Source organism: Mauremys mutica, chromosome 2 (assembly GCF_020497125.1).
Source record: "Mauremys mutica isolate MM-2020 ecotype Southern chromosome 2, ASM2049712v1, whole genome shotgun sequence".
Lineage (NCBI taxonomy): Eukaryota > Metazoa > Chordata > Testudines > Geoemydidae > Mauremys > Mauremys mutica.
In genome coordinates, this window is record NC_059073.1 from 22,227,644 (window position 1) to 22,371,822 (window position 144,179).

The 144,179-nt window shown below is 45.6% G+C and overlaps 1 protein-coding gene and 1 long non-coding RNA gene across 5 annotated transcripts; both read right to left on the reverse strand.

Moving 5' to 3' along the window:
- Nucleotides 1–15,033: 15,033 nt before the first annotated feature.
- LOC123364405 lies at nucleotides 15,034–81,451 on the reverse strand. The gene is made up of 3 exons (XR_006577095.1): nucleotides 81,303–81,451; nucleotides 63,787–63,911; nucleotides 15,034–16,681 (listed from the first exon to the last, which is right to left on the reverse strand). It is a non-coding gene; the product is annotated as an uncharacterized LOC123364405 (long non-coding RNA).
- A 24,877-nt stretch (nucleotides 81,452–106,328) lies between these two features.
- MYC (MYC proto-oncogene, bHLH transcription factor) lies at nucleotides 106,329–116,131 on the reverse strand. 4 transcript variants are annotated; one of them, XM_045007635.1, is made up of 4 exons: nucleotides 116,046–116,131; nucleotides 115,677–115,916; nucleotides 108,777–109,473; nucleotides 106,329–107,416 (listed from the first exon to the last, which is right to left on the reverse strand). In XM_045007635.1, exons 3-4 carry the CDS (start codon nucleotides 109,456–109,458, stop codon nucleotides 106,872–106,874), a joined length of 1,227 nt encoding a protein of 408 aa, XP_044863570.1. In that variant the 5' UTR covers nucleotides 109,459–109,473; nucleotides 115,677–115,916; nucleotides 116,046–116,131; the 3' UTR covers nucleotides 106,329–106,871. The 4 variants fall into 4 exon arrangements, with proteins under 4 accessions (XP_044863570.1, XP_044863571.1, XP_044863572.1 ...); XM_045007636.1 differs by lacking the exons at nucleotides 115,677–115,916; nucleotides 116,046–116,131 and adding an exon at nucleotides 111,167–111,750; XM_045007637.1 differs by lacking the exons at nucleotides 115,677–115,916; nucleotides 116,046–116,131 and adding an exon at nucleotides 110,589–110,917 and having other exon boundaries at nucleotides 106,329–107,413.
- Nucleotides 116,132–144,179: the final 28,048 nt, after the last annotated feature.

A 144,179-nucleotide genomic window follows, 5' to 3' on the forward strand; every position in this document is an offset into this window, starting at 1 on the left:
TGGCCAGCTTGCCAGGAGCCCAAGAGAGACATTTCATTTGCATGTATAGATTTGCTAGCACTTATAGCTTCCTGGTGGATGAACAGAAATTGCTTGCTGTTTTGAGCACTTCAACAGTTTGGTATCACCAGAAGAGGATGGTTTAATAAATCAAGTCACAGGTTTGAAATATCTAGACTCCAGCAGGGTTGTCTCAACGCTTCATCCATTTCAACCAGGTAAGTTGAGTTCCATTCAGTTTCCCATGCGGTGGATTTTTACATAAGATCATATAAACTAAGAGAACTGCCTGTTATGACTTTAATGACCATGCAAGGTCTACATCTGCTGTGTCGTCTTTGGCAAAAGTATCCCCACCCCCGCTGGTTGTACAGTATGCTGGAAAGCTGCTGCCAAGCATGTTCAGGATGAAAAACTATGCAAGACCCGAACAGTTAATAGAAAACCTGCTGTTGTTCCGTTAAATTCTATCCGCGCACACGAGTTACAAGGCAGGGTCAACAGTGTGTACCCTCTGGGCTCCCAGTGTAGATTATTATACCACAGCCGCAAACCACCTCATCATCAGACTGCTTCTCATCTAATTTCAAATAAGCATATCTCCTGAATTCAGTAGAAATAGCACAGCTTAAAAGTGGAGTAGAATCTTCAACTCACCAGTAAAACCATGAAGGCGGGCAAGCGGTGCAAAGAACTGCAAGAATATTCCAATAATCTTGCACTGCAAAACCAGAGTGTTTGTTACTGTTATGTTGGGGAAATTACAGGCTTTAGAATCCTTCTGGAAGGCAATCGCTATATACATGTGTGTCATCATTATAGTAATTTTACGTCATGGATGGTATGGAGATTTGAAGGTTAATGCTTGTAAACCACTCTGAAGATGAAAATCATTTAAATGTGAGAGTATTACATTTTGAATAATTATTATACATCATTCTTTCACTAGTTCTTTCACTGTGTGAAAACTATTAATTGTATCGCAAAGAGGTCTAGCGGTTAGAGCAGAGGACCAGAAGCAGACTGTTTCCATCCTCAGACATTCAATGACTACTGTGCTGGGAAGTCACTTACACTGAGACAGAGTGTACCATTTATTAAATGGGAATGATGTCAGGAAAGTATGTTGCAAGAGTGTTGAGAGGTCTGATTAATGTTCATTAAGTGTTTTGATATGATGCTATAACAGTACTAAATAGTGACATTGCTTCATATCTTCCAACTCATTTAAAAAAAAGGAAAAAAAATAAATCCACATTTATTACATAAACTGGGAAGAGTTCATCTTCTGTGTTCTAGTAAAACTTAAATTTCTTTCCTGGAGCGTGTTAGTGAGAGACAGAGCCCTAGAGAGTTAACTGTGTCGATAATGTTAAAGATCAGCTGTGGTTTTGAGGGCTTATTGGTCATAGGATTGTGCAGTTGTACTTCTGGTTAAAGCAGTCTTTTGGGAGCGCTGCGTTCCAGACAGTGGCCAACATGAAAAGCAACAGTCAGATTGGTAGGCCAGGGCAGAATTTTCATTATATCCTATTACTCAGCATTCTCCGGCAGATGGTCATTGTGCTCAATTATGTTTTGGGTTTTTTTTCCTTCTGTACAGCAAGGCATATTTCTGACAACTGATCTATCTCTGAGAGCTAGAAAAATAAAACATTTGAAAGCAGTGCTGGCTTCTCGTTTCTGTGAAAGTCAGATTACGGTAAAAGCATCTCTGGAATAAATAGTTTTGCTTATTCTGTAGGAGATGAGAGGCTCTGCGTGCAGTGGGTAATTTGGTTTTACTGATGAAAGCTGTTGTCATTATTTCCAGCCTCCTACATGTTTTAGTGCTCTCTTTAATCTTTTATATTTGTATTGCTTGCATTCATATGTAGTGCCTTGACTGAAGAAAGCTACCTTGAATCTTGGGTATGTATGTATGTATGCACGCACATGTACAGATAAAAATATCTAAGAGAAGAAAGGTGTGTAGTCACATGCACACACTGTAATGACATGGTTTTATTTGAATGATTGGTTTATTCATCCATGTTAGGGCTTTCATTTCAGATACTGAGAAACCTGATGATGGTAGCATGCGAACTTGAGTTTTATACACACTTGGTGCTTGGTCATAAGAGACAAACTCTCCATAAACTGGCTTTTAATCTGGATTGGCCAGACCTGCTGTTTTGGCCTGGAGAAAACTAGCATTCTTTATATGCCTCATCTCTGTTGAAAACAGGCAATGTGCTTCCCTCTCCAAGGAAACCCAAATGGAAAGATACATGCATCACTATGTCCCACCATATGACGGGCACAACGCTGAGAGTTTAATCTGACCTGAGAAATCAAACAATGCTGGGTAGCACCTGGATGTCCTTTGCTGTATCTTCCACTTTTAAGGCTCCTTCACTTCCTAGGCACATGCAGCAGGCAACTGCAATAGTGCAACGGCTTCCATGGCAGATTTGCGAGGAGCACTCCTCAAACCAGCTCAACTTCTCCAGTGGGAAAGTCAGGCCCCAGGGATAAAACAAGAGGTTGTGTGGTCTAGTGGGCTGAGCACAGGGCTGGTAATCAGCAACTAATTAATCTAAGCCTGGCTTTGATTCCAACCACCCCTCTGAGGCCGTGAACAAAACTTCTGCCCTACGTGTACCAAAAAGATAACACCATTGACCTACGCTGCAGGGCTGTTATGATGATCAACTAGTTTAAAGCATGAAACACTCTGAAGATGGTAAGTACTAGAATGGATATTCACAAATGAACTAGGTACAGAACTAGCTCTATAAAGTAACACATGGCAGATTTGAAAGCCACAGCCATTTAGGCAATTCAAGATTCAACAGCTTTTCTTAAGGGGAAAATTCTATAAGTGGGAGTCACCAGAGCCGTCCCGTCCTTAGGACAGACTAGGGCAACTGCCCTGGGCCCCGCGCTTCAGGACGTGGGGTCCAGGGCGGCCTGGAGGGTTAGCAGGGGGCCTGGCACCGGTCCCAGCCTGCCCCACTCCGCTCCGCCGGCTCCTGGCATCACTCAAGGGAGGGGGTGGAAGCTGGAAAGAGGCAGAGCAAGGGCTTGGGGGAAGAGGTGGAATGGGGGACAGGAGGGGGCAGAGAAGGGGCAGGGCCTGGGCCGGAGGGCTCTCCCGGGCCCAGATAGTCACTTATTTTTTTCTGCTAGTACTATTCAAACTACAAATTCCAAAAAAAAAAAAGCTGAGAGTGACAAACCTACAAGGATTTAATAAAAAAACTAATGAATTTACAGTACCATTCTAACCAGAAAGGAATTTCCTTCTTAGTCATTCAAGGGCAGAATAATCCAACTTCTACATAAAGTTACAGCAGAGTAGAGAAAAAAAAATTGCTTATCTGTGGGATTTCTTTCCCAAGCACCTTGTCTTTTTTCCACAGTGCGGGAGTGAGCCAAAAAGGTTTGATACCGACAAGCAGAATACACTCTCCAGCATCTGAAAAAGGTAACTAGGAGCTGGATCAGAAAGAGTAAGAATGCAGAACTCCAGGATTTGGGAAACCTCCCAATCCTTTGCTGGGCTGGCAAAGAGAAGAGGAAGAGGAAATGGAACCTCTGCTGGGGGAGCCAGATGAAATGGACAGAGGACATTAGGAAGCCAATACCCTTACTGGTACTGAAAAATTATTTCTGTACTGACAGAGCATAAAATGGTGGCATACCTACAAATACATTGAAGGATGTTCTTATGATTAACAGTCTGGACTAGGACTCAACAGATCTGGGTTCAAGTCTGACGGAAGCCCTCAGTGTGTAACCACAGGCAAATTATTAGACCCCTATCCTGCAGAGAGCCCCACTGAAGTCTGAAGTCAGTGCGGCTCCAGGGTCTGTCCTCTTGGATACACTTGCAAAGTTGGGGCTGTGATCTCTCTGTGCCTCAGTTCCCAATTTGTAAGATGAGGATAACACTACTCCCTTTCTCTATCTTGTCTATTTAGATTGTAAGGTTGAAACTCAGAAGTCAACACAGCGTGGAGGCCACTTCCTAAAGCAGGGGTCGGCAACCTTTCAGAAGTGGTGTGCCGAGTCTTCATTTATTCACTCTAATTTAAGGTTTCGCGTGCCAGTAATACATTTTAACGTTTTTAGAAGGTCTCTTTCTACAAGTCGATAATATATAACTAAACTATTGTTGTATGTAAAGTAAATAAGGTTTTTTAAATGTTTAAGAAGCTTCATTTAAAATTAAATTAAAATACAGATCCCCCTGGACAGGTGGCCAGGACCCAGGCAGTGTGAGTGCCACTGAAAATCAGTTCGCGTGCTGCCTTCGGTACGCGTGCCATAGGTTGCCTACCCCTGTCCTAAAGCATTAGGAAAGAATATCCACTTGTAAATTACACCAAAATAGTATTACCAATTGTTACCATGGGACAGGTGTTCCTCTGTGACTGTTTTTATTTGCCACCTGAAATCAGCTACTAAGCTGTATGGAGGACTGATCGCAAACTCTTCATATAGTGTCCAGTTCGCACAGAGGAGGTTTTAGTATATTTCAAATTCTCACACTTCTGTAAAAAGACCCATCTGAAGGCCTCTTGTGGTCTTGGGATGTCAGCCAGTTTCAGAGTTTTTACATTTTAATGCCATAAGCCAACCTCACTACAAATTCCTATATATTAACCCACCTTAGTCTGCTCAGCAGATGAGCACAAGAATATCAAAACAATTCAAACTCCGTGGAGTCATTTAAATTAATACAGCAGTTCAATAATTCAGTAGATGATTTTAGGTTGCTAGGTTCTGCAATAATATATCTTGTTTGGAGTATTTTATTAATTCTAAATTGGGAGGGGGGTATTTTAAAGACAATCCAAAAGACAGGAGTGCCCATTACAGCAGACACAGCTAAACAGCAGCAGGTGCAGCTGTTCATAACAAAAGCAAATATACATTTTAAAAAAATACATACTTTGAAAGTAGCTACAAAGGTGCACCAGTCAAGAAAGGAACATCTTGAAGCAATAAGTAGTGAAACATCCTGCACATGCTATTATTAAAGGCTTTTTTTTTTCTTTTTTTCTTTTCTTTTTTTTAAGTAAGTCACTCTTGCTAGATCAGAAATACAATCCTGCGTATCCACCAGTACAGGGCAACGTACTCTTCTGCTGCAAAAGAGCAGGCAAAGCGTAGTGATGACTGGTATCATTTGGGAACTGTAATGCTAGCAAGTGTGTGGTGGAGGGGGAAACGTGATGAAGGAAAGAGTTAGGGGGAAAAAATAACTATTTCTAGGGATAGAAAAATTCAATGTCTCCGTCTGAGATGCACCACATCCCTCCCATCCTGGCTGAAATGTCTCTCATGGTCTCAGCAGTTTGTGGAAAGATCCAACAGGGCCAGCTAGTCTTGAGCGTTCTGGGACTTCCTTGGCAGTACTGCAAAGAGAGCGTGAAGCTTGAGAACCATCACCCCTCCGCAAGAGACAGCGGCAAAGGCAGTGGTGGGGAATCTCTGAGCAGCACCTTTTACTGCTGTGCACAGGAGGGGAGGGGGGGAGAAAGGGGGTGCTGCAAAGACCAAAGGCATCTGCCATTTCAGAAGTGAGATTCTGGACTGCAGGGGGCAGATTAGAAAAAGTATGAGCTCTTGTTGTTTTAATACAAAGAACTGCACCAGAGCTATTAAGATAGTGAAGGTTTCCTATCTGAACCAAGCCAACAAAGTTTTCCAGGTTACCCCAGGTCAGTGGTTCTTAACCATGGGTACATGTACCCCTGGGGGTATGCAGAGGTCTTCCATGGGGTACATCAACTCATATAGAGATTTGCCTGGTTTTACAACAGGCTACAAAAAAAGCACTAGCGAAGTCAGTCCAAACTAAAATTTCATACAATGAAATATTTATCCTGTTCTATATAAATACAATATTTATATACCAATTGATTTATTTTATAATTATATGGTAAAAATGAGAAAGTAAGCCATTTTTTCAGTAACAGTGTGCTGTGACACTTTTGTATTTTTATGTCTGAATTTGTAAGCAAGTAGTTTTTAAGTGAGGTGAAACTTGGGAATAGGCAAGACAAATCAGACTCCTGGAAGGGGTACAGTAGTCTGGAAAGATTGAGAACCACTGCCCCATGTTATACTGTTCATGAGGCAACAGTCTCACACCCGCTCTGCTATTGAAAACCTGATTTTGCACTTGCATTAGCTGTTTTGTATCCAGGGCAATGGACTGGATATACTGAAAATAGTAGGCATTGAGAAAGTATCCATCATGCATGAAAAGGAAGTGATAACGAGAGAAAGCAGCACCCAATTCACTTCAGATTGCAAGGACTGACTTGCTGCTGTCTATCAAATTTGAGAGAAGATAGGAACCTCTCTCCCCCAAACTGAAGTAAGTGTACACAAACTAATTCCTCATTTGTCACTGCCATCTCTAAAGACTAGGACACAGGAGAAAACTAACAACTATTAATCCAGAAAAGGACAGTGAAACTCACTCTGACTTCAATAAAATAAAATAACTTCTTAGCCGATGACTAAATGTGTCTGGAACTGCGGTGAGAGGGGAGGAACAAGTGCGAGGAGGGGTTTAAAACATACAATATTCAATACGCAAATCAAAGATTTAGGCCTAACTTTTTCAGAAGCAAGCACTGATTTTAGGTGCCCAACCTGAGACTCCTTACAGGAGCCTTGTTTATCGAGGGCAGGTTCTTGGCGCTGTCTGAAAATTAGGCCCCACTGAGTTGGAAACCCACAAATGGAGTTGCCCAAGATCCATCTGGCTTTTGACAACTTTCAGACCTGATTTCTGAGTATTTTTGGGAAGTTTTCAGTGGGAAACCCAGTCTAGCAAGAGACAGTATCTCTAGATTAAATTCTCTTCGTCTGCCACGCTTCAATAGATCCAATTTACAAAACCATACATAAAAGACTCCATAAAAAATATCATTGTCAATTTTATTTTATGGTTTATTCCCTTTATTTGCTGCCAGCTGAACATAGATTTGAAAACTTCAGCAAACCTGCAGTGTGGGTGTTTGTCTGTGCTGGGTACGAAAGGATTCTTCTCTACTTTAAGCTAAAGTGGTTAGTCATCACAGGAGCATTTCTGCAATGTGCCAATGCTGTTTTTCACTTTAATGTAATGGTGTGTAATATTGACAAAGCACACGCATGGCTTTTTATATTGTTGCCCTAATCCCAAAAATCAATGATGTGCTTTTGAAGCCAAGGGGCCGGAGGGGGACAACACTCACACCCTAAGTGAACCTGTTTTCATTAATAACTTGTAACAGATCAATAGGAGTATGGAGCACTGATACAGCGTGATCTGTAGGAAGAAAGAGATTTAAAACAGGAAAAGCACACACATATAACCCACTGCTCGGTGTTTGTAATGCTTCCCCCTCTGTGCCCAATCTACAGAGGATATGGCTCTGCTACATCTCTCAGCTAAGAGACAGAGGCTGATGTGTTCACTAGAAACCCTGCAGCACCATGGCTGCAGCACTGCTGCAGTGCTTCAGAGCAGACATTGCAATGACGGGAGGGATTCTCCTGACTCTGCAGTTAATCTACTTCCCTTAGCCCCGGTCTACACCGGGGAAGGAGGGGAAGAGATCGATCTAAGTTACATAAATTCAGCTACATTTGACGTACTTAGATCGATTTACCATGGTATCTTCACCGTGATGAGTCGATGGCTGCCGCTCCCTCCCCGGCTCTGCCTGCGCCTCTCATGACGCTGGAGTACAGGAGTCAATTTATCCAATCTAGACAAGACAGGATAAATCAATCCCCGCTGGATCGATCACAGCCCGCCGATCCGGCGGGTAGTGTAGACATACCCTTAGAGGCAATAGCTAGCTCGACAGAAGAATTCTTCCACTGATCTAGTGCTGTTTATCCCGGGGTTAGGTCAGCTTAGCTCTCTGTCACTCAGATGTGGATTTGTCATGCCACTGAGCAGCACAGCTCATTCAACCTAACTTTTTAGTGTATACCTGGGTTTAGGCTTGGTCTACAACTAAACAAGCTTTGCCAGTAAAGTTGATAAAGGGTTGGGGGGGAGGGGCAGGGGGGAGTGTTTTTTGGTGCTTTGTTTTTTGTTTTGTTTTTTACTGACAGTTATGTTGGCAAAAACCCTAGTGTAGACACAGTTGCACTGACAAAGTTTGGTGTAGCACATTTTGTTCAAAGAACAGACAAGCTATACCAGCAAAAGGACTTTTTTCCAGTATACATTGTGTCTACACTATGAAAGTTTGCTATTATAGCTATATACTATTTTAAATATAGACAAGGCTTAGTCTTTTTGCTCAAGCTTACTCATCTTTTCATACTTGGAGGTCCCCGGTTCAATCCCCAGGGCTGACCATGGAGACAGTCATTACTTATATGCTAGGACAGCCATACTCAGATTGAGGCTCATGACCTTCAAGTGGCTCTTTAATGTGTTTCCTGTGGCTCTTTGCAGCACGTGCTATTAACACATAGTATGACTGAATATATAGCACTGTAGTCAACGAAACAATGAATTCACACTACCACAGCTCTTTTGGGCAATGCTGATCACTAATTTGGCTCCTGAATCACTGAAGTCTAAGTATCACTGCACTAGAATATGACTCAATCGCTATTAAAAGCACATACTTATTACAGCTGATCAAAGTTTTCTGAAATTTGGAGGGGGAGGAGTTATACGACAAAACAAGTTTTCATTAAATATTTTTTAAAAATTATATATTTTTTTTGTTAGGCTCTAATGTTGACTAACTCTCTCTCTCTCACACACATGCTTGATTCTCAGATGCACTAAGGTCCCTTTATGCTGCTCTCAGAGCATGAAAGATCCTTAAAGAGACAGCACTGACTCTGCGCTCAGGGCATCCCAGGCCAGTGTACAGCTGGTAAAAGAGGTCTAGGTCACCCCCTGTTCCCAACCCCTGACACTGGGATCAGATCAGAGGTGTGGCCAGAGAACATTGTGCTATAGCCATTCTCTACTTCCCAGAGCCTAGAGGGAGGGGGGCATAGAATCATACGAGAGGTCATCTAGTCCAGTCTCCTGCACTCATGGCAGGACTATATTCTCTAGACCATCCCTGACATTTTCTAATCTGCTCTTAAAAATTGCCAATGATGGGGATTCCACAACCTCCCTGAGCAATTTGTTCCTAATGTCCAACCTAACCTCCCTTGCTGTGATTTAAAGCCCACTGCTTCTTGTCCTATCCTCACAGGTTAACAAAAACCTGTTTTTCCCCTCCTCCTTGTAACAACCTTTTATGTACTTGAAAACTTTTTATGTCCCCTCTCAGTCTTCTCTTCTCCAGACTAAACAAACCCAATGTGTTCAATCTTCCCTCATAAGCCATGTTTTCTAGACCTTTAATCATTTTTTTGCTCTTCTCTGGACTTTCTCCAATTTGTCCACATCTTTCCTGAAATGTGGCGCCCAGAACTGGGCACAATACTCCAGTTGAGGTCTAATCAGAGTGGAGTAGAGACACAATTCTTCCGCTCACGTCTTGCTAATACATCCCAAAATGATGTTCACCTTTTTTGCAGCAATGTTACACTGTTGACTCATACTTAGTTTGTAATCCACTATGACCCTCAGACCCCTTTCTGCGGTATTCCTTCCTAGGCAGTCATTTCCCATTTTGTATGTCTGCAGTTGTCTGTTCTTTCCTAAGTGGAGTACTTCGCATTTGTCCTTATTGAACTTCATCCTATTTTCTTCAGACCATTTCTTCAGTTTGTCCAGATCATTTTGAATTTTAATCCTATCCTCCAAAGCACTTGTAACCCCTCCCAGCTTGGTATCATCTGCAAACTTTATAAGTGTTCTCTCTATGCCAAGGGTGGCCAAAGCATGGCTTGTGAGCCACATGCAGCTTTTTTACCGTTAAAGTGCAGCCCTCCGATACCCCACCACTCTTCGCCTACCGGACTGTTGGGGGAGCTCGGGGCTTCTGCACTGCAGCTGGGAGGGGAAACCTAGGAGCTTCTGCCCAGCAGGGAGGGGGATCTTGCGGCTTCACCCCATGGGAGGTGCCTGCTGGGGCTTGGGGTCTCAGTGGGAGCGGGGCTGAAGACACGGGGAGCAGGCACACCCCAGCTCTTGAACTTCTGAAGATTGTCGTAAGCATCTCAGAGGATCAATAAGTTTGGCCATCCCTGCTCTATGCCATTATCTAAATCACTGAAGATGTTGAACAGAACCAGACCCAATATTGATCCCTGTTGGACCCCACTCAATATGCCCTTCCAGATTGACTGTTAACGACTGATGATTACTTTCTGGGAATGGTTTTCCAAACAGTTATGCATCCACCTTAAAGTAGCCCCATCTAGGTTGTATTTCCCTAGTTTGTTTATAAGAAGGTCATGCAAGACAATATCAAAAGCCTTACTAATGTCAAGATATACCACATCTACCACTTCCCCCAACCCACAAGGCTTGTTACCCTGTCAAAGAAAGCTATCTGGTTTGTTTGACACAATTTGTTCTGGACAAATCCATGCTGACAGTCATTTGTCACATTATCTTCTAGGTGTTTGCAAATTGATTGCTTAACTATTTGCTCTATTATCTTTCCAGGTATTGAAGTTCTACTGACTACTCTGTAATTCTCCGGATTGTCCTTATTTCCCTTTTTATAGATTGGAACTATATCTGCCCTTTTCCAGTCCTCGGGAATCTCATCCATCTTCCATGAGTTTTCTAAGATAATCGCTAATGGCTCAGATATTTCCTGAGTCAGCTCCTTGAGTAATCTAGGATGTATTTCAGCAGGCCCTGGTAACTTGATGACATCTAACTTGTGTAAGTAATTTTTAACTTGTTCTTTCCCTATATTAGCCTCTGATCCTGCCTCATTTTCATGGGTATTTACTGTTAGATGTCCAATCGCTAACAACCTTTTTGGGGGGAGGGGGGAGTAATTTAGTACTTCTGCCATTTCCACATTTTCTGTTATGGTTTCCCCCCCTTCATTGAGTAACGGGCCTACCCTGTCCTTGATCTTCCTCTTGCATCTAATGTATTTGTAAAATGTTTTCTTGTTACCCTTTACGTCTCTAGCTAGTTTAATCTCATTTTGTGCCTTGTCCCCACATACTTGTGTTATTTGTTTATATTCATCCTTTGTAATTGGATCTAGGTTTCCACTTTTTTGTAGGACTCTTCTTTAAGTTTCACATAATTGAAGATCTCCTGCTTAAGCCAGAGTGGTCTCTTGTTATACTTCCCAAGGGGAGAGGGATAGCTCAGTGGTTTGAGCATTGGCCTGCTAAATCCAGGGTTGTGAGTTCAGTCCTTGAGGGGGCCACTTAGGGATCTGGGGCAAAATCAGTAGTTGGTCCTGCCAGTGAAGGCAGGGGGCTGGACTCAATGATCCTTCGGGGGTCCCTTCCAGTTCTAGGAGATAGGTATATCTCCATTTTTTTTTCTTTGCTCTTTTGCCCTTAACATATGTTTGAAAAACTGCCAACTCTCTTGAACGGTTTTCCCCTTGGACTTGCTTCCCATGGAACATTACCTACCAACTCCCTGAGTCTGCTAAAGTCTGCCTTCTTGAAATCCATTATCTTCTACGTGCGAGGTGTTTTCCTCCCCTACCATTTCATGATCACTTTCACCTAAGCTGCGTTCCACTTTCAAATTCTCAACCAGTTCTTCCCTATTTGTCAAAATCAATTCTCCATCTTCTGAAACAAAAAAGTGTCTCCAATACATTCCAAGAACTTGTTGGATAATCTGTTGGGAAATAACACAGTGGGGCACAGATGTCTGGGTAGTTCAAGTCCACCAGGTCCTGTGCTTTGGGTGATTTTGTTAGTTTAATAAAAAAGTCTCATTCATCTCCTCTTCCTGAAGACTGTGTGTGCTCTAACCTAACAGTGGACAGGCAATCCCTGCTCAGCATTGGAATGATGGCAGTACAAAAGTGGCCCCAACTGCAGAAACAGAGTAACTGAGAATCAGGCCCAGTAAATGCAAAACTCAACACAACTTTAACAGTGGAGCCATCACCGACACCACCATAGTACATCAAAGATAGACAGACACATATGTATGCAACCAATAATTAAACCTAGTTTGATTCTCTAAACAAGAGAAGACGCTCAATACATTTCCCAACACATTCAATTACGCAGGTGTGTTTTATGATGTTATACTGTAGGGGGGGAGGATTAACCCAATGAAGTATATTTCCACTTGTAACTTAAGCTTTCCAGAGGCGAGTAACCAGGGTTCTAATTAGGTCCTTCCTTGGTTGCACTGTAGGCAATCTTATTCCTGCATCAGAACAGCTCCTCCTTGCTAATCAGAGAGAAAGCTGTGAAAATCACTTGTCCAATTCCACTGCTATATATTGTTAACACAGGACTTTCTTACCTCTGATGCTGTACAATGAGGAGTACAGAATTGTTTTGGAATCTCTTTATCAAATACCTCACGGCTAAAAAGGAAAGATTTCAGATATCAGTAATAAAGTGTTTAAACCATTTAGGTGGGGAAAAAAGCTCACACCACCGGTGTGCACCTTCATTCATAGCAACTTCTCAGGCTTTTATGAATTCTGTTAATGAAACACTGTTACCTGGGGGAGGGTTGTGTTCTCTTTTCATGAGAGAGAAGAACCAAGCACCAATACTTCTGACAAATTTGCACTCTCAGGGCTTGGCTACACTTACAAATTTGCAGCGCTGCAGCAGGGTGTGAAAACACACCCTCTCCAGCGCTGCAAATTGCGGCGCTGCAAAGCGCCAGTGTGGTCAAAGCCCCAGCGCTGGGAGCGCGGCTCCCAGCGCTGTCCGTTATTCCCCACAGGGAGGTGGAGTACGGACAGCGCTGGGAGAGCTCTCTCCCAGCGCTGGCGCTTTGACTTCACTTAGCGCTTCAAAGCGCTGCCGCGGCAGCGCTTTGAAGTGTAAGTGTAGCCAAAGCCTCAGCCGTTGAAACGGGGCAGAAGCTCATGAGGTGCTGGCACCCAGGCCAGAGCAAAATATTCGCAACAGAACCCACTTGGATTTGGGTACTCATTCAGCATTTGGCACCAGGAACCAGAGAAAATTATGAAAAGGAGGGGTCACTGAGGAGCCATCCTTTAGCTCAGCCTCTGGCTCTGACGTAAGTGACAGATGCTCTAACATGATTCCCAAGCGATTCAGTTCGCCAGCTTAAGGAGCATAACAGGAGCCCAGCACATTCTGGCCACTTCTCCTCCCTGTTCCTGACCCCCCCCCACAATCAGCGAATTCAGGAGGGTACTGCAGGCTCTGGCTATGCCAGCTCTAGGCTCCCTCACGATGAAGAATCCCTTCCGAAAGGTGGAGAAGGCAGACAGTCTCTGCTCCTTTTGCATCACAGCCTAAGTGGCACAAAGTGGACTGGGGCTGAGAACATGCCCCCATTTCCACTGAACAAGTTTACAAACTTTCTGAGCCAAATTACAGTTTCAAGTCAAACCTAAGTGAGAGTCAGAGTTCTCCATGGTGAAACTAGGAGAATCTGGGAAGTTTCTACTTGGTTTCACCCAGATCTGGTGCTGCAGAAGAATAAAAAGGCTGAAGGGAGGCGGGGGGGGGAGGGGCTTACATACATTAATAATAAAACCACCTTCATTCTGCAAATGGAGACAAGTACGGTCAAGGAAGATTAAGTGACCTGACCAGTGTCATACAATGAGTCAGTGGCAGATTCAGCGACAGACCCTAGATTTCCTGAGTCCCAGTCTTCTTTTAAATCAGCAATGCTGCCTTAAAATACACAAAGGTGGCATCGCAACTATGTTAGTTATCTGACCTAGACAGCATACCACCATGTGGGAATACACGGTAACCCACTTCATCAGGCTTGAGCCAAATGCTAAGTGGACAGGTGTATAGCGGTCTAATGAGTCAATCATCCTTTCAGCTGCCACTTCACTGCCCCTTAGAGGAGTGCTAGGGGTAAGCAAGCACTGTGTACAGTTTCTGCTCCAGCACTGACCTTTTCCTGGTGACATCAAATCTTCTGATGACTGCCTATGCATCCTACGCACTCTGCCCGTCCTTGGCATTATCTCCTTTTGGATCTCAATCAGTCTTTGTTGCGCAGCTAACCTCGTCTTCTCTGCTATGTGACAGATGTTCCTTTTCAGAGGAACCTGTGACTATAACATCAACCTTATGCACAATCTCTCTCCTTGAGATGGGCTCCTGACCTTCATTAAATCTACAAAAATGACCTACAAAGTGGCCATTTTTTATATAAGCAGTGAAAAACCCAACTGCTATTTATTGCTGCATTGCATTTATTACACACAAAGCACTCAGTTGGTACCAAGCACTTGGTTTTATTTTCTTTTAATTAATACGATCTTCTATTCCAGATCCTTGTTCACCTTTTTATGATTTGAGCTACAGAACACATTTAAATTCAGGGATTAGTTGATTGATAGGTTCATACACAAACACACACAGTTCCCCGAACTCCCTGCTTTTAATCTGATGTAATTGCGCTTGCCAAGCAAGAAGATGAAACCTTAGACTTCTTTAATGCTTCACAAAATGCCTGTGGGAATGCAGAATAAACTTCTAACTACAGATTTTCAGTGTTATTCTATTAATGCCTCCTGTTATTAAATGAATAGTCCAGAGGCCAGATTAATCAAATGCTAATGTGTTGGTGTGGTGTTTTTTTTCCAGATCCTTACCAAAATATTCCTATTCATTAAAATATGCTGAAGAGATACATTTAAAAATAAATTCCAATGGCAATTAACAAAACACTGATATTCATAGAAAAACATCACTTGCAGGGACCAACAGCATAATCCAGCCTGACAAAAAACTTTCATTTAAAATAAAAGTATCAAAGTTCAATGCAGTTATCTATAAAAATGGAAATTTTTATCACTAGAACTATTGATTCATCTACTTCTGTATTTTAATGGGAATAACTTACTTAAAAATTTAAAATTAGCCCCTTTTTATAGATAAGCAAGGTTCTAGACTATGTTATTCTTCTCTTAAAATGTGTTTAAATTAAGAGGAGACAGATTGGATTAAATACTCAAATCATCCCCTTTGAAATTAAATGAACAAGTTCGACACAGATTCAGACAATGTGCACGTCTATTCCATGTTTTAAATATATTGAATAATAGGATGACTTGGATTCACAAGGAGGAATTAATTGGTGGCGGATGGGAGTTGCATCAGCCGTTTCTCAGACTCAAGGATCAGGATAAGCATCCAAACTTCTCAGTGTTTAATTAAACTTCTGAACTCTAGCTAAGAGTACACGCATGCACAAACACACTTCACAGTACATCACACACCTGCTATAAAATATTTTGTGCATATACACAAATGCATCCATTTTACATACACATTGTATACAATGTATATACACACACTAGATTGAACATCTCCATTACTTTCCTTTAAACCTTTTGAGATTCACCCATTTCCCGACTTACGGCTGTGACTACAGAGGGTTTCTGGAACTCAGCAATTACAGCCTGGGTGGGAAGCAGGGCAAAACACTGGATTTGCTGCAACTTCCTAACAAAAATGGCAGCACGCTTTAGGGTTATCATTCCATGGAGAAGAATGGGGGAAGGTTGCACTCCTCGGAGCTCCTGCTTTGGTTTGTCTATATGCACAGTAACCAGCCTCACAACTGTTATAGTGAAGAGGATATTCTTGCAAGGAGAACAGTGGGAAATGTTTTCTGCAGAATTTATGGGGGGGGGGGGGGGTTTAAACAACAACTTTGGGGATGCTAAAATTCCACGGATTCCCAAAGGCTCTGCCATAAGCATCAGCTGTTAGATGAGCTTGCAGGACTGTTCCCATTAAGCCAAGTGCGGTGGCCTTTGGCAATTTAGGAATGGGCTGACAACTATGAGAAAAAGGAGACTACAGAAGACTTTTGGCAGTAACTTGCTCTTAGTGCAGCCGTGTTCCACCTCGGAGGTGTCTGCACTTCAGTGATGGATAATGGAAATTCCGTGCAAATAACTTGTATCCTGAAGGGTTCCAAAGACACCTTTCATGAATGCCAGATTATTATTGTCAACATGTGTTATCCGAAGCAAAAAAACAAACAAACAGACAGTCTCATACATATCCGTTTCAGGATATTTGCTACCCCCTTTAAAAAGGTAACCCAATCTTCAAACATGGTGCCAGGCAACTAGAAAGGGTCTTACACCTTTAAGGGGTGGGAGAAAAGGCAAATTATTTACTCCTCAAACATCAGGAAACATAACTGGCGTATGAATTAGGAAACCACACACATACCTGCTCAACACACACATGCTGCTCTTGAACTGCTGTGAAAAATAAATACATCTCCACTGAGTGTAACAGGCATTGTTTCTCCTCTTTGTGAAACTAATAACTGAAGCAATTCCAGTAAAGATGGCAAACAACTGACGAAATATCCTCAGAGAACAGAGGCGTTTCCTTCCCAATTCACTTTCAGTAACAAAAGAAAAACCAGGGATGCCAGGGGCCGGCAGAATTGCTACACTTATTTTTCACCATCAGCTTCATCCACTGTTGACATTCTCCAGAGATTTCGGTGGTTCTGTAAATCCTGTGGTCCTGGAAATCCTTGAATGTTTTGGAGGGAAAAAGTTGCTGGACTGCTCCATTGCTTATTCCAAAATGGTCAAGAGATCGGGCTTGGGACCTTGCGAGAAAGAAAGAAACAGACTGTTACATGGGATAGAGAGACAGAGGGAAAAGCAATCATTCCTTCCACACTGGATTTACTACACATTCCAAATAAAAACTTATAGCCACAGCAGTTTGTATCTTTCAGTTGACCTTTGCATGCTACTAAGAGTCTTTTATAAATACTGTATAATCTAAACACTTGTATACCAAGAAAGAATTACTAGATTCACAAAGTTTAACAAGATCACCACAACTTGCTCTGAAGAGCTAACAGTTCAAGATGCTTTACCCGATGCAGGTGATATGAATGATAAAGTAATTAAAGGGCCATGGTCTGAAACAACTTTCCATCTACCTGTCAGATCCTTTAAAGAGCTCAGGGGTTGTTGTTTTTTTTGCCTCCTTCCTTTTAAAAAGAAAAAGAAAAAGTTTGCCTGCCCTGGGAAAGGCATCGGAGTGACAAGGAAGGGGGAGGACATCGATGCTTGGAAGTAGATAGTTAATTGGGCTTACATGCCTTCACACTTCAGGAGAAAATGTCTAAACACAGTTTACACACCAGTACACGGAGGGAAAGTTTTGGCAAAGGAACTGCAGAGAAGTGGAACAGTTACGAAAATAAATTCACTCAAACATAGCTTACCCACATCAACTGTATCTTGGTTATGCCCCTCTTTCTCCTCTCAATCCTTGGCTAAGAGAAGCGTATTTCAGGCCAGAATCCCATACCTTTGCTCCTATGGCGTCACACCCTACTGCACAAGTGGTTCCATTGATGTCCATGGGACTATTCATTGAGTAAGATACTATTCAGTGCGGGCACAGGTCTCAGAATCTGGGCTTCTATTCCTGTCAAACCTCAGCAATTTGACAAAAAAGCTATGTCTACACTAGCATTTTTGTCAGTAAAACTTAGTGGGGGAAAAAAAAACCCCACACCCTTGACCGATAGAAGTTGCACCGACAGAAGCGCTGGTTTAGACCGCCACTTGTTGGAAGTGGTTTAATTATGCCGGCGGGAGAGCTCTCCCCCCTCAGCAGACAGCAGCTACATGGGAGATCTTACAGTGGCACAGCTGCAGTGGTACAGCTATGCTGCAGTAAGGTCTCTAGTGTAGACATAGCCTTAAGGTGGATAAAAGATTTTAAAATGGCTACACAGGTGCATATCCAGATGCTGAAAATGGAGAGCTACTGCAGAGCGAGTTGTGAAAGAAAACCCAAACAACTCCTTGTACTGGGGTGCTTTTTTAATCCCCCTTTATTAAAGGCAGCAAAGGTCATCTGACAGCACTAGGATTTTTTTTCTCCCTTAAACAGCATGGGAAGGTGGCTCCCTTTTACATGTTCAAGCGAGTGAGCAATGAAAGCTCAAACAAACAGCCTCAATAGCACAGGGTCAAATAAAAAGTGGGATAATCATTTGTTTTGTTAATAGTGTCAACTGAAAGTACAAAAAACAAACCCATGACATAATCCTTGCCAGGCCTTCTCTTTAAAGGCTTGGAGTCAGAAAAGTGCATGCTTAAAATTAAGCACGTGCTTAAATCCCATTGACTTTGATGAGGCGTAAGCACTGTCCCGAACAGAGAAGCTCCCTTGATTGTATTGAACCACATGTTTATGCTATGTCCTCAATGAAAGAAAAAAAGATGTATTCTTAATTTGAGCTAATTTACAGAAGATAAAAGGTTAGTAAAGACAAGGTGGGTGAGGTAATATCTCTAATATCTGTCTAATGTCCTGGGACAAACATGGCTACAACAACACTGTATAGTGCAGACAAGGCAATTTGTAGTCTGCACATGAGTTTCAGGTCGAGTTAAACGGCTCCACCATAGTCTAACTGGACCAGCTAACTCAAGTGAACACTATAAACTGCCTTGGTGTCTCTAGGATTTTACCTTGCATTAGCTAACTCAAGCTAAAAAACACACTTTTTTCCTCCCAATGAAGACAAGACCTCAGAGATCCTGATCCAAAGCCCAGGGAAATCAATGAGAATCTTTCATTTACTTCAAGGAGCTTCAGAACGGTCTTGAATCCTATGAAATTCCTTTTCATACACACACAGCAAACTTCATTGACCTTGACAGCTATACAAGGCCTGAAAAGGCCTGTAGAATTAAACTTCTACCAAAAAAGGTAATTATGGTCTAAAAGCCTTTAGCTGAGAGTTTTCGCTATCCATCTAAGTATCTGCAAAACGTGCGGACACAGGAAAAATACTAATCTCTATGTCACCATAGAAATTAGACATGAAAAGACTTACATTTTGCATCCATTCCATGTCTCCACCCAGTACAGTACTGTAACTTGCAGTAGTTTTCCTGTGGTTCTTCAAGTCCAATTTTAGATTTCTCAATAAATCGCTTTCCCCATTTCTTTTGAGAAACTAACTTAACAGTTCTTACTGTCCAGCTTAATTTTCTTTTGCTCATTTTCATCCCTTAACTCCTAGCAAAAAGAAAAACAAACACCGCCACACACACTTGGACCAGCCTGTATTACTTTTCTTCTTCCTCTACAATTATCTATATTACAATAGCACCCAGGGACCCCAAATGAGATCAGAGCTTCATTGTGCTAGGTGCTGTACATGCACATACTGTGATTGTCTGTTTTATCTAGTTTGGTTGTAAACTTTGGGACTAAGGGTGAGACGTAGGAAGCATTATCTGAGGTAGAGAGAGAGGAAGGACTCCATCCTACCCAATCCTGAGCACTCTGACCCTGCTCCAGCAAAGCACTTAAGAGCATGTTTAAGTCAATGAACACTCAGACTGAAGCCATTGGAATTATTCACATTCTTAATTTGAAACTGGAGCAGGGTCATGCTCATCACCTTGCTGCACTGAGCGTGGGTGTGTCTACAGCTGAGAGAGAGAGAGAGCCGCCCAGCTCAGGTAGACAGACCTGTGCTACTCTGGCTCGAGGTAGCCTGTTAGAAATAGGAATCAGGGGACAGCTCAGGCTTTCAAGCCCACCCAATCTGAGTTTCCACCAGAGCCACAATGCATGCGAGCTCAAGGCGAGCTAGCAGAATCTGTCTACCGGGGCGGGGAGCCTCACTCCCAGCTGCAGTGTACAAATGCCCTAAATGACGTGCCCAAGATCACACAGGAAGTCTACAGCAAAGCCAGGAAATTTCTCAAGTGCTATCCAGTGCCTTAACCACAAGACCATTTTCCCTCTTGCTGATTAAGGCCATCAAATAATTGCATATGGCAAGGACCAGTGAAGTGTAAAATTACATGAGGGAATCATAGAATATCAGGGTTGGAAGGGACGTCAGGAGATCATTTAGTCTAACCCCCTGCTCAAAGCAGGACCAATCCCCAAATCCCTAAATGGCCCCCTCAAGGATTGAACTCACAACCCTGGGTTTAGCCGGCCAATGCTCAAACCACTGAGCTATCCCTCCCTCCCTAAATGCAGCCAATGCGGTGGATGGTAAACACAACAGCTCTGTAGGCAAGAAGGTATCAGCCTTTGAACGGCAACAACTAACCTTCAACGGCAACATACAAGTGAGTCACACAACAAACAAGATAATGGAAAGTTAAGAGTGCCACATAATTCTGAGTGGCTAGGGGAGTCCAGGTGATTAACGACTGCATGGACCAAAGTTAAAATAGTCATTACTAATTAGTTAAGGAATTCAATGAGAGGACAGAAGAGAAAGGGAGTTTCACCTGTTAAATATTTACTGTTAGAGTCCCAAGTGCAGCGATTAGTTTTAAAGTACAGGGTTGTTTTTAAAGCAAAGGCTTGTTTTTCTATTTCAGCATGCACACTACAGCTCAACCACGTGCGTCAGGATTATTAAAGGCATCTACAGAACTTCACTACCCACTGTAGCCGTATTCTGCAGTCCATTTTATTACAGACAATGCAAAGAAAGGTTTTATTTCCACTGGCCCCCCCAAAAATAATGAAACTATTGGCTTCTCTACACTTAAAATGCTGCAGCAGCACAGCTGTAGCACTTCCATTAAAACACGACCTACAATTATACAACCCCTCCCAATTATACAACCATGGGAGGGGTTCTCCTGTCACCGTAGGTACTCCACCTCCCCAAGGGGCCGTAGCTATAGGAGAATTCTCCTGTTGCCTAGCACCATCTACAGCAGGGGTTAGGTCGGTTTAACTGTGTCACTCCGGGGTGCAAATTTTTCGCATCCCTGAGCAACACAGTTCTACCGACCTCATTTCCTAATGTAGACCAGGCCTCAGATACGGTATTGTGTATATAAGAAAAATTCCCAAATATTGGGACTGTCCCTCTAAAATCAGGACATCTGGTCACCCTATGACAAACCCACAGTGTAGTATTCTGCACAGTTATCACGCTCAGCTGCTGTTCTCTGAATTGAGGCCAAGAAAGGGCAGAGATCAGCAAGTCTGAAAGGCTCAGCCAGGAAGATTTAGGCCTCAGATTTACATTTTGTAAAAACTGAAGCAGTTTGACAGAACATGAGCACAACAGAAAAACATTTATTTGATTTTTTTTACTCCCGTAAGAGCCCTTCCCCCATTGCCCACCTCACACACCACGCAGAGAATATGCGCCTATTATTAGGCCAATATTGTGTTAGTAGAGGAGAACCAAAGAGCAAAACTGACTAGTCTATTTTTATTGCCCAAGCTGCAACGTAAGAGACGACCATCGGCATTAGCAGAGCAAGACAGATTTCTAAAATTATTTTTGTTTTAATCTGGAAAGATGAAATTAGTAACCCAAGTAAGGGAAATTTATTTAAAAATATGATTTACAACTAGTACTCTCTTAACCTTGAAGAGATTCAAATAAAAAAAAAACCAAAAAGCAGTGCTATGTAAGTGCTAAACAGTATAAAATTCTAAGCATTAACCTAGTCTCGGACAGGTTTTCAAGGAAATTTTAACAAGGCTATGCCCCATCGGCACCGGCTGGCATAGCTGTGTTAGCAGAAACCGTTTCCTAATACGGGATAAAACTGTAGCATTGATGGAGCTAAAGGAAAGTATTCTATAGTAAACATTATCGGTCTTTGGATGCTAGCCAGGACAGGAGTGCTGCTATGCCTTGGAAGTGTGTGTACAACAGAGGGAGGGGGATGATTTTATTTGATCAAAATGTTGTATGACTCACAAAAGAGAATTTTTGCGCGCACACACACACACACACCCCCCCATGCTAGGTAATTAATTAGAGCGCACCATCCTGAAGAGATACTGAGCTGGCTTCCTGATTGGGGAAGACCAAAGGCACCAATACAAACCTTTCAAGAGAGACCACTGCTAGTTTCTTGCACCACTTCCAATTCCGACAGACCTACTAGGCAGTGTGTGTATCTGAACTAGCCTGTACACTCTTTGGGGCAGGGAGCCGTAGAATCACAGAAATGTAGGACAGGATCCTACCTCAAGAAGTCATCTAGTCCAGCCCCCTGTGCTGAGGCAAGATCCAGTATGCCTACACAGGTCTGGGTTAGCAAAACATCTGACTGGTTAGCAAAATGTCAAGAGCAATGATGGGCGCTTGATAAATAATTGGTGTATGCAGGCAAAGGTTAAGCTTAAAAACCGTCAAGTATCCCAGATCACTCATGCAAAGCTCCTGCGAGACCGAACACCATTGCCCCCTGCAGCTTGAACTTGTGCTGGGGATGGATGGCTGGTAAGAAGGGAATTGCAACCTGACAGTCTCCCCTTTCGGCTGCACCTAAGCAGGGCCTATTTCACAGGCACGCTAGAGAATGCAATGCAATCCCAAAATACTCTAGTGCAAATAGGGCTGCTGAGCCTAGACACTGGGACGGGATTAAGGACTTGCATTCCTGATGCACAGAGATGCACTTAGGAGCCTACACAGGGCTGGCTCCACGGTTTTTGCCGCCCCAAGCAGCAAAAAAAACAAAAAACAAAAAACAAAAAAAAAAACACCACAACACCCGACTGCGATCAGCTCTACCGCTGCCGCTTCAGTCTTCAGCGGCAGGTCCTTTGCTCCAAGAGGGAGTGAGGGACCCGCCACCAAATTGCTGCCGAAGACCCCGATGTGCCGCCCCTTCCCCTTCACCGCCCCAAGCACCTGCTTGCTGGGCTGGTGCCTGGAGCTGGCCCTGAACCTACATAAAGCAGTGGCTAGCAATTCATGCCTTCCACTCTGCTTCTGCAAGGCTGTGCATCGTGGCTGAAAAGCTGATTCAGGGAAAAAGACCAGGATCAAGCCTGAAAAGATAAGCAGTGCTCGTTTAAGTGGAGGAAAACAAATGTTTTAAAGCATCTCCCACTTAAATCAGTAATGCACTCGGGAAAAGTAACCTCTGCCTGTTCACTTCAGCTACTAAAAGCAATTTCAGATCTATACATCAGAACGATGGGCTCATCCAGTCTCTATGGTGGGGAAGTTCCTTGACACATTCTTTATGCAAAAAGCACCTGAAGACAGTGATTGCCTTATGGCAGAGGTATTCAAAACCAGATGCTTTTGAACAGACCCTGAAATCTTTTTATTTATCATTACTTTTCTTTTTAATTATTTCCTCCAGAATCAGGATCTTGACTATACCTTGACAAAAAATAATTGACTACCCCTGCCTTATGGACACCTCCTCACCCACGCACAGTGGCACAGCATCCCGGGGAAAACTGCAGCCTTAGCCAGCATAGGAAAGTAACCTTAGGTTTGTAGCTCTCTTTAGCTTGAGACGCATTTTACACTTTTGCTAGTCACTTCTTTGCCCCCCTCCCTTCTGTTTCTCTTCATTGGAAACAAAGGATGCAATCCTGACCCTGAGAGTTTTGCCACTGACTTCACTGGGCCCAGGACTTCATCCAAAGAGCCAGTGCCAGCCAGCTGTTTGGAAACCTCTGTGAATGATCCGGGAGGAATGGGTTCTAACAGACATTCTCAAGAGAAGCTTCCACCTCCTGGCAATATCTTTAAGCACTAAACCAGTGCACAACCCAAGGAAATCAGCTGCCAGGCTGTCCTACAGGTCACAAAGCAGCACTGGAGTCACTCCATGACCACTGCACCCCGAACAGGGAACACTGCATGGGAGTTTCACAGCCATGAAGTCAGTGGCACAGCCACTCCCCCAAATTACCCTCCATGCCAAGACACAATGGGCCCCCAGGGGGTTGTGCTCTGCAGCATATGGAGGAGGATACGGATGCCCGGAACAAGGTTGGCTGACAGGGTTTCCTGCAACTGCGGGGCCTATTTCCGATCCTCCGTCCATTCACGCATCCGGGCAGAGTTTCTCTGGGTGGCGTCCGCTGGCTCCCTTGACACCTTCGAGGAGCAGTGGGTGCTGTCCGGGGTTCTCTGCTCGGTGTCCCTGTCAGGTTCCCTTCATTTAGCCCTGTGACCTCACTCCTGTCCCTGTTATATCTTTAGTTGTCCCCCGTCATTAACTGAGATCCCAGACTTTGTGGATCCTCCCCTAAGGCTTCCGCCCGCCCACTTCCAGGATCCCAACAGGACAAACCATTCTGCCCATTCACACTCCCCCACACAAAGCAAAACCACACAGGTTCCAGCTGCTTCTGGTGCCTTCTATGCCCCTTGCAAGGGCAGCACTATCTGGCCCTGAGACAAGAGCAATGAATGGGCCAAGAGTCTGTACCAGTTTCTACAATGCAATAGGGTGGTGTAAATGAAAAGCCTTAATGCAAGTCTGACTGGTGTCTGTGTCTCTCAGAAGCAAATCAATCATGTTGTTTATTTTAGCACCAGTAAGAGTCAGCAAAAGCTTACCGTGACACCACTGAAAGCAAGCCAACAAGTGCAGTGCTAGCTGCAGGATACGCGGAGACAAGGAGGGCAGCAGTTAATCTGCTCATTTTTATCCTCCATTACAGCTTATGAGAGACCTACACCAGCCTGCATTTCTTTCAGCTCTTCAGATTTATTTTACACAGTGATTTTTATTACTTTAGCACCTCAGAGCCCTAATCATGGAGCAGTACCCCAGTGTGCCAGGTGCTGTAGAAACATGACAATCGGACCTTGAAGGCCCTGTCTACACTACAACTTTCCACCCAGTTTGTAACCAGCTAGTCGCATGGATGGCTCTCAACAGGTTGGGGTTTTTTTGCCTGCACATATGATGGTTAAAACTCACCAGCCCTGGTCCACTAAATGTTTAGCCTCTGCCAGAAGCTGAAGTCAGCTCCTGGCTGTCTCTCTGAAACCAGTTCGGCACACTGCGTGTGCTCTTGGCTGTGTGGACAGGACCCCCTCACCAGGTTTGTGTAATCCATTTGGTCAGCTCAACTCCCTCCCACCTCTCAGTCCAGCAGTTCGCACTGCCCCTCAGACACATCGCTAGCTGAGGCAGGATAGGGTAGCTGCACATTTCCCAGGATGCGCCAATAAAAGACTTAGGCATGAATGCAGAGACAGCCTCCGTGGACACTCAGGGTATGTCTACACTACCCGCCAGAATGGCAGGCAGCGATCGATCCAGCAGGGATCGATTTATCGTGTCTAGTCTAGATGCGATAAATTGACACCCCCGCCCCAAGCGCTCTCCCGTCGACTCCTGTACTCCAGCGCCGAGAGAGGTACAGGCAGAGTCGACAGGGGACCAGCAGCCATTGACTCACCACTGTGAAGACACCTCGGTAAGTCGATCTAAGTACAACGTAGCTGAAGTTGCGTCACTTAGATCGATCCCCCCCCCCCCCCAGTGTAGACCAGAACTAACTGAGCCTTGTGCTGCTTGTGGCCATTTAAAGGGGGCAGTGCTTGTGACCCATTACAACCACCACGGCTGAAACAGGAAGCACAGCTCAGTTTCACTTTCTTGTTACTTAACAATTTACCCTTGTTACTGTCACTTAGCCCCAGTCTACACTTCAAAGTTTTATTGGGGACAACCCAGCGATAAAGCGTGTCTACACTATCCATGTCTGCGGCAGTGCTGCCATGGCCACGCTATAACGTGGGCAGTGCAGACATAGCCTTAGAAAGGGGCGTAAGCTAAAGTGGTGGGGTGGGGGGGGAGCTATTCTTATAGCAGGGGGAAAAAAAAGGATCCACATGAGGGATTTTACCAGTACAACTGGTAAAACTTTCAAATGTAGACAATTCTTGGGTTAATCCAGGGCAACTTCTGTGTTTAAACTAGGCCAACAATTTCAGTTACAAAACCTTTCCTAATATTCATCATTTATTGACTTACTTCAGCAGGTAATGGAGAGAGAAAGCAAGCTTCAGGCCTGTGTGTAGCAGCGGGTTAGCATCCATTTGGGTTTGCCAGAATTTGTACTTAATAAAGCTATGAAATATATGGAAGCAAGCTTTATCTCCGTGTATATATAGGCACATATATCTTTATCACATGGCACTGCATGCAGCCCTGACAAAACATCCCGCCATATGTTAAACCAACCCTCCCCTCCCCAAAAAATAATGTTATTGGAAAGATATCCTATTATTAATTATTATTATTATTATGCGCTGATAACATGCTCTTAATACATAGGAATAAAAAAAGAACAATGATAGCACAAACTGCCAAAACACTGAAATTCCAAGAGGCATTCTGAAATCTTCATCTCAGCTGGCTTTGACGAGTCATGTGCCAGTTAGAACCATGTGGGACGTCTCTTGTATTCCACTGGGGATAGGGGGTGAAGTACGTAGTAAGGTTACTTACTACTTGCACTTCAAGCCAAGTGTGACAGGACACAAAGCAAGTAATTATCACTGAATTTAAATCCAGGTCTTGAGTGAGCCAACCACCAAGAATTAAGCTTCAAAGCCGCCAACTATTAAAGCATGAACTCTATCATCCATGCAAGTGGAAGTCTGAACTGATTAAAAAAAATTACTAAAATCCTCCCTACCGTGTCGGGGGACAGCAGTTATGTGGGTTTTGAGGGGGTTTTGCTTGGGGTTGTTTTAGGGTTTTGATTTCTGGTCACTTAAGCACAGACTCCTGCACCTTATTCAGGCATCCACAAAAAATATTTCCTGTCTCTTATACAACCCACCCTGTATCCCCAACTCAGCAAGGAGCGCATGCCACAATTAAGCACATGCCTAACTTTTGAGTGTGTGGCCTCATTGATATCAATGGCATTAGTCAGACACGTTTACAATGAAGCATGCGTGGAAGTGCACTGCTGGACCAGAGACCGTGTACCTAGAAAGCGCTTCTCATCCCAGCATGCCAGTTACGAACACCAGAGTTACAAACTGGCCCTATAAAAAAGGCTGGGAGCCAGGAACTCAGCAGTCTCTCTCTAGCTGTAGAGGGAGAAGGGCCTGGCTGCAGGGAGCTAGAGACAGGGTACCCGAGTGGCGCAGGGCTGGGGAAAGGCAGAGGAGCCAGGGAGCTCCAGCCTGGAAAGCCCCAGGCTGCGGCCTAGCATAAGGCTAACAGGTACTGGGGGTTGCAGAGGGCAGCCCAGGGGTAGGCAAAGGCAGCAGGTCCAAACCCAACCTTGCCACTGATGAGTAGGCTGATCCTGCAGTCGCCCCAGGGCGCGGGAGCTAGACGATGACTGGCAGTAGCCTTATACTGAGGCGAGGTGGGGATAGGGGTTCCCCGGGGAGAGGAGACCCCAAGATTATGGGGTGTACAGCCAGGGGGCAGCACCCCAGAGAACGGGGCACCGGGTCCGGGAGGGACACAGGGGTCAAGCGGCAGCGGGACACCAGCCTGCAGAGGGTGCTCCAGAGACTGGAGGAGCTAATTCCCAGAAACAACCAGCAGGAGGCACCACAGGAGTGAGTCCCACCTCGCTACAGACAGAGTAATTATCCACTGGAACAATTTACCAAGGGTGAGTGATGGAGAATCCACCACAACCATTTTGAAATCAAGATTGGGGTTTGTTTGTTTTTTTAAGATCTGCTCTACGAATTATTTTGGGGAAGTTCTATGGTCTGTGTTATACAAGAGATCAGACTAGACAATCACAATGGTCCCTTCTAGACCTAGATTCTATGAAAAACCAGAAGGCAAACATAAAGAACCCAAAATGTATAATATTAAAAGACTAGTGATTTTTTGGGCCCGAACTGGGATTTTTGAATGCTTATGGTTGGCAGTAATACAGGTTTGTCGCATTTAACATGCGCGATTTCAGCTTGACGTGGTTGGCAAAAACAAAAAACAAAAAAAAGAGAACAATTTAAATACTGTTTCTGTAGTGCGGGCGATTCCGCCCGCCATTCAACTCAATGTCATTTTGACTATACGCGGTTTTCGCTTTACGCGCTAACCACGGAACGGAACCCCCGCGTAAGATGAGACAGACCTGTACTGCAAACCAGAGCGCAATAAGTATGTGGCAGCAAGAAAGTCACCTCTGGCTGGGACCTCATTCACCTGGAGGATTTAAATGTCTCACTCTAATCCAGCAGAAGGCAATGGAGGTACAGTTCTGATGCAACCGAGTTATACAGCAGTTACAGAAGTGTGCTCAGAATGCAATTCACTTAAGCGCAAGAGCATGCACAAGACATTTTAAGCCCCCCTGATAGGGCTGTGCTGGGGTGGAAGGCTTTACGAGTTGAGGTAGCCACCCAGGAGGCAGGGCCAGATTTACACTGTACGTGCCCCTAGGCACAGCATCTTCAGAACACACACACACAGAGCTGATCTTTGTGTTTTCCATAAAAATTAAATTTTAACCCACTTTTAACTTTAAGGCACCCCTAGAACGCTGGCATCTCTAGGCACATGCCTACTGTGCCTACCTGGAAATCCAGCCCTGCCAGGAGATCTCTGCTTCCCCTGCCTGGGACAGAGGGCAGCTCTGTGGCTGCTCTAAAGGTTTGCCATAATATTGGGGGCCGGGAATGGGCCGAGCAAGGATTAAGGGGTCGGTGATCACACTGTTCCAGCAGCTGCGAATGCACGTAAGCAGGGAAAGGATGAGGCTGTTCTTCCAGCCCACAGGCACTAGTGCAGAGAGGCCTCACTGCAGCCTCATAGCCTGCTCTTCTGCTGTGGGGGATTGTTTCTCCCTCACAAGGGGTTAAATTAAGAGCATGGCTCCCACCTCTCTGCTAAGATCAGAGGGAGAACTGTCCCCCGCTCTCCTTAGCATGGGGAAGCAGAGATCCCCATGAATCTTCCTCCCCTGTGGCTGATACAGTGGAACATCACCCCACTCCTGTAGCCACATCCCCACCCTCCCCGTTCAATGCATCTTTGCAAGGGGATTTTGTCCACTTTGCCATTGCGAAGCAGCTTTTCCCTTTGGCTCACAACCCGGCAAAATCGCTCCCTTTCTGACAGCCACATGTACCAAGCAGATTGCCCTCTCCCAGTTAGCGTTCCACACAAATCAGTCCAAGCAAGTCCCTTCTCCACCCAGCTCCATCCTCTCCCACCTCACATCTGTCCTTTGTCAAGATTATTAGAGTCACGTCTGAAGGGCGGGGGGGGGGGAAATAAACCCTGCAGCCATCTCCTCTCTCAGCCTCCTCAACATCCCTCACCACGCCTGCTGGATAAACATACATTCTAATATTAGCAGGGCAGACCACAGGAATCCGCCGATTGATTTTCATCCTTAGAACCAGCTCCCATCAATTTTACACTACCAGTAAACAATGGAGCGAGCTCCACTCTGCTGCTTGCTCTGAGTGATTTCCCAACAGCAGGGCTCCCCCTTTATCCGTCCTGTTCCTGACAGGCCTAGAGATGAAGATTTCCATCGGTTCCCCGCACAGTCCGCTCATTCAAATAAGCTCAAATGGGCTGCTGTCTGATGTGGGGACTTGTTTAAAAAAAAATGTTAGCGTCCTAGAAAGCCGTATTCATTCTTATTTCCATCTCACTGTATGCAGAACTTCACAGAGTCCTTGCTGGGAAATCTGTTAAGTGTCTGCAGTCTGTTCCTTACACCATTTCCATGTCTGGGTGTTCCCAAATACGGAATAAATAAAAACTGGTAAGAACATATTGTTACATTAGCAATAAGAGGCCACAGCTGAGCTTAGCGCACACTGAGCCCCATGTTGCACATGCATATAGTAAGAGAGTCCCTGCCCCAAAGAGCTTACAACCCAGACAACATGAGTAATGCTGTCCCCACTTCTACCAGCACGGAACTGAAGCATGGAGAGAATAAGGGCTTGTCCACACTACGGGGACCTACAGCGTCATAACCGTGGTACCGTAGCTTTGCTGCACTAACCCTGCGGTATAGATGCAGCCTAGAGTGATGGAAGGGGTCCTCCCATCAATATCAGCAATCTAGCCAGAGGTGCTGGAAAAGGAGGGGCCATACCCACCCCCTCGACACTTTTTATCAGCTGTAAGGACAAGCAATGGAGAGGGGCCTCAGAGGGAAGGGAGGGGAAGGGGCAGGGCCATAGTTCAGGCACCCCCACTGTTCGGAAGCTTCCACAGCCCTTGAATCCACCACTTCACGTGGCTATAGCTAGGCTGATGGAAGCATTCCTCATAGTGGTGTCAACATAAAATTTAAGTGCAGACCAGGGCTACCTGACTTGTCCATGCTCACACAGGGAGTCAGTGACAGAGACAGGACTGAAATCCAGATCTCCCAGCCCAGTGCCTAAACCACACCCTCCAGGGTCTACTTTGGGGCGACTGGGTGGGTATTTCACAGTTTGAGTCCATTTGCTTGTCCTTGGGCACCTCTTCGCTGACCAGAGATGTGCGTGTGGCTTAGCCCTTCGTTTGGGGCAGGGCACAGTGGTTGTTTGAGATTTATTAACTTCATGCCAGAGAGACCAAAACCTGGTCACCCTATTTTGAGTCACCAGCCTCATCTAGAGTTAGGTTTGATTTGGTTCTGGTACATTTTTTAAAAACACACGTTAACAACCCTAGGAGGCTGTAATCTTGGGTTCACCTTGAGCCGTGAATAATTACAACTTGCCCCATGTACACGAGGGTTTTAAAATGTTAGGTAACATACTGGAGGGTACAGAAATGCTCCCTTTTCCCCCACTAGTCTAGCCATGCCCCAAGCGTGAGACCTTTGATATAAATCTTAAAATGCTAATTCCATCCAGACACTTCATTCTTCACCTTTCTGTTTTCCATTCAGTTGACCATAATAAAGCATGGCTTTAAATTGGAGATCTAGATGCACATGAGCACAAACAATAGCTTTCAGTGAATGCCTGAGACCCTAGGACTCGGGGCAGCAGGAGGAGTTCTACAGCCCTTCGGCTGCACTTTAACTTGGGTGCACAGAGAACATCCCCCTCAGAAATTCCCATGCTCCTATCTCAGGTAAGTAAAGGCTAGACAAGGACAAGGGGCGAGTGGGAGCAACAGGCTGTGTCAACCAAAACATATCCGCGTAAGTCACAGGTGTTTCTTACCTGCTAAGCAAATACATTAACATCAAAAGGGGATGCCACTTATCGCTACCCTGTGGAGATACTTAAATAATTAGCTCGCTGGCAATGGCTCTAAAGCACAGGAGTTACCTTCAGACACTATCTAACAGCTCATGGAGCACTGTGAAAAGCAGAAACAATTCAGCTTCACGTCCTGTAGGTTCTGTATTTCTCTCCCCTTCTTTTCCAGATCTGCATGAGAAGGGGAGTCTTTCTTAAGCATTACTCTTATTCCTGCTGCTCATCTTCACTAGGAGTGAAATCCTAACCATTGTAGTCAATGGGGCTTTGCCACTGACTTCAATGGAGCCAGATTTCATTCTGCAGGTCATGATCTTCTCTTGGGATATGGACGTGGTGAATGGAATATCTTGTTTTCATGCAAATACCATTCCTTTGTAACAAAGAACAGAGAGGAACAATTGCAAGTGTCAGCAGAATATTCTAGATAAAATATTGCCTAAAGTTTTCCAGGACAAGGCCTTGGTGGCCCCAAGAGATATTCCATCCAGGGGGTTGCAATTCAGCCCCAGAGATACATGGGAAATGAGGTTAAAATATCAAGGATGACTTCCTACTAAATGTCACTCACTCAAGAATCACTTATGCCACTTACCAATCTCATGTCCCTGATGGTTTGAATGCACGCCCCTGATTGGCTACTAATAGAGCAGAACTCCCAGACAGCTCTCCAATTCTCACACCGGTGCCAAATTCAAAACTGACAAAATTACATACCCCGTAATTAGACTCACTGCCACATGGAGTCATCCAGGCCAAGAGCTTAGCGAGATTCCAAAAGGGATTGGACATTTATATTCATATCAAAACTATCCAGAGTTGTTATAATGAATGACAACAGATTTTGGAAGGGGTATTAATCCTCATGCTCCAGGGTCTAAGCCAATCTCCAGCAATCAGAGGCCAGGAGGACACCAAATACAAGGGGCAGATTATCCCATAGCTATATCTGCCTATTGGCCACTGTCAGAGACAGGATACTGGACTAGACAGACTTCTGATCCAGTGAGGTAATTCCAACATTCCTCTGTAGCAGATTAAGCGTGTTACTAACCAGTTCCTGCTCTAAACTACATTGCCACCTGAGAGGCTCCAAGCCCTAGTCTCGCAATCCTGGAGCAGGCCAAATTCAATTGTGGTTTAACATGCACGGAGAGTAAGTAAAGGAACCCAGCACAGGAAACTATTATTGAAAGCATGGAGTAGAAGCCTAAACTACTAACCACAGAAACGTGCAGTAGTACCAGGACTCTGTGTGTGTGTTGGTTTCTGGGCTCTACTGATATAAAGCAAAGTTAATTAACCTGCTGTGGTATCCGAACGCTTTAGCGAAGAAAGAGAAACATTACGGCAGTGAAATTGGGTAGAAAAACTGCATGTGTGGCTAAGGCTCACACCAGTATGTGTTAATTTAACCACATACATATCTACAACATATATAAAATGATATAGCTGGGCTCATGATGCATATTGAATCACTACAACCTCAGTTCTGACTCAATGGCCCCTTAATTCCACCAGGACAAAATAGGGGACTTCAGGATTAGGTCCATACAGGATTCCCAGGACAGAATGTCCAGTGTTAGCCTTTCCCTGCTCCACTTACACGCTTCCTGTATCACCTTGGGCAAGTCCCTTAGCCCCTGTGTGACCCAGTTCCTTCTCTGTAAAAATGGGGATAAGAGCAGTGCTCGACCTCACAGGAAGATTGTGAGGATAAATACATTAAAGATCGTGAGGCACTCGGTTACTATAGTACCTTAGAGAGAGGGTATTAAACGTCATAGGAAGGACAACATGTGACAATAAAGGGCTGTGTATCATTATTCCAGAGAGCCATGGTGGGTATAAAACAGATTTCTGAATTCATGCCATTCAGAGGGCTAGAACGGCCAGTCCTCCTCACTGGCCCTAGAGAGACTGAGGGCAGCTGCCTGAATGATGAAGCAGCCCTATTAAAAGAACAGAGCATGCAGCACATGTGGGGAATAGGGAGGCAGGAGCTGCTGTGCCAGACTGCGCTCACTAACCTGGGACACAGCACCAACCTTTCACCTACATCTACCAATAAAAAAAAACAACTGGAAAAACAAGCTCCGTCACAGCAGCCCAGGCTTGCTTCTGGAGCCCAGAACGTGCCAGCACAGTGCAGAACAAGCTAAATGAAGACCAAGGCAATGTGGGGCACCACACTGCACGCACCTTGCCTGGGCCAAGCATGATCAGAACAGGTTGCCAGGAGGAAGTGCTTCTCCTCTGGACAAGTTTCTCCTGCTTCCATGGCCTTTCATTGTTTCACGCCAGAAGAAATAATTAGATCATCTAGTCTGATCTCCCGTATATCGCCAGACATTAACCTTCACCCAGACACCCCTATATTAAGCCTAAAGACCTTTAATTAGCTAAAAAGCAATTCAGTTGTCAGCTGACTAAGCTGGGTGCCAAGGGCACCACCAATGCCGAGGCCCCTACAATGGCAGGGAATTATGTGAGATATGCCCAGATGATCCTATCAGGAGACTCATACTAGAGGAAGGCGAAAAAACCCGAAGGTCCCAGCCTATCTGACCTGGGAGAGAAATTCCTTTGTGACTCCAAATCTGATGATCAGTTTGACCCTTGGCACAAGAGCATGACCCACCAGCTAAGCATCCAAGAAAGAGGATGCTCTGAACCACCTCAGAGCACTGGTCTGTGCTTTCTTGTGTCCCATCTCCAGCTGTAGTGAAATCTGATGCTTCAGAGGAAAGTGAAACATCAAAAACAAAACAAAAAAAACTCACAAACCCACAACAGAACTCATCTAGCCAATTGTGCATTGCGAGACAAAAATCCCTTCCTGATCTCTAGAGGTGACCAGCTGAAGCCCGGAAGCATGAGATTTGATAATGTTACAGTCATTACTTCTTATAGTCACCCTGCAACTATGATGAGAATATTGAAGGCAATGCAGGATATCCCATTTCCCCCCGGCCCATGATGACAGGGGAGGAGCAGCAGGAATCAAAGAATCACAGCACTGAGACTCCACCTTCTACTATGGCAACTGCATTTGATGGAGAGGCTAAGGTTTGAACTTGCCTGAGCCAAAGAGTGGGGGTTGCTCACTCAGTCAGTGTGTTCTCGATGATGCGATTCAGTCCTGCTAGAGATCAAGCTTAGACCATTTTGCCACTTGCAGGCTGTGCATACGTTACATGCTTTCCCACCTCAACCCCCATCACTGCTGTAGCCCCCAACAGAATTTCTGTACTAGTGTGTGCAGCCCCAGTGTTTCAACCACAGAGTCAGCTCATTGCTACAGCAGTTAACACAGAGGCAAGCACTGGCAGCTTGTCTACACACCACTGTAGTTGCCGCTAGTGGAGCTGCATCAGTGATAGGAATGGTGGGAAATTCAAAGAAAAAGATATAGCACAGGCAAGGCCATATGATGCAATGCAAAAACCTCATCACTTCAGCATGCCTCCTCTCCAGAAATAAATTTCAAAATAGCCCCTCATTTGGTTCACAGATGACAAGGTCAAGAAGCACCACTGTAATTATCTAGTCTGACCACCTGTATAACACAGGCCACAGCCCTTCCCCAAAATAACCCCTAGTGCAGATTTTTTAGAAAAGCATCCAATCTGGATTTCAAAATTGTCATTGATGGAGAATCCACCACTCCCTTTTGGTATATAGTTCCAGCGGCTAATTTATTTATTTTACTTAGTGCTTGCATATTTGCCAAGCCAAGCAATGGCATTCTTAGTGGCCAAGTGCAGCTCTCACAGCCATCACTGAATGTGGTTAGCAGGCACTACCCTCACTATCAAAAATTTATACCTTATTTCCAGTCTTGTCTACCTTCAACTTCCAGCCAGTGGATCATGTTATACCTTTCTCTGCTAGACCGAAGAAACCATTCTTAAATATCTGTTCCCCGTGTAGCTACTTTTAGATTATAATCAAGACACCCCTTAGCCTTCTCTTTGTTAAACTAAGTAGACAGACTGGAAGAGCTCAATTATTGTAAAGCATGTTTTCTTGTACTTTAAATCGTTTTCCTGGGTCTTCCCTGAACCTCTCCAATTTATCAACCTCCTTTTTGAATTGAGGGCACCAGAATCGGATTCAGTATTCCAGCAGCAGTGTCAAACAGAGGTAAAATAACCTCTCTATGCCAACTAAAGATTCCCGTTTTGCATCCCAGGGTCACATTAGCTATTTTGGCCATTGCATGACACAGGGAGTTCATGTTCAGTTGACTGTCCACTACAACAGTGGTTCTCAACCAGGGGTCCAGGGCCCCCTGGGGGTGCCGTGAGCAGGTTTCAGGAGGTCCTCCAAGCAGGGCTGGCATTAGACTTGCTGGGGCCCAAGGCAGAAAGCCAAAACCCCCTGCATGGGGCTGAAGCCCAGGGCCCCAAGCCCCACCACCCGGGGGCTGAAGCTGAAGCCTGAGCTTCCCGGAGTCCACCATGTTAATTTTATATCATTCTAGTTTTTTGTTTTTTTTAAATCAAAATGGCATGCAGTACTAAGTCAAACCTACAGAAGTCTAAGTATTTTATGTCACCACTATTACCTTTATCTTCAAAACTTGTAATCTCATCACAAAAAAAGATATCAAGTTAGTTTGACAGGATCAATTTTCCATAACCTCATGGTTGATTTGCAGTAAATTCTATTACCCTCCTTTAATTCTTCATTAATCAGGTCTTGTATCAGCTGCTTCATTATCTTGCCTGGGATCGATGTCAAGCTGATAGGCCTTTGATTACCTGGATTACCCTCTACCCTTTTTAATAATTGGCACATTGGCTTTCTTCCAGTCTCCTGAAACTTCCTCAGTGCTCCAAGACTTATTGCAAATCAACATTAATGGGTGCTCAAGGGCCAAACAAACAGATGTGATTCCCATTAAATAAGAGGCTTTAACCTGTGGGAGAGAGTAATGGGAGAATTGGGAACTGGACTCATCAAAATTTACGTAAAAGGCCCAGGTGCCAAAGGGACGGCTGCCTCAGAGAGCTACGTTATTACAATGCTATGAAATGAACGTGGCAAACTGGTGCACGAACCCTCAGCCAGCCATCTTGAGAAACAGCACATGCATCCGAAGAAGTGAGCTTTAGCTCACGAAAGCTCATGCTAAAATAAATTTGTTAGGGCTTGGCTACACTTGCAAGTTGCAGCGCTGGTAGAGGCTTTCCAGCGCTGCAATTAGTAACCGTCCACACCTGCAAGGCACATCCAGCGCTGCAACTCCCTGGCTGCAGCGCTGGCTGTACACCTGGCCGGGTTGGGGTGTAGCGATTGCAGCGCTGGTGATCTAGCGCTGCTCATCAAGTGTGGACACACACCAGCGCTTTTATTGGCCTCCAGGGAATAAGGAGATATCCCAGAATGCTTTTAACTAAATTACTCCCTTTGTTTTGTTATGCAGCCTCTCTTTGTTTTGTTGTGAACCTCCGGAGCTCCGTTTCTACCGGAGCTGTTTATCAGCTCCTGTTTGCTGTGATCAATCTGTGAACAATCAAATGAGATCCTCCTCCCTGTTGTGAACGAGCTCTGTGGAGCTCCTCCGTTGCCGCTGCTGCTATCTAAAAAACAAACAAAGCTCCTGTTTGCTGTGATCATCTGTACCTGGCTGTAAACAATCAAATAGAGGCAGGCAGGGAAACAGTGGGGAGTCCTGTTGCCTGCAGGCTGTTTGCAATTAAGAGTTAAGACTAAGGGGTCGGAAAAATGTTCTGATTTTTCAAGTCAGGAAGCTAACACACAGTGTTGGCTCCAAAAATCCACTCTCTCTCTCCCCCCGCTCCCTGTCACACTAGACCCCACTCCACCCCCTCTTTTGAAAAGCACGTTGCGGCCACTTGAATGCTGGGATAGCTGCCCATAATGCATCACTCCCAACAGCGCTGGAAATGCTGCAAATGTGGCCACACACCAGCGCTGGTAGCTGTGAGTGTGGCCACACACCAGCGCTGCTCCTACACAGCTGGATGACCAGCGCTGCAAACTACCAGCGCTGCAAACCGTAAGTGTAGCCAAGCCCTTAGTCTTTAAGGTGCCACAAGTACTCCTGTTTTTTTTTCTTTTTTTTTTAAGCACATGGACTGTGGCAGTTAGGGACATTTCAGAGCCTCACTGACTGGCATATGGACAGCCCCACGGGCTGGCGCTTTGAGACACAATTCTCTTCCCAGCAGCCCTAGCAGTGAGTGTGTTAAAGAAAAGGCAGGAGTTCCAACAGGCAAAGCTTGAAAGTAAGCAACAGTTTTGAAAGATTTGACAGATGAATTGCAGTGGAAATAGGAAAGTTACATAAACTCCTGCAGTGTGTGTCAAGTGCTCCCAACCAGGCTTAAGAAGGATTTTAGAGCCTGATCTAATGCCCATTCAATGGAGACACTCTCATGGACTTGAGTGAGCACCGGATCAAGCCCTTAGCACAAAACAAACCACCATTACCAACTTATTTCTCCTTTTAGTCTCCTCCAAGGCCCATCCTGTCCAGCCACAGCACTCAGAGTGCATCATTCTGTGCCACCATGGGTAGCACAGGCCCTTCTTCACGATTAGATATGCAAATCTTTCCCTTTTAAGCTCAGCTGATTTGCTCATTTTTAGCTGTGCCAGCACAGAACGATGCATTGTGGGGCATCACAGGGCTGGAGGCAGGCAGCAAGCCTTGAGGGGACCTAACAAGAAGCAGGGTGATTTTAACTGCTTATTTGCTAACCTCAAGCTGGCCAGTCAAAGCGCTCAGTACAAACTGTACATGTTTGTGATGCTGGCAGACCAGGTGCCAGTTCATGCCAAGGTCCCATGTCTCAACTGAGCACAGAAATACAGAGCTGGATCCAGTCTGGCTAACCTGTGTGTTACTGTTGTTAAAACAGGATTATATAAGAATGTGTTTAGTCTTTATTGAATGCTTGTGAGTTGCCATGCATTCATCTCACCTATAGCATCTGTATCCCCGACTGTAAGGTAATATTTAAACATTTGTATTGCAAGCCTCTGTGACTGTGTAAATCACCAGGCAGGAGAGAGACATTAACTAGCGTGAAGTGTTGGCCTCCAACAGAAGGCGCTATGTCCTGAACAACAGGGGAGGTCCACTGACACCAGACGGTCTATTGTGGAACACTAAAGAGAACAAAATAAATTTGTTGTTCCGCTCTTCCCCCCCCCCCCGCCACCTCTCATTAAGATGAGTCATGCAAGTGGATTCCTCCCATCAGCTGAGTTTGCAGATGGTGGGGGGAAGGGAATAAATACTCCTAACAAGAAGAAATTGTATACCTGTGCTGCATGGACTTTGGGGAAAAGGTTTCCGAAGCATAAGCAAGGGATCCCCAGCCACTTAGCCTGGGCTAGCCGCAAAGGACATTTAGAGCTTTCTTATTAAAGAAGCTTCTATTACCTTTTTAAACTTAAGATTGTAACATTTGTGTTTGTACATTTATCTGCTTTAACCTTGTAAATAACTAATTTCCCTTTTAATAAACATGTATATAGATTATTATAGGATTGGCTACAAGAGCTGTCTTTGGTGTGAGATCTAAGGTTCAACTGACCTGGGGTAAGTGACTGGTCCTTTGGGACTGGGAGTAACCTGAATATTGCTGTGATTCTTGGTGTAAGGGACCATCTATCACAGGCCTGCACAACATGCGGCCCACATGGGCTCACCGGGTGGCCCACAGACAAGCGGCGGGGTGGGGCTGTCGGGTTTACCCAGGGCCGGTGCAACCATCCGGGATTTTTCCTCCCTCCCACTCACACAGAGTGCAGCGCAGCTGATTGGGTGCCTGGGCCTGATTTAGCTGCTCCCATTGGCCTCCAGCAGGCAGAGTCCCTCCCCCTGCCTCAGCATCGCGTCGCAGCACTCTGCAGGGGAGGGGCTGTGTGCATGGAGCCGGCGGCTGGAGCGGCGTGGTGGTAAGGGGAGTCCCGGGGGGGGCAGTCAGGGAGCAGGAGGAGGGTTGGATGGGTCAGGAGTTCGGGGGGGGGGGGCTGTCAAGGGGTGGGGAGTGGTTGGCTGGGGCGTGGGAGTGGATAAGGGTTGGGGCAGTCAGGACCCTACCCCCTACCTGTTCCCTGGGGGGGGCAGTTAGGGTGTGGGGGGGGTCTCAGGAGGGGGCAGTCAGGGGACAAGGAGCAGGGGAGGTTGGGAGTTCTGAGGGGGGTGGGAAGTGTGAGGGAGTGGATGGGGCGGGGCTCAGGTGGGGCTCTCCCCCCATCCTCGTTTTTGATCGTTGAAATATGGTAACCCTAAAAAAGCGGTGCCCTGGCTCGGCAGGGAGGAGCTGCCTTCCGGAGGCACTGGAGAGCCAGAGCGTCGGCTTGCAGGGTCGGCGAGCCCTGTGCCACAGTGTGGCACAGGGGGCAACAGCCCTGCAAAAGCGGTGGCACCACTAGCAGGGAGCAGCCACGCCCCCTGCCCAGGCTGCAGCCTAGCATGCACCCCCCCCCGGGGGGCGGCTCCTGCAGGTGCATGTGGTCAGCGGCCCCCGTGCGCCCCCCCCGGCTCCCCCATCGCCATGCTTGGGCTTTGCGGCTTCCGGGCACGTGAGCCACCGGGGCGCAAGGCCCTGAGCCTGCTCTGGGAGGGGCAGCGGCGGTGGTGGCTCACGCTCCCGGGAGCCACAGAGCTCGAGTGCAGCGAGGGGGCAGCCGGAGGGCGCATGGGGGGCCAGCGTCCGCATGCATCTGCTGCAGCTTGCAGGAGCCCCGCGGGCGGGAAGGGGGCACCAGGCCACAGCCTGGGCAGGAGGGACGGGGGGGTTACGGCTGCTCCCCGCTAGCGGTGCTGCTGCCATTGCTGGGCTGCTGCCCCCCTGCTCTTATAAACTTACGCCGGCATCATTACTATAATGCCAACTTTTACACTGGAAGACCCACCAACAGCAAGGCACAGAGATGTCCAACATACATATCACATCATCCAAATACTACCTTTTCTTATGCAGGCACCTTTCTCTGAAGGCCAAGTGCTCTGTAACCAATTAAGCCTCACAATCCCCTTGAAAGTCAGGTAGGCATCAGGGTTTTGGGGGTTTTTTTTTCCCACCAGATGGGCACATTGATGTACAGAAGAGAAGAGATCACACCTCAAAAGCAGCGGCAGGCTCAGAATCCAGGAATCCTGACTCCAGCTCCTTAGAGCATACAGCTTAGAAGAGAGCTGGATCCTTGCATATGTCAACACCTATCTCTCTCATAGAAATGAAAGGGACCCTGAAAGGTCATTGAGTCCAGCCCTCTGCCTTCACTAGCAGGACCAAGTACTGATTTTGCCCCAGATCCCTAAGTGGCCCCCTCAAGGATTGAACTCACAACCCTGGGTTTAGCAGGCCAATGCTCAAACCACTGAGCTATCCCTCCCTTCTGGCTTTCAAAAATAGTGCATCTGGAAGAAGACAATGGAAAGTATGACCTGCACATCTGTACTTGGGGATGGCTAACACTCTATGCCTTGGGTTTGAGGAGGGGCTGAGATATTTCAAGATCAAGAAGAAAATTGTTTTTTAAAATGTATTTTTAAGATGCATTACACCTTGAACCTACTAAACATCAGTTAAAGGGACTGTGTCAACGTTTACACATTAAATATCCATAGGTCCAGGTTTCCCCACTACCCTATCCCCAATCCAAAAAAAAAAAAAAAAAATCCACAAAACTTCAGGGACATCTTCAGCCTCCTGGAAAAAGTCACATTTATTGTAGACTTGCCAACAGACAATTTTCCAATGGGTCCCTTTCCAAGAAAAAAGAGGTATTCAATCTATAGCAGATGTTGTCTTTCCCAATACCTAGACATATATAACACACTTGCTGTGTCAGTATCCAGTCATACCAAAGCCAGCCTGCCCTTTCCACATACAAAGGGGTTTCTGACCTTGGGCATATACAGCCCAATCCTATCATGCTTGATATTATTCTAGCTGAAATGGATGGGAGTTAAGCGTGCATGCCTACAAACAAAATTTGGCCCCAGGGCTACAGGTTCACATGGTGTTGTCATAGTGCTGACTATTCAAGTATGGGTGCCTGTAATTTCCTGGTACCGTCACATGAGTACTTACAACACCTGTCATCTGGGCATGCAAATTCCTTTTCCCCTGCAAATGCATATTTAATTTCTCTGTTAACCTACATCCATATTTTGCAAGAGTAACTCTGGCGTGGCCTACACACCATTTCCCCCCCCAGAATAGCTATCCGTTAGGGGTGTAATTCCCTCCCCCAAAATAGCAATACTGGTACAACCCCCAATGTGGATGCTGTTACAACAGTAGAAAGATGCCTTATCCTGGTATAGTTTATTCTCCTTATTCCTTTTCACCCATCATTCAATAAAGCGAAGGAGCTAGCATTCCTGCCACTCAGTAAATGCTTCTGTAATATGCACTCAGTGGAACACAGAGGACTCCATTATGATTTACAGAGGTAATGCAATAGAACATGACTGCACAGATGTCACACTGTGCTGCTGGTGGGACATTACAGAATTAGAAATCTTGTGATCCTTAATTATCTTAAGATCATGATTTCCTGCCACTATATTCCTAATTATGCCTCCACAGAAACCGTTCCTCCTCGAGGGTGAAATAGTCCTCCAAATCCAGATCCTGAAGCATCCCATGACAACACAGACTTCAGAAGCCTGGAATAAGTTTCCTGTATGCTACTGTCATTTGTTCAGCTGTATTAATGAAGTCCTATTCATAGAATGTCTTGAGGCACATTAGATAGTAGTATCTAATAATCAGAGCCTGGCATATCTGAAGTAACCAGGACTAACTCTGTAGAATTCAAACCCTCCAGAGAACATGTGATGAGTCTCCAAAGAAAGAACAGTGGGACTGTTTGTAAACATCATAACACAGGAATTGCCATACTGTATCAGATCTGAGGCCCATCCTAGCCCAATATCCTGTCTCTGATGCTTTAGAAGAATGCGTAAGATCTGGCAGTAGGCAGACATGGGATAATCTGTGCAATCCATATAAGGCCTCATCCCGGTCTCTAATATCAAAACATCGACTTAAGCCCTGAAGCATGGGGATTAATATCCCTTCCAAACACTGTTATTAACTATAACAACTCTGTATAGTCTTGATATGTATCAGAGAGGCAGAGAGAATGAATATGTATGAGAGAACAACCCTTTTTGGATCTTGCCAATTTCCATGGTCCAACTGCATGTTCAGTGCCAGTATAAATGCCACTTTGCGATACCCTATTTCCCCTTATGATGTGGAACCTAATTATACCATGGTCATTATTACTTACTGGCTCGGGTATTGTTACTTCTTGGATTAGCTCCTGTGAGTTACAGGACTGTCTTGTACTGATACATGCTCAAAGTCCAGCAGGAACAGAGCCACCCAGTGACCTGTGGAGCAGCCCATAGCCAGCTGGAAGGTGAACACAGGAATGTAAGGAGTTAACTATCTTTCCCTGTTTCAACATGCTCCAATACAGACAATACATTTGTACAATGAACAATAAGTCTCAGAATCAGCCAGTATCCAGCGGTACATTTTATCAGCACCTTTCTGATGCTGCTATCTTATTCTCTAGAACCTCTGCTGAAATTAAAACAAAAGTCAGTTTCTATTTGATATGGTTGTGAAGAACACCTCAAAAATGTGAAATGAGTTTAACTGATGCTGAGAGGTCTGTGGTAGTCCACAGAGAGCCTACAATAGCTCTGGGACGTGTGAACTGCATCCTTCATTTCAGGCTGGTCTACACCAACAATTTAGGATTCTTCCATCGATTGGAGGAGTGGATTAACTACACTGATGGAAAACCCCCTTCTGTCAACGTAAGAAGCGACAGCAGCACAGCTGCAGTGCCGACATATCCCATGCACCAGGTGTCCCTAAACCTCCAAATGCCAAACGCTGGGACTAGAAGACAGGAGATGGATCACTCAAAATTGCCCGGTTCTGTTAGAAACAGGATACTAGATGGACCATCGGTCTGACCCACTATCGCCATATTCTTACATTCTTCTACCCTAATTGAAATCATCATCACTGAGAGTGACAGTGTCAACACTTAATTATTTCATGGCTCACGTAAGAAAACTGCACAATTTACAGCGAGATTTCGGTTTGGTATCACAAATAGGTGGCATCTGAACAATCCCCCCAGTGGAGAAGGAGCCAAGCAGAACCCATGGGCATACTCCAGCTACACCAAGGAGGAGCTAAGCAGAGCTCAGAGAGCTGCATGTTTATGCTTTGAACACCTGCACCATCTACTGAGTAGCATTTCATTTTGATGATTTGTGCGGATGGAGCTTATTCTGTGGGGAGAACCCGGAAGAGTACCACCACCTTCCTTCTCTCCCCCCCCACTCCCCATTTGACTCCTGATTAATATATTTGCATGATTAATCTAACAAGAGCAGCTGCAGTGAAGAGAATTACGAAGTAGTCCTATCCCCAGTAGGAAACTGATTTTTCCCACTGCCTATTTGAGTTTTTATAAAGATGCTGAGGCTCAAAGACTGCCACAGATCCTCATAAAAACCATCATCTCTACCTCTTCAGACAAGAAAAATTACTACACCTGGGAGCATACAGAATACTGAAAAGTTTTACTGCCTGTAACAAGAAAGGAGAGGGCCAAAGGCCCATGCATAATCTTTGCAGATGAGTCTTAAGAAAAGAAAAAGAAGTTTGGTCCGTTTTCCCCAAGGTGACCAGTTCGTTGGGGGGAAAATATTTTGTTAATTAAAAATAAAAAGCGCTCTGTCTTTCCTGCCCCACATTATGATCTGCAGTCTAGTGAGAGGACACTGGACTTGAACTAGTCTAGTGGAGAGGACATTGCTTCTACACCTGGTTCTGTGATCCTGGGCAAGTCACTTAATTCACCCTGGGCCTCGGTGCCCCATGTGTAATACGAGGATAACACTTGCCTACCCCAAAGAAATGTCAAGAGGATGGACTCCATCAATGATTGTGAGGCTCTCAGATACTACAATGGTGAAGGCCAGGATATACTACAGGTCATTTGGCCACCTATGGCTGGAGCGCAGCAGCCTCTCTGTGCTACCACCACCACAAAATAACCTTGTTATTTCAGGAGGGGCAACTGTAATAACAGACTGAAATTTGGCTAGGACACGGAGGTCAAAAGTCCAACAGTTGCTAAGAACACTAAAGGACCTGTTAAGGCTCCATTTAGACAGGGCCATTTTCTCAAAATGTCACAGTTGTTCCTTCAATCTTTGCAGGTCCAACATATAGGCAAGTTACTAACAGCAATTACGTTCTTACTATTGCAACACTCAGATTTGCTGCTCTGAGCAGCATGAGATGATACTGTGGCAAGGAAGTGGCAGGAAAACCTAAGAAAGAGCTCAAACCAGACAATACAGCTCACTAGCTGCAAGGATCCTGGCTTTATAACTCACCCAGCAATCAGCACCACCAACAGCAGAGTGTGCCTTAGCACTGTGCTGGGGCACAAAGGTCTACAACAAATTCAAAAGGGAAGAACGCCACTCCTCAAAACTATTTCCCACAGCACCCTGGGATTTTGCCAACAAGTGCTTTTCTCAGTGGGAACTTTCAGACTTCTGTGCCAAGCCAAAAGGATTCTGCATCCTTGTTAACAGAAACACGCTTCTGGCTCCAATAGCCTACAGAGAGTTTTTAAAGTCACAGACACGTGACCCTTGGCAAGGTACTACGTCTTGACAATGGTCTTTGTCATTGCTAGACGTGGCAAAGAATAAAAAATCATAGAATCATAGAATTCAAGATCAGAAGGGACCATTATGATCATCTAGTCTGACCTCCTGCAAGATGCAGGCCACATAAGCCGATCCACCCACTCCTAAAAATAATTCTCTCCCTTGACTCTGCTGTTGAATGCTCCAAATCATTATTTAAAGACTTCTAGTAGCAGATAATCCACCAGCAAGCGACCTCTGCCCCATGCTTCGGAGGAAGGCGAAAAACCTCCAGGGCCACTGCCAATCTACCCTGGAGGAAAATTCCTTCCCGACCCCAAATATGGCGATCAGCTGAACCCCGAGCATGCGGGCAAGACTCTCCAGCCAGACCCTCTAGAAAAAGGCTAACAATATCCTATCATTGACCCTTTGTACTAATTACCATTGTGGCATGTTATTGACCAATTGACTAAACCCGTTATCCTATCATACCATCCCCTCCATAAACTTATCTAGCTTAATCTTAAAGTCATGGAGGTCCTTCGCCCCCACTGTTTCCCTCGGTAGGCTGTTCCAGAATTGCACTCCTCTGATGGTTAGAAACCTTCGTCTAATTTCAAGCCTAAATTTCCTGACTGACAATTTATATCCGTTTGTCCTCGTGTCCACATTAGCACTGAGCTGAAATAATTCCTCTCCTTCCCTGGTATTTATCCCTCTGATATATTTAAAGAGTGCAATCATATCTCCTCTTATCCTTCTTTTGGTTAAGGAAAACAAACCGAACTCCAAAGATGCTATTTGGAATGAGCTTCTTATGGGGAGTAATGAACACTCATCTTTTCACATCCTGCAGAACTGAACTGAACCTCTGTTACTGTATTTATTATTTAAAATAGCCATAGAAGCAATTTTACTTAGTACCCTCACCTCACTGGCCTTGCCACACTGTATTCTTCAAATTCGGAGAGAGGAAAGAAATACTTCTCTGTGACTATTCTGAATGTATTTTGCTTTTCTAAAGCCTTGTCTCACCCTGGCGATCTACCCCCATTACAGCCCAACAGTGTGAACAGGCAAAGCTACTATTTACATCAATGGAGTTCAGCCGTCTTTCAAGCAGGAGTAACACCATGCAATATGTCTACAGTGTGCAGTTGTTGCCAAATCTTGTCTTTCGCAGGTACTTAAAAAAGCCCCCACAAAAGACAAAGTTTTGCCGACGCAAGCAGCAGTGTGAACGCAGCTTTGTCGGCAGGAGCGCTCTCCTGCTGACAAAGCTTATGCCACTTGCGGGGCTGGAAGTATTTTGTCAACAAAAGTGCCAACAAAATACCGCAAAAGAGCGTTCCCACTCGCTTTTAGTGACAAGGCTGTGTCAAAACCTCAGTAGCATAGACAAGCCCAGCATCTGTGTCTGCCTACACTACGGGTTTCCACTGGTTCCATGACATAGATCAGTGGTCCCAACGCGGTGCCTCCGGGCACCATGGCGCCCGTCAGAGCATTTATGTGCACCCGCCTAGTGCCCAGCTGTGGGTGCCGCTGTTCTCTGTCCCCGGCAGGCGCAGGGCTGCAACTTCTCTCCGGCTTCTCTGGGGCTGCAGGCTGCGGGCGCCGGTGTTCTCGGTCCCCGGCAGGCGCGGGGCTGCGGCTTAAGCCGGAGAGAAGCCACAGTCCCGCGCATGCCGGGGACAGAGAACTCCAGGGCAGCAGGCTGCGGGCGCCCGTGTTCGCTGCGGCTTTCCTCCGGCTTCGCCGGGGCTGCAGGCGCCAGTGTTCTCTGTCCCTGGCAGACACGGGGCTGTGGCTTCTCTCTGGCTTCTCCAGGGCTGCAGGCGCCGGGGACAGAGAACTCCAGGGCTGCAGGCTGTGGGAGCCGGTGTTCTTGGTCCCCGGCAGGCGTGGGGCCACGGCTTAAGCCAGAGAAGCCGCAGCCCCGCGCCTTCCAGGGAAAGAGAACTCCAGGTCTGCAAGCTTCATTTTATGTTAAAGTAAGAATAATAAATACATTGGGACCAGTAGTTCAACTATGTTTTACTTTTTTTAAATAAATAAGATGAAAACTGTTGATGATATTTATTTTGTCAAAACTCCTTAATTTTTCTTACAGGTAGATAAAAAAGAGCAAATTCACATGGTAAGGTGAAAGAGTAATTGCCAAAAACTTTAATTAATACCTTTTACATGTAAAATTACCTTTTTTATCTTATGGATTCATGTATTATGTAATATTAAATATGATTTTTTGTATTTAAAGTACAAATACAAAATAAGCCTTGAAAAACTGTTGGCGCCCGCCACACTTCTGAAAACATGAATGTGCTACTGGCCACAAAAAGGCTAGGGACCACTGACATAGATGGCTGGAGTTAGGACAAATCCGCAGCAGCCACCTGCAATCCAGGTGAACAATGCTGCTGTCTAAAGAGTATCAGCGTTTCCATTAAATTCTCTCCTGAACTTCTGTTATTCCCATTAAAACGGATGGAAAGACTTTAGCAAACGTAAACAAAGAATCTGCGGGCCTGCAGTAAATCAGAAGAGTAAATTCCACTCCTACACACAGCAAAACCATGTCACTGGCAATAAGATCCCGGCGGTTAGAGAGAACGCAACTATAAAATACATCGCCAATATCAGCAAGTTATAGATCATCATAGTAAATGTACATATCAGACCCTTGGCCTGCCAAACAATGCAGTTAAATAAGACAAACTAATGTGACCTAAAATAGCTTTGAATGTGTGTCTTCATAAACGGTCAATTAGTTTTTTGGTACCTACCCTCTCACTTTTTACCGGCCGTAAGGGTGAGCAATGCGGGGGGGGGGAGCAAGCGGGGGACAGGGTCTGAGGGGAAAGGTGGCTACGGGGGGCAGGGCCTTGTGGGAAGGAGCCATGGTTCAGGCACCAGTGGCCCCCACACATTTTCAGGGAGCTTCTGCCACTCCTGGCTCTAAGTAACAGTAGCAGCCTCCACTCCAGACACAAGCCTGGTCTACACTAGGCGTTTAAACCGATTTTAGGAGCGTAAAACCGATTTAACGCCACAACCGTCCACACTAGGAGGCACCATATATCGATTTTAATGGCTCTTTAAACCGGTTTCTGTACTCCTCCCTAACGAGAGGAGTAACGCTAGTATCGGTATTAACATATCGGATTAGGGTTAGTGTGGACGCTGATCGACGGTATTGGCCTCCGGGAGCTATCCCACAGTGCAGCAGTGACCGCTCTGGACCGCAATCTGAACTCGGATGCAGTGCTCAGGTAGACAGGAAAAGCCCCGCGAACTTTTGAATATTTCCTGTTTGCCCAGCGTGGAGCTCCGATCAGCACGGGTGACGATGCAGTCCGAAATCAAAATAAAAAAAAGAGCTCCAGCACGGACCATGCGGATGTGATCGCTGTAAGGGCAGGCAAATCCGTTCTATCAGCGCTCCGTTACAGAAGATGAAATTCAGAATCCTTTTTTTAAAATCTCCAGACAGACGCCATAGCAGGGACTCAGCGCACTGCAGCGTGACAAGCGTAACGGAAAGCCAAAGAATCAAATGGACGCTCATGGACTGGAGGACTCAAGCTATCCCACAGTTCCTGCAGCCTCCGAAAAGTATTTGCATTCTTGGCTGAGCTCCAAATGCTTCTAGGGTCAAACACAGTGTCCGCGGTGGGTCAGGGCATAGCTTGGCAATCTACTCACCCCACCCACCCCCAGAAGCGAAAGGGAAAACAATCCTCTGACTCTTTTACATGTCACCCTATCTTTACTGAATGCTGCAGATAGACACGATGCTGCAGCCGTCAACACCAACATCCTCACTCCCCCACTGCCATGGGTGGCTGATGGTACAAAAGGACTGGTAACCGTCCTCGTCATCAGCCTATTGGCACATGGGGCAGTAACCATGCTGACTAGCATCCGTCAGGTCGATCAAGGGCTCCTGGCCCTAATTTTTTCTGGTGGATGGTGCAGTATGGTTGGTAACCATCGTCATCATAGCAACAGGGGGCTGAGCTCCATCAGCCCCCACCCTTCATGTGTAAAGAAAAGATTCAATTGCCCCTAGACTAGCAGAGGGATGCTGGGCTCCTCTCCTCCACACTCCTTACTGTCCTGTCTGGACTATCATAGCAGCTGGAGGTTGCCTTCCACTCATTTCTCACTAACAAGTCACTGTGTCTTATTCCTGCATTCTTTATTACTTCATCACACAAGTGGGGGGACAATGCTACGGTAGCCCAGGAAGGCTGGGGGAAGAATGGAATCAACCAACAGGTGGGGTTGTTGCAGGAGCACCCCTGTGAATAGCATACAGCTCATAATTTCTGCTGGATCTGACACAGAGCAGCTGTGCTCTCTGGTTCTCTGATACAGTGGTTCTCTAGTACACTTGCCCAAATTCTAGACAGGACTGATTCTATTTTTTAGATACCAAAAAGGAGGGATTGACTCAGGGAGTCATTCCCAATTTTGGCTTTTGCGGCCCTGGCTAAGAGCAGCCAGGGGCACTTATGACAGCAGCAAATGGTACAAAAAGGACTGGTAGCCATAATCATCCTCACCAGTTCCAATTTATGGAAGGGTTTGGATGGTGCGGTATGACTGGTAACCATCTCTGCTGTCATGCAAAAGCAAAAGCATGCTTCTGTGTAGCGCTGCTGAATCGCCTCTTGTGAGCGGCATCTAGTACACATACGGTGAGAGTCACAACAAAAGGCAAAACAAGCTCCATGATTGCCATGCTATGGCATCTGCCAGGGCAATCCAGGGGAAAAAGGCGCGAAATGCTTGTCTGCCGTTGCTTTCCCAGAGGAAGGAGTGACTAACGACATTTACCCAGAACCACCCGCGACAATGATTTTTGCCCCATCAGGCACTGGGATCTCAACCCGGAAGTTCCAAGGGGCGGGGGAGGCTGCGGGAACTATGGGATAGCTAGGGAATAGCTACCCACAGTGCAACGCTCCAGAATCCGACACTAGCCTCGGACCGCGGACGCACACCACCGAATTAATGTGTTTAGTGTGGCCGCGCGCACTCGATTTTATAAAATCTGTTTTACAAAACCGGTTTATGCAAATTCGGAATAGTCCCGTAGTGTAGACGTACCCACAGGCACGTGTCATGGTTACAAAAGGGCACACAAGGCCACTCAGAAATCTGAACTAGGCGGGGGACGGGCTTGCCTACGTATTGTTTTAGTAGAGATGTGGGGGGGAAGGGGTATGTCTACACTACAGCTGAAGGTGCCGTTTCCAGCTCCGGCAGAGGTACATGTGCTAGCTTTGATTGAGCTGGCAAGCTAAACACAGCCAAAGCAGCACAACCAACAGGCTGGGCTCACTGAGCACGTACATACCAAGGATCTCGGACAGGATCGCACTCGGGCGGATAGTCCAAGCAACCGCTCCTGCCCTCACGGTCACTGTGCTATTTTTTAGCACACTATCTCAAGCAAAGCTAGCGTGTATACATCTACCTGAGCCAGCCACTATACCTCCAGCTGCGGTGCAGACTTACCGGATGAGACAGAGAAGCGGGAGAACCACCATAAAAACGGAGCAGCAAGCCAGAAGCTGAGTGAACAAGCACAGAGAGCATGGCCATCAGAAAAGCCTAGAAAGCGAGATTCCAGGCCAAGTGCTGATGAAAGAGGCTTGCAACTGGCAAGCAAAGAAACTCTCTCTTGATGTTCGATTCCTCCTGTCTTCAGAGGAACAGAACTTTGTATGTTCTTTGTAAATAAAGAGGGTTGCATCAATTTCTCCTCCTAAGGGAAACGACCTGCAAGACTCCGAACTTTGGCTAACCAGTCTGGTGAATACGGTTACCTTTTTTGACCTTTTAGTTAATGTTTGAACAACTCTTTGAAATGAAGAGCACTATGCAAGTGCTAAGTATTATACAAATAATGGCGAGTACAGAAAGTGCTGGGACCTTATGCAATGCTGGCAGAAGTTTATTTTCACTCTAAGCAAAATTTTGCATGCACTCGTAGTGAGGCTATGTCTACGCTTAAAATGCTATGGCTGCAATGCTGCAGCACTTCACCGTAGGTAATCAAGGTTAATCTAGCTACCAGTATGAGAGGTATTGACTAGACTGACAGAAGAATTCTTGTCTACGCCAGGGGTTAGGTCAGATTAACTAGGCTATATTTACACTACAGTTTATGTTGGCATAATTTATGTCACTCCAGGGTGTAAATAAACCACCCCTGAGTGACGTAAGTTACACCAACGTAAGTGCCGGTTTGCATAGTGCTATGTCAGCAGGAGAGCTTCTCCTGCCGACGTAGCTTCTGTTGTTTGTGGCGGTGGTTTTATGATACCAACGGGAGAGCTCTCTCTCATCAGCATAGAGCGTATTCGCCAGACCCGCTGTAGTGCCGCAGCTGCATTGGTATAGCTGTGCGGCTGCAGCGCTGTACGTGTAGACATGCCTACAGAGTGTGGATTTTTCACACCCCTGAGAGATGTAGCTATGCTATGCTGATGTAACTTTTCAGTGTAGACTAGCCCTGAGATTGCAGGTCTCCAATAGAGCTGCCAAAATCGCATCACCGACTTTGTTAAGCTACTGTAAGATCTTGTCTAGACACAGGATTTGCACCAGTTTAATGTGAATCTGCTTTTAAGTTGATTTAGTAAAATCAGTGCATGAGACTGTGTGCACACTATGTCCCATTTTGGCCAGGACAGTTCCTTTTTCAGGTCCTGTCCCAGCCGTCCTGACTTTTTTGGCAAAAGTGGGCATTTGTCCCGCTTGCTCTTGATCAGTTGGCAAGAGCAAACAGGACAAATGCCCACTTTTAAAGAAGTGGGGTGCAGAGGAATGTGCAGGGCAGGGGGTGAGACAGGGCTCAGATAGGGGGCAAGCAAGGCTCAGGCAGGGGGCGAGGGCCCTCAGGCTAGCCTCACGCGAGGTCCCGTTTTCCCTTCTGGAAATATGGTCACTTTACACAGATTTCTTCCTGATCAGCTGTCTCTGGGCAACTCCATGTGTGGACACACTTATTCAAGAGATAGAGTGCTTTGTTCCAGGGTAGCATAAGCCACTAAGGGTGACCCTAAACAGGATGAAGACATTCTTGTTCCAGAGTAGGAGCACCCATACATGGAGTTGCTCAGGAACAGCTACTGGGTTTTAAATTCACACCTTACCCAAATATACATTGACTTCCCAGTGTAGATGAGCCTTTATGATGATTTAAGAGTGACTTAAACTAAACCAAATTAAGTCCACTGGTTTATGCTAACACTGAAATAAACCACTCAAATCAAAATAAGAATATTCACACGGGGATTTGCACTAGTTTAAACTGGCTTCCACTCCCATCTTTAAATCGCCTGGCTGTAATAATACACAGTGATTTACAAATATTAACCAATCCTTACCTACATTCGTGGGGGCGGGGGGACTGTAACTATCTCACAGGCGGGGAAGACACAGAAAAGTTGGCCAGTGTCATTAGCTGAAAAGCTAGGAATAAAAAAACCCTCAGGAGTTCCTGGTTCCCAGCTCTGCATTTAGACCATATGTGCTCTCAATCTGGGGAGAACTTTCTTATTCAACCACAAATATCTACAATAGTAAAAACGAATTAAGGACATGACAAGGCATTAAGAACATCTGAATATTTTGACATAACTCTTTCCGTGACATTTAAGTGACCTACATCGGATTTCTTCTCAAGCACATGTCGAGATGTGTGTGTGAGCTAAACGTATACATTTTTAGTGTTTTATAATCTCCTTTAAGCAACAGAAATGACCTGGAAGAAAAAGATTTTACATACAGTCCCTCCAACAGCAGCTCAGATTGGTACCATAAGATGAGTAATGTCACTGGGTTACATTACTCAAGAAATTAATCCAAAACAGCTTAAAAAACACAAACCAGAATAGTCAAAATTTGACTCCAAAGAGAGAAGGTGGCATTTCCAAACAAATCAGCTCTGCCACAAGCTACAGCAGGTTTAACCCTCTAGTAGCTCCAACCTTACCCAAAGTGATACCTCTGAGTGACAAAAGGCAAGCAGCTGAGTCTTAAAACTGCAGCTTCTGGGGATGCTTGGGGTCCAGCAGCTTCAGCACAATGGCTGGGAATCAGGAGACCTGGATTCCACCTGCCATCCTGGTGTAACTGTGGACAAATTACTATGGGCAGTTTTGCTTTGTTTAAACAGGCACTGGCTGTGGGTGCCGCCTCCTTTGAGTGTCCAAACTGAGAACCTCTCAGATGGTGTACACCGGGTTGGCTTGACTGAAGTCAATGGAGCAATGCTGATTTACACCAGTTGATGATCTGGCCCTTGGTTTCACCATCTGCAGCATAGGCCTAATAATGCTCACCTTCCTTTGTAAAGCACTTTGAGAGCTCACCGAAAAAAGTGCTATGAAAACACAAACTTTGTACTATTATCATGTATCCCCATAGCTGCACGGTGAGGACAAAGCCGAACAGGTACAGGCAAGGGTTTTCTGCAGCACGTAAACTCCATCTCCAACAATTTACATTAATCTGCCGAGGAGGATGCATGTAAATTGCAAGCAAGCATTATGGCCATGTATAGTTAGCTTTAAAGCTATGGAACGCCCATACCAAGGACTTGTGGCTCTCCGGCTCTTGGCAAGGGACCAGTAGGGGTCTCATTGCAAGTAAGTATTTTGGCTCCTCTGCACCTGTTTAAAGAGAGAAAGATCCCTTCTGACCAAAAGGATTTGCAGTGGGAGGATCAGGTTCAGTCAAATGCACTCTGTAGGTGGGTAACTCTACGCTCTGATGATGCCTCACTCAAGTTATAGGATGGCAAGGGAGAAAGGGAGAGAGAAAGTTACATTTTTCATTGATGAAACAGCACAAAGAGCTTTCTCTTCAGTCAGCATGACTCAGCAGGGAGCATAAAGGAGCAAACAAACGTTCTATACTATCAAGGATTATGACTCAGACTTTTTCCCCCCCGGTGATTTACTGTAGGACAGGCTTAGAAGCTGAAGCAGCCACGGTACTGATTCAGAATACATCCTAATCTTTTCACGCTCTCTCCAGAAATAGAAACAGAAGCACATTCTGCCATTACACGAATTCTTCCTCCTTTAAGTCAACTATTAAGAATTAAGCTCTTTCCCCTCTCCATCAGGTAGCCGGGGTACACTGCATGCAGATCTGAACTGGTTCATGGTCATGTGCCCATCAGACGTCAGTCGTCCACAAACTATTAGAAAACTCGTGGGATCCATGTGACTGACCTTTCACAGCTCCTTCATAAACTCAAGCACAGAACAAAGGCAAAGCCCTCCAGTGAATGAGATCACATTAGAAGGCAGATTATGAATAGCATGTGGGTGAGGGGTGCAAACTATTTCATGGTTTGTAAGGAGCAGGCAGAAGGAGGAGGAAAGCTGGGAGTAAGTGCAAGTTTACAGGAAATGTTACAAATGCCTTCAAGCCCTGCAGTTCAGCAGTGGAAGGGAAGCGATTTACGATGTTAGCAGGAGAGTCAAGGTTATGCTTTTCCAGCTGCCTTCAGCGTTTTGCAAAAGCCCCTGGGTAAGGTCATGCAAATGCAAGAGGCAACTTGAACAGACCTGAGGAAGCACCTCTATCCAGCCACCTCTTTAACAGGAGGGTCGCTATGGGGCTTTCAGAAAAGGGGGAGGATTAAAGAATGAGGACTGGGGAAGGAAGGAAGGGATAGTTGTGAGCTCCAAGGGGAATCAAGAGACTTCAGGTACGAGGTGCATGAACAGTCAGTCTACTGTAAAGAGAACAGTGTAAAAAAAGGTGGCCCGGCTGGCTACAAGGAGTAAGCCTCTCGCTCAGCTTCTACCAGAGGGATTTTAATTCAGAAATGTCAGATGATTTTCCACCTTAAGGAAGCTGGGAAAGGCTGGAAGCACAGGGGCTGGAGCACCCACAGGGAAAAAACAAACAAACAAACAAAAAAAATAGTGGGTGCCCAGCAGCCACCTGCCAATCAGTTGTTCAGCAGCGGGAAGGAGGCAGCAGTGGAGGGAGGGGATGGAGTGGTGGCAGGAAGAGGCCTAGCAAGGGTGGGGCACTCAGGGATGGGGTGGGAACAGGTGGGGCGTGGCCTCACGAGGGGGTGGAGCGGGGTGTGGCATTGGGGGAACAGGGCAGAGTGGGAGCAGGGACCCAGGCTGAGCAGGGGTGGAGAAGAAAGTTGGCATCTGTGATTCGAAAGGGTCAGGAGGAGAAGAATTTTACCTACATTGTTTTCTGTGGCTTGAGAATGTTCCCACTGTGCAGATATCAGGCACCTACAGAAAATTAATCATCCAAGTGCAGTTTTCACCCTTTGAGCATTCTGATTCCAAGTTCACACTCCCCCAACCTACAGGGAAGACCCCAGTCTAACTCCCACAGACAAACATTTGGCTCAACTCAGGTACAATGGGTTAGGGCAGGTTGGTGAAACAGAAGAGAATTCATTCACAGCTACTACATCCTGAGACCTCTGCCGCAACCTAGGAACACATCTTTGTTCAGGGTGGCACAAACAGCATGTGAAGCAGAACTCAATGGGAGATAATTCCCTCCAATCTATTAGCCTAAGAAAACACCTTTGTCCTTTTGGCAGTGACAACCCTCGAGCATGTTTACCTCCTTCCAACAGGTTTTGAGAGCCTGTAGCAAAAAAATCCGAGTCACATGAGGAAGAAATCCAAGCTAGCTGTGGTTCAAGCCCATCACTATATAACATCCAGAAAAGGGACTGAACTGTGATATGACAACTCATGATACCAAGCAAAACAAAAGTTATCCACTTTGATTTTCTGCTCCTTTTTGCCACAAGTATTGCCCAAATCTATACAGAAATCCTGTTTGAGGGATGAAACAACATGAGAAGGGGAGAAAATTATACCATCTCCGACCACATGGTCTGTTGCTATTTTTGAGATAATTAACAAAATTAACTTCTTTATTGCCCAAATGGGAAGTGAGATTTTGACCCAGTTCCATAACATCACAAACCCCCTAACATGCCAACTGTTCTCGCTCTTCCTAAATCAAAGCAAAGGCTGGACAAATCATTTCCATTCTAGATTCTAAAGTTAGCTTCCTGAAGTGACATTATTTTGGGGACTGGAAAAGCCTTTTTTCCTGTTGAAGGACAGGACTGCAAATCCCCATCGCCTCAGCTATTAGCCATACACATCCACTACCAAACACCTTGAAGTAAAATGACGGAACCCAAGATCCCAAGCCTATCAACACACTATGTCAACATTGCAGCTGTAAGGTGTGATTTCCAGCTCAGGTAGACACACACGCTAACTCTGCTCAAGCCAGCGCACTAGAAAGAGCAGCATGGCTGTAGCAGCACACATGGCAAGTCAAGCTAGCTAGCTACCCCAAATACACATCCGGTGGCCCAGGCAGGACTGTACTTGGCAGCTAGCCCAAGCCACCACCGTGGCCAGACTTCTATTTTTAGCAGGCCCTTAGCTCAAACGGAGCTAGCGCATGACATGTACATCTACCAACATTGAGAACTGCACCTCCAGTGCAGGGCAGATATACCTACTGCCAGGGTAGTGCTTGCTAATAGCAGCAGTCCCACTGACCCCATGACTGATACAGCTAACCACAACACCTAATAGTGTTGGCTGAAGAGGGCTCCAAGTCTCGGAAGAAAGATTTTCTAAATGTATCCCCCCCACTCGCCCAGATTTAAGCATCTCCCTTGTACACATGCTAATAACGCTGCAGATTAATTCAGAAAAACTGTTTTCTCTCCTGCCATCCCAGAGTAAACTATATTAATATGAGAAGTAGTGGAAGATGAATACAGAGGGATCAAACGCTAACTCCATAAGGATCAGGAGGGGAGAAGGATAGCTTCTCTCTCCTTTCACCATTTCAGGGCTATTTATGAGCATGAATTAAGGATTACTTGAGTCTAGACAGGCATCTCTCCATTAATTATGAATGTTGTCATTTCCCTAAATAATACAGAAAAAAAATTAATCACTGAAAGGCACCATCAATAATACATCCTCTCGCCCATAAACTAGCATCGCCATTGCTTCTCCTACTCAAGGATCATTTTAAGGAAAGGAGAAAGAAAACACTGCCAACTTTTTAATCTATGGGAGGTACTGATACACTACAGTGATGAGGACTGGACAGACGGAGACCTAGAAAGGACATTGCATGCTTCATTAGCTGCCACCGAAGTCAGCATTCACGTTTTGCAATGGAGGCACGTCACCCCCACATGCTGTCAAGGGGAAGGGAGATTTCTACAATATATGGATTCAGGCTGGTGTGGATGGAGTTTGACTTTAGGAGTAGGATTTATTTTTTAAGGTAATGGAGGGAGGGAGGGGAACAAAGCCAAACAGAGACTTTTCCCTTAGCCTAGATTTAAGAGAAAAATCCATGCACAGAGCTTAAAAGTTAGGCCTGGTCTACACTAGAAAGTCATATCTCTAGCTCTACCACTATGATTCAAGTAGTGAAATGCCTTTATTACTACAGTTATACTGCTATAAAAAGGTGCTTTAGGCAAGAATAGCTTTTCACTTACAGGAAGGGGAACAACTATGCCAGTATAAGTCATCTTTTTACCCGTATAACTGTGTACCTATATGGGATTGTATCAGTATAACCATATTGGCTTAAAAAAATCCTCACCCCCCTAACTGGCATAATTATATTGGTGTAGCTTACAAGTATACCAGCCCTTAGAGGATATTCAGCAAAAAGCAAACCGATGCATCCAATCCTTTTATTGCTCATTCTCCTATAAGCAATTAAGTGGAAAGCGAGCAAAGAGAGCACAAGAGAATTAAATGCAGTACTGAAACATGAAGCTTACACTTAGCTCACTATTCATGTACTGGACGTGGAAAGGAATGACAGGAGGTATGAGAATAAATTAAGTATGGACTGATGGTACTGAAAACTACATGTCAGAATGCTCTAGGGCAGGCCAATCTTTATTATTTATTTGAGGTAAGTGCTTTCCAAATACTTAAGCAGGAGGACGTTTGCTCCAAGGAGGTCCCAATCTAAGGACCAGGGTCAGGCGATGGGGAATTACACAACAGGCAATTTATTTACAAGTCAGCTTTATTCATTACAGGCAGCACAGCAGAAATGGGGTTTTAAGAGGGACTTAAAATGTGGACAAGGTAAGGAGGATACAGATAGGATCAGAGCTGCAGTTTTAGTGCTGGGAGCAGCATTAAAAAAAATGATCTATTCAGCATTCTGTGCACTGGATTTGTCAGACAGTGAGATTGGTAAATGGCCTTAAAGATGCTTAAGACTCACCTCTGCAATGAAGCCTATAAAAATCACTCAATAAAGGCTAGGGTAGCAGGTGTGCTGTCACTTCTGCTCACTGAATAAATCTGGACTGCTTCCCTGTTTACTGTTCTCCCACACACTGATTTGTTTTATCCACCTGTTGTCTTATCCTATGTACAGATCACAAGCTCCCGCAGATGGGGACTATCTTTGTATTCTCTCCTACCACAACGGAGCCCTAATCCCCAGTCAGATCCTACTGTAACAGAAGGAGTAAGTACAAATGACAAATTGTGTGGGATTTCTCTGAAGAGCTGCAGAGCCAACGTGAAGCAAGCTAGAATTGTCTACGGAGTGTGGGGGAAGGGAGAGGGAGAAAGGTCACAATCCTAAATGAGACATTAAATTTCCAAAAGGTGATCATATTTTCAAGTAGCACTTTCTCGACAAACAAGAAAAGAAATGGGCAGCAAAAAACTTGTATGGTCTCTGTTTTTTTTAAAACTAATTGACTGGACGCTCTTTAAAAAAAATAATAATAATAAAACACCACACAACTGACCACTGGCCTGGAAGATTCAACTCCAAGCCCAGCGAGAAAACTAAAGCCTGCAATGTTTCAACTGCAAGGAAATCCAGCCCTCTGCATGAGCCAAATTTCTATCAGGGCTTGGGGTGGGTTGAGACAAAAGGTTTGTACCACCAAATCCCGTAAATTGTATTGTTTCAACATTTCTCCTTCCCTTTGGAGACTCTCTTACAATTCAATTCCAGAATCTTGTGCTATTTTAAGCAACTCCATGTTAAAAAAAAAAAAAACAGGATTTCATGTTTGTTTGGCATGCCTATAAAAACTTTTCCACTGGAACAAAAAGATTTAAAACTGTGACTCAAAATGACTTCACAATGGGGGGTTGATTATCTAGAGGACCAGAATATCCTCTTATTAGATACATGTTCATTTTTCTTTCCTGTACTTCATAAGGGGTGGTATAAATCTGACAACTCATTAGTGGCATGCAGACAATCAGGGATAACTCATTTATAAAACAAAAATTCTATTGCTTGCTTGGAGCACAATAAAAAGAAATAGCAAAGGATTTCAGTGAAACAAACCAAATTAAGGGGATCTTTATTATTATTTTTCTATCATCATAGCGCCTGAGGTCCCTTTTGAGGAATTACAGCCCCATTATGCTAGACTCTGTCCAAAACACATAGCGAGACATCCCCTTCCTGAAAGGATTAAGTGTCTCAAACATTGTCTCCATGAGAAAATTGCATCTTAGTTAAAATGGGTACAATCCCTTTGTAAAACACTCTTATTTTGGATTAAGAGTGCTTTATGTTGATTTAGTTTAAGTCAATTCCTTATACATTTCAAAAATCAATTTAGTTATATTGGTACAATTTTCTCTGGTAGGAAAGACAAACAATGGGAAAGAAAACAAGTGAAGTGCCACGCCCAAGGTCACTCAAGGGGTCAGTGGCACAAGCAGGAATAGAGCCCAGGTCTCCTGAGTCCCACTTTAGTACCCCATCCACTGGACACCACCACCTCTTTAAAGAATATGTTTAATGTTTTCTAAATAAAGAGTATACAAATAACTAGGTGCTATGAAACCCAAGACTCGGGCTAAGCTTCTGCCAGTATCCAATAACATCCCCATGCGAGGCCTCATCTACGCTAGGGTACTCAAATCGTTTCTGCTCTAATCAGTGCAAAACAATCAAGTGGTGCACAAATGATCAGGACCATCTTCACTAGCCATCTTCAGTCACTGAAAGATTTGTCCTTGCATCCACACTGGGGCTGCCTTACAGACTCAAGTGGGACGGCTCTCAAATGTACAGCTGGTTCAGTCCCATTCAGGGTGACACCATGAGCACCCTTTTCTTAGCATTGTCTGCAGAGGGCAGGAACCTAGGAGCCATGGACACCGAAGTGTCCTCTCATCTGCAGTGCTGGTCCCAGGAGGTTACGGCTGAGGTGCAGGGGTAGGGCAGCTTGCACTGCCACTGCCTCAAGTTGTACCTGGCTCATGGAGAGGGCTTCAGCGCCAAGAAGAAACTTAGTTTGGTTCAACACCAGGGGCTCAGGAACAGGCCAAGGGCCAGGCTGCTACTGCACAAACTCAGCATGTAAACACGGGCCTCCCAGCTGAATAAAAATCTCTTTCCTACTATTCTGCCTGCTGCCTCGCTTGTTGCTAATGAAACACGGCAGAAATCCCTGGTTGAAGTTCCATGGCCTGTGGTATACAGCGGGGTGGATGAAATGATCATAGTGCAGCCTTAAGCTATCATTCTGCGCACTCATTTCACATAGAAGTCACTGGTGTCTGAGAGCTTGTCACTCTCAACCTGGGCTGGAGCTGAGTTGGCAGCCCCTCAAAGCAAAAGGCTGTGGAGGTTCTGTTCTCCTATTACCAATCCCTGAGCTATCAGCACCCTCGCCATGTTTATTCTCCTAATTAGGCGACAGCCTGCACACCGACCTAGTTCAAAGGGAGCAAATTTTGAGCAAAGTGGACGCTGAGCTCTTGCATGCAGGTCCTCTGGCTGCTCTTAGGTCAGTGGCCAATACTAGAAAGCGCAGAAGTGACTGCTAGGGGCAAAATGTGATTTTAAACCAACCACTGGTTCCTGCGCCAAGTTTTAAACAGACACCTCAGAGGGACATTAGCTGACTGCCTCTCTAAAAGGCAGCAGCAATGTACATTTCTGTTGCTATCTCAAAACATCTCTCTCAACTGATGCACTATGCAATAATTATTCTGCTAATCACAGGGTGCTCTGTGCTTCTCGACCTGAATTATTATTATACTTGGCTCAGCTGCAAAGGAATCTCCCTTCCAAGCACAGTGTGCTAGGCAAGAGATGAAGAAAACCAAATCCTTTACTGGTTGTGGCATAAGCCAGTGAATGGCATTCTAGCGTGTAATTACTTTTAACAGAGGGGGGGAAAAAACATCTCTTGCTAGATTTTCCATTTTATGCTAGAACAAAATCACCACAAAAAGAAAAAAAAGTTGAACAAGGCAACATAAGGCATACTGTGCCCTTCTTTCAACTCACCCGCTTAGAGTTATATTTATCACTCAACTGTAACGTAAAAACAAATTTAACTTAACTATTTTGCTGTTTAAAGGGGACACTCTCTTAGTTCAGGTCACACATTTAGATATTGCAAAAATAAATACAATTAAAAAAAAAGCTTTAAGTTAATTGAGTGTTTAGAAACAGTAGGCAGCAGATCTCAATCTCCACAGCTGGCAGATGGGCTTCAGGCCAAAAGCCCACCTCTAACTGAGGTGGTCCACAAGAAAATGACTCTATGAACAGGTTATTCTTCAACTATTGACTTCAGGGTTTCCTGCATCTTCCCCTGAAGCATCCGGTTCTGGACACTGTCAAAGACAGGATACTGGACAAGATGGACCAAGGGTGTGATCCAGTCTGACAATTCTTACGGTGACTGATCAGTTTGTAATGACAAAGGAGGAGATAGACCTGGGTGTATTGGTTGATCACAGGATGACTATAAGACGCCAATGTGACATGGCCATGAAAAAGGCTAATGCAGTCCTAGCAGGCATCAGGCGAGGTATTTCCAGTAGAGATAGGAAAGCGTTAACACCATTGTACAAGGCACTGGTGAGATCCCATCTGGAATACTGTGTGCAATTCTGGTCTCCCATGTTTAACTAAAACGAATTCAATCCAGAATAGGAGCAGAAACAGGCTTCTAGGATGATCCGAGGAATAAAAAGAGAAGAGACTCAAAGAGCTTGGCTTGTTTAGCCTAACCAAAAGAAGGCTATGGGGAGATACGATTACTCTCTATAAATACATCAGATGAATAAATACCAGGGACGGAGAGGATTTATTTAAGCTAAGTGGCAATGTAGACACAAGAACAAATGGAAACAAACTAGCCATGGACAAGTTTAGGCTTGAAATTAGGTGGAGGGTTCTAACCAACAGAGGAGTGAAGTTCTGGAATAGCCTTCCCAGGGGAGCAGAGGGGACAAAACACCTAACTTGTTTCAAGACTGAGCTTGCTAAGTTTATGAGGAAACTGCCTGCAATGGCATGTGGCTGATCTGCAATTGCTAACGGCAAACATCTCCAATGGCTGGGGATGGGACCCTAGTTGGGGAGGGCTCCAAGTTACTACAGAATTATTTCCCAGATGTCTGGCTTGGTGGGTTTCACCCACATGCACAGGGACTAACTGATCACCATATTTGGGGTCAGGAAAGAAATCCCTCCCCCTCCCTGGGTCAAATTAGTAAAGACTCTGGGGAGTTTCACTTTCCTCTGAGGAATAGGACACAGGTCACTTGCAAGTATAAACTAATGTGAATTCTCTGTAACATGAAGTCTTTAAATCATGATTTGAGGACTTCAGTAACTCAGCCAAAGGTTATGGGTCTACTATAGGAGTGGGTGAGTGAGGGTTCAGGCCTGCATTGTGCAGGAGATCAGACTAGATGATCACGATGGTCCCTTCTGGCCTTAAAGTCTATGAGTCTATGTTCCTAAACCTACAGAGCAGGAACAGTAGCAGCACAACCTTTCCTAGCTGGAACAATCACCTCCGCAGGCCAGTGATCAATCTGCATTAGCAGAGCCAGTTTTTAAACACAGTTCCTCCTAACAGAGTTTGCCAGGCCAGCACAGGAATCATCATTTTAAAGTCATGCTTGGAAACCACGATGCGCCACATTGGGTCATAAATCAATCATCAAACCCCCCTACAAATTTCAGCGTAAAGATCATTTAAAAAAAAATGGCACAATACAACTCCATGTTCCAGTTTCTAATGTCTGCAGAAATTCCTACAGCATTATCATGTGATGTTCTCAGCCCAGTTCCTGTTAGAAAAGTATGCCCATTATTACTCCAAATCAAGCCAGTGACTAAACTCCCACTGACTTTGCATGGAACAGAATCAGCCCCATACGTCTTTAAAACAGAAAACTCCCAAAGCAATTGGCACTAACAGCTAATGACAGAGGCAATACAAAAACCAAAGACTGAACAGCAAAAAATCCCCTTCACAGAACACTGCCCAGAAAGTGGCCAGTGTGAGGAATGCTTGTAACGCTCAGAAACAGAACAGTGGGTGAAAAGCATATTGGATGCTTACATTCAGAGGTGCTGGAACTAGGGGTGCTGCCGTACCCCCTGGCTTGAAGTGGTTTCCATTATACACAGGGTTTACACTTCAGCACCCTCCTATACAAATTTGTTTCCAGCAACCCTAATATTTAACTTCCCTGCAAGGAATTTCACATATTCCTAGTAGCACAGGGAAGTGTTTTATACTTTGATGGTATCTCTTTAAATAGTGACCAGAATACACCAGCCAAGAAGAAATTACTATCCAAAATGAAAATTCACACTGTGCGGATGCATCTGCATTTGTTCAGAGCTCAACTTAAATGACCTCTGAAATCCTTGGGCTGAGGCAGCAGCGCAGGGACTTGCACACGGCAAACATTCTGGAAACAGCTGCCTAGTCTGTGAACAGGGGCCTGGAATGGAAACTGCTGCACTGGGGGTTCTTGGGAAAAGGTTGCTCAGACGAAGCCGTCCAAGAGGCTCACTCACTCTCCCGAGCCTGACACAGCCAGGAACAGACGGGGAGAGCAGTGCCAGAACTAACGTTATCTATTTGCAGTACCCAGGGCTCATTCTTACAGGTATTGCAATTGTTCACATGGTTCTGACTGTTATTAAAACACAAAGGAACTGGTTTACTTACCAAATAAACAAGCGTGAAAAATTCCCCTCTGAAATCACTTGCTAACCACAGTCGAAATCCACGCCATGCTGGAATGATTGAGTTCTGCTCAGTCTCACATGGGCACCAATGCCACAGCCAAACCCCTTTGGAAATGAGAATCAGCCTCAAAACTGAGCCGGAAGACACAGGCTTTCACCAAGCTGCACTGCCATCAAAGCCAGCTGCAGAAAAGCTGAAGGCCAGGACTCTGTGCTGCAGGAACATATCCCTGGAGCACAGGTTACAGGAAAAGCCACCTGGGAGTAGAGGAGTAGGTGTCTGAAATGAGGGCCTACCCATTTACTAACCCCAAAGAGCTCATGGCTTGGCATACAAACACTAGGCTATTAACCCTGGCCTCCTGGACCACATTTCAACTCTGATAATCAGAGCTTGCAAAACCCACTCAACCAGGGTGAGCTCTAATTTGCAGCAGGTGAATGGGACTATGGAGCAGAGAGTGTTCGCATTGGGAGGGTTGCACTGACTCAATTTCATTCCCCCCCACCCCCAAAAAAACTTGCATAGTTAAATCAATGCAAAAATTACATTCTGCCTGCATAAATTCTCCCTGCTATAGTTTAATTAGGTTCCAACATTACTTAATTTCCTCTACTACAGACTTGTGCAGCAACGCTGTTCCCTATTAAACTACCACCACGTTCCACCCCAGAGAAAGCTGCATGTCAGTTAGGTAATCCCTGCGCTTTGTGTATCAGTTTCTAAAGTGATCTGGGGCTGGCTTGCATGAACAGGTGCTGAATCAGTGTAGGATTACTGGGCACAAGGACCTTCCTGACTTTATTTGGATGCATGGAAAAAGAAGATACATAGTAAGGAAGAAGGAATAGAAGAGACCAGGGGGGAAATAACACTCATTTGTTTCCTCCCTTTGTCATAGTGCAAAGACTGGCTTTTTAGATTAAAAAAAGTTAGGAAGGATGGCTTTGTGGTTAAAGTGCTAGCCTGGGACACAAGAGACCCTGAGTTCAGTTCCCAGTTTTGCCAAAGGGTTCCTATGTAATGCTGAGCAGTTGCTTAGTCTCTCCGTGCCTCAGTTTTTCCCCCTCTGCAAAACAGAGATGATATTTCTACTCTCTGGAGAGACTAAACTCTTCTGGTCAGGGACCATCTCTTATCATGTGTAGATACAGCTCCTAGCACAATGCAGCCACAATTTCAGTTGGCTCTGTGGTGTTACTGTAGTACAAATACTACTAAAAAATACCAAAAGGGGTTGTGCAGGGCCTTTAAGTGAGTGCTGTGAGCCTAGGCCTCTGAGGGGTTGGCTTTTAACAGTGGGGAACCCCAGTCAATGTTGTACTCAGGAGGGATTTGTTGGGGGCATGTGACTGAATGCGCTTAGCAAAGGAAGGGGCCTATGGCTTGGTGAGAGAAGTGGAATGGAGATATGACCAAGGGTTGGTCTCGCCACAGTAGCAGGCCTGGAAAACAGCCATCCAGGCTGGTGGAACAGAGCCAGTAAAGGCCTGGGTCAGCCAAAGGGACAGGATGGAGAAATACTGCCAGCAAGACACAGCATGGACTAGGGGTGTAAAGATCGTTTTAAGAAGTACCTGTCCAAATGACATCAGTTAACCATTTAATCGTTAACAAGTTCACACTCTACCCCTGGCTTGGGGGGGGGGGGGAAATGACACCCTGCTGTCTCTCCTTGGAGGTGGAGTACAGTGGGCTGGGGGATCATTTGCCTGTGTATGGCTGGTGGAGCTGCACATCTTGTACTGATCCCCCCCCCACCCCCCACCCCTCGCTCTCCCAGTTATTAGGCACTACCCAGTGCAGCTAGTTTGGCTAGTTCCCTGACGGACCCACCCCTGCAGCCAGCTGCAAGAAAAGCAGAGCAGGGGGGGGAAAAACGGTGCCCCGAGCTGCGAGAGCGCTGCAAGCTCCAGCACTCCCTCCCTCCCTCCCTATTGCTGAGGCATTTTTAAATGTGCACATTAGGTATTACAATGTCACGAAATTATTTTACCAATCGATTTTAAACGTTAACTACAACATATCAATGGCAAGACTAATACTTATTGGTTAACCGGTTCACATTTTCCATCCCTAGCATGGACAGGATAGTGCGGCGGAATGCAGAAGGGACCTGGCACTCATTCTGGAGTCCAGGCTGGGATTTCCAGCAAGGCAGGAGCAAATCCTCCTCTCCTGGCCCTACACAAATGCAGAAGAGGAACTACTGCCCTGAAAGGGTGGAGATGGTGTGTGGCTCTGTGAGGACTTAGCCAGAGGGCTATGCTGTCTTTGTGATCCAGGGAGATTGTTATTGATGATAATACTAAGAATTATTATTGTTACCATAGTACAGGGGTAGGCAACCTATGGCACGCGTGCTGCCTTTGGCACGCAACCCTGATTTTCAGTGGCACTCACACTGCCTGGGTCCTGGCTACTGATCCGGGGGGGCTCTGCATTTTAATTTAATTTTAAATGAAGCCTCTTAAACATTTTTAAAACCTTATTTACTTTACCTACAACAACAGTTTAGTTATATATTATAGACTTACAGAAAGAGACCTTCTAAAAACGTTAAAATGTATTACTGGCACTCAAAACCTTAAATCAAAGTGAACAAATGAAGACTCGGCACACCACTTCTGAAAGGTTGCCGACCCCTGTCCTAGCCAAAGACTTCAGTGTTTCACAACTAAAGGCTAATGTTGAAATTGCAAAACACATCCATAATAACCACTTTGCAACAGCTACTCTGAAAAAAAATGGGAGGAACCAAGCTAACTCTGGCACAAGACGTGTGATGGAACTCAGTAGTGGACTGTTTTGAGCACTGTATCAAGAACTGGCCTAATCTGATGACAGTTTGTGAACAAAACTGTGAAAAAATAGATGGCACAGCCCAAGTTCTCAACATTGGGCTTAAGAGAAATGTTGAACACATGCTGAGTACCCTGAAGCCTATTTCTGTAGCCTTGAACAAACTGCAGGGAAATAGCTATTTTATTGCTGATGCTGCTGAAATTTGGAAGCAACTGAGTGAGATCTTAAAAAGAAAAATATGCAATGACAAAGTTAAATTATAAGCATTTAAAAAAAAAAATGGGACAAGCACTATCTCCAGCTCATTTTCTTGCAAATATTCTCCATACTCAGTACCAGGGTCAAACCTTAACTGCTGAAGAAGAGGAGTTGGCTATGACATGGACATCCAGCAATCATCCCTCCATAATGCCAACTATAATAAACTTCAGAGCTAAGGGTGAACCATTCAAGAAATATATGTTTGCTGATGATGTTTTAAAAAAAAAAGTCACACCAGTGAATTGGTGGAAATCACATAAGCACTTGGATTCAGAGACTGCTGAAGTGATAATCTCACTTTTAACAGCAGTAGCTTCTTCTGCCGGAGTAGAAAGAATATTTTCTTCCTTTGGACTAATTCATTCCAAATTGAAACATCATTTGGGACTTGAAAAAGCAGGAAAGCTTGTTTTTCTTTTCCAGATTATGAACAATCAGGAAAATTAAGATGAAGACGACTGATTTAGCTGCAGAAGACAATATTTTAAGTTTCTCATGTTGACCTACTGACACAGTCAATGTAATTTGTTTGTTCTTTTAATATTTCATTTAACTATTTTAGTTAAAAACAATTTTAACAAAAACAAGCCTGAATTTAAAAAACTTGAATGTTTATAAGTAAATTAAAAATTCATATGCTTCTTTTGTTAAAATATTATATGTTTGCCGTTGAAGAAAAAAATCCAGAATATATAACGTTGTTGTTTTAGTTAACTAAAACAATGTAAATGTCTGTCTGGTGATGTTCTCCTCCTAATACAGCATGGCAAGAAAATCCTCCAAATATTAATGATTAGCCTGTTGAATTGGAGATAGTTCACCTCCCAATGACTTCATAAATATCTGCCTCAATTACCTTTGGTAAATGAAATAACCAAACAATCATTCATTTTCTGATATAGCTGTAAAACTAATCTGAAGAGTTTTCAAAACAAGTCACTTTAAAAATGTATAGCGTGTACCTTCTAAAAATGAAACCTGCATCTATCTCTGAGTTGTGAAGAAAGGTTAAAACAACCAACAAGAATGCACTTTTATGTAGAAATTCATGACTAAATCGAGTCTTCCTGACTAGTGATTTAAATCAAATCCACCCTGTGGGTCACCTTTTAAAACCTGGCTTCAAAGGGATGGGAGTGATCTGCCCAACACAGACACAAGACCCACAAATTGACTATTCTCAGCTTTCCTGCTTTGATGGGATGGCATAAAGATTAGTGTCTGAAATAATGAAAAATAAGCAGTAACCCACATCAGAAGCACCACACACATGCAGGCTCCCCCAAACAACCCTTAACTTGCCAGGCTATTATCTTCACCACAGTCTTGACTTCAGTTTTATTTTTTTATAGCATATCTTTCTCCTTAACACCCAGACCAGCTAGATCAGGGGCGGCTAACCTGAGCCTGAAAAGGAGCCAAGATTTACCAATGTACATTGCCAAAGAGCCGCAGTAATAAATCAGTAGCCCCCAATCAGCTCTCCCCCCACCACCACCACCACGTGCCTCCCACCCTCCGGCAGCCCCACCACTCAGCACACACCCCGTCCCTACACCTCCTGATCAGCTGTTTCATGGCATGCAAGAGGCTCTTGGGGGGTGTGGGGGAAGAGGAGAGAGGGCATGGCAGGTTCAGGGGAGGGGACGGGATGGGGTGGAGTGGCAGCAGGGCCTGTGGCAGAGCCAGGGGTAGAGCAGTGAGCACCCCCGGCACATTGGAAAGTTGGCGCCTGTAGCTCCAGCCCCGGAGTCGGTGCCTATACAAGGAGCCGCATGTGGCTCTGGAGCCACAGGTTGGCCACCCCCGAGCTAGATACTGAAGAATACGACATGAATTGTTACACATTTGGATCCGCTGGCTTGTCCCCAGGAGGAGAAGATATAACATGTTTATAGCCGTAGAATAGATAAGGCAAGTTGAGCTTTTAACATATTAGCTGGTTGAGATGAGCTCCCCATTAGGGCTCACCTAAACCAGCTAATGTGTTAGGATCCAACCTGCCTTAGCTAACATATTTTTTAAATTACACCTCTTAGTCGAGACAAGAGCTGTACGCCGCGAACTTCAATTGTACAGCTCCCATTGACTTCAATGGCACAAGACCCAACCCCTCAGGCTGAGATTTTCAGAAGTGGCTACCAACTTTGGGTGCTCAACTGGAGATACCCTAAAGGGACCCGGGTTTCCGAGCTCAGGGGCTCAGCACTTTCTGAAAATCAGTCCCCCTTTCAGGGGTCTCAAACTAGGAACCCCAAGAGCACTCATCAGTTTTGAAAATCTTGGCCTGTAAGTCCACCGCAATGGAGGTCAGGGTTTAGATTATTTGAGACTATTGTTGTTCAAAGGTTTAAAACCATTTTTATTTTAAAATAAGGACTTAACTCCTCTTAATTCCCCAGGACAAGCAATTCACAAAGATAGTGTGTGGGTCGTGACTTCCCCTCCTCCTTCAACTAAAATTCTGGCATTTTTGCCATGTCCAGCAAATAGCTGGTTATCAGTAAACTAGGGAACAGTCCTGCTGCAGCAGAGAGTGGTCAGGAACTGTCTCTGTGTTGGCCTGCTCAGCCTCTCAAGTTCTTCAATAACCGAGCAGCTGCATGAGTTCATCCCTGAAGCATGTCAATTATTTATGGGCACCAGAATCCTCTAAAATTCTATTTGAAGACATTAGTGGTAAGAGGAGCTCTGCATGGGCTTTCATGCTTTGTCACACCTTAGAGATGCCTAAAATAGACCTAGTCTAGACCTTGTGCCATGGAAAGTATGGAATAATGGATGGAGCATAGCCCTGGGAGACAGAAGTTCTGGATTCTAATCTTGTCTCTAATGCAATCTCGTATTAACCGTCTCTACTTTTTCTTAACATTCCCCCACTGTCGCAATAGCGGGAGCACAAGCGTAGCGGGGGCATGTCGCCCTGCATGTTGCCTAGAGTTGCTGTCTGAACAGGGCCAAGTAAAAATGCCAGCACCTTGTCTACACTAGGGCTCCTAAAGTGGCTCCCATCAGGGGAGCTGTAGCAGGGAGAATTTTAAAGACAGAGCTCAGCACAGACATAGCCTGCGAGACCTTTGACAGGTTACATGGTAGGGCTGCACTTTACTCCCCTCCCCCTTCTGTAAAAACGGAGATAATACCTGCTTACCTCACAAGGTAGTGTTGAGGCGTAATTGGATATGAAGTGCTACCTATGTATTATTATCCTGCTTCCAGATTCATCGGAGGAAATATTTATCCCAGGTAACTTGAGGGCAAAATAAAGTCCCCAAACACAAACCCTTAAGCTATTCAGGTTGGGACTGCCAAAGAAGACCAAGGGAGTTAGGCACCCAACTTATTGAAAATCCCAGCCTAAATCTACAGTACTATGCTCTGACATGCTAATGTATGATAGCCATTTTTTCTAGAGCGGTTCATAACCTAGGTTCAGCGTAAATAAGTTACCTTTAACAAATCAATGAGTTTTACTGAATAAATTTGTCTCTGTAAAGAAAAAGGTAAAAAATTCAAGCAAACCTACCTCTCAACCCCACCTCCTCCAAAAAAATATTACTACCTTTATGGGGAGAGTTAGTACCTCGTGCTATGGAGGACACAAATCAAATCCAAATCTTTAGCATAAATCTAGAGGAAGTTCCACTTGAACAGACAGGAACTGCGGACAACAACATTTTATTTCTGGGTTTTTTACAGACTGGTTTGATATTGGCTGGTCACTTTTGGATCAAAACTTCCAAAAGCATCCGCTAATTCCTGACATGTCAGTTACTGGGTGTTCAACTTGAGGCACCTACAACTCTATGTTCAGCGGTGCTAACTCAGCACTCTGACTTCATCCGGAGTTACAGGCACTCAACACTTTTTACTGTAATTGTCTGTATTCTAGTGGTGCCTGGAGGCTCCATTATGCTAGGTACTGCACAAATATACAGTAGGAGATGGTTCCTTCCATGAAGTGTTTACAGTCTTAATAGACAAAACAACCAACATGCAAAAAAGAGGCACAAACAGGTGAAGTGACTTGCCCAAGGTCACACACTAGGTCAGTAGCAGAGCCAGGAATAAGCCCGAAGTCTCCCAATTCCCATCTTAGTGCCCTACCCACTTAACCATACTGCCCCCTCACACCTGCTTCTGAAAGGCAGATATTTGTTGTCTCAAGCTGGGTACCCAAGACACAGAACATCTGAAAAAATTGTCTTTAATTGATCAATTCTTCAGCTTCCTTGACTGTAAATTAGGGATAATAATGTCAGTCTATCACACAGAAGTACAGAGAAGCTTAATTAATTAGAATTAGTAGAGTACTTTGACAGCCAGGTTTGGAAAATACAATACAAGTGCAAAGTACCATCAGCGTTGTATGAACAGAGTTAACGACAATACCCACGGAGTGTATTAAAGCCAACCTGTGTTACAGGCCATGTATTAGCAGGTTAACTAACATGTTAAAATCCTGCCCCACTGATGTCAATGGGAGTTTTGTACTTCAGTGGAGCCAAGATTTCACTCCTAGTGTAAACAAGGCAGCTTGCCTACACTAGGGTTTTAAACAGATTAGTTAATGTGTTAAAAATGCAACGTTTGTCCTAGCGAAGACAAGGCCAGGATGTTTATTCATATGAAGTGATAAATGTTCTTCCCCTCAACACATCTCTCATTTTAGAAGCCTTTTTGTTATTTACTTAATACTGCCAGTAGATCTACCCAAAGCATTGAAAATTCATGGGCCGAGCCCTCCCAAAAATTATGAGAGTGGTTTAAAAACCACAAGACTTCAATGGATAATAAATAATAATAATGTATTTTAGGTTCTCTTTATGTGCTTCCTGGTTTTTGAGCCATTAGGGTTCATGTTTTCAAGCTTTTCACCATAACTGTGAGGGCTAGAAACTCTTATTCCCCACAAGTGGAAGCTGGTGTTGGAAACTTAGCTCTTTCCTGTGACATTTACAGAGAGTTTGGTTTTGTTTGTTGTTTTTTTTTTTACATGACGAATGTTTTTAATCAAGTAAAATATTGGCTATTTACAACAGCAACTCTAACTCAAAGATTTGTCTATGAATTACCCAGGATTTTGCTACAGTATGGTTATTTATGTAGTAAATATTAAGATTACAATACAATTAAGATTAGGGACTGTTGATTAATACAAGAGTTAATGTATTCTAAACAATGAATCTATGAACCACCGAAATGTAAGTGTGGATCCCTCTGGAGTTTAAAGTTTGAAGCAAACCCTAAGGAACCTGGAAGTTCAACAGCAGCAGGTACAGATTGTGAGACATTCATAGCAGTCACTCAGAAGCGTCTAAATGCCTGGAGAGACAGTCTGCTCTATTCTATACAAGTTCTTATATTCCTCTCATCACTGTAGTATCTGAGGGCCTTCTGCATTAAGTGACATGTCACACCTGGTCCATTCTCTCTCCTTGGGGGAGAACTGTGTGTGCACTATAGTGTTTTGTTGTTATTGCTTCCAGAAAGTCAGCTGCAGCATTGCCCCTTCTAAGCATTAAAAGAATGAGTCAGGCCCCAAAAAAATCATAAGATTTTTTTTTAAATCCTGACATGTTAAAAAATCAATGTAGGGTTTGGTGGGTTTTGATTGGTGTGGTTTTGTGTTTTGTTTTCATTTTTGCTTTCTGGTTTCTGAGCCTCTAACGAGCACTCGCTCTTTTCAAGCTTTTCTTCACAAAAATGAGGCCTAGAAACTTTGTTTTTAAAAGCTTCAGAATCTCAGCTTTCAGTTATCTCCTGATCCCAGCATCTAGAGTCTTCCAGAAAGACACCAAATAGGAACCCTGATAAAACTTAGTTAGCAACACTATGGCTGGCCCAGACTTCGACTACAGAATTAGGATCCAAGAAGGCCTTGATCCCAAGCACTTATGGCTCCCAGGCCTGAAGAGTGCATCGGCATCATAAACCAGAGTCGTTCGAAGAGTGGAAAAACCTCTCTTCAGACCTTCATCTCCCGAAACACCCTTTGTGGGAAATCCAAGTAGCGAATCACGGTAACCGGGTGGGAAGACACTGAAGGACAGCAGGATGCTGCCCTCATTCCAGGCAGAAGCGGCAGGGTTACTTCAGCCCAGAGACACTCACGTTTCCCAGGCGCACACCCACAGAGAGGCTGGGAAGGGAAGGGGTTCCCCCCCCCCCTCACAGACTGAGGCTCTCTCGACGCTAGAAAGGGTTTGCCAGTACAGCTAATCTGAAACCTATACAGGTACAGTTATCCCACCAGAGCCTTCTAGCGTGGAAGCAGTTACACTGGTATCAAAGTGCTTACTACAGTACAGCTTATACTGGTTCCCCCAACCAGCATAAGCGATATCAGTATAACTGCCTCTATACTAGGGCTTTACCTAGAGCACGGGTGGGCAAACTTTTTGGCTGGATGGCCACACTGGGGTTGCAAAACTGTATGGAGGGCCAGGTAGGGAAGGCTGTGCCTCCCCAAACAGCCTGGCCCCTGCCCCCATCCGACCCCTCCCACTTCCCGCTCCCGACTGCCCCCCTCAGAACTCCCGACCCATCCAACACTCCCCTGCTCCTTGTCCCCTAACCACCCCCGGGACCCCGTCCCCTATCCAACCCCCCTGCTCCAAGTCCCCCGTCTGCTCTGACCCCTATCCACACCCCCGCCCCTTGACAGGCCCCCCGGGACCCCACGCCTATCCAACCCCCCCATTCCCCGTCCCCATACCCCAGACCCCTGACGGGTCCCCCGGGACTCCCCCACCTTATCCAATCCCCACCCCCACATCCCAGAAGCTCCGCCCCATGCTCCCTGCCCCTTGACAGGCCCCCCCGGGACCCCACGCCTATCCAACCCCCCCATCCCCATACCCCATCCATACCCCCGACAGGCCCCCCCGGGACCCCACGCCTATCCAACCCCCCCGTTCCCCATACCCCATCCCCATCCATACCCTCGACAGGCCCCCCCGGGACTCCCACACTTATCCAATCCCCACCCCCACACCCCAGAACCTCCACCCCATGCTCCCTGTCCCTTGACTGCCCCCCGGACCCTCTCACCCCTTATCCAGCCCCCCGGCCCCCTTACCATGCCGGGCAGAACAGCATGTCTGGCAGCCGCACCGCCCGAATGGAGCTAGACACGCTGCTGCTCTGCTCGGCAGGAGTGCGCAACCCCGCCACCCAGAGCGCTGCCCACGCGGCGGCATGACTGCGGGGGAGGGAGAATAGCAGGGGAGAGGCCAGGGGACAGCCTCCCGGCCGAGAGCTCAAGGGCCGGGCATGACGGTCCCACAGGCCACCTCTGACCTAGAGTAACCATGCGGGGGGGTGGTTCATTACCCCTTATCAACGACGGCTGACCAAGCATAAAACTGACTGTATTCCTGTAGGGCAGGATTAGGTGGAAGGGAGCTATGGGGATGAACAAACCAGGTTAAAAAGTTTGACTGTGGCACTTGGACAGTGGGTATAATTTTATGTGCCAGAACTGGGAAGCAATTGAAATTTACAAGTTCTGGGTCTCAAACCTGCAGCCCATAGGGAAAAGGCGGCTATGGTAGCTTTGAGACACCTTTGCACCCTCTCAATCCTGGCGTCACCCAGCATAAGTTAGATAGTCCTGGGGGCCTAAATCATGACAGCCTGCCTATGGCCACAGCACTGCCTGGAATCCGCACGGTGCTGATGTGGCCACACCCTTCCCACCCCCCTGCCTCCAGGCAGAGGTTTGTGACAGGAGTCCTTGGAAGGCAATTGTCCACAATGCCTGTGCTAGGAAAATCCTCTCCCAACCAGATATGGGGCTTTCGGGCGCCTTTTAGCTGCTCTGCCCATTACCCGTCGTAAAGGAGCCAGAGCAGGGCTGAGGATCTCACCCCTACTCTTTTGATTATGAGGATCTCACCCCTATCCGTCGTATGCCCGTGTCAGACTCTCTCCGCTGTCAGACTAAGATCTTTGGGGCTGGGACCATCTTCTGTTCTCTGTTTGTACCGTGTCTAGCACAATGAAGCCCCGGTCCTGGAATGGAACGGGATGGCCAGGCACTATGATAATGTAAATAAATAAGATGTGTGAAGCAGCTGACTCACTCCAGCACTGACCCATTCCAGCCAGACCCTGCCCACCTCCTTCCCTCTCACTACAGAACTTCCATAACAACAGACAAAGCAGGCTTTGTGCACAGGAAAAGCTCCAAAGACCTAGGTTGTTTTGTTGTGTTTTTTTAAGGACTGCATTAAAGATGTTGTAGGTTTTCTGGAGAGCAACCAAGAACTGGTCGGTAAGAGCCTCGTTCATACTGATTGAACCGTTAGTGGGGAAGCAATATTACACACCAGCTGTGCTATAGCCAATTTACAAATGCTTAAATATATGCAGGCTCATTTAAAGGACATAAGATTAGCCCTGAACTCAATCCGCTCCCACTGACTTCAACAGGAGCTCAGCACCGTTTCATGCATATTCAACACCTTGCAGCCTTCATCTCTGAGCCTGAACTGCTGGGTTCTCTGAGTAACACGCGGCAAAGCTAGGTGCATCCAGACCACTTCCCCTATGTGGAGGCTGTACACACGTAGCTCTCTGCAGCGGGCACAACTGGGGCCAGTCCACACTGGCAGCACTGCTGAGCTGTGCTCAGCACTGTTGCACATTCCATCCACACAGGCAGTGTGCTACCCCTTGTAGTGGTGCCGGGTGGAGCTGGGAGGTATTGCCACATCCTCACAGATTTGCAATCCAGGAGGCAGCAGTTAAGTATGGAGCTGCTCCCCACGCCAAATTATCTTATGCCTACAGGCTGCCAACATGGGGAGGCATCCATGCAAGCAGGGACTCGCAGGGTCCCAGCAGCTGGAGCATGAGGCCACAGGCAGCACTAACCCCACCCCTTTTTGCCACATTGCACCAGGAGCACATGTTGAACTGCTTGTCCCTCTGACTCCTGAATCCTTTCCAGAGTCACTGCTTTCCAGGATACAGTCTCCTAATTCTGTAGGTACTGTCTGCAATCTCTGTTCCTAGATGTAAGACCTTGCATTTGGCTGTATTAAAATGCATTTTTTCTCAAATGGGCCCAGCTTGCCAAATGCTTCAGATTACTCTGTATGACTGCCCTCGCTTCACTGTTATTTACCACTCTGCAAATCTTTGCACCATCAGAAAATCCTCCACCTCAGAGATGCAATACGGCATGTAACAACTCAACTGCTTTCTTTCCATCTGTTACCTTGTCAACAATGGAGGAAAAAAATCAGATCCCAGCAAGTTCTCTCATAATTGACTACCAGCATTTGCAAAGCGAAAGAATTTAAGATTTCCCCAAGAAGGCTGCATTGACCTTACAGTAGTGATAAAGCCAAAAAAATCATTTTCTCCACTGAACTGGGTAAACAACAAGTACATTGCAGGCACTTGAGCTGCATGCAGAAATTAATCAAGTATAGCTGCACATCTAAAACCATATCCGTAGGCACTGCACTAATACAGTTCTATACATAAGTACACAAACTAACTACAACAGTTAGTTTGACGTCTGACGAAGTGGGTATTCACCCACGAAAGCTTATGCTCCAATACGTTTGTTAGTCTATAAGGTGCCACAGGACTCTGTCGCTAAACGACAACAGTTATTTCTTTGTAAGGTATGGAGGCGGCAAGGGAGGAGACACAATAAAATCATAGAATCACAGAATATCAGGGTTTGAAGAGACCTCAGGAGGTCACCTAGTCCAACCCCCTGCTCAAAGCAGGACCAATTCCCAACTAAATCATCCTAGCCAGGGCTTCATCAAGCCTGACCTTAAAAACCTCTAAGGAAGAAGAGTCCACCACCTCCCTAGGCAACCCATTCTAGTGCTTCACCAGCCTCCTAGTGAAAAAGATTTTCCTAATATCCCTAAACCTCCCCCACTGCAACTTGAGACCATTATTCCTTGTTCTGTCATCTGCTACCACTGAGAACAGTCGAGATCCATCCTCTATGGAACCTCCTTTCAGGTAGTTGAAAGCAGCTATCAAATCCCTCCTTATTCTTCTTTTCTGCAGACTAAACAATCCCAGTTCCCCCAGCCTCTCCTCATAAGTCATGTGCTCCAGCCCCCTAATCATTTTTGTTGCCCTCCGCTGGACTCTCTCCAATTTTTCCACATCCTTCTTGTAGTGTTGGGCCCAAAACTGGACACAGTACTCCAGATGAGGCCTCACCAATGCCTAATAGAAGGGAATGATCACATCCCTCCATCTGCTGGCAATGTCCCTACTTATACAGCCCAAAATGCCATTAGCCTTCTTGGTAACAAGGGCAGACTGTTGACTCATATCCAGTTTCTCATCCACTGTAACCCCCAGGTCCTTTTCTGCAGAACTGCTGCCTAGCCATTCGGTCCTTACTCTGTAGCAGTCCATGGGATTCTTCCATCCTAAGTGCAGGACTCTGCACTTGTCTTTGTTGAACCTCATCAGATTTCTTTTGGCCCAATCCTCTAATTTGTCTAGGTCCCTCTGTATCCTGTCTCTACCCTCCAGCGCATCAACACTAAACTGGGAGGAGTGGTAATCTCCAAACTTGCTGAGGGTGCAGTCCATGCCATCCTCAGATCATTAATGAAGATACTGAACAAAACCGGCCGAAGGACCGACCCTTGGGGCACTCCGCTTGACACCGGCTGCCAACTAGACATGGAGCCATTGATTACTATCCATTGAGCCCTACAATCTAGCCAGCTTTCTATCCACCTTATAGGCCATTCATCCAATCCACACTTATTTAACTTGCTGGTAGGAATACTGTGAGAGACTGTATCAAAATCTTTGCTAAAGTCAAGGAATAACACGTCCACTGCTTTCTCCTCATCCACAGAACCAGTTATCCCATAATAGAAGGCAATTAGGTCAACCAGGCATGACTTGCCCTTGGTAAATCCATGCTGACTGTTCCTGATCACTTTCCTCTCCTCTAAGTGCATCAGAATTGATTCCTTGAGGACCTGCTCCATTTTTCTTCCAGGGACTGGAACAAACACTTCCGCTCCAAAATCAAATCTGTAGCCCGTTGCTCTAAGTGTTCAATAGCTTCCCAATCAGGAAATGCATTTTCCTTGCTTCTATTTTATATTGTGCTCTGCTTATTTCACAAAGAATAATCTTGTAACATGCTATTATCCCTTACCCAGTGCAAAAAACATCAAGATCTTCACTGTGCTTTCTCAATATTTCTCATTGATGTACGACTACCCACACAGTCCCACAGTGCTAACAGTGGGAACACTACTGGAATAAGAGGTATATCTATCCTACACTTAATTCAATTATATATAACTTGTGTTACTTGAATCAACTCATGCAAACACGATTCAGTTCATCTTCATGTGGTATTCCTATTTGTGTTTAGTGGACTTGCTGTTCAGCATCTCATCCACACTAGTGCTGCATTCAATCACATCAGCAACAGCGACCTATGGTAACGAATCCCAGAATTCCTGGCACCACTCCAAACTGTGGTGTATTGTGGGTGATTGAATAATCCTCTAGGATGACTCCCACCCACCCAGAGGGATTGTGGGAGCAGAAGTCAAACTCCCAGAATTGCTCCAGGTTCCAGACACGGCATCCCATGAAAGCAAGCCAGCATGTTTACTACTGTGTTGTCCAATTCTATTCAGAGAAGATCTACGCATCCAGTGGTAAAAACCCTGGTGGATACCGCAATTTAGCTACACGACAACTCCCACTCTTGCTCTTTCCAGTGAAGCTACACTGGTGCTAGAACAACTTGAGAAGTTTTAAGAAAAAGGTCATTGTAAACGAACAGTGGTGTAAACCATCTGACATATTTGTCTGGACGGTGCTTTAGAAACGCAGAGAACATTGCTAACCTTGGTTCACGTTGTTTGTGGCCTTCCTTCTAGGAATTCCACCAATAAAATTACTGCAATACACCACCCAGACCTGTGTACACAGCTCCTCTAGGATGGGTCTGAAGGGAGTGCCCTTCCAAAGAGATATGACCCTAATCCTGGAAAGATTTAAATGTGTTTAAATCTGCAATCGCAGGGCCTAAATTTGACTGAGGGCTATGCCTAGGTTACAAAAAGAAAGAGAATGAATTATAACAGAACCCCATGATTCAACTGCATCGTAGGAGACACCATCCACAGCCATTTTATAAAGCGGTTAACACATATGCAAGTAAGACAAGTTCTTACAAAAGTAGTCTTATTTTAAAGCAGAAACTGCTTCAGTTAAGTAGGAGCGGATTCAGGAGCCTATGTCACTGAAATCAAAGGAGGTTGGCCATTGACTTCAACAGGAGGAGAACTGAATTTCTCTGCTACTGAGTTTCCCCAGGCATCATAAAGACATCAGCATGTGGATTTGACAGAGTTATGGCAAACAATTTAAGCCTGGTCTAACACACCAAAACGTTGTACCACTTTAACTATCCTGTCCTAGTCAAAGAAATACAGCTACTCTACTACAGACATGTCTCAGCACATTTTATTCCGGCAAAGGAATCACGCCATACCACCATAAGCACACATATAGGCTCCGGGTTGTACTTTTACAACTATATTAGTAATAAAATAAAAAACTGCATCCATAACTGATATTATACCAGTATATGGCCTGGTCTCTACACTGGTTTTACACTTGCAAACACTGGGGGGGGGGGGGGGACGCGCCCATGGGAGAAATACAGAAAAGGGCTGAGAAATAAATACAAACAGAACATTTTGTTTTAAATTATGCACATTGCTTTTGTTTCAATGACTTGTGCGCCATATGTGCTGGAGTACTATTGTGGTATAAGGACAAATGCAAAACAAAATCCTCTGAAGCTCTTTGGGGCAGAAGCAATCATCTACTAGATGTGTGTACAGTGCTTAGCACAATGTGGCCTTAACATGCTCGGCCTCATTTAAATGTTTAATAAAATAATATAAACCATGCACGGGGGAAAACACCACTGCACATGATGCTTTATCACAGTACCCTGAATAATAAACATTGACTGCATCAATTTCTACAGGTCACAAATATTTTTAAGCGAGGCTTTTCTAAAAATATATAAAATATTACAAAATATTTGTAACTTTCATCACCAAGCAGAAATGCAGTGCATGGTGATGTCAGCTAGACGGGACATTATAGGAGGAAAACAATATCCTCACATACTAGAAACCATAGGATATGCACATTTTGCATATTACATTAAACATACATATAGTAGTGGCTAATTTACTGTAATATATACCCCCAAAAGACATAAAATTCAAATGAGCTATGGCTTTAAAAAAAAATTTTAAAATGGGGATGTGAACAAGTGAACATGTCTGAACTTGTCGATACGAGCATGATTAAAATAATTTTTTTTTTTTAAAAAAGGCTTTACTAAGACTCTCAAATCTCATTCTTTGATTCTTCACCATGCTGCTCTTCTAAGATGTTATTTAATTTACCAATTACACGATAGTTTAAACACTTTATATGTCATATCTACAAAGATCTCTAAATATGCATGCACACACATTTAATATGCGGCCTTATAAAAACATGCATTGCCATGGCTCTGGAGAAATGAGCACCTTTGGAAAAATGTCCTTTAACAGGCTATAAAGTATTTTCCCTGTCCATTTAGTTACAGGGCCTTGAAAAAGCACCATCCAGCAAAATTCAGTTGCTCATATTAAAGATGGTATGAGCACCAACATTCCAGATCTACAGGCTAGAATCTGAATACTTAATATAAAACGTATAGAAGCAATACTAAAATCGCTCCTAATACAAATCTGCACTTTGACCGAACGACAGCCTGCATAAATGTAACTGATGGAGAAAGCAAATCAACAATCTACTAAAACATGCACACTTTAAACTCAGACACACCACTCCCCTGACTCAAATGTAAAACAAAATGTAAAAGTTGCACAGCTACAAAAGAAAAAGAGGGAGTTTGCGTGCATTGATTTCTCTCTCTAGCTATCATGTATTTGGAAAATACTGTAATCTGAACAAGGCGCGGGGGGGGGGGGTAGGGAGATGGGGGATGGGCAAATCAAGCCTAGTCATTTCAATGCAATCTACACCCCAAACATTACCGATCATATTATGGTAATTTTGTATGTTTTAAAACAATCCTGATCGTTTCTTGCTGCATCTGCACTTTCTGTTTCCAAATTTCTATTTTTAGTCCATCTTTCACCAAGCGCTTTAAAACCTAGAAATTATCTCTTGGCACAAAGAATGCGATGACCCCACGAAACCTGCGAACACCCTGGCAACTTAGAAGTGCGATTAGTTTAGGTATATATTCAAAACAAAACAAACATCCTCCCCTCCCCCCATTTATTTCAACCTTAGCAACTCACTGCGCATCTCTCCCTGGATTGCAAGAAGGAGTCCCAACGAAATCTTAAGTAGTGCAAACTTACTGGCAATTTCAGGCTGTTTCCCCCCATAAAATCCATTCCAGAGCGGTGCAAAAAGGGGCTTCCGAACGCGGCCGCTTTGCAGCAAGAAGCTCAGCCTGCTGCCCATGTGCTCGCAGGAGCACGCGCTCCGCGCTCGCCTCAATAGAACGTTGCGCTGGCAAGAGGCTCTGTGACGTCACTGCCCCCCGCAGCTGATCCTGCTCCGCAGGCTGCAGCCTTAGGCGGAGCGGACTGATTACTGCCTCCGCCTCCAGCACCGGGGACGTGCAAAGGAACAGGAGGGAAAGGCCATCGCTGGAGCTGGCGGAGCCTGCCAATTCGGGACCCCAAAGCTGTGCCGTGAAAGCAGAGAACAGACCTAGCTGCTCTCACTGCATCCAGGAGCATCCCAGAGCAGGAGTGCCAGGAAAACCCACATCCAGCACTTAGATCACCTTGGATCCAGCCGAATTTTGGCCCCAGATTCCCAAAGTCTAATGCCTGAATACAGGGCCGGCTTTAGGAAGTGCGGGGCCCAATTCGAACATTTTCGGCGGGGCCCCGGCAGGGATGACTTAAAAAAAAAAAAGTTTAAAAAAGCCTTTCATTTCTTAGCAACCAGTTCCCTGTAAAAAGTTCTGTTTTAAGGGATGTGCCACAGTATGTATTTTTTTGTACCAATAGGGTTACCATACGTCCGTATTTTTAAAAATTCCTCCCGGATGGCGATTTAAGAACCAAAAAGCTGGACATGTCTGGGAAAATACGGATGTACATTAACCCTACCTAAACTTCTTTTTTAAAAAGATGGGCCTGAACTAGAACTGAGCTCTGTTTCACATGTGTGGGTCCCCACCACTCCCTGGGGGTGTGCTAGGGTGACCAGAAGTCCAGATTTTATAGGGACAGTCCCGATTTGGGGGTCTTTTTCTTATATAGGATCCTACTACCCCCCACCCCTGTTCCAATTTTTCACACTTGCTGTCTGGTCACCCTAGGGTGTGCACGTTTGTGGGTCCCAGCTGTTCCCTGCCCCTCTCATTGAAGCAGGTGTGCAGGGTTACTGCCCTGGGAACTGCAGGGCACCAGTGGACATGGGGCTGGCTGGAGGCAGGGCAGGGGCTGACTGGAGGTAGGGTCTGGCTGCAAGCAGGGCAAGGGGTGCGGGGCTGGCTGGAGACAGGGGGATGTGGGGTGGGCTAGCTGGCTTCAGGCAGGGCCGCAGGGGGGTGCGGCAAGGATTGGCAGGGCTGGAGACAGAGGAGTGCGGGACTGGCTGGCTTCAGGCAGGGGCGTGCGGCCGGGGTTGTCTGGAGACAGGGCAGGAGGTGCGGGGCTGGTGCGGGCAGGGGCTGGCTGCAGGCAGGGCAGGGAGTGCGGGGCTGGGTGCAGGCAGGGGGTGTGGGTACAGGGGGTGCAGCCCACCCTGTACGGTAAGTGCCTCCTCCTCTCCCCTCCCTCACCAGGGTAGCAGCAGCAGCCCGGGGCTCAGGGGCTATTTAAAGGGCCCGTGGCTCCCCTGCTTCCACCGCCCCAGCCCTTTAAATAGCCATGGGAGCCCTGGGGAAGTGGCAGGGCTCCAGGGGCTATTTAAAGGACCGGGGCAGCAGAGGCAACTGGAGCCCCCCGCTACCCCAGGACTCTGGGGGTTATTTAAAGGGCCTGGGGCTCCCCTGCTTCTACCACCCCGGCCCTTTAAATAGCCACGGGAGTCCTGGGGAAGCGGCGGGGTTCCAGGGGCTATTTAAAGGGCCGGGGCAGTAGAAGCAAGGGGAGTCCCAGACTTTTTAAATAGCCCCCAGGGCTCCAGCAGTGGGGCTCTGGTGGCAATTTAAAGGGCCTGAGGCTCCAGTCCCTGCTGGGAGCCCCAGGCCCTTTAAATTGCCTCCTGGGGAAGCTGGGCCACCCCGGTACAGCGCACTGGCAGGGCTTGGATGCGGGGCCCTCTTAGGCGCGGGGCCCGATTCAGGGGAATTGGTTGAATTGGCCTAAAGCCGGCCCTGCCTGAATAGTCAGTAGATCTAGCTGTTCTTTTTCTTCTTCAAAATGGGAGTTTTATTGACACACTAAAAATATGCGAAAGTATGAGATTTAAACAGGGCCAGTGCAACCATTTAGGCGACCGGGCACTGGCATTTGGGGGGGGGCGCCATTTTCTTCGGCAGTGACTGCGGCAGCCAGATCTTCGGCCTCCCGGTCGCCACCAGCATTTAGGCGGAGGGAGCTGGGGCAGGGGAGTGCGGGGAGGGCCGCCTGCAGCAAGTAAGGGAGCGGGGGTGGCACGCAGGGGAACTCCCCGCCCCAGCTCACCCCTGCCCCGCCTCCTCCCCGAGCACGCCATGGCTGCTTCACTTCTCCCGCCTCCCAGGCTTGCGGCGCGTGGGAGGCGGGAGAAGTGAAGCAGCCTCGGGGTGCTCGTGCGCAGAGCAGGGGGTTGAGCTGGGGCGGGGGGGTGTCTCAGGGCGGAGGGTGGGAGGTGGGGAGCTGCCACAAGGGGGGGCGCCTCAGGGCGGAATGGGGGAGCTGCCGCAGGGGGGTGCCTCAGGGCGAAGGGGGGAGCTGCCACGGGGGGGTGCCTCAGGGCGAAGAGGGGGAGCTGCTGCAAGGGGGGCGCCTCAGGGCGGAGGTGCGGGGAGGGGGAGGGCACAAGGTGGAAGTTTCGCCTAGGATGCAAAACATCCTTGCACCGGCCCTGGATTGAAAGGAAATCTGTGTTTTTGCTGTACACAAGCTGATAGGCCCCTTACTGTGTTGGCAAGAAACTTAGCAGAGATAGTGTCATTTTAGAATGAACCGGTCAGCCACAGAACTAGCAGCCAGAGGTCTTTCCTGTGCACATTAAATGGCAGAACAGCAGTCACCCCTGGAGGACTCCCACCCTTTCCCCATAAAGCAGCTCTACATCCCATCGCCCAGCTGTTCTGAGAAACTGTGCATGGCCTTCCTGAACAAGTGCACTCCACTCCCCCCTGAAACTCTTCATAGCTGCACACACTATGCCCATTCAGCTGCTGCAGTCCTGGCCTGGGTTGGACGCTAGCCAGGGACCCTCTTACTACACCAGCAAAACTCTGCACCCTGACACCGCTGGGCATGAGCACCATAGTAACAGACCCTGCATTTGGCGTCTGATACATCCCTCCAGTTTTGGACCTTCACGTCCCAAATCCCCTGGCATGAACAGAGAACAAGTTTAGGTCTTCTTCTTACTGCAGCAAAAAATCCTGGTCCCTGATGTACCCTTGTGCACAAATGTTGCAAAAACCCAAATCCAGTATCTGGATCTTAATAATTCTGGGCCCCAAATTGTAGATCAGCTCTTAGATTCAGTTTTTGTACCAACTATATTGGTTTAAGCAGCAAAGAGTCTTGTGGCACCTTATAGACTAACAGACGTTTTGGAGCATGAGCTTTCGTGGGTGCATCTGACGAAGTGGGTATTCACCCACGAAAGCTCATGCTCCAAAACGTCTGTTAGTCTATAAGGTGCTACAAGACTCTTTGCTGCTTTTGCAGATCCAGACTAACACAGCTACCCCTCTGATATATTGGTTTAGAAACCAGTTGTTAATCCCCCTTCCCCATATGTGGATGTACTTGTACCAGTATAAAGTGGTTATAAAAGTTTAGTTTATTCCCGCAAATGTGGAAATAGAAAAGAAGTGTAGCCACTCTTACTTTAATGGTATAATCTGGATTTTGGGGCATCCTGACATACATAGCACTGGGGGGGGGGACAAAACAGATAAGGGTATAAGTTCCTTGTGAAGGGGGGGCAGTGAAGGAGAGAAAAAGGGGAGTGAGGAGACATACTAAAACTCAGTGGGGGGAGCAAGGAAGGAGAGTCCTGGAGGTTTCTACTTGTTCCCAGGCCCATTCCATCCCTCTGGGTTCTGCACTTACCTCCCCACCCCTGCCCATAGGGATTCGCCCACAATATTTCCATTGCAAGGGCACTAGCACCCCCAGCCCTCTCGGTTCCACTGCCTCTGAAATAAGTACCTACATCCTGCAGAATCCTGTCAATTTCAGCATGGAAAACCCCACACATTCAAAAATCATGAGTTCCCCCCCCCCGAAAATCACAAAATTGGCTTAAAAATCATTGAATTAAAAACAAGTGTATGCTTTTTATTTGCCTTATGGTTTTTGATTCTTAAGAGTCGATTTAGGTCACATTTACAAGCCTTTCTTCCTTTTTTTAAAGTGAAAGTTAAGAGTCTCAGGAATCTAAAAGCTGGCGCTGAATGAAAAATAATAAATATAGCAAGACTTGCAATTACATTACAAAGATGGCCAATCAGCAGTTTCTAACCCCAGCCCACAATTAGGGTGGTGAGATGCCCGATTTTATAGGGACATTCCCAATAACATATTCAGGGCTTTGTCTTATGTAGGCACCTATAACCCCCACTACCTGTCCTGATTTTTTGCACTTGCTGTCTGGTCACCCTACCCCAAATCCTACTGTCTAAGTAGAGAAAGTAACATAGTAGGCCATTAGCACACCAAAAATCCAGACCATGCTGCTAACTGATGCTGCAACGCAGCAAAAACATCTATCCAGAACTTGGATCCCAAGTAGTTTTATTATGCCAACCGCAAAATTCTACCATCTAACTAGAGGAGAAGTGGAGCTGTTCCAGCTCCACTATGAAAATCTTGATCCCAATGCATTTTGGCTCAAAAGCATTGTGAAGACATATGTCATACACCTGGAGCTTGCTGGATTCCACTATTTTTTGGTCTCAAACCTCAATTTGTACTTTCAATATAGACAAGCCATATTGTCACTCCTACTTGACCAGAAGAATCCAAGACTTGATACCTACCCCCCAAACCACCTCTGGAAAGAGCAATGAAAAAAACAAATACTTGCTATGTGGGTCTCGCTGGATCCAGAAAAATTGTGACCAAACACCTCTAATTTCTACAGCATAAATGGAGACCAAATGTAGCTGCCCCGAGCCCACTATGAAAATCTGGTCTCGGATACATCTTTGCACATGAACAATTGAAGAATCCAGATATGGACCTGGATCTTGCAAGATCTCATCCATTTTTTTTTCATTTAGCTCAGCAAAGTGTTACCTTCTAGATAGACAGCAAATGTAGCCATCCTTCTGAATTAGTATCCAGTGCACTGAGCTCTTCAAAGCAGTCTTAGAGATTTAGACATCAGTCTTCCATTAAAATTTGTTTAAAATTAATGGAAGGTGTGTGTCCAAGTCCCCTAGACTGCTTTAACATCTCAGTCAAGAACTGATGTGCCCAAACCACCTATCGTGTGATTATCTGCATGTGCTAGATCAGTTCTACTGCAAAAATTCAATGCTATGGTATGAAATTTGGCTGCATCTGGAAAGATCAGAGTGTCCGTTGATACAGAGGCCTGGTTTGTTGCATATGTGTAATCAGAGATTTCACTCAATTTAATAAAATTGCTAGAAATGGCATGTCCTGGGCAATGTAAAGATGCTCACTCTGTAATATGGTAACACCGTATTAAATAGAGAGATCTGATCATTATCTTACTGTATAATATTTCTCTAAACAAAAAGCTGATTTTAATGGTTCTTGTATTGTCTCTGATATTTACTTGGCTAGGATTTGTAAACCTGTCAAACTAAACTAAAACTAACTCTCTCTTTACATCTATTTTTTTTCCAAAGTGTCAGATCTGGGCTACTGCAGCTTCACTAGGGTTTGGCACTGCTTTCACAGCTGGATGTGTCAGCGCCTTTATTTTCCTGCTCAAGAAGATCTAAAGGTCTAGGATGAGATTCTCAGATCTGGCCAAGCTGCACTTGTCAGAGGATTGGGGATGGTGGAGTGAGGGAGAGGTAGCTATGAACCCAGATTCTGGTGCTGGCTGGAGACTTGAAGATTTTAAATCCATTACAGTTCACTGGTAAATGGCCTTAGGGCCTTATTCAAACCCTACTGAAGTCCGTAGAAAGGCTCCCATTGAATTCAATGGGCTTTGATCAGAACTTTACTCCAAAGGGCCATTTGGGCAGCCAAAGAAAATAAACCACAGGCCTTTCCCCAAAAATTTCTCTAATCCATGGGCTTGGAGAGGGAGGGAATAAAGCCATTACACCAGCTCTGTGCTACCTGAGGAGTCCCCATGTGTGGGTTAGGCTGGCTTTGTAACTCCTGGCAGCTGGAGTAAAAACCAGACTCTCGGTTCCTAACGTCTCAACATGCAGTGAAAAAAGGATTTTAGTACCTTCCCTCTCAATAGCCTCCCTCTCTCTACTAATTTCTTACCACATTTTAGAGGAAGCAAAAAATACCCTGTGCCAAAAAAAAAAGCCTGCATCAAACATTAGCCCAAAATAATGTAATTTTTCACAGCGCTACCGACTTGTAAAAGTGAACACTAACACAGCCTTAAACCCAGTGCTGGAGACGTGGGAAGGCACACACATCTAAATATGTGATTTGCCTAAGATCATTGGATATTAGGGTTGGAAGAGACTGCTGGAGGTCAACCTAGTCTACCCCCCCTGCTCAAATCAGGACCAAGCCTCAAATGGCCCACCTCAAGGATTGAACTCACAACCCCAGATCTAGCAGGCTAATGCTCAAACCACTGAGCTGGCATCAAGAACACAATTAAGTGGAGAGACCCTGCGGCTTGCCTGTGTTTTGGGGGCAAGGCACTGTGGAAAGTAGCTCTCATTTGACATCATCGAAGAAAATCATCTCCAAAATCACTTATTCATTCCCAGAGTGACTTCGATGAAATCTTGTAATTCCACTGAAATCAACAGGGTAGGATGGTGTTAATTAAACATCGCTAAGCACGTGTAAGTAGATGTAAGAGTCAGCGTTAGATCAGGCCAACCACAAAAGTCATGAGAGTGGCCCAGAAATGACAAGTTTAAAAAAAAAAAAAAAGGAATGTTTCTGAGTTATCTTATGACCTTTTAACCCCCATCCCCAATGTGTCATGCTCCAACCCCCTGCCCCACATCAACTCTGCCCACCCTGCTGCACAACAGTGCTACACCCCTTACCTCCCCCAGCTCACATCTGCGCCTGCAGTTGTGTAGACTCTTCACCCAGGCCTAGAAGCAGGTCAGCTGCAGGGGGTCATCACATTCCCCCCAGGCTTAGGATGAGGGCAGCTCCAGAGGTTCTCCATATGCGCCCCAACCCAGCCTAGGGAGAGGGCAGCTGTAAGGGAGCTTGAGTCTCCTCCTTCCCAAGCCTGAGTTCCAGCATTAATGAGGAGCCAATTCATTTTTCACAGATCTCGGAGAAGGAGGAGCAGAGAGGCCCTGAGCTGCTGGGCTCTTGCTGCTCCCTTCTCCTCTTAAGAAAATACTGTCCTCTTGCGCTCCCTCAGAAACTCCCTCTGTTCCTCAGGGGAGAGGGGGAAAGAGTGCCTCTGCCTCCTGCAGCAGCTGTGATTGGCTATTCTTCAAAATCTCAGCTTCATGTGAAAAAATAGAGCCCTCATATTTGTGAAGTTAAGATTGAAAACATGGCCCACTGCAGTGGTGCCCGCCTGAGTCTGCAGAGAGCCTCGCCCAATTGCTCTGGGAGGTGTGCCCTATCCCCTTCAACGTGATGCAGAGCCTCGAAGAAGAGGATAAAGAGCTTGACTATGGCATAGCAAAGGATGGGGAGCCAGTGAAGAAATTATCTAAGTGAGGAGACAACTTTAGCAGCATTATATTAGCCAGACAGGGCAGGAGAACCACTGAGATGAAGAGACAGAGTTGCAGGGTGCAGTTCAAGGGAAGGGTGTAACAGGGCTCTCTTGAACTTCCTCAAGGAGGTTGGATGCTTTCCAGCTTTATAAGCACCAGTGTGTTAGTCTCCTCCCCTGCTTCAGCCTTGTGCAGCAACATACAAATTGACATAAACTTCCCCCTTAGCCCACGTTCCAGGAAGGGGAAGATCTCCTCACCCTGAGAGCCTGTATCCCCTAACCCCTGCCAGCTTTCTCCCAGCAGTCCCTTAACTGCTCCCAGCTGAGGGGCTGATTGTTCTCATTAGCTCATCAGCCTACTGCCTAATTAAGCCATTGAGCACCCATTTCCCAATTAAGTCCACTCCAGAAGGGGAATAGTTAGTATGTTAGTGACCAGAGAGCTGGGTCAGCTCAAGACTCCGAGCACTGTCACAGAGGAGTAACCAAAGTCAGAACAAGGGACTTTGTAGCAATGATGGAGAGGAAAGGATGGATTTTGCTGATACAAGAGAAGCAGCAGCAACAGGATTTAGATCCCAATTCAGCTTCCACTGAAGCAAATGAGAACTGGAGAATTGGGTCCTTAGTGAGAGCTTGAGCCTTCAGGAGGAGAAGGAGAGCAGAGTTGTCCACAGGGGTAAAAAATGTCAGGAAATATAGAGAACCTTGGCTGAGAGAGAAGAATTTTTGGTCTTGACATACAAGGGTCAGTGGAATTCCATGAAAATCAGTGCTGTGGCACCAGCACTTGATCGGATTGTGATGGATTCCCCCTGGGATGCCACCTGGAACTGCCATTGGGCATATTTACTGCTGATAGTCAAAGACCAATCTCATTATACCATCCCTTCCATAAGCTTATCAAGCTTAGTCTTGAACCCAGATATGTCTTTTGCCCCCACTACTCCCCTTGGAAGGCTGTTCCAGAACTTCACTCCTCTGATGGTTAGAAACCTTCGTCTAATGTCAAGTCTAAACTTCCTAGTGTCCAGTTTATATCCATTTGTTCTTGTGTCCACATTGGTACTGAGCTTAAATAATTCCTCTCCCTCCCTGATATTTATTCCTCTGATATATTTATAGACAGCAATCATATCTCCCCTCAGCCTTCTTTTGGTTAGGCTAAACAAGCCAAGCTCTTTGAGTCTCCTTTCATAAGACAGGTTTTCCATTCCTCGGATCATCCTAGTAGCCCTTCTCTCTACCTGTTCCAGTTTGAATTCATCCTTCTTAAACATGGGAGACCAGAACTGCACATACTATTCCAGATGAGGTCTCACCAGTGCCTTGTATAACGGTACTAACACCTCCTTATCTCTACTGGAAATTCCTTGCCTGATGCATCCCAAGGGACCATATCATATGCTTTAGAACTGCCATCACAGTTTGCGGATATTGAGCTAATTCATGGCTTTGTCACAAGCCTCGAGCAAAGGCAGGTTCTTGTGGTGCTGGCCCAGTATCAGAGTGGGAGGTAGATAGTAACTCTCACAATTTTGTCTCCTGCTTTCTGCTTTGTTCCGGGGGTGGTAGGTGGGGTAATACCCTGCGCCAAGTCTACGCATCCTGCACCAAAGGTCCCCAGGACACAGGTGCAACTATGCTGGCCAACACATTGGGGGCGGAGCCAATGTGCTGCCCACTCCTTGCCCCTTCCCTCTCCCACACCTCAAGTGGGGACACAGCAGCTCTGAGGAAGTTGCTCTCCTCCTGGCTCAACTACCCATGAGATGGGTTGCCCACAGGCAAGAGCCTTATACCACCTCACTTCTTTGGGTGGCCATGCAAGGTGGACCGTGACTTGGCCTATCATGTTGAGTGGGTGCATATTTAAACCACTCTGTTTAGAAAGAAGGGGCCTGCCACTGACAAATACATTGCAAAAATAATTGTACCAGTTGCATGTTTAAGTAATAAAGGATCAATTCAGAATGCTGCTGCAAAGATCATTTTCCTTGCTGTAACCAAGTCACCCTGCTCTTTACACCCCCTTCCACTCGCTCCCTCTTCTCTAGCACATCAAACATAAGCTACTTGTCTTCACTTTCAATGTCATTCACAACTGATCACCTTCTTGCCTCCAGTTGGTCTATGATGTCAGTCTCCATCGCCCACCTCCAAACAAGCACCTTCATACTTTCTCCCATGCTGCCCCTCACACTGGGGAGAAACTCCCCTTAAACATCCACAAAACTAGCTTGTTATCCTCCTTCCAAGCCCTCCTTCCAACTGTCCTTTGGTGCGATGCCTGGAAAACTGTCGCACTGTTTCTTTTACTCCCCCATCTCTCTGCCTCCATCTGTTGTCTCTTGTCTTGGATTGTAAGCACTTTGGGGCGGGGATTGTCATTTTATTCTGTGTTGGTACAGTCTCTTGCGCGACGGGATCCTGAGTCATGAATGGGGCTAGTAAGTGCTACAGTAATACAACTTAATAAATAATAGCAATAAAAAACCACCACCGCACTTACCTAAAAATATAAAGCTCGGTATTGCTTCCCCACAATATAATAAATGTCAATCATTAATGCAGTGTTTTGTACATGCAAATCAACTTACTTTCAAGGATCTGAAACACTTGACAGTCATTATTTAGAACAGTCACTAATTATTTATTACAATGCTCCATGAGGATGGCAAGTCTTATCACATCCAGCATGTGGAGATGCAAAACGAGGCACAAAGACATAAAGGATCTACCCCAGGTCAAGTGGCAAGTCAGCAGCAGAAGCAGCAATAGAGCCCACTGACATAACGCTAGTGTAACTGAGAATCAGAGTCCCAGGAGTCTTGCCCCCTCCCTCCCACCCCAGTTTCCTACTCTCAGCATTGGACTATAGACAGGACTGAGCAAATTACCCAGCTAATTCTAGTTGATGTCGCAAACTGTATCATGATTCATGACCCTTAATCACCATTAAACAGATCAAAACAGAAATAACAAGTAATGAGATGAGAACTGCAGATTCTAAAAATACAAGCACATTCTTCCTATCAGATCTAATTAGATTTGCCAGAAATCAGTGTGCATTGATCTGTGATTTAAACAGTATGTTGATTACAAATTTCCATGACAGACGTGGTTATACAGATACTTGACTAGACTACGAATTAGCTTCTTCAGTGGAAACTCTCAGTACATTTTTTCAGTGCACTCTTCCATAGACAGCTTTTAATCCTAAAATCAGCACACAATACAATTGTTTAAGGTTTGCTAGGATTTCTGTGGAGCATCCAGCAAAGAAGCCAGGCAGCCGGTGTATTGATGTTGATCATCAGTCTTTGTTAATATCAACATCTCATTTTGAACCACACATCTAAAGCAAACTGTAGTCTGTGCTGGGAAAAGATCTTTCATCTGCAAGGAAGAAAGCTTTTTTTGATGTCACGGTGCATAGCATCATCTCAACAGTAATATGTAGGGAAAAAAGATGCTTTGTAAAAAGAACATAGCATAAATATAACATAATTCCAGATAACGGACACCTCACAGATGTTATGCGTTGTTAATTGCCTTCTCCCCAGCATCCACTTTCTGTCTTCAGAATCTAGAAGGAATGTTTGATTTCTGTTCTCAAACCACAATGTTAAAGTCATGCTGCTGCTCTGTTTATAATAGTTCATGCCCAATGGTTGCAATGCATTCAAAGGAATGGAGATGAGACAAATCAGATCAGAAAGGATATGTTTTAAGGATGTGGAGCCACACAATCCAACACCACAGGAGTCAATAAGTTGGGCGTTTCAAAAGCATTCAGCATTAGCCTAGCTCTGCTCCCACTGAAATCTGGGAGCTTTTGTAAATTCTACCCAGAAAGGATGAGCAGTCCAGAGAGTTTAAACATACCTGGAACAGTGGCAGGCAGTAGATTTTTTGCTAATCCCCTGAGCTATCCATTCCCCATGGATATAGATATTTTCAGCCTGAAACCCTTATTGCCTTAGCTGTCAAAGCCAAAGGGGAGGGTCTTTTTGGCCTGCTAAGGAGAATTGCTGATCAGCTGTAAATCCCATTGATGGTAATGGGAGCTGCACGTGCTCAGGGCCTTTGAGAATGGAGCCATTCTGTATTTAAACATAAAATCAAACAAATAAACAAAAAACCCAACCTACCTCCAACTGCAGCTAAACCCTCAATTTTAGGTATGGTCTAAATAGTTTTTGTCCGTGTATAGTGATTAGGGGTGGGATTTTGTGTGGAAACAGTTTTACCAGTATAAGTGTATGTTTACCAGTATCACTTATTCCCTTTCCTATATGAGAATAAACTATACCTGGTTAAGCATTTTTCATACCAATCTAGCTTTGCCTATGCTAGAGGGGTTATACGGCTTTAGTTATACACCAGTTTGGTTAAAGTGTTCCAATTTTTTGTGTAGACAAGGCCTCAGCTGTTGTCTACGCTGTGGATAGCACCACTGGTGGCCAGCTATGAATGCAGCTGTCCCACTGCAAACTCTTTGTGTAGACAGGAAAAAAATATGCACCAGTGCAGCCCACCTCTACCTGAAACCAAGGTAAATTGCACTGGTGCAAATTGTGGATGAAAGTGCCTTTGCCCACACATGTTAGGGTTTTGTACCACTGCTATTGTATAATTGCCTGGTCACTGATGGCTGTAACCAGGGAAAATCCCCAGTGCAGACAAGGCCCTAGTTTAGAACTATGTCCATCCCCAGGTGGTCTTGAAACCAGTTCAGTAAAAATGCATCAGGCTACCTTAAACCTGTTTAAATTGTGTCCACACTACAGCTCAAGCCAGTTTTCAAACTGGTTTAGCTGAGCTGGTTTTAAAACCAGTTAGAAAATTTCATAGCTGTTAAGGCCAGAAGAGACTATTATGCTCCTTTAGTCTGACTGCCATCAAATCACAAGCCATACAAATTCACCCAGTAATTCCTGCTTCAATGCAGAGATTAAAAGAAGGATCTGTAGTGGAGATAGGCAGTTAGAATGTTTGCAAAAGAAACAAAAAGCCCCCATTGAGAAAAGATGAAGAGAGAAATTCTGGGATGCTAGATGAACTGAGCAGTCTAGCTAACGCTATAAAATAAATGAATTAAGGTGAGGTGAAGATAAAGATTTAAATAAAGATTATAAACTTTAGGTTATATGCCCTGGGCCTATTGAAGTCAATGGGTGCTTTGCACCTCACTTCAGTGTGGCAAAGATTTCATTCTCTATGTGAAGCAAAATAAGAAAAGTCACAAACTGTAAGACACTTTACCAAGAGCAAAATAAATAGGGAGTAAGAAGCAAATCACAGAAGACAAAGACCAACTGACAGCGAGCAATAGAAATGCTTTGACATGCTAGAGAAAGAAATGATGATGGAATACTAAAGACCCATATTGTTACATTTTAATTACCAAAGTGTGTCATGCAGGCAAATATATTCTCACTATTAAGGACTATTTCTGAGTCCCACCTAGTTGTTTTTTACCATAATTTAGCACAATTTGCAGCTTCATGCTTTTGCAACAGATATTGTTTGAATGCTCAGGTAGAACAATATCTGTTGCAAAAGCATGAAGCAGCAAATTGTGCTAAATTATGGTAAAAAACAACTAGGTGGGACTCAGAAATAGTCCTTAATAGTGAGAATATATTTGCCTGCATGACACACTTTGGTAATTAAAATGTAACAATATGGGTCTTTAGTATTCCATCATCATTTCTTTCTCTAGCATGTCATTTCTGTCCAGCCAACTAATTATAAATATGTATCATCATATAATGTTTTAGGACACATGGTTGGGATTTTCAAAAGCCCTGAGCATTGACCTAATTCTGTGCCCATTAAAGTCAATGGCAGTTCACCATGCCTTCAATTGAAACAGAGCTGGGCCAACACTGAGCACTTTGGAAAATCTCATTGTGTATGTATATAGAGATCATTCACCAACCACTAGAGTAGCCATTTGCATGGTGGACCATGGCAGCCAATAATATTCCATGACAGCTTGGGGGATGGAAGCGAAGAATAATGTGTCCAATTTACATTAAAGGGAAAATTGGAGGTAGCAGACTGGAATCACCCTAAACTGGAATTAAGATAGAACGCTGAAGTTAACTCACCAATTTAACTCACCATGGGATTTTTAATTACCATGCATATCCAGAGCTTAGGTTATACATCTTATCAGAAAGACAACACCTCCAGCTGTTCAGTGCCTCCTAGAACCATGCTGCTGCATGGATTCAGGAGTGATTCTGAAAGAAAAGCACCACTTACTGAAACAACACCACTTGATTACCCTTTGAGGTTTACTCACAGACCAGGCCTAAACCTGCTTAGCTCAAGAGATCTGGAAAGATCAGAAAATAAGTTAGTCAGGCTACAGGCTTTGGTATTATACTCATGCAAAGTAAATGTAAGTATTTTGTCATTAAAGTATGGTGGCTGACTGAAAAGAGACAACGTAAAAATGGCATTAACTGTATTGTAAATAATAAATATAATAAAAGGGTCAGAGTTATCTGTCATCCAGCTGAGAACATGGATTGGGTGAGACTTTGGACAGAGTCCATCACTGCTGCTTTATGGAGTCACTACTAAGTGATGTTAAAGTCTTTTTCACCCTCCCATACAGGAGCCAAGCATGCAGCCTTTTCAGTGTTCCCAGCCTCTGCCATGCAGGGAAGTCAGTCTGATGCAAAGTTAATTTTAGTAGCAAAATAAAGATGTATCCAACTTACTCATTAGGTGCTGTATTTGAACAGGTGCTGTATTTGAACAGTGGTCTGTTGCCAGCTTTTGGGATCCCACACCCACTATCTCCAAGTTATTTATATGTAGCTATCAAATCATTCTGGTCCAAGATCACCTTCTGTCTTATGGAACCCAAGCTGCAAACTGGCATCTGTGTGTTGTTTGTTCCCAATCCTCAGTACAGACTAGAACCTATGCCCGCCAAATTTAATGGCAAAACTTCCACTGACTTCAATGGCTAAGGAGCAGACTTTTCATTGCACAGCCACTGCTTTGAGTTATATATACACACTGTAAAATTATCTCTTCTTCTAGACGAATCTGGGAGAGAAAGCTAGGTCATGAAGTATGATACTGTTGACATTTTGTCCATCTGAGTTTCAATGCAAAATCTTCCCACTGTTTGCATTTTGTTTTTAATTCACCTTTCTCCACACCTGTCATGATTTTACTCATTGTTTAGCCATGGCGGCATTTTTTTTGTCCTCTTACTGTTTTTTTAAATTATTATTTGGGGTGCACATTTAGTCTTATGGTGTTTATAAAATGTCTCCTTGCAGCTTGTAGGCATTTCACTCTTGTGAGAGTTCCTTTTAATTTCTGTTTAACCAACTTCCTCATTTTTGTGCAGTTCCCTTTTTGAAGTTAAATGCTACTGTGGTGGTTTTTTTTTGGTATTCCCTCCCTCCCCTCCCCACCCCCAAGGGTATTAAATTTAATTATATTATGGTAACTACTACTGAGTGTTTCAGCTATAGTTACCTCTTGGACCAGATTCTGTGCTTCACTTGGGATTAAATCAAGAACTGCTTCCCCCCTTGTGGGTTCCAGGACTAGCTGCTCCAGGAAGCAGCCATTAATGATGTCTAGCAATTTGATCTCTGCATCCCATCCTGCGGTGACATGTACCCAGTCAATAAGGGAATAGTTCCATTGTTATTGAGTTTTCTGTTTTTGTAGCCTCTTTAATATCCCTGAGCATTTCACAATCACCATCACCATCCTGGTCAAGTGGTTGGTAGTATATTCCTACTGCTATAGCCTTATTATTCAAGCATGGAATTTCTATCCATAGAGATTCTATGGTACAGTTGGATTCATTTAAGATTTTTCCTATATTTGTCATTCCTATAGATTTTGTATCCTGGTATTACTGTGTCCCATTGATTATGATCATCCCACCAAGTTTCTGTGTTGCCTATTATTTCAAAATCCCTATATAATACCAGGCAGTCAAGTTCACCCATCTTAGTATTTAGACTTCTAGCTTTTTTATACAAGCACTTACAAAATTTGTCAATGTTTAGTTGTCTGCCTTCATGTGACTGTTGTTTTTTTTTTTTGTTTTTTGTTTGCAGTTCCTACTTTTACTTTACCAACTTTCGTCCTCTCCGCTTTATTAGGATATAGAGTATCCTCTTTAACAAATCCTCTCCTAAGGGATGTCTCTGTCCAAACTGTGTGCTCCTCTGCACCTGTCGGCTTTCCTCCAGCTCTTAGTTTAAAAACTCTTCTACGACCTTTTTAATTTTTCATGCCAGCAATCTGGTTCCATTTTGGTTTAGGCGGAGCCTGCCCTTCCTGTATAGGCTCCTCCTTTCCCAAAAGTTTCCCCACTTTCTAATCAACCTAAATCCCTCCTCCGACCACCATCATCTCATCCATGCATTGAGACTCTGCTGTTCTTCCTTTCTAACTGGCCATACACTTGGAACTAGAAGCATTTCAGAAAATGCTGCCATGGAGGTCCTGGACTTTAATCTCTCACATAGCAGCCTAAATTTGGCCTCCAGCACCTCTCTCTTACCTTTCCCTATGTCATTGGTACCTACATGTACCATGACCACAGGCTCCTCCCCAGCAATGCTGGGCAAGAGCTTTCTCTCACAAAACCAAGTATAAATTCTAGCCAAAACTTCACTGTTCCAATTATATGGAATTATGATTTCCCTGTAGGATCAAAAATAAAAAAAGGATTAGGTGCTATGACTGAAGAGGTTTTAAAATATAAGCTGAAAAAATGGAGCAATCTCACTGGATAATAAAGAGTTTCAAGCAATGAAATTAATACAGCACAATTCCCTGCTTGGAACTAATTAGCCCCATAGGTTTCCTTCATGTTTATTTACCCATGATGAAAGAGGACCGAAATAGCAGACAGAAAAAAATCTTCTAGGTTTCATACTTTATACAGCCATTGTGAAGGCTCTGGGGTTTGAGTAACCAAAGCCACACAGCTACTACAGGCTCTTTCACTGAATAGAGGTTAAAGAGAGAGAGTTGTATGATGTGTTACTCTGGCCTGGTCTACACCTAAAACTGAAACATTTCATGCTCTGTGTGATGTGGTTAGGTCGATCTAGCCCCCAGTGTAGATGCAGCTGGGTTGACAGAAAGATTCTTATGTTGACCTAGCCACCTCCTCTCAGAGAGGTGGATTTACTACCAAGATAGAAAGCCCCTTCTGTTACTGCAGTAAGTGTTTACACTAGAGCAGCATAGCTGCAGTGCTGTAGATGTACTGATGAAGCACTTGTAATGTAGACATAGCCTCAGGGTAAGGCCCCAATCTTGCAATCATATCTCTGAGGGAGCTCCCTTGTGTCTGTGCAAGTCCCTGTTATAATGTAGTTCCTTGTTTTGTAGCAGTGGGGCTACAGACGTGCAAGGGTCTGTTCGTGTGGCTCCAATTGCAGGAGCAGGATCTATGCTACTTCCTCAGTCACACTATTTCCCATTATTTTCCTGTCTACCTTTTTTCCTTGATGGTTCTAGTCTCTATATTTTTCACTGATATTTATCCCACAAATACACAGTAGAAAAACCCTATATATATATATATATATATATACAACCTGACTTCTCCAAAGCAATGACGTCTAGCAAGCATGCATTTGGGAAGACTGTCTTGATATATTTAAAATCAGACAGGACAACCCACTACAGAAGGGCTGAAGGGGCTGGAATATATGAGAGATATTTTCCATTCCTAATTTTGTATGACTTTTATTTCATTATTTCACATTTTTTATCATTTTCTGCCACTGATTTGCTTTTGTTTTCACTCCAGCGAGGCTTCATTATTAAATCAGGAGTAAAATAGTATCCAGAGGCTAAAATAAGTAAATCAATTAATAATACAATAATACTTTGCATTTATCTAGCAAGGTACTTAGCAAAGACTGTGCCCTGTCGTGCATTCCTTGCATACTCAAGGCTCCCACTGAAGTTTTCAGAATGGAGAGAGGTAAATAGTGGTGATCCCCAGGAGGCTGTACTGGGACCAGTGCTATTCAGCATATTCATAAATGATCTGGAAAAAGGGGTAAACAGTGAGCTGGCAAAATCTGCAGATGATACAAAACTACTCAAGATAATTAAGTCCCAGGCAGACTGCAAAGAGCTACAAAAGGATCTCACAAAACTGGGTGACTGGGCAACAAAATGGCAGTTGAATTCAGTGTTGACATCTGCAAAGCAATGCACATTGGAAAACACAATCCCAACTATACATATAAAATGACGGGGTCTAAATTAGTTACCACTCAAGAAAGATATCTCGGAGTCATTGTGGATAGTTCTCTGAAAACATCCACTCAATGTGCAGCAGCAGTCCAAAAAGCAAACAGAATGTTGGGAATCATTAAGAAAGGGATAGATAATAATACAGAAAATATATTGCCTCTATATTAATCCATGGTACGCCCACATCTTGAATACTGCGTGCAGATGTGATCGCCCCATCTCAAGAAAGATATATTGGAATTGGAAAAGGTTCAGAAAAGGGCAACAAAAATGTTTAGGGCAGTGGGTCTCAAACTTTTTTACTGCCCACCCCTTTCACACAGAAAGCCTCTGAGTGCGACCCCCCCTAATAAATTAAACACACTTTTAAATATATTTAACACCCTTATAAATGCTGGAGGCAGGCCGGGTTTGGGGTGGAGGCTGACATCTCGCGACCCTCCATGTAATAACCTTGTGACCCCCTGAGGGGTCCCAACCCCCAGTTTGAGAACCCCTGGTTTCGGGGTATGGAACAGCTGCCATATGAGAAGAGATTAATGAGACTGGGACTTTTCAGCTTGGAAAAGAGACGACTAAGGGGGGATATGACAGAGGTCTATAAAATCATGACTTGTGTGGAGAAAAAACAAATAAGGAAGTGTTATTTACTCCTTCTCATAACACAAGAACTAGGGGTTACCAAATGAAATTAATAGGCAGCAGATTTAAAACAAACAAAACAAAGTCTTTTTTCACACCGCACGGTCAACTTATAGAACTCCTTGCCAGAGGATGTTGTGAAGGCCAAGACTATAACTAGGTTCAAAAAAGAAATAGAGAAGTTAATGGAGGATAGGTCCATAAATGGCTATTAGCCAGGATGCGCAGGGATGGTGTCCCTAGCCTCTGTTTGCCAGAAGCTGAGACTAGGTGACAGGAGATGGATCAGTTGACGATTATCTGTTCTGTTCATTCCCTCTGGGGCACTTGGCATTGGCCACTGTTGGAAGACACAGTACTGAGCAAGATGGACCTTTGGTCTGACCCAGTATGACCATTCTTATGTTCTTATAAAGAATCCAGAGCTGGAATCTGCAAGGTCTGAAGTACAGTCACCCCTTCAACTGTTAAACAAGACCCCGCGATGCTACACTACAGTTAAAACCCAGCTTTGAAAGAGCAAAAGTAATGTTTCTTGCCAAAATATTCTTTTTCTACTGTAATCAACTTTAATTTTGTTCACTACAAATGAATAAAAAATAACATCAGTTGCTAATTGTTATTTATTCATCATTTATTGACTATAGACATTGAGATTCATAATGGATTCAAAGACATAAAATCATATTATGTTGATAAATCACACTGTTTTATAATACGAATTCAGCCTTGCAAAATTCCTCTCATCTGAGGAGAGTAATATTTTTCTTTGAGCACAAGTAAAACCCTATTAGGCTTTTTCATTATCATTAATCATTGTGTTAGAGAGTGAGATAATATTATTGTATTGTGCCTAGATGGTACATTTTCAAGACTGTTTTGAAAGGCTGTAATGAATATCTTATGAAAGGATTGTGAAATGAAATTGACAGCACAATTAGTTGTATGTGCAACATATCGTGATTAAATTTCCCGCTCTGTAAAATTAGAATGTTATTGAAAAACATTTTTCCGCATATGCTTTTGAGAAAGAGGAAGAACTTTATGATTCACACACAGACCTTTGTAGATTAGAATGGAATTCTTCTATGTTTTCTTATAAGGGTTTCTGTATTTATCCTCACCCTAGATTTTATTATGTTTTTGATTAGAGATGAAATTACCTATTCTAGTTCTGCTTTCCTAAATCTATAATCTCATTATTGTGTGTGACCCCCAGTCTTACTCTTGTAGAATGACAAATCAGCAAATATGCCTCAAACAATTGCACTGTGACCTGTTCAGCAGCAAGAGCAGAAGAACAAAGGGCTAGTTGACTTCATTGTGACTCTGTGCAGGTGCAAGGTATGCTGATGGAAAGAAGTTTGCAGCATCAGGGCTGTGTAGGGTGACCAGACAGCAAACTTGAAAAATCGGGACAGGGGGTGGGAGGTAATAGGAGCCTATATAAGAAAAAGACCCCAAAATCGGGACTGTCCCTATAAAATCAGGACATCTGGTCACCCTAGGGCCGTGGGAGGGGTTTTTATTAATTATTATTATTATTATTATTTTATCTTCTTTTCAGGCCAGCTCCTGCTCTCATTGAAGTCAATGGCCAAACTCCCATTCATTTCCATGGGAGCAGAATTCAGTCCTAAAAGTTAGAACCCTTTATGTCAGCTGATGGTTTTATCTATTGCTTTTCATGCTAGAGAAAGAAATGAAGAGAGAAATTCTGGGATGCTAGATGAACTGAGCAGTGATTGCAACAGATATTGTTTGAATGCTCAGGTAGAACTGGAAGAGCAGAGAGATAGCAATAAAAATGCTGCTGGTATTTTAAACATTGTTGTGGTACAGCTGTTTGGCAAGCAGTGTGAAAGCTTATTACATTTCAAGACCCAGTGCTTTCTTTTACAAGCGAATCAACCTTTATTGCTCCAAAAACAGCAGCAGAAACTAACACTTCCTGCTCTATAGACAGTGCATATCCTGCATCTTGGCAGGGGGTCAAAATAGATGACCCTGGCAGTTCCTTCTAACCCTATGATTCTAATGCATAACTAACTGAATCCATCCCAGAAACTCCTTTGGGATATCTTGTTTATTCCCAACCTGTCACACGAACTATAGAAGTGGAAGCAACCTCTTCTTTGCTGCAGCAACAGTTTTATGACAGCTTGAAGTTTTTTTCTTGACCTCAGGTATTATTTTTAATCCACTTTTTGCTATGGCATTTAGATACAATCATTTTAAAACAAGGAAACACCCAGAAATCCTTGGGATCTCCTAAAGCAGATAAAAAGGTCGATTTGGAGTATGATAAAGATCTCTTTTACTGTTCTGGCAGTGGGTCGGTGCGTGGCCCAAGTGAAGATTAGTACAGAAAATGGGTAAAGAAAAAAAATCCAATTTATTAAAAGATTGGGAACCTTCATGTCTGTAGCTAAAGCAAGGACTGCTATCTCCCAAATATGTCCCATGGTTTTAGGAAAGCTATATGTAAGAGGTACTCTACTACCTAGTCTCTGCGTCCTGATCTTATTAAAAGGAACATTGTTAGTGCAGGTGACCTGGAGCCAAACCCACAGCTCTGCCACTTCTCTGCTGGACGAATATGTATCCATCTGTAAAGCGTGCAGGCTAACAGAACTGATTAGAAAAGCATTTCAAAATTGTTGGACAACAGATTCTGTGCAAATTATTACTGGAACCCAGAAATAATGCAGGGCAGAAAAGGAGAGAAAATGGCTATTAAGTACATAGTCTTTTAAAGTTAATTAAGCTACCTCCCCCAGTGAGTGCTTTATGAATGTAGAAACTGCTCTAAGGGTCACAGATAGTGGAAAGCACCCTACTTATGGTTCTGACATGACAGAACAGCTCGAGTTTCATTTCATGGTCTTCTGTTCACCAAGATCTAACCTGCTCATGTCACATCCTCAAAAAAGTGACTGCAGGCCATTTTAGAAACTTATGAGGAGGGATCCAGACAAGTTTAACAAAGACCAATATTTTTCGAAGGATCCTAAGCACCCAACACCTGTAGAAATTCAACAGGATATGGGCACCTAACTCCCACAGGCTCCACTGGAAATCCCAGACAGCACACCCGTAGGCAGTGTGCTACAACAACTTTTATTGTGAGTGCTTCAGAGCAAGGACCTTGTCAACTTTTCAAATATTAATATTTATGGCAATGTAGAAATGAAATATGATTTGTCCAACCACAACCCAACCTTACAGGATGGTTGGTGGGAAATGTTAGAATGTCAGAAAATGATGGGAGATACGTGAGATATCTTGTCTAGCAGAGGTTATTTGCGCTAATATCCAGCAATCAAACAGCTTGTTTGTTACAGGTGCATTTAAGTCTTTTTACAACTGTTAGCATTGTAAATAAGAAAGACGAGATGGGTGAGGTAATATCCAGGGCCGGTGCTTCCATTTAGGTGACCTAGGCAGTCGCCTAGGGCACCAGGATTTGGGGGGGGGCAGCATTTTGCCGGGAGGGTGGCAGGCGGCTCCGGTGGACCTCCCGCAGGCGTGCCTGCGGAGGGTCCGCTGGTCCCGGGGCTCCGGTGGAGCATCTGCAGGCACGCCTGTGGCAGGACCACCGGAGCCGTGGGACAAGCAGATCCTCCGCAGGGACGCCTGCGGGAGGTCCACCGGAGCCACGGGACCGGCGGCGAAATGGGTAGAGCCGGCCCTGCACTTAGGGCGCCAAAAACCTTGGCGCTGCTCCTGGTAATATCTTTTATTGGACCAAAATTCTTGTCGGTGAGAAAGAGCCAAGCTTTTGAGCCACACAGAGTTACAGCTCACCTACCTTCACTCTCTAGTATCGTGGAACCAACATGAGCTACAACTGCACAGCATACAATCGCTGCAAATTTCAGACCAGTGCTTCTGAAATGCTCTTTTTGTAAATGCAGGATGACCAGAGACAGGCTTTCATTTAAAAAAATAATTCCCCCCTCCTCAATCAATGCCTAATTTGTTTCTTGGTTTGATGCAGGCTGCTTCAGCACCCAGGCAGCAGAAGGGGGAATGGATTGCCACTTTAAAACATACTTCGAAAGCAGAGGTCCCCAAAGGGTGGGGCACGCCCCCCCAAAGGGACACAGAGAAATGTTCAGGGGGGCACAACGGGGCCTGGGTCAGCTGTGGAGGGAGCACCACCCAGTCCTGCTCCCCAGCCATGGTCCTTCTCCCAGCCCCAGCTCTGCCCCCAGCTGCAGCCCCTTTACCATCCCAGGTAGCCACAGCCCTGCTCCCAGCTCTGGGGGCAGAGGGGGGGGGCACAAGGGGGAGGAGAGAGGCAGACAGGAGTAAGGGGGGGCATGAACCTAAAAAGTCTGAGGAAAGAAGTTGTCTGACTAATGCAGGTAGTTGTCTATATTGTTACACACATGGGGACTTTCTCCAAGGCTTGAGGCAAAAACAGTAATTTGAGTTAATTCCTGATTGTAGAGGTCATGTGACAAGACAGTTAAACTGTTGGGTCAGATTCAGTCAGAGATTTAATCTGCAGTTAAGAAATTAGTGTTTTCTTTCTTTGCTATAATTTGTAGAGTAGGTAAATGAAGGCATAACTATTGCTGTAGTTTGGTTATGTGTCAGTAAAATTTTTTGTTCATGGAAGTTTTTTTGAATTTTTTCCACTTCGTTCTTACATGCATTAGAGCTAAACCATTATCTGCTGTGTGTAACAGAATGAGAAATGTTAATTTCAAAACCCCCAACATTCAAAGTAGACATAAAAGTAGTTTCATTTGTTTTTTACCATGTTGTATTCCTTAATTTTGATTTGGTTCCACCAAATATTTGTGATGAATACAGGAAGCAGTAGTAGAGTTTACACTAGTATGCTCCAGGATTGGTGTAGGATTGTATTGCAAGATGAATATATAATGAATTCCAGCCCTTAGTTGAAAATGAAAATGCATAGTAAATCCTGGCCCTACGATTTAGCTCTGGAGTTAACAACAATCATTTAATGGTTTGGAAGGAACAGAAAGCCCTCGCAGCGGGTGGACTGGCTGGTGCAAAAATGACTCTGTTCATGTCCAGTCTACACTAGGAAAATTATGGACCCAGCTATGTCACTCAGTAGTATGAGAAATCCACCCCCACTACAGGTTTAGTTAAAAATGACCTAAGTCCCTCTGTAGGCAGCATTGGGTCAACATCTTTGGTTGACCTAACTAAAGCCTGTTGGGGAAGTGGATTCACCACAGTAATGTGAGAACCCCTCCCCTGGCTACAGTGAGTATCAAAGCTGACGTGCTGCTACCATTTTAAGTGTAGACAGTCTTAATTTAGGGTAAGGCTACACTTGCAGCTGTACAGCACTGGGAGTTAAACCTGTCTTCGTACAGCTGAGTAGGGAAAGCGCTGCAGCCTGGCCACACTGACAGCTACCAGCGCACTGTCGTAGCCACATTTGCAGCAGCATTAGGGCGGTGCTTTATGGGCAGCTATCCCAGCGTTCAAGTGGCTGCAACGTGCTTTTCAAAAGGGGTGGGGTGGGGTGTGACAGGGAGCGTGGGGGAGAAGAGAGAGAGAGAGAGGATTTTTGGAGCTGACACTGTCAGCAGCTGCCTTGCAAGTTCTGACCCTCTCCCCCACCCCTCTCTCTCAGAAAGCAAACAGCTGCTGTTTTTTTCCTCACAGACCAGATAAGCAGTCATTGCTGAAATGGACCCCACGTCCCTCCCTCCCACCCACCCACCGCCCTGCTTCTCTCCTCAAGCCCCCTCCTCCCCCTCTCTTCAAGCAAACACTAGTTGTGGGTGTTCCAACAGGAGCGCCTCCTGCCTCTGCTCATTCACAGCAAACAGGAGCTGTGCTTGTTTTTTTGATAAGCAGCTCCCAGAGCCTGGAGTTCACAACAAAACAAAGAGAGGCATCACAACAAGACAGATAGAGTAATCTTCACTTAAAAGGATTTTTGGAAGCTTCCGGAGGTCAGTTAAAGGTACTAAGATTATTCCCTGTTTACACTGGTGCCCCAGCACTGCCACAGCAGTGCTATACTCTTTATTCCTCTCGGGGAGGTGGAGTACAAGCAGTGCTGTAGCCATGGAGATAGAGCTGTATGTGCCTTGCCAGTGTGAATGGGGAGTGAGTTACAGCGCTATAAAGCCACCACCAGTGCTATAACTCAAGTGTAGCCAAGGCCTTAGTTCTAAATAGAAAGGTGATCACATTGGAAGCCACTCTCATAACTCCTATTTTTGATGGAATGGAAAAGGGCAATAACTGGACTGCCCCGCTACACAAACACTAAAAGCAGTGGTTTAGTCATTTGATGAGGCAAGGTTAAAAACCTTGCTTTTACCTGCTTTGTCAATGTATGTAGACAACTGGGATCTATAGGACTGTTAATCTGGCAACTTCCCCACATGTATTTTATTTAAGACAAAATTTGAATTATTTTTACAATCTTAATATACCCTTGAGTATAGTTTAACTAATTATATTTTAGGCAAATATTTATTTATCTAAAAACAAAATAAAAATCATTTTTTTAAAGAAAACGTATTTAAATAAAACCCACAAAATGGTGAAATGTTCTGGCACAGAAGTTCAAGACAAAGTATAAACCTAGTTGCCACAACTGCTGAGTATTAATGTTGCACATTTTTCTATAAAGATTTTATTAAAAGTATGTACATAGCAATAAGGTATGTAAATATATACAGCCATTTGAGGACAACATTTTGGAATTGTCTTAAGAAAAATGACTTAAATACAAAATTTTCAAAGAACAACATTGAAAAGTTCATCCCCAAGCATGAAGAGAAGTCCCATTTTGTCCTTATGCCCAAATTATTAATTATGAGGCAGCTTTGAGGTTATGGCTAAACCGTTGCAAGATCCAGCCAAGGTTGTGTAGTCTTGAGTTATTTTGCACAGCATGCAACTGCAATGGTTCCATACTTTACGAACTGGCATAGTTCATGAGTAAGATTAGAAATATTAATATTTTATTTCAGTCTGGATTAGATTATTCTAATCTATGCACAAGAGTTCCTTAGCTGCTCAAGTTTGTGTTTCAACTGTTCTCGCCGCTTCCTCAACTGTTCTTTCTCTGCAATCAGTCTGTGTTCATCCGTTTGAATAGAAAGAACATATTCTGTGGCTTTTTTAAGGATAACAACTTTGGGTGCCTTTTCATTGTTGGCTACCTCAGGTATTTGGTCACGCAAAGCAAAGAAACTCAACTTCAGCTCATTTCTCCTTTGGCGCTCCAAGACGTTGTGTGTTCGCCTCTTGTCGTTTTCTTCTGTGTCTGATGTGCGGGGACTTGAGCACTTTCGGTTATTACTGATTTGTTTGAGAACTCTACCATTGTCCAACTTTATCCTTTTTGCTGAAGGATACTCAAGTTTGGTGGAGGGAGGAGCAGCATAATTGTGCTGATGGATGGGGACATGACACCGCTTAAGAACTAGTGGGCTGTGATGTGGCTTACTGTGCTCTTCTGTTGGTTGTGTGATTGATTCGGATTCACTTGTTGTCACAACATCAATTTCTTCTTCATCTTCCTCTGGTTCTTCTTCTGGAAGAAAAAATACCCCTGTTGTAAGTCAACTTGTGGGGACATTTAAAAAACAGTTTGTAAGTGTTCCTTGCTATATAATGGAGAACAAGGTGCCATTTAAAAAAAAACATTTTGTAATCTGCTTCTAAAACCTGCATTTCCCTGAAAAATGTTTTCTTTGAGAAATCCAACATTCAACAGAAGTACTGTTAAAAAGAACAGACTCCTCTTTTGTAATTCTTAACTCTGCATCCCAGACTGCCAAACCCTGCCTCCCAGATAGCAAGTTACGTAATTCTGAACAGACAGCAGGGAAGTTGAATGCTGACAGCAGATGTTACAGCATTACCCCACCCCATGCCACCCTGGCAAAAAATTAATCCCCCCAAATCATGGAAGCCATCCGTAAATATTTAGTGAGTCTTTGGCAACACCCCAAAGCAAAGATTACTTAACATGTTTCTAAGGGCACCTTCAGAAGCTCTCCCCATTATTCATGGGTAATCCAGGGGGAAAAAAACCCAAAAGCCACTATAAAGTTCGTGGGCAGACAAGCTCAATCCCTGACTATACATGGGTTTGTCTCTCAAACTGTGTTTGAAAGATATACAAGCATGCCTTTAAACAAAAAAGCACTTTCCCAGACCCATTTACTTCTCTTCAACTACTTTCACTAGCACCTCCCATCCCATCCCATGAATGTCACTGGAGGGCAGATTCAATTGGATAAGATTCTAGCTTTGGGGAATGACTCAGAGCCTGTTATGAAAGTTAACACCTTCCTCCCTCTCCCCCCTCCTCCCCAATGGGCTGGTTTCCCAAGAAATTGAATTCGCGCAGAGCCTCTCAGCGTGCCTTGCTAACGTGGCATTTTAAAAAGCCCATGCAATAGGGGGACTGAAGTCCTTAGGGTGGGAGGAGTTACGCACACCAGTTTCTGCAGGAAAACAAAACTGTGTGTCCTGTCCAGGCCTTTCGTGTTTTAAACCTTCCAAGTATTCACCCTGAGCAAATGACAAGGCAACCCAGCAGCACTGTTACCCAGTACACGTGGAGCGGTTCGCTTTTCGAGTGGCAGGCGAAGGGTACATTCAGGGGACAAGCGCGCGCCCCAAAACGCACAGAGGGAGCAGCTATTGCTCAGCGCCTACCGCGGGGCCGGCAAACGCTGTTTGATAAGTTATCGGAACGGGAAGCTGGAGCCATAAAGGGCCTCCGGGGAAGTCCCTGGCAGGGCCAATTACCTGCACGTGTGACTCCCCAAGAGGCGAGGAGCAGCCGGGCTGTTGCCCCTGCCGATCTCCCCAGGGAAGCCCCCCCTGTGTGGCTAGGCGCTGGGGCAGCCTGCTGAGAGAAGAGGGGGGGGGTTGATACTCACCCGAGTCGCTGCTGGTGGTGGGCGGGGTGTCCTCGCCCAGCAGGGAAGCCGGGCTGGAGCTGGGGGAGCCGGGCTTGGAGGATCGCTCGCTGAGCGGGTAGGGGAAGACCACCGAGGGGTCTATGCAGTCGGAGGCGGCGGCGCCCAGGTCGTGCAGGTAGGTACTGGCGGAGGCGGGGGAGGGGGCCAGGCTGGGCGGCTGCGAGGGCGGCGGCGGCGGGCAGTGCCGGGAGCCGGAGCCCCCCTCCCTGCGGGCCGCCTGGTAGGAGGCCAGTTTCTCGGACACCACCTTCTCCAGCTTGGCGGCGGCGGAGAAGCCGCTCCACATGCAGTCCTGGATGATGATGGACTTCACGAAGGATTCGTCGTCCGGGTCGCAGATGAAGCTCTGGTTCACCATGTCTCCGCCCAGCAGCTCGGTCACCATCTCCAGCTGGTCGGCGGTGGAGGGGAAGTAGGCGGCGGCCAGGCTGGAGCGGCGGCTGGGCGAGAGGGGCGGCGTGGGCAGCAGCTCGAACTTCTTCCAGATGTCTTCGGAGGGGGCGGGCGGCTGGAGCTCGCTGCCCCGCTGCTGCGCCGCCAGGTAGAAGTTCTCCTCCTCCTCCTCGAAGTAGAAGTAGGGCTGCACCGAGTCGTAGTCGTAATCGTAGTTCTTGCTGGGGAGGGTCGAGGTCAGCGGCATCGCGGCGGCTGGTGCCTGAGGGAGGGGGACACGGGTCAGGGCGCCGCGGGGTAACAACGGGGCGCAGCCCCCCCGGAACCCCGCACTAAACGGGGCACACACAGGGGAGACGCCCCCGGTGGAGAAGGGGGGTCACCTACCCCCCCATGCGGCGCGGGAGTGGGCTGCAGCCACCGACCCCCCCCCATCAATAGAGGACACGCGGGTCACACTACGAGCCCGCAGTTCGCTCCGGTGCAAAACGGGGAGCAAGCGACCCGCCCGCCCGCACCCGCAGTGCGCCGCGCTGGACAGCGGGCGCTGCGGCGCCTCTTTAAAGCCGGAACCACCTTAAGAGAGGGGAGGGCGGCGACCGCTGTGCCCCCCCCAGCGGTAGGGGCTCCCCGGGATTCTCTCCCCTGCGCCGCCGTCCGCCCCCGCTTCACTCTCGCTCCGCTCCTCTCCGCCCCTTCGCCTCCCCCCGCCCCGGCCCCAGGTCTTCGCCGGCTCGGCTCCGTCCCTTCCTCGGGAGCCGGCTCTTGGTCCCCCCCCGCGCCTGTCCAGCCCAGCTGGAGAGCGGTGTAACTGGGCCAGGGCCCCCTCTGCCCAGCCCCACTTCCCCGGCAGGGCAAGAGCCGGGGCCAGCAACTGGGGGAAAGCGGAGCGAATCCCTCCAGCGGCTTCCAGGAGTGGCAGCTCCCCACCTACCCAGCTGGCCCGAGCCTCGCCCCCCCTGGGCTGCAAAAGAGCAGGGGGAAACCAGACTCCGCTGCCCGTGTGCCCTGCACCCAACCGGGACACTGGCCGGTTCCAGACCCCAGCGCCCGCCTCCCCCCCGCCCGGGGCTGCAGGGGACACTGAAGCGCCAGGGGAAAAGCCCGATTTAAAGAGCCCGGTGCAATGAATGAGGAAGGCAGAGCGCGCCTTACACATAGGCTGCCCGTGCTGCAGCTCTGGGCTGCTGCTGCCGCCACACACCTTGTGTCACTGCGTCTGGACACACTTCCCAGCTAAAGCCACCCCCGGAGCTCAGCGCTTTACCAAGGGGCCACCCAGCCTAGCACCCCCCAGGGTGCAAACCCGGGGCAGCCCCTCTCCCTGCGGGGAGAGCCCTACCCACGAAAGAGGCGAACGCGTCTTTGCAAACTCACCGGTTCCTCCGATGCACCGGCTGGGCTATGCAGCGGGGGGCGGATTAAAGACGGTGCAAAAAAAAAAAGTGAAGGAGAAAAAGACAAAAACCCCCAGTTCCCGCAATAATTATCCCACAAAAGCAGCAGGCAGGAGGAGGGGAAGCGCCTTTCCCGGCGACTCTCCGCGCCTGCCCCTCGCAGACGGAATTGTAAGTCCAAGGCGGTCGGAAGTTCGCCTGCTCGCTCGCTCGGCTGTGAAGCGCCGGCCGGCCGGCGTGAGAGGGGAGGGGGCTTGACTAGGAGGCGGCGCAGCGCCTGCTACCGTGCGAGCCCGTCGCCCTCCCTCTCGCCACTGCAAAGAGCTGGCAGGCGCCCCGCACCGCTGCTTTTATAACAGGGCTCCGCCTCCTTTCCCGCCAAAGCAGGGCTCCGGGCGGAGTGCGCGAGGGGTGGGATTGGTGCATGAGGAGGACTATGTTGTTTGCCGCCGCAGTGTGTAAAAGCGGCTGCTATTACTAGGGGGGAGGAGAGGGACTAGGGGGACAGGCTGCGTTGTACTAGAAGCGAGAGAAACGGAAGTAAACATAGTAGCTCACCAGAGATGAATTAACGCGATCGCTGCAATTGCTCCTGCCCCTCGGACATGGCCCTGGCCGCCTTTCCACCCATGCAACAGAAAATACAACCCATCCTCGTGCAACGCAGGTCACTCCGTGACCACCTTGACCGCCGCGATCGTGGGGCTGGAGCGATGGTTATTTTTCTTGTTTTGCAAGCCGGCGTCGCCTAACACCCCCCCCCCCCCAGCTTTCATCTCGGGGGCATAAACCACCTATTGCCATTGCGCCGCTTTGCGAAACAAAGGCTGGAGATGTTTGCAAGGAGTCGCGCCTCAGGTGTGCGCTGAAAGGAACGGTGCGGGGCAGCTAGAAAAGAGGCTGGTGCAAAAGCGAAGGCAGCAGAGAGGAAAACGTAAACGGGGGAAAATATTAAAATGTGCTCAGAGCAGAAGGGGCGTTTATTGCCCGGGTCTCTCTAGCACATCTCCCCGGGTTGTTATCCCCCGCATGCATTTCCTAGCGCGTGCACAGGGTTAAAAAGCAGAAGGAGGCTGACAAGCGCTTCATGCCGAGGGAGGTTATTAGACGGAGCAAACCCAAGCAGAGGGGCAAGAGACAATTGGTTTCACTCCCCAAATAGCTGCTGCAAGCTGGTGTCCCCGCCAAAGCCGCGATGTCCTTTTTAATTTAAAAGTATCTCCCCCCCGGAAAAAAAATAGTGGGCTAGCTCCGCCCAAATGATAGACTCAGGTGCAAAGCTTTCTCCGTGGAGATTGCAAAGAGGCAAAGGAAGCCAGGCTCAGCCTGCCCTTATCCCAGCAGACGGGCGGCTCCGCCAGGTTCATCTCCCAGGTAAAAAGAGGGAGGGAAAACCGTTAACTCTTTCTTTTCTCTACCACGCAAAAATCCCCGCCTGCTCTCGGCTCCTTGATTCTTTGCTACTGATACTGCCCAGTTATTCCAGACACCTGGGATTCCCAACATGCCATTGATTTCACACTACCCCTCCCTGTTTCACAGGTTCACCTAGTTGTCCCCTAGTTACGCTCTCTCTCTCCTGTTTTGTCTCTTACGTATTCACCTTGCTGGCATGAGATCCTTTTACAGCCAACCAGGGAGAGACAAACCAAATTCCCGAGAGTGATTTGCACCATTTTAAAATGCGGCTGGCTTCAAAGGGTCAAAAGAGTCGGGTCCTTCCCCTGCTGCTCAGATTAAGCTGCTTCCCCTGCGTCTTAACAAACTTTCCTTTACCTCCCATGCACTCACAAACAAACCTCGGGGAAGCAATTAGGTATGACAGCACTTTCCCCCCTTACAGCTTGCAGGAAAATAAAAATTAGAGGCCTCTACTGCACCACTACTGGCTTTGGCCACAAAAAGAATTTTCACGCCTGCACCCTCCGCACTGGTAGCGGAGTAATTGCGCCCTCTACTGGCTCAAAGGATTACCAGGAGAGATAATTATAAGAAGGGAGAGGCAGGCTGTGGAGAATGTGTGAATCACGCATTTTGGTGCAGATTTGATGATAAGAGCGGAGGCTTCTTATTACTGCTCTGTCTCTTTGTAACTCCAGAGCACAATAGTGGGGAGGGACAGACCAGTGGAGGCTTCTCAAAACAGGATGGGGGGTACTCTGAGTCAGATACCTTTTGATCTTTACCTAGTGTTTGATACTTTTTTTCCACGGTAGTTTTGTTTTCACACATTCAGGTATCATCAACCACCACTAATTTTTTTCTCCTTAAAACTAGCTCCTACTATCCATTCAGTTAATGCATGTCCAATATACAAATACCTGTGTGTACACATGATCCTATACCTTTCCTCAGAGAACCACCTATGTCCCAAGAGAAACTTTGGACAACATTCTGTTAGAGACACTTCTGTTTCTATAGCCTATTAATAGATGGGACTGATGTACGAAGAAAGATTAAAACAGTTAGATAGGTGCAGCTTGGCTAAACCACCCTTAAAAGTAGCAAATCTTTGTAATCATAACTAGTTATCACTATTAGATAAATACCAAGGGTGAAATCATAGCCCCATTGAAGTCAATGGACATTTTGCCATGTGGACTTCAATGGGACCAGGATTTCACTCCAAGAAGAGGAAATAATTATTTATGGTGATAGAAGAGGTGTATGTAACTAGGATGAAAAGTGATAAAGAAAACAGGCAGAATGTCAGGAAAGCCTCAGGATCTAACAGATTAGGGACTAGCCTGCCAAAGGAAATGGTGCAATCTCCATTGTCCTTGACTCTCTAGAGTTGGCAAAGGGCTTCAGAATATGGTGTGAGGAACTAGAGTCAGTTCCTGCAGCAAGCAGATGATAAACTGATTTAAGAGCATCTCTAAACAGTTTTAAGAGTGTCTTAAATCATCTTAGTTTAAATCATTTTGTACTCAATTTACCTTGTCTACACTAAAAAGTTGTACTGCTTTAACTCTACCAGGAGAGTTAACCAGTACCATTCTGCTAGTGGAAATGCAGTTATATCAGTATAAAGGTGCCTTGTTCTGGTCTAGTTTTTGCTGTATTGGAAGAGGAGCTTTTCAGTAAGATTTTTAAGGGTGGACTAGCCCTTAAGATAAATCAGTTTGAGTGTTTTAAATCAATTTAACTGTCCACAGGGGGTAGTGTTGGTTGGTTTGAACCAAGTTAGGCTTGAGCTACTATCAGTAGGGATGTAATTTTTTACTAATATAGGCAAACCAGTACAACCCCTAGTGTGGATGTAGTTATAATGGTATAGTTAAAGTGGTACAACTTTTGTGTTCAGCCAAGGCTTTACAGGCACAAGCTAAGTTGTTATAATCAGTTTTAAATTGATAAGTGTGTCTACATTGGATTGAATTTGTGCAAACCAATCAGATTAAAAACACATATGCCTTTGGTTAAAACAAGGTAAATTCTGTTCGTAGACCAGCTTTTACACACACACACTAATCTCTATCTACATCAGCATGGCAACACTGGGTGAACCCTCATGTAGATGGGTCATTTTTGGTGCCAGACATTTTAAGGGCCATGTCATCTACCTCTTCTCAGAATAAGCCTGACGTATATAGTGTCTTAAAACTCAAAACGAAAACCTCCTTCCAAACAACAGAAATACAAAATGCCCCATCTATGCTAGAGCTCCCAGTGGAGTGGAACCAGTGTTGGCAACTTTGGGAAATTTTTAGAAAGAGTTGAGTCATAATTCTGTCTGTTTGATGTGACATCAAATGCAGAGCAATTAATGGCAGTATCACAGGTGATTATGACTTGAAGTGAGCAGTAAGGAAGATGAGCCAATGGACCTCTACCTAGCAAACACCCTATTTTCCCCAGGAGTCAAAAAAACAAGGGAGGAGAAAGAAATATGATATCGAAGCAATATGGTCTCTAAATAAAATGTTTTCCAAAGTGTTCTATGGGTGACTTCATGTCTCCTACAGATAATAGATGTGACTCTGGTAGCCAGCACAAAGGGGAACCAGTGCAGCCATTACATGACAACTTCAGCTTAGATATAGCAGGATACTTGGCTACTATATCCTACATCCTTCCAGGTTGTGAATGACCTGGGGCAAGATAAGAGAGAGAAATATAAATCTCCAGTAGAAAGACTTGACAGACCAGCCATCAGATTGGAAGAATAAACACACATGTATATTGTTACAGAGGTGATGCCTTTTCCATGGAGAGCTTAATGCCAAATAAGAGATGGGAAGAGGACTGAGCCAATGATCTGCATGGAATTTACACAGATGAGCAGGGATAGTTGAAACTTGTGGGGAAAAAACAAGGAAAAGTTGAAGATTGTGGAAAAAGTTACATACCATCTCTGCATGTGTGGGTAAAACTGTAAACTATTTTGCCATGTTTTATGTACCTTACTTAAACACTGCATAAAAATATATTTTCAAGGAATCCTGCTTAATTGTTTTGCTGCTAATGTACTGTATGTAACTGGAGCCAACACAAACCTGCCTCAGCTGCAGACAAATTCATTTTCACCTCAACTCCATGTAATTGTGCAGGTCACTAATCTTCTATTCAGAGGGAAATGTAAAAAGTGCACCCTAAATATTTTTCTCTCCCCGTACAAGACTCACAAGCAAAATGGGGACAATGTCTTAAGGCCTAATTCTGCACTCCGATCAATTAATGTGGGCCCATGCATCTATATACTCAGGTTCAGTAGCACACCAAGATGCAAGATCAGGCACTAACTGATTACACAGGAGAAAGAGTCAGTTTCACTCTATTAGGCACTGTCTACTAAATGCACAAAGGAAACAACAACACCCCCCCCACCATTTTCTCGTCCCTTAACTACAGCTTCTAGTAGACCATTGCTACCACCAGTCTTGCTGCTGCACCAGTGAACATGGTGGTGAATTACGGGGCTTCCATATGCCAGTATAGACTGAGTCACAGGGGAAAGTGATAATGTTAATCATGAATATGTGCTGCAGAAGTGTCAGTTAATCTGAACTATGCTAGTGCTAGAAACAGGAATAATTATTCATTTTAAGATAATATAAAACATTACCTGCTTTTAGAAGCAATGGCTGTATCTCTTATAACCTTGGCAATATCCCTTCCCACAATTATGTTGTGGGGTCAGGTAATGTAGCATCTGGTATAATTTATTTGTTTTATTGTCCTTAATGCTGAGGGCTTTGTCGAAAAAGTGCTTACAACAAACACTGCAGGTTCTTTACCCTGGCCAGGCTTCTCTTGATCCTCCACCCTATAATCCTTTCTAAACAGACATTCAATCCATTTACTCCTAATAGAAGATGAGAGAGAGGAACAAAATGAAACAAGAGGAAAACAAAGGGAGTGGAGGGGAAAGTGCTAAATAGCATATTAATTTTAGATACGATTCCCCAGTCCTGCAAAAAGAACGCACACCCACCTGGAACCCACTGAAGTCAAAGGGTGAGATCTTGGCCCCATTGATGTGTGTTTTGTTATTGACTCCAGTGGAGCTGGTCTTTCACCTCAAGTGTAAGGCATCCATCCCCTGCAGTTCTCTTTGCAGGATCAGGCTCTAAGATTGTATTCAGGTGTGGATATTTAAAAATAAATATAACATCCAAGTTTGATCCCAATTCAGTTTTTTGTTTTGTTTTTTTTAAAGCTGCTGGTGATGGGAGGTGTCAGATCAAGAGCTCAGTGACAAGATTTTAAAACCATTTAAAAAGGTTTATTTTGAAGGTGGTTTTGGTATGTAATCCACCTCTGTATTTTGCTACACCTGAAAGTAATATTAAAAACCACTGTCAGGTAAGAAGTAATTAAAAATGCTGACTTCTCCCCGTGTTACATCTTTGATTGCTGAAAGTAAGAGGGTTTTAAAAATCTAATTTACTTTTCAAGGGTATGTTCTTTACATGTTGCATTTCTCTAGAAAATGATCAATCAGTTAATTTTGCTTGTTTTCAGTCCGTTTCATTCCCTGGTTCTCTTGCAACACAAAATTATTAGGGCTATAAACATTGCAAACAACTGTTTACGATAAAAACACAGGCATTCTCTGAATTTTTTGTATTTGTGTATGGAAACATTTCTGTTAAATCATATTAGATTTCTTTAGAGTAAAAATCTCAATACTGGCTACCTCATAATAGCCATTTAATTATTTTTTAAATCTATTATCTGTTATCTAATTCAGAACACATTGAAGTAAATCAAAAGAGTTTCATGGCTTTCAGCGGGTTTTGGATCACACCCTTAATGATATTACCACTGAAATTAACACCTGGCTGAGGTTAATGAATGGGAAGGGGATGAGTTAACACCAGGGCTTTTGGTATTGTTTGGCTGGAGAGTGCTTCCTGCAGGGCTGGATTAAAGGAAAACTGCACTGATTTGAATGCATAATAAAAAGAGATGTTCAAAGCTCTTGTAAAAGATAAACTGTTATTTTATTCAAAACTTTCTTTAGAAGAAGAGGTAACAGAGCTATCAACTTTGAAATGCTTGTCATGCATTCCCTGAATCTTATTACACACTATTGGATTGCCAAAACAGCACAACACTAGTTGATTAGCTCTTCTTTAATGTATTTAAGACAGTTAAGCTATTCTAATAGGGCTGTAAATTTAAGGGGCCTCAGCTCTAGATGTTGATCATAACTTGCATAACATTGTTGCGGTCTATTAGCAAAAATACACTCGCCTTCCCTTGCATCCGACGACGTGGGTATTCACCCACGAAAGCTCATGCTCCAATACGTCTGTTAGTCTATAAGATGCCACAGGACTCTTTGCTGCTTTTACAGATCCAGACTAACGCGGCTACCCCTCTGATACTAGCCTTCCCTGTAGTGATTTTCTGCATGGAAAGAGCTGCAAGTCTCACTTTCAGGCATTTCAGTGCACTCTGTAAGAAAGAATTCCATACACAAGGGAGCAGGCCAGACCTTAATTTGTCCTCAATCTTTGGAGGGGGAGTGGGTGTGCGGATGCATTAAGACTGTCTCTACTCGAGGATAAGTAGTTGGGGTTGAGTAAACAGTCCAGCTGCACCACTGCAAACTCCAAGAGTAGACAAGAAAGGCTGCCATTTGCATTGGTGGAATTTAACCTGGTTTCAAGCAGAAGAAGGTTGCACTTGAGCAAACGGTGGCTTTGACTGTTCATATTAGGGGTGACTCTAGTGCAAAACCTAGCTAGTTTTAAAGTGGAGTTTGATACATTTATGAATGGGGTATATGACAGGGTTGTCTGGGATAGCAGGGACTGACCTCCATGACCACGGAGGTCCCTTCCAATCATATGTCTCTATGTTCCATTTATGCTGATGGCTACAATTGGGGCAAGTCATCAGGCAAGAAAAGGCCTCAGAAACAGAACAGGGATTTGTATGCTAGTTCCATCCATGTGCTTTGTTAAATAAGTTTTCTTCACTAAGCTAAAAAGGTGCAAGAACAGCTTAACTACGATAAACAAGCAAGTGCAATCGCTGCCATTTTATACAGAAGCCCCCTCTTTGGAGGCATTCCTAGACAAATGCACAATTTTACATCATCCTGTCTTACTTCATTTGTCAGGATACTGGCAGGTAGGCAGCCCAGTTTTCAAAAAGAGCCACTGACTTTGGATGCTTCAGTTTTTGGGTATGGAACCTGACATCTTGGCCCTGACTTACAGAGGTGCTGCTCACCCATAGCTCCCATCCAGTGTAAGTGGTTGATATTTCTTGAAATCACACCCTAAAGTGTCTCAAGTTGGGCACCCCACACAGGAAGCATCTGACATTAGGCCCCAGTCCTATAGACAATCAAGGCATATGGTTAACTGCTTGAAGGACCAGCAAAACACTCCTGAAAATCTGGGCCTTGCCTGCCATGGGATGTTCTGAGCCATAATTCATTAGGGCGCGCGGAGTGATTGGAGTTCCCCAGTTGGAAGTGGTTAGATAAGTAGACTGTAGTATTGCAGTATGAAAGTTCTTTGCTATAAGTCTAGTTCCTTTTGGTGGAAGAACAAGTCCCGCACCAACTTTCCAGGTTTGGTGTATACCCAGGGCCGGTGCAAGGAAGTTTCGCGCCCTAGGCAAAACTTCCACCTTGCACCCCCCCGCCCAGCCCTGCAGCAGCTCCCCACCCCCCTGCCCTGAGGCGCCCCCTCATGACAGCTCCCCCCCCCAGGGAGCCATGTGGCACCTCCCCACCCCAGCTCACCTCTGCTCCGCCTCCTCTCCGAGCACGCCACCCCTGCTTTAATTCTCCTCCTAGGCTTGCAGCGCTAAAGAGCTGATTGGTGCCACAAGCCTGGGAGGCGGGAGAAGTGGAGCAGCGACCGTGCGCTCTGGGAGGAACGCTGTAACAAAATTTGGGGGCACCACTTTTTGGTGCCCCCAAATCTTGGCGCTCTAGGCAACTGCCTAGTTTGCCTTAATGGTAGCACCGGCCCTGTGTATACCCAAGAGCACTGGCTGTCGTTGTTCTGATGGCGCTAAATAGGAGGCTGCTGCTTAAGAAGTGCCTGAAAATATCATATGTTATCTGAGGGCAGGAGCATGTCAGCTGGTAGAATCAGGGGTCTAGAAACAGGACTCTTGGGTTCTAAACTCAGTTCTACCATTATTATTACTTGTGTTCTTGTCCCTAGGCAAATTAGTGCGTCTGTCTGTGTGTCTTAGTGTTCATCTCCCTAGGTGAGAATGTGACATCTCCACAGGCATAACAGATAGAACTAGTTAAAAGCATAACAGGAATGAACAATACTCACTAGCTGGACAAGAGCAAGATGCACTATACAGCATATAGTGGATGCTTAAGGGCTGCTGCTGCTTTCCTCTACCAAATTTGAAAGGCCAGTCCCAGAAAAGCATGCTGGGAAAAGAAGGTACCTCTATGAATGGAGAATTAGTGAGAAGTAGGAAGGAAGGTAAGCTTGGAGATGTGGTATCCTAGGTAGTAACCAAGGAATCTGTTTTAGTGACTTTTCTTGTCTGTCTCTGGACTCTATTTCTGCTCTCATGTCTTCTTTGCCCTAGTTAAGATTACAAAATTGAATCATGTTTGAACATGGTGTTAGCTGAACATAGTTTAGCTGTAAGAGCAGCCAAAGACAGTCATCATGTTCTGCATACCTGTGATTAAACCCTCCAAACATACTTGGTCAAAATGATACTGAACATGGTTTCTCCTTCCAGCACTTACAGCTAACCCACATTCAATCCTGGTTCAGTTCATGTGATTGCCAACAGCCTTGTTCAAATACCATTACATACAGTATTGTTGACACGGTGTGTAAGAGGAGGTGTACACATCACATCAGACTGCTTACAGTGAAATTATAATACTGGTATTTTCTCTCTCATTCTCTTCTCACCTAACTGCTTGTTCATGCATTCGGCTACTATGCATTATGCTGATGTCCGATTGTAAGCTCATTGGGGCAGGGACTGTCTTTTGATTCTGTGTTGGTACAGTGCCTAGCACAATGGGGGGCCGGTCCATGAGTGGGGCTCCTAGGTGCCACTGCTGTGTAAATAAATAAATCTAGGTGCTGCCATGATGATTCCTAAACAGTTACAGTTAATTCAGAATCCATTTGTGTATATGTACATATGCTTAATTTAAATTGCTCCTTCCACTGTGCTTTACTCCAGGGGTTCTCAACCATTTTTTCCCCTGAGCCTCCCCCCACCCCCACCAACATGCTATAAAAACTCCACAGCCCACTTGTACCACAACAACTGTTTTTCAGCATATAAAAGCCAGGGCTGGTGTTAAGGGGTAGGAAGCAGGGCAATTGCCTGAGGCCCCATGTCACAAAGGGGCACTGCAAAGCTAAGTTGCTCAGGCTTTGACTTCAGTCCTTCAGCTTTCTGCCCTGGGCCTTAGCCTAGACTTCCCAAGGTGTACATAGCTGACAAATATGACTTTATTTATATATGGAGATATACCTATCTCATGGAGCTGGAAGGGACCCTGAAAGGTCATTGAGTTGAGTCCAGCCCCCTGCCTTCACTAGTAGGACCAAGTACTGGCTTTGCTGCAGATCCCTAAGTGGCCTCCTCAAGGATTAAACTTACAACCCTGGGTTTAGCAGGCCAATGCTCAAACCACTGAGCTATCCCTCCCCCCAAAGCATTTCCTCCCACCCAAAGTTAATAAGCAACCTTGAAAATACATGCTTAAATGTTTAGCGATTGCTATATGAGGCTGCAAATCAATGCATGTCATCAGCTTTCAGGTGTAATAGCCTATATGCTCCTCTAATCTATTTACAAAACTGTTTTTAGCATCATTTTTGCTGCTACAGTGTAGTTTAGTTTGCAAGCAATCAGAACAAACTCAAAACTTTTTAATAACACTTCAACTAAATATCTTGAGGAGATGAACAGTTTTTAATCAGTAGTGACTGCTGCATATTAAAAATAGCATGGGAGATGAAAATACATCCGTGAACATTTGCTACCAGCATGGATTGAAAATAAATAAATAAATAAATGCAGCCAGAAAGGCCACAATAAAACTACTTCACTTGACTGATAACTCAGTTTATTGATAAGAAGGAGGGTGTGCTTGTCTCTCCATATCAGATAAGGGACTTTTCCCTTGCTCCACTGTGAGAGATGAACATGTTCATCTGGCAGATAGCAGCAATAAAGTTGCATCTCTTCTTTGTTCTACTAGACATATCCTACATCAAATAAAATTAAGGGGAATGGATTTAAAACACATTGCAGGAAATGCCTTTTAAAAACCTATTTATAATTAACTTGTGGAACTCTCCGCTGAAGTTTATTCTAAAAAACAAATGGCTTAGTAAGATTCAGGAAGTAATGAGATATTTTGAATGAATAATAATATCTGAAGATACACTAGCTAGAATAAAATTTATAATGGATTTGAATCTTCTTACTTCATGACCTAAGGCAGGGCAAGACAGTTACCCCCCCCCAAGGCATAGAATTTCATAATTAAAGAGGTGCATTTTAATGGAGAGGGCGTTTCACCTTTTTCTGAAACATCCGAGATAGGTGTCTGCCAAAGATGGGGTACTGGATTACCGCTGAATGGTCTGATCCAGCATGGCATTGTCTACACTGGTAGTTCTCAACTAGGGGTCCAGGGCCCCTAGGGGGTCTCAATCAGGTTCCAAGGGGGCCTCCAAGCAGGGCCAATATTAGACTCGCTGGGGCCCAGGGCAAAAAACGGAAGCCCAGGTCCCTGAGCCCTGCCACCCGGGGCTGAAGCTGAAACCTGAGCAATGTAGTTCATGGGGCCCCAGGCAATTGTCCTGCTTGCCACCCCCTAATACCAGCCCTGGCTGCAGCCAGGGAGTTGCAGTGCTGGATGTGCCTTGCAGGTGTGGACGGTTACTAATTGCAGCGCTGGAAAGCCTCTACCAGCGCTGCAACTTGCAAGTGTAGCCAAGCCCTAGGTGAATGTCTAACATCCACTCACTGTGCAGCGGCAGTCAAAGAAACGAACAGAATGTTAGAAACCATTAGGAAAGGGATAGATAATAAGTTTGAAAATATCATAATGCCACTATATAAATCCATTGTACTCCCACACCATGATTACTGCATGCAGGTCTGGTTGCCCTGTCTTAAAAAAGATATATTAGAATTGGAAGAGGTACAGAGAAGGACAACAAAAATGATTAAAGGTATTGAACAGCTTCGATATGAGGAGAGATGAATAAAACTGGGACATTTCAGCTTGGAAAAGAGACAACTCAGGCTTTGTCTACACCACCACTTTTATCGGCAAAATTTATGTCACTCAGGGGTGTGAATACTCAGCGCTGGAATGGGTTACCTAGGGAGGTGGTGGAATCTCCTTAGAGGTTTTTAAGGTCAGGCTTGACAAAGCCCTGGCTGGGATGATTTAGTTGGGAATTGGTCCTGCTTTGAGCAGGGGGTTGGACTAGATGACCTCCTGAGGTCCCTTCCAACCCTGAGATTCTATGATTCTATGATTCTACACTGGCATAAATACTAGTGTGCATAGTGCATGTTGGCAGGAGAGCTTCTCCTGCTGACATAGCTGCCGCTGCTTGTTGGGTTGGATAAATTATGTTGAGGGGAGAGCTCTCTCCTGTTGACGTAAAACGGCTACACGAGAGATCTTACAGCAGCACAGCTGCATTGGTACAGCTGTGCCACTGTAAGCTCTCTAGTGCAGACCTAGCCTAAGAGGGTCTATAAAATCATGACTGGTGTGAAGAAAGTGAATAAGGAAGTGTCATTTACTCCGTCACATAACACAAGAACCAGGGGTCACCCAATGAAATTAATAGGCAGCAGGTTTTAAAACAAACAAAAGGAAGTACTTCTTCATACCGTGCATGGTCAACCTGTGGAACTCCTTGCCAGGTGATGTTAAAGGCCAAAAGTATAAGGGGATTCAAAAATAAATTAGATAAGTTCCTGGAGGATAGGGCCATAAATGTATTACAGCCAAGATGGTCAGGGCCACAACCCCATGCCCTGGGTGTTCCTAGCCTCTGATTGCCAGAAGCTGGGAATGGACGACAGGATGGATCACTTGATTGCCTGTTCTGTTCATTCCTTCTGAAGAACAGAGGCCACTGTTGGAAGACAGGATATTGGGCTAGATGATCCATTGGCCATACTGAGTAGGACCATTCTTATGAGTGCTAATCCTGGCTCTGAGCTTGGGTGACCTTGCATAAGTCACCAGTCCACCTCCCTGTGCCTCCTTTTCCCTTCCAGTCTTTTGTTGGGACTCTCTCTTGTTGTGTGTACATTGCATATGACAACAGGGTGATCTTGGATAGGGCCTCTAGGTATTGCCATAATACAGAGGTTCTCAAACTGGGGGTACCCCTCAGAGGGTCGCGAGGTTATTACATGGGGGTCACGAGCTGTCAACCTCCACCCCAAACCCCGCTTTGCCTCCAGTATTTATAGTGGTGTTAAATATATAAAAAAGTGTTTTTAACTTGTAAAGGGGGGGTCACACTCAGAGACTTGCTATGTGAAAGGGGTCACCAGTACAAAAATTTGAGAGCCACTGCCATAACACCAACAATACTGGCAGTTTGGTAATACTGCTCAGCCCTGTTTACACAGTAAGACTGCACACGGTTCCCCTGTCATTTTTGCAGTGTAGATGGGCCCTTTGCTTTCTCCACTCTTGCCCTGCTTCCCATCAAAGGACAAACTGCAAAACTCCTTTGCCCAACAGTGGTGAGCAGAGTAAGGGCTCACAAGGAGGAGAAGGGCCTGATTGTGAAATCTGGGTCTGTGCTGTTGGATATAAAGGGATTAACTTCTTTAGTTAACCTCATCAGTGGTTGAAAGCTCTGTTAAGAAGGATCTTTATAAACACTCCACAGTTTAAGAAACAATTGGTAAATAAGGTGTTCCCAGGATAATGTTAACAGGGCTTCTCCCCTGTGACCAGCTATCAAGAGTGTCTCTCTTCTTTCTACTTATCACCTAATTCAGAGAGGGCAGGGTATTTTTTTGTATCTAGGTGATGAGAACAATATTTACACCCTGGCCTAGGGTGGAAGGAAGAAGTAATTAATGAGCTAAAATTCCTGTTATTACTATTTGTCTTACATTAGACAAAAGACCGAGGGGGGCCCTGATAACAGACTTCAAATATATTAAGGGCTGGTATGAAGACTATGGTGCTCAGTTGTTCTTCACGTCCACTGGAGGTAGGACAGGAAGTAATGGGCTTAATCAGCAGCAAGGGAGATTTTAGTAGGAAAAACTTTGTAAACTATAAGGATAGTGGCACTTCCAAGGGAGGTTTTGGAATCCCCATCATTGGAGGTTTTTAAGAGCTGGTTACCAAACACCAGGGATGGCGAGGGATGGTTTAGGTTTATTTGGTCCTGCCTCAGAGCAGGGGGCTGGACTTGATGACCTCTCGAGGTTCCTTTCAGCCCCACAATTCTGGGATTAGCATGTAGCAGCCCCATTGTGCTCTGTGCTACACAGACATATAGGAAGGGACAGTCCATATCCCAAAGCGCTTACAATTGAAATAGACAAGACAGGTAAAAGGAAGGAGGGGAGACAGGGGCTAAATGGCTCAAGATCATACAGCAGGTCAGTGGCAGAACCAGGAATAGAATTCAAGATACCTAAACGGGACCACATTGCCTCTGCGTTTCAGAAGTGTTGAGTGCCCCCACCTCCTGCTGGCTTCAGTTAGGGCAGGGGTAGGCAACCTATGGCACACGTGCCGAAGGCGGCACGCAAGCTGATTTTCAGTGGCACTCTCACTGCCCGGGTCCTGGCCACTGGTCCGGGGGGCTCTGCATTTTAATCTAATTTTAAATGAAGCTTCTTAAACATTTTAAAAACCTTATTTACTTTACATACAACAATAGTGTAGTTATATATTGTAGACTTATAGAAAGAGACCTAAAAAGGTTAAAATGTATTACTGGAACCTTAAATTAGAATGAATAAATGAAGACTCGGCACACTGCTTCTGAAAGGTTGCTGACCCCTGAGTTAGGGCTTGCCTGCACACAAGTTGTACCGCTTTAACTATACTGATATAGATAAACAGCACAACCCTCTTCAGTGTGGATGCAGTTATATCAGTATAAAGGTGCATATATCAGTACAGCTTATTTCCATATAGGAAAACACATCTATACCGCTGTAGCTGGGTGAACATTAAGGGCTTGTCTACACTGGCAAGTTTCTGTGCAGTAAAGCAGCTTTTTTGCGCTCACACTGCAGATGTGTACACACTGCCAAGCCACTTTGTGCACAGAAGCTCCTCAGTTGCAGTGCTGCAAAAAAAACACCCCAATGAGAGTCGTAAGGCTATTTGTGCAGAGGCTCCAGTGCTCTGTTGCCAGTGTAGACACTTGACTGCTTTCTGCGCTGTAATTGGCCTCCAGAACTGTCCCATAATGCCTCAGGTGACTGCTCTGCTCATTGTTTTGAACTCGGCTGCCCTGGAGACATGGGCCCCTCCCCTTTCAAAATCCCGTTTCTGACAGCCATTGGATGCTGTGCTGATCTGCTCCGGGACACAAAGCAAACCATTAATGTGGAATGCTCATGCAGAAAGCCCAGGGAGGGAGGCGGGGGCTGATGTCGGGGGTTTCTCCCTCTCCCTGCCTCGGGACTGGTTGCTTCCTGCCGCTGTCTGAACTTACAAGACAGCATGCTGACACACTCTCTGTCCCCTAAAACACTCTGTCTCTCCTCCCCCCGGCCCCACTCCCTGGCCTTGTCTACACTATGCAGCTTTTAGCAACAAGGCTCAACTACGCAGCTTGTCGCTAAAAGTCAGCGTGTGTAAATGCTCACCTTTGCCAACAAAATACTTCCAGCCCCGTGAGCGGCATTAGCTTTGTTGGCACGAGAGCGCTCCCGCTGACAAAATCGCGTTCACACTGCCGCTTGTGTCAGCAAAACTTTTGTCTTTCGGGGGGGGGACTTTAAGTACCCGTGAAAGACAAAAGTTTTGTCGATGACGTCACAGTGTAGACAAGCCCCGTCACACACTCTTCGCCCCTCCCCTTCAGTTGAAAAGCCGCTGGCAATGTAGTAGGATGCCCATGGACCAATGGGATTGGGAAACCTGCATCATGTGACACTGTGCCTGCCCATGAGGCATTGCAAACCCCTCCTGAAGCACCCTGCGGCCAGTTGCACAGTGGGATAGCTACCACAGTGCACTGCTGTCTTTGCCGTTGCAAGAGCTCCACTGTTTTAATAAAAATGGTGTAACTTGTGGTGCAGAAACTTGCCAGTGTAGACATACCCTAAGGGTTGTACCAATTTAACTATTTTGATAGGAAATCAGACCCCTCAGTGAAATAGTTAAGTTGGGACAAAAATTGTGGGTGCTCAGCCCTTCAGAAGATCAGACTCTAAATGCATAAGTACATATATATGCAAGCCCACATACATAATGTGCTAATATCTACTTCCGTATAATATGTTATTAGCACTCTGCAGTTTAAGCAGCCAAAATACAGTTCTTTGCTTTCAGGATTATGCTTTTAACAACTTTCCTTGTCATCTTCCCCCCCAAAGCAAGCAGAAAATGATCACCAATGATATTTGGTCTAGGCACATTTAGTAGAGTGTATTTACACACAGCGGTTCCAGACGGAAAATGTAAGACCATCATATTATTTTTATACCTGTTATGATTCATCATTACTAGTTAAACCCAATGTGTTAGACAAATGATAGAGACAGTCTCTAGACACAGAATAGATAGAACACTCTGAGAAGTCTAAAAGTGGGGAATCACCAAGATTTTTTATTTCCATACATTATTATAGTTATTGACTTGCTCCAGCCTCGTCAATACTAGGAAAAGCAGTACCCATTTTGCAAATGTACTCTTTCAAGCACTAGTGTAGACAGGGCTCAGGGGTTTTCATGACCCACACCATGTCTACACTATAGGCACTACAGTGGCACAGCTACAACACTGCAGGGATGCCACTGTAACAACTACAGTGACACATCCTACAGTGATGCAAGGTTTTTTTTCCCAATCAGTGTAGGTAATTCCCTCTCCCCCCCACCATGGTGGTAGCTAAATTGACAGAAGTCTTCCAGAGACCTAGCCACAGTTACACTGAGAGGTTAGGTCACTTTAACTATGGTGAGCTCAGGAGTGTGAATTTTTCACATTCCTGAGCACTGTAGCTATATTGACTTATGTTTTAAGTGTTAATCACTGGGGCCTGGTCTATTACTCTTTCACCCTGTTTACACTAGCACTCAGGTGCACATTTATACCTATATAACTACATCCACTCTCAGGCTTAGACCAGCAAAACTCTACAGGTAGGAGTACGATTTTTCTACCAAACATAGTACTTGGAGCTGCACTTGGAGACTGATTTCACTCTGTGAAGGCATATCCATTTGAGCTTTAATCTAACTAGTGTGGTGAAAAATAGTAGTGAAGATGTGGTGGTGCGGACCCTGGCATGGGCAATACAAACTCGCCCGGGACTTTCACTGCTAGCCTGCACTGGGGTCTGTGCTTCTGTGTCTTCACTGCAATTTTTAGCAGCACTAGTTAGATTAAAGCTAGCACAGAGATGCCTACGTGAGCTGCAATCATGCCTTCGATTTTACTGTAGACGTACCCAGGGCCCGTGCAAGGATATTTTGCGCCCTAGACATTATATGTGTATACATTTAAATCAACCTGGGGGTCCTAGCTGCAGAGGTGGCTGGGAGCCCCCGGAGCAAATTAAAAGGCCAGGGGCAGCGGCCGCCACGGAGCTCCGGGCCCTTTAAATCCCCACCGCAGCTCCAGCTGGGATTTAAAGGGCTTGGAGGCTGGGGCTGGGATTTAAAGGGCCCGGAGCTCTTGCAGCTGTGGGGAGCTCCAAGCCCTTTAAATTCTGGCCCCAGCCCGGCCGCCGGAGCTGTGGGTGCGATTTAAAGGGCTCTGGGCTCCCTGCAGCGGCGGGGAGCCCAGATCCCTTTTAATCCTGGCTGCGGAAGCCGGTGCGGTCCGGCACCATGCCATACCGGACCTTACCGCCTTACTTTCACCTCTGGTGGAGGCTGAGCCAAAACCCTGCTGTTGCTCCCGTCTCCAGGCTTGTGCCACGTGAGCACTAAGTGGAGCTCTGCCCAGCTGCCAGCGCCCCTGCCAGCAATGACAATAATTGCATGGAGCAGCCGCTGTGCTGGGAGAGGGAGTCTGAGCTGCACGTGTCAGCGCGCCGCTGGCAGCCCAGCCCAGGAATGCTGTAAAAAAAAAATTGGGGGCACCGCTTTTTGGCGCCCCCAAATCTTGGCGCCCTAGGCTACCGCCAAGTTTGCCTTAATGGTAGCACTGGCCCTGGACATACCCACTATTATACTGGCACAACTTTCAAATGTAGACCAGGCCTTAGACCACTGGTAGAGCTGCACCGTTACTGAAAAATGGGTACTGCTTTTCCTCACATAGATGTCGCTTTCTTGTGGGCATTCTGAAAGACGTGAGTCTTTAGGAAGGACTGAAATGGAAAGTGGCTAGCACGGATTGGGCTTTGGAGAGCAATCCCCTCAGGGAGCGGCCCGGAGGTGCTTGTGGGAGAAATGGCCTAATGGGCTAGTGTCAGCCAAGTGGGGATGGGAGGGACAATGTAATGAGCATTATGGCGGTGACAAGCTGCAGAAGTCATTGCAAATTCCTCATGGGGCCATATGTGCCAAGATCTGGGTGTGGGGGAAAAGAAGGGTGTTTGAAAATTACACAGGTCTGCTACATGTTTTGAATTCGCTCCTCTAAAGAGCTCTTGGAATAAGGTGTGGGCAGGAGAATGCAACACTTAGGGTACGTCTACATTGCAATTAAAAACCAATGGCTGATCCATGCCAGCTGACTCAGGCTTGTGGGACTCGAGCTAAGGGGCTGTTTAACTGCAGTGTAGATGTTCAGGCTTGGGCCCATACTTGTACACCTCAATTAAACAGCCCCTTAGCTTGATCCTGAGTCAGCCTCAGGTGTCTAATTGTGGTGTATACATACCCTTAGACCAGTGGTTCCCAAACTCTGTTCACGGCTTGTTCAGAGTAAGCCCCTGGAGGGCCGCAAGAGGCTTTGTTTACCTAAGCGTCTGCAGGTACGGCTGCTTGCAGCTCCCAGCGGCCGCAGTTCACCGTTCCCGGAATGAGGAATGAGGCCTTGTCTATATGAGAAAGTTGCACCAATATACCTAAGGTGTGAATTTAAGCTGATATAGTTAAACCATTGCAAATCCCTGGGTGTACACTCTTATTCCAGTTAGTTTAAACTGATTGGGAACTGATTTAACTGAAACTGAAATAAGTCATTCTTAGGGCTTGTTCACACAAGGAAGTTGACTGGAATAGCTAATCCAGAATACATTATTCTGGGATAGCTCCTCGTATGGACATTCTATTCTGGAATAAAAATCACTTTTATTCCAGAAAAATTAGCGTGCTTCCAAAGTGGAGTAATTATTCCAGAATAAACTGATTTTTATTCTGGAACATAGTGTCCACATGTGGAGCTATTGCAGAATAGCTATTCTGGTCAGTTTCCTGGTGTAGATAAGCCTGTAGACTCCATAAAGGGATTTGCACTGGTCTGACTAAACTGGTTTAATCAAACTGGTGCAAGTCTGTGTAGACTAGCCCCAAGGGACAGTTCTCCGGTTGAACCCTAAGAAGGTCAACATGTTTTAAAGCCCTCACTGGCTATTTCACCATCCAATCACATTGCCAGAGGGCAGGGGTGCATAGAGAATTGTCTGTTCCACTTCTGCTGCTGACAGATGGAGGAAAACACAGAACCAACCCATAAGTGCCTCAGGGCTTGCCTGGACTGGCAATCCATTTCTCTACGCCCGTAGCCAGATTTTTAGCTATCTCTTTCCATACAATGTATCCATGTGCTTCTTGTCCCATAAGAAAGCTCAGCGCCTGATATTAATCTCACCGACACTGGTGTAAATCCAGAACAACTCCAGTTGAATCAGTGGTGCTGCGCTGGTGTAAACGGGCTGTGAATTCAGAGTCAGGCCCGCAGCCTGCATTCTTTTTCTCTTAATCTCCTTGGTGCTCCTTAATTAGGGTTGCTAATTAATAATAAGCGGAACTCACTTACATTCATCAGTGCTATTTCTTGCCGCGCACTCAGCAACTCCTGATCTTGTTGTACAGAGATGAAGAAATCAGGGACATCCCTTGTAATAAGGGACTGTGTGGACAACCCTACCCCAATGGTCTCTGGGTAAGCCCTAGCAACATATTTGGTACTCTACTGTGTCACAAGCAAACCATTTGGATAATTTTTAACCTGAATGTCGGATTGGTTTATCAGCAGCAGGTGGCCAAGTAATTATGTATACAGCTATCTATGAAAACTGGGTCAGCAGGACAGCAGTTCCTTTTATGTCCCATCGTGTTATCTATATTTATACCCAGGGTCAAACGTGGAGCAGGAAGATGTGTGAATGAATCTGAGCAGTTATTGTATTTCCTCTCTGATGTGCCTGCTTGCCTCTGATAATGGCATATCCTCACACTTTCTATGATACAATCATTTTGATTGGCATAAATAGATAAAAGCAACACGGGGTAACAAAACCAAACCAGACAAACAAAACCCACATTTAAAAAAAACAAAAAGAATGGCAGATTAAGTGATTTGGGCCTGAATGTTCCCCAAGTCCCTGTTTTAGGTGTCTAAGGCCCTGTGGGACTGCTGTGATGCACAAACCTCCCGCTGAAACCCTGTAGGTGCCTAAGCTCACTCGACGCCTACATTTTTGTAGTAAACGTTACCTGGGAGGCACCTATATTTCTGCTTCTGAGCAAGCACATTGCTGCCTCCCTCTAGTCGCTCGGGTGCCTTGCTCCCACCTAAACCCCAGAGTGATTCAAAGACTGGAGGAAGATAGGTGTTTGGCCACCTACATTGCGTGCGGGGCTCCATCCAGTAGGAGTGCTCGGTGGGTGCCTACCAGATCGAGTCCCGGGGGGAGGGAATGAGGAACTTTTAGCCCATTGGCTATGATACTCACCTGGGATGTGGGAGACCCAATATCCGGCCTCTCTGCGCCAATGTTTCCAGAGTGTAACAGCTTCAACAGGAGAGACTGTGAGAGCCTCACATCAGAATGTCCCATAGCCCAGTGGTTAGAACACTCACCTGAAAAGGGGTAGTTTCCTGCTCAAATCCCTTCTCCCCATTGGGTAGTGGGGGACTTGAATTGGGGTCTCTATTATTTCAGTTGGGTACACTAACCAATGGGCTAAAAGGTTAGTCTCATGAGGGAGCTCTGTCTCATCTCCTCCCACTCCTCAGTTTCCCGCTAACGGTATCGGTGCCTAATGCCAGGAGAGGGTTTGCAGCTGAGAATCCCATGCAGAGCTAGATACCTCCATGCAGCTGGGATTTAGATGCCTGTCTCCAAAAGGGGGGCGGGCCTTAACACACACCTCTCTGGCTGGCATCTCCAATTGGTGAGCTTAGATGGCTCTCTGCCTAGCGAGCTGACTTTTGTGAATCCCAGTCAAAGGTGCCTAGCTACTCCCCATTCCTTGTATGGGAGCTTAGGCACTTAACTCAGGCTTTGTGGATCTCAGTGATTTTCTATGTGCCTAAAAGTTAGGTGTTGGGACACTCAGGGCAGGTCTTCGCTACCCACTGGATCGGCAGGTAGTGATCGATCTATCGGGGGTCAATTTATCGTGTCTAGTGTAGACGTGATAAAATCGATCTCTGATTGTGCTCCCCGTTGACCCCGGAACTCCAGCTCACGAGAGGTGGAAGTGGAGTCGATGGGGGAGCGGCAGAAGTCGACTCGCCGCCATCCTCACGGTCAGGTAAATCGACCTAAGATACGCTGACTTCAGCTACACTATTTGCATAGCTGAAGTTGCGTATCTTAGGTCGACTCCTCCTGCTAGTGTAGACCTGGTTTCAGTATCACAAAGTCTAATTCCTTTTGTGCATTCAGGCCTTTGTATATGAAGGGTGCTGTCTGGGATTATTAGCTAACCAACATGAATAAAAATAGATTTGATCCAAATATATATATATTAACAGCTACTAGTTTCAAGGTTGAAATATAGAAACAGGAATTGCCATATCAGATCAATGGTCCATCTAGTCCAGTATCCTGTCTCTGTTTAGATCTGGAGTCTTGGTTCAGCCATTAAAGAGACAGGAGCCAATGTGGATTACTTGCCTCATCATTTTGAGTATGGGTTTCACAATTTGGCCCAATGTGAGGGAAAAGTCAGTGATAACATTGACAGATGAGATACCATGAGGATGAGCAACCTGAATAGAACAGATAAAACAGGAACATAGGAATTGCTAAATTGAGTGGGGATTACCATTCAATGCTCCATCTAGCCCAGTATCCTGCCTTTGACAATAGTCAATATTAACAGCTTCAGAGGAAAGGGCAAATAATGCTGCAATAGACAGTTGTGGCATAGTCTGTGCCAGGGAAAGTTTCTTCCTGACCCCCACAAATTAGAGGTTGGCTTATGCCCAGAAGCATGGGGGTTGATGCAGGAATATGGAGAACTTTCTGGAGGGGAATTAAAATAATGTTTTACCAGTTTGTTCCGTCAATGAAACCATCCTAGTGTCCTGTACAATTTCTGTTTAAAAAGGGAGATAATTTTTGAGCCTCAGATATACCAATAATAATAATTTAAAGTCAGTGGCTTCTCTTTTTCAGCAGGTGCTTTTAAACATCAGATTAGTCAACTGGACGTGTGGCCTGATCGAAAACTGGTGGAGCCAACTGGAATCTTTGTTATTTGTATTACAATAGCACTGAGAGGCCTCGGTCAAAATCAGGGTCCCAGGTGCTGCACAAACACATAGTGACAGACAGTTTCTGTTCCAAACTGCCTCAGAATAGACAAGGGCTAGGCTTTGGGCGGGAAAATGGAGGTTACACCGCAAATGAAGGTGGGATTGTAGTGTGGGAGGAATATTTTCACTAGCTTTGATCTAGCTTTGGAGGTAAGAATAGCACTGTAGGTGCAACACCATGGACCTTGGCACAGGCCACAACCTGAGTACATACCCTGATGCCTCGGCAGGTTTATACCGGGGTGGCTAGGCAGTGCTGAAGCCTGTGCCATCACGCCCTTGCTCCCCGCTCCTTCCTGTGCCAGTTAGATTAAAGTTAGCAAACTATGCCTCTCTGCGCTGCAATGACACCTTCATTTGCGGAGTAGACATACCCATAGAGAGGTGAAATGATTTGCTCAAGATCACTCAGCAGGTCAGTGGCAGAGGTGGGAGTTAACCTAGGTTTCCTGAGTCCAGCCTAGTGCTCGACCCATTGGACCACACTGCCTCTCCAGTAGAGTCTTTCCATTGTCTTTGTGGGCTTGGAATCAGGCCCTAAATATTTCAAATTTAGTTAAAACACACAACACCTCTGCTGCTGAGATTTGAATATCCTGTAAGCTCTTTGGTCAGCCACTGTCTTGGGGTTCTGGTCCAGGACTGGAGCTCTTAGGTGCTATGATAATACACATAATTAATAATAATAATAATTAATAATAATACATAATAATAACCCTGAGTGATTTTTTTCCCTCAGAGGTACAGACCCCCCTGAAAGCAGTGAAAGCCAGAGTGGCTGGATCCTACACCACCATTCTCACAGCCACTGATACCAGGGGCACGCCAGATTTTCTAACAGAATCCGTGCCGGCGTTTCCCCTCTAATGGTACTAATGATGCCGCTAGCGAAAGGTCGGGTGTTATTTTTATCACACATTCAGCTACCCGCTATAACTTTCCCGCTTGTATTTTCCTCTTTTAGTAAACAACCTTATCGCCAGACAGAGAAGGGGGCAGAGGATCCATTAAAATAAAGATGACTAAAGTGAGGGAAACAATATTCTTCCTCCAGTGCCTAACTTTGGCCATAAACCCCAGTCCCACTTAGTAACCTAAATTGCCTCATTTTGTCCTGCTTCCTCTCTTCAGTCATATAAAGGGCAATAAAGAAAGACAAGGGCGGAATAACCTCTAAATAAAAGATGAGGTAATTCTGAAGGCCCATTAGAGTTTTACGTGTATTATGGCTTTGTGGTTTTTTTTATACAAGTCCACTGGGAGCTGCGACATCTCCCGTACGGAGTCGTCACCCGGCATGTTCCACTTTACAGCAGCTCTCGTAAAATGCCAGCGTTTGAGATGCAAATTGAGAGAACTCCATGCTAACTTTTTTTTGAGGGGGAGGGGGCAGGGGATGGGAGAGAATAACAATGAAACCACTTCCCTCCATCACTCCTCACCCTTTACTTTGGACAGAAATATGAGGAAGTCTTCACTATTGCAGTCAAAGATCCCACTGAAATGATGGAGGATCACACACACATGCCACAAGCTAATATAGGGAACCAGAACTTCTGGGCATGATGACAGGGTTCACCAGGTAAAATTCCACGGCCTGCATTATACAGGAATCAGACTAGATGATCACAACAGTCCTTCCTGGCCTTAAAATCTATGACCTTGACACAGCAAAAGTCATGTTTGTGTGGACATTAGCCTGAGCCTACAATCACAAATGTCTGCTGGTCAGATGCGTGGTCAGTTTTGGAATGGCAAAGTATATTTCACAGACGCTGAAAAAAAAAGATTTCTGCAGGGATTCGGGGATGAGGAAATTCTAACTCATCTCTTTGCTTTTATCCTTTGTGCCACCGTTTTATGGGTAGGTGAATTTGGAGGATGGGTTTATCTGCTCATGGGGTGGAAGAAAGCATCTGATTTAAGGCCCAGGAGTGAGAGGAGGAGGCTCACGGCCAGATTCAGCAATGACACACCCTAAACTATGGTATGAGCGAAACTGGAGGGCAGGTTCTCTGTCCTGCTCTGTTCCCTTTGTACTGTGCAGGCAAAGGGAGTAGGGATGGGCTATATCAGCCAAGCTCAGATTCTACCACTGTGCGGGAGACCCCAGAGGCACTAGATCCAGTGTGGCTGTATCTCACACCACCCTCCTTACAGCCACTGATGCAAGGCGCATGCCGGGGTGGGGAGGAGGTATATCCAGAGCACATACCATGCCAACTATAGTCAGTTGCTGGACATTTTGTTGGGGACTCTGGCCAGCTGGTGCATATTATAGCACCCTCCAGGCTGCTCTAAGATGCATCCAGGGCAGGGGCCAGGCAGAGATTAGGGAGCCAGCACCCTGGTAGTCACCCCCTCCTGATTGGTTGAGAAGGCAGGTGTAAGTGGTCAGGCTAGCAGTGTGACTTGCGTTGATCTGGCATTTGGTGAGTGTGGATAACTTACAGACATAGGCAGGGATTCACCCCAACACTGCAGCTACTTCATACCAGGTGCCTCAACCTGGGCATCTAAAAATGGAGGCAGCCAAAGTCAGTGGCCACTTTTGAAAAAAAAAAAAGGGGGAGGCTATAGAAATACAGAAGATAGGTCTGTATTTCTGCTTGGAAGAGTAGTGACAATTACATAGTAATAGAGTTTGTGGCCATAAGGATCACCAGATTATCTAGCTTCCGTCTTCATGATTCAGAGCATAAACTGATCAATAGGGCCTACAAAATTCACGGTCCATTTTGGTCAATTTCACAATCATAGGATTTTAAAAATAATAAATTTCATGATTTCAGACATTTAAATCTGAAATTTCACGGTGTTGTAATTGTAGAGGCCCTGACCCAAAAAGGAGTTGCGGGTGAGGGGATCGCAAGGTTATTGTAGGGGGGTTGCAATACTGCTACCCTTACTTCTGTGCTGCTGCTGGTGGTAGTGCAGCCTTCAGAGCTGGGTGGCCAGAGAGCGGTGGCTGCTGGCCGGGATCCCAGCTCTGAAGGCAGAGCCGCTGCCAGCAGCAGCGCAGAAGGAAAGATGGCCTGGTATGGAATTGCCCCCCATTGCTTTTGCGCTGCTGCTGGCGGGGGGGCTGCCTTTAGAGCTGGGCGCCCAGCCATCAGCTGCTGCTCTCCGGCTGCCTAGCTCTGAAAGCAGCACAGACATAAGGGTGGCAATACCCTGACTCCCCCAGAATAACCTTGCAACCCCTTTTGGGTCAGGACCCCCAAATTGACAAACACTGGTCTCCCCTGTGAAATCTGTATTGTATAGGGTAAAAGCACACAAAGGATCAGATTTCATGGGAGAAGACCGGATTTCATGGTCCGTGAAGCCTTTTTCATGGCCAGGAATTTGGTAGGGCCCTACTGATCAACAAATGAGATCGGGAATACATTTGGTCTCCCTCAATTTTGCAAATGTTCAGGCGCATTATGTTTTATTCCCTGCCTTCATATAAAGCATGTACCAGTGCCCATTGCCTCTAAAAAATAAAATAGATGAACCATTGGTCACTCTTGGTGTCATGTTATATAGAATCATAGTCTTAAACAAAAAACATTAATTTAAAGAAACCAACCACTAACTATGGACACAAATAAATAAGCTTCCACACAGCTCGAGTTCCAGCTCTGACTTTCTTGTTTACCAGAGACCACATCCTGGCTGGAACACTGTATAACACAGAGAGACATCTAGTGGCTGAACAATATTCTGCAATAATGTGCATTATATTTGGCCCAGCTCTACACACACAATTGTCCTGAATTAACTAAAGATATGATTTTTAAATTGATTTAATTAAACCAGTGCAACTTTGTGTGTGGATACTCTTATATTGATTTAAACCTGATTTATATGGTTTGGCTTGTGCCTATATAAGCCAGGTTTAACTAGCTATCCAGGCAAACCTATTCAAATTGCAAGGGACTATTGGCCCCTTACTAAAACTCAGTGAGGTTTATTTCGTTGCCGAGCTCCCTGTACCAAAAGAAAGGGGAAGGATCTATGGGAAATCAGGACCCTGACACTGATAGTCCCCAGGAGCAATGGGGAGAGGTCAATGCTCCAGGTCAGCCTAATTGACAGGGTGGGCGGCTAATGAAAGCTGGGGGGGGGTTCCCATCCTCTGTGTGAGCTGGAATTGCATGGATCAGAGTGGGGCTGAGCTAAGGAGATAGCAGGGGCCTATGCTGAGCTGGGGAGCAGAGCCTGGCCAGGCAGAGAGAACACAGAGAAGCAGCCCAGGGAGCAGGTCAGTGCTGGGAGCAGAGTCACAGAAGCAGCACAGACAGCAGATCTGTGCTGGGAGGAGAATTGCAGCAACCAGAGCCAGAGGGGCCAGAAAAACAGCCCAGAAAAACAGCTTGGAGGGGAATCGTAACCCCAATGCAGGGACTGATGCTGGGAAGAAGGGTCCTGCCACCTTGAGTCTGAAGGCGTGTGGCCACTGCCAGAGCAAGTGTCTGACCTGCAGCATCCTTGCAGCCCAGCCAAGACCTGAGAAGGAAGCCTGGGACTCGTGAGAAACAGACTGAACTTCCTTGACGTTCAGAGACGCTGGCTGTGATGTCCCCATGCCATAGGGCGGGGTGATGTGTTTTCCTTGAACCTTTTCCATTTTTTCCTTATTTTTTAAAATTGGTTGCTGTTTAATAAATTGTATTTGCTTTGAACTGTATGAAATGATCAGTGGGTCAGGGAAGCATCCAGTGCAGAGAAAGCACTCCGGATTGGGGCACCCTAGCCCCTGTCCTAACTGACCACGACAAGGTTTGGGGTCGAGTCCCCCAGGAATCCTGGAGTTACAAGGACTCGGCCACACAGGAGAGTGGAAGGGGAGCCCTCAAGGTCAGTCAGGCCTCTGGGTAAAGGAAGTGGGAGCGAGGTAGGGTTGCCAAGCCTCCCAGTTTGGCTGGGAGTCTCCTGGAATCAGGCCCAATCTCCTGGAGGCTATTGAAGCCAATCCAGGAGATTTTAGGCCATTAAAAGTCATGTTGGTGGCGCAGCGGGGCTAAGGAGAGCTCCCTTCCTGCCCTGGCTCTGCGCCGCTCCTGGAAGTGGTCGCCACGTGCAGCAGCGGCTCCTAGGCAGAAGTGCTGCCAGGGGGTCTCCGTGTACTGCCCCCGCCTCGAGAGCCGACTCCACAGCTCCTAGTGGCCAAGAACAGGGAACTGCAGCCAGTGGGAGCTGTGGGGGAGGTGCATAAAGGCAGGGGCAGCACGCAGAGCCATCTGGCCACCCCTGAGCCTAGAAGCCACTGCCGGACATGCCGCCACTTCCGGGAGGCACCCGAGCTAAGTGCCACCTGACCGGAGCCTGCACCCCAACCACCTGCCCTAGCCCTGTGCCTCCTCCCGCACCCAAACCCCTCACCCCCTCCTGCACTCCAACCCCCTGCCCCAGGCTCAGCCCGGAGCCTCCTCCTGCACCCCTCCCCTGCACCCAAACTCCTTCCCAGAGGTGTACCCCAACCACCTGCCCTAGGTCAGAGCCCCCTCCCACACCCAAATTCCCTCCAAGAGCCTGCACGCCTTCCTGCACCCCAACCCCCTGCCCCAGGCTCAGCCCGGAGCCTCCTCCCACACTGCAACCCCCGCCCCAGCCAGGTAAAAGTGAGTGAGGGTGGGGGAGAGTGAGCGACAGAGGGAGGGGGACTGGAGTGAGTGGGGGGGCAGGGCCTTGGAGAAGGGGCAGGGCAGGGTCATGGCCTTGGGGAAGGGGTGGGACAGGGGGTGGGGCAAGGGTGTTTCGGTTTGTGTGATTAGACAGTTGGCAACCCTAGAGCGAGGACTCGGGTCCTTTTGCCAGCCAATCCCACCGGGGTAGTGGAGAAGCCAGGAAAGGTCCCCACAATAGTGGGACCATTCCCCTGCTTACATAATGTAGAACCAGACTCAGAGGAGAATCAAGTCTGCAGTCTGCTGCTGCCAGAACAAACTGATTATTACTTCAGTACGGCCCACTTCTCTGGCCCGCTTTCTCCTTTCACCCTTTAAACTGTTCTAGCAACAATGGCAAGGAAAGATTAATTCTGATTGTTGTAGAGAGGCCAAAGCAAACAAATAGAAGAGTTGAGCCAAAGCCAGAAAAGAAATTCACATTCAGGTGCTTGCGCCACTCATCCCACCCAGGCAGCCGGGAGTCAGCCTCCTTTGCCACCAGGCCATCAGGATGTTCCTATAGGACTCAGCCAGAAACCAGCTTCATGCCTCTGGAATCCAGTTGCAAAGGCGAAAGCAGCCGAGGTGAATCTTCTGAGTCCTGAGCTGAGTAGGTTATTGATGTCCTGGTTAACCACCTCTGTGCTGAGGGACATGACAGGTATGTCTTTGAAACTACACCACTCCAGAGCTGCCAGACTAAAAGTACCTCTGTCCCCTGGGGAGTATCTAAGCCTTCGGGTGTGCATGTGAGCAAGAGCCCTGTGTGTGCGAGGACATTTCTAACTATGTAATTCATTGGACTTACTCATTTCATCATCATTTTGTTGTTGTTTTATTTCTCATTTATATAGTGCCACAAACATGTGTGATACTTTGCAAGCCGTAGAATATGAAGTCAGTTGGGACAGATCCTCACCTGGTATAAATCAGCTCCATTGAAATCACCATTTGAGGGTTAGGATGAGTGACTGCAGTGGGAGATGGAGTGGATCTTGGATGACTATACCTTCTCCCCACAATTTCTCATAGTGGTCTCAGATCCAGCTGCAATAAATAGTTTTGTAGGAGCAACTGTCAGGTAGGACAAAAGTTGCCTGTGAGTTTGTCCTCTAGTAAAAGTTGTGGGTGTGGATAACCTTGTTATCCTGGATTTTCCTGTCTTCCCTGGTCTCACCTTCACAGCAGAATAATTAGCAGTCTTTTTCATCTGTGCAGGAAGGAAGTCTTGCAAAATTCCTTGTGATGTCTCCAATCTGGCTCCCAGCTTAATGAAAAGGGGAGCGCCTCTATGTTCATGTGTGTAGTCCAAATCTGTACATGAGCCTTGCAGCTATCTCTCCACCCCTTAATGAGGTTTTTGTGTGTGTGTGAATAATGCCTGGAATCACAGGAAATGCTGGTAATTAGTAGGGTGTATCTAGACACACTTTATTAATGCTTGTTTTAATAGAAAATGGATTTCTTAACAGACTAATTCCTTTAGAATGGGACAAAATGTTAGTGTTTTACTCCGGAGATACAAAAGAAATGCATTCTTATCATTGAGCTAAGCTTTCAACATTAACTCAACTGAAAGAATAATTGTGAACTTGGAACAAAAAGTGCAGTGGTTCCCAACTCAGCACAGTTGTCATAGCCTTGGCTGTGGCAGTCCTGAAGCTTTATTTTATTCTCATTCCAAATGTTCATAATCAGTTCTGTTAGGCCTTTTCCAGAAGAGTCATCCCCAGACCTACAGAGAAAGAGATAAAGTGTTCCTTTACTTGGATACACCATTCTCGTCAACAAATCTTACGATAAATGACATCTTTCCTATCAATTCATTTTGAATTGTTTTGCTGGAGTAATGGTCCATAACTTCTTTATGAACTACTCAACGTAGGTGCTCACACATGACATCATTGTATTTCCCAAGGAGCTCTAGCAAACCAAGGAAATTACTGTTATGTTCAGTGAGAAACCTATTCAACAAGTGCCGGAAAGCCAAATTATTCTTTGCAAAGAAGAGGGTAATTGAGATCAGATGCTCAAGCACTTTTCTCCAATGCTGGGTGTCTACATTAATAATGTGCTGGTTTTCTGTGTCTGTATTTATTCAGCTTGACCCTGGACTCGACCTCCATCCATTTGGAGTAGGCGGTAAAATGGCAAGGTGACTTTTCATGTTGATTCAGAGCTTCAGCTAAGTTATGCCCGTAATTGTACCCAGAAAGCACAAGCAACGATCTGGCATTCTTGTCAAATATTTTGCAACAATAACAGAATGCTTTGTCAGTTGATTTCGAGTAGACTAGCCAATGCCGATTCAGTTTCTCACCATTCTTGAGCACTCTTCTGCAGTGTGACTCTGAGAAGTGTTACTTCTTCTCTTTTACTGGATACATAATATCCTTGATTTTCCCCAGCCCATTCAAAATTGTATGATCAATATCGGCAAAGTTTAGGATCGCCGGCCATAATGCAAGATCTGATGTATTGATTTGTGGAGTGCAATTTTTCTCACTTCTATTTCTGTCATCGTGCGAGGCTGACTCTTCTGTATTGTTTCTCTCCTTTTCATGTCAACCAGATTTTTCTTTGTCATTACTCTCTTTTCATGTGAGCCACATTCTTCTTTATCATCACTTCCTTTATGCCGCCAGGAAACCTGGACGATTCTCCATCACTTTTCTCACATTTCCATTCCTTATCTTCAGGTAAATCTGCAAATTCCTTAGTAACAGGACTTCCATCATTTACTCTGTACTGCTCAATTTCTCACAGCAAAACAACTGACCAAGTATTATTTTATCAACTACAATTGGTTAATAACATAGTAAAAGAATTCTGATTGGTTAATAACTTAGGTTGGTTAATAATTAAGTCACATACTGTTTTAATATCGTGTGCTACAAAGAGCCATGGGAAACATATTAAAGAACCACTTAAGGCTTGCGAACCTCAGTCTGAATATCACTGGTTTAGGATATGATACAAAAACTGTTGAAGTCAGTGGAAAGACTGCTGTTGACTCCAGTTGGCTTTGGATCTGGCCTTTTGTAACAGGGCCGTCCCTAGCCATTTTGGTGCCCTACGCAGCCCTCCCCGCGGGGTGTGTGTGGCCTCAGGCCTCTGTGGTGAGGGAGGGGACTGGCCCCAGGCCTCTGTGGGGGGGGGCAGGAGCAGGCTTGGGGGGCAGGAGGGAAACTGCCCTCCAGCACTCACCGGTGGAGCAGAGCGGGTTGGGGCCAGGTCACTCCACTTCCTGCTGCCTGGTGAGTGCAGGGCAGGCCCGACCCCACACTCACGGGGCAGCAGGAAGTGGAGTGACCTGGCCCCAGCCCGCTCTGCTCTCCTGGCTCTTGGGGCTTGGGGTAGGGTGACCAGACAGCAAATGTGAAAAATTGGGATTGGGGTGGGAGGTAATAGGAGCCTAGATAAGAAAAAGACCCAAAAATCGGGACTGTCCCTATAGAATCGGGACATCTGGTCACCCTGGCTTGGGGGCAGGAGGGAACTGCCCCCCAGCACTCACCGGGAGCCGGAGGCGCGGAGTGGGCTGGGGCCGGGTCACTCCACTTACCGCCACTCGGTGAGTGCAGGGAGCCTGAGCCCTGCAGCAGTCCTCAGGGGCAGGGCCATCTCTACCATTTTTACTGACCCAAACAAACAAACAAAAAGCCGCCCAGACTTTGCCACCCCAAGAATGGACGGAATGCCGCCCCTTAGCATGTGCCACCCCAGGCACGTGCTTCCTCCGCTGGTGCCTGGAGCCGGCCCTGCTCAGGGTAAGGGGTGGAGTGGGGGCGGGGCGGAGCAGGGGTAGGGGTTTTGGGGAAGGGGTGGAGTGGGGGCAGGGCTGGGGCAGAGCTGGGGCCATGGGGAAGAGGTGGAGCAGGGGCTGGAGCAGCACGCAGCTGCGTACTTTGCGTATGGGTAAGGATGGTCCTGTTTTGTACCTAGATAGAGCTTCATAAAATGAGTATCATGTATTTGTTCTGTTTTGTTCTGCTGCAGGTTATACCTTGCACTTGGTGTTCAGTGTTGGTTTAGTTAGGCTATTTGTCAGTTGAATTACTGAAAAGCAGTGTAATTAATAATGTTAAATCTAATCTAATCTAATCTAAAGGCACTGCTGATTATGTGCTTATCAAATTGGTTTGCTGATAGTGTCAGGTGGAGGTTGTAGTTCTGAGATTAGAAGGGAGAAAACAAAATGTAATTCCTGCTGATAAAAGTACCAGTAGCATTAAATGCAAATGACAATTAGATCTGACACAGCATTTTGGAACACAAGTATGCTGGAGCATGATTGTTAAATTAGCTAAAGAGCTGAAATGGCAATAGGAAGGATCCTTACATTCTTCTACCTCCTGCTGGAGCCAGGCACAATCTGACCTACATTTAAAAAAACAACAACTCCTTGTACTTTTGAGTTGACTTCTGGCATTTTTAGGTAGGATAGGTTATTTTTTTAAGTGATGGAAGGCCAGCAAGACTCCACCCAACAGCTGGATTTATGCATGGGTACCTGGGTCCACCAAGATAGATGTTACTGGAGGATTGGGGCCTACGAGATGAGTCTGAGCTACAAGGCTCCAATCTAGGTCTGAACTTTAGAGAAGTCATATCTAGGAATTTGGGTTTATTACTAATGGAAAAGAGCACCCATAGTCGCCATAGATGCATACAGAGGCAGGCCCACCTCCTATTGTACCTACCTACTAACTCTTTCTACTGCAAAGTTGCTATCTTCTGGGAACCTTTTCCCCAGCATGCCTTTCTGGGAGCAGGCCCTTTACATTTGACAGAGAGAAGCAGTTGCAGCCCTAAAAGGGCAGGGCCAGCTCCAGCTTTTTTGCTGCCCCAAGCGGCGAAGCAAAAAAAACAAAAAAAAGATAAAGCCGCGATTGGCGACACTTCGGTGGCAGCTCTACTGTGCCACTTCATTGTTCGGTGGCAATTCGGTGGAGGGTCCTTCGCTCTGAGAGGGACTGAGGGATCTGCCGCCAAATTGCTGCCAAAGACCTGGACGTGCTGCCCCTTTCCATTGGCCGCCCCAAGCACCTGCTTCCTTCGCTGGTGCCTGGAGCCGGCCCTGTAAAGGAGTCATTTCTGTAATTAACTATTGCAGCTTTTTAACATTTGTTATGTTTTCTCTATTCATCTTTCTGAGAAGACTAGCACGTGTGCCTAGTCAGAGCACACATGAGCTCTATAGGATAGCATAACAAGGTTTTGCCTCTCCTGTGGCAGAGGGGAGAAACTAGATACTGGAAATGGTGTTTCGGAAACAATTAACTCTAATGCAGATGTTTCTAATTTGTGGATATGAGATTTCCACACAAGATATGTGCTCAGGGTGAAATGCAAGGCTTGTGTGCTACTAAAATTCCTCTTAAGCCTTCGAGATAGGGCTTCAGTGATAGGGCATTTGCATTGGTATTCTGGATTTCACCCACTACAGGGATATATACTAACCATTGTTGATTGTAGTGGATTGCGTCCTGATCCAATTGCACTTTTTCACTGACCAAATCTGAATAGATAAATGGGGAGGAAGGTTATTGTTTAGTTTGTAGGTGCTCATGCATGTCATCTTTGT

Excerpts from the sequence above, each read along its gene's own strand:
- MYC (XM_045007635.1), bottom strand. The coding sequence starts at position 109,458 with ATGCCGCTGACCTCGACCCTCCCCAGCAAGAACTACGATTACGACTAC. Across the intron at positions 107,417-108,776 it reads CACCACCAGCAGCGACTCGG|AAGAAGAACCAGAGGAAGAT; the intron begins GTGAGTATCAAC and ends TTTTTCTTCCAG.